Here is a 144,179-nt window from a genome sequence, read left to right on the forward strand (position 1 = left end):
AATCAAAGGGACGTGATAATCGTGCTTTGCTTGAAACTTAGACCTTTACCTTAACATAGATTAAACAGGATGCTTGAAATCGAAACTTAATGAATAGTGTAGTGATTTTGATATCCGATTGTAAACTTCCCCCGTCTACCACCAACATACCAGCATCTTTAGCCTGGGAAATAGAGTTCATAGTTGACTCATTATTGTCATACAAGTGATTTGCAATCTCACGGTTTATTGTGGGAGTTCTTATTGCAAGTTTTATTGATGTCTCCAAATTTTTCGGTACTTGTATTGCCGAAATTCACCAAAGATAACCTTAATAAATGAAGAATTTTACTTAAAAAATGTAGCAATATCGAAGGTATAAACGAGGGCGAATCCTTGGACAAGACATAATAAGGAAAAAAAAAACCAACATAATGTAATGGACATTGAAATTATAATTGTTAATATTTCCATTCATTATTTAGCAGCTCGGTGGGTGTTTCTAGAAAAGCAGATGACGCTTACCCTACCGGTGCACCCGGTCCCGGTTTTCAGTGGAGTCCGAGTTGCTTATTTACTCTTTTTGCTTTGGGCGTATTATTTTGGTTATGTGTTCTTTGTAATGTTTATCTGTTTCCTTTGGCTGGTCTTTTCTCTTGTTTACGTTCTTTTGGTTTCTACTGGAGTCTTGATATCCTTGATTGCTCTTATTTTTTAGCTCACCTGGCCATAAGCCATGTGAGTTACTGCCATCACTTGGTGTCCCCCGTCATCGTTGTCAGTCGTCGTTGACAATTCTTCATACATCTTCCTAAAACTACTGAATGGATTTGGATGAAACTTAATACGATTGTTTCTTTAAGTATTCTGCATAAAATGACCTTTTGGATTTTTTTTTCTGTAAAAGAAGATCACCACCGTTACTAAACAAAGAACATAAGGGTCAAAAGGCAGTTTTTGCAAATAATTAAAAAATCGTTACTTTTAGCAAATTGCTGGCGGCATAAAATTGTTCAGCACCAGGAGAAGGACCTATGCCGAAATTTTCAAAGCTGATTCGTTAACTGATGTTGGAATTACGGCCATTGAAGCAGCTTTTTGGTATTCGCCTGTACAACTTCGAAAATCTTCTTCTCTAAAGCCATTGCAAAACATTCAATGAAAGTTGGCATATTTGTTGCTTAGGGTTACCTACACAAAATGACCGTTGGGATTTTTGATCTGTGAGGAAACATGGCAGCCTTACTAAAAATTGAACGTAGGAGTCAGAAGGCAGTTTTTTTGCAAATAAGTCAAAAACAGTTACTTTTAGCGGAATTCTTGCAGGGGTATTATCGCTCAGCTTCATGAAGGCTAAAAACCACTAATTCCACTTCCCATAGGCTTCTATGCTAATTTCACAATATTCAATGGCTTCTCTGGACTTTACCTTAACTTTAACCTGCAGAGGACTATATATCAGCATAATTCTACATATGTCAGCTCACAATCCTCAGAATGGCATGTGGGGTTAGCAGACTTGCAGTGCAGTACTGGTCACCGGACGTGAAGTGTCTATAAATAGCATGGGAAATCCCAGTGTTTTCACAAGATAGGGGGTATATTTAGAAATTATTATGGAGATTAGGCTTCACATCACAAGAAGCAAAATGCACCTATAAAATGTACAGAAATGTTTTTCCTTTCAGAAACTGTTTAAATTTTTTAAATGAGATGAGAACTTTTTCACAGCACTATGAGGAACAGAGGTAATTTCTGCGTAGGACTATTTTTGCCTACGTTCCAAATGCTCATTGGTTGAATTGGTGGTCTGTAACCTGAAATGGACCTTTGCCGAAATTTTATAATTACATGTACGATTCGTCGTCTGATGTAGGAGTTATTGCCCCTGAAATAGTATTTTGGTCATTTTCGCATGTGTAACTATGAAAATCCTCTTCTCTTAAACCTTTGTACAGAAATCAATGAAAGTTGGCATATTTGTTCCTTAGGGTATTCCACACAAAGTGACTGTTGGGAGTTTTGATCCGTGAATAAAAAATGACTGTCGTGGCTAAAAATAAAACAGAGGGTCAACATGCTTTTTTGCCAATTTTTCCTCAACTATAGATGAATAATGAAAATGAAAGTAACCCTTGACAAACATGATATTCTGAGTTGACTGACAGTATTGAACTATTTTTAGGCGGCCATTTTCAAAATGGCTTCCACTTTATCACCATTTTCACCAGTCGCTCAGATTCCTTCTTTAGAAAAATAGGTGTTTAAAGTTGAATGGTGATGACGAAAGATCGTTCTGTGCGGCCATTTTTTTTTCGCTAATTTTTAAACTTGCTTTGATTTCAACGACAACTGGTTTATAATGTAAACATGGTTTCCTGACATGAATGGTGATGATAAAAATTTTGGATAGCCATTGTTTAATATCATTTTATGTTCTTTTTCAGGAAATGTATACCGGGCCAATATCCCCTCAGACCCACTGGAATAACAGAGCATGGGGGATCCCTGCCCATTTTTTTCAGAGGTTCTAAAACATTTTGAAGGCATTTTCAACATTTTACAGTGCTTAGGTACCCTTTGAACTTACAACATTCATCAATGTATGCAATTTTTTGTCAAACATGGTAGCAAAGCATGATACCTGTACTTATATATTTAATAGAGTATGGTTTGCCAGGTTAGCGATTCAGGCTCTTGGAGAGCCTCTTGTTTATGTTTGTATTGATAATAATGTTTAAACAGAATTACTTATTGATTACATGTACTGGTCAACACGGATGTGCACTAGGGTATAAATATCACCGTTCCAGTCATCTGATTAAACCTATTGAACAGGCTACTATATAAACTGAGTTTTTTATGATAAAAATCGCTTCACAAGATGTCAGAACGGATGAACACCTGCTTGGTAAATAACCATTCAATTGCCATATATAATAGACGCGGTTTACTGTATCTGTCAAACACTTTACATGCGTCACTGAAAAAGTGGCACAATTATTTACTTATTACTTAACCACAATTCATGACTATCCATAGTTACTTTACATGGTTAAACCCCGATTGTAAAAAAAATATTGAATCCACTTTACCATAGAATATGGTTAAATACTTTCCCATAATTAAAGGTCATATACGGTGTTTATTGAATATATTACTTCACCAATACTACATAAACTAAGCATCTTAATCACCTAAAACCACTCAATCTATATCTCTACATGAATGATAATATGTCAAAATTTAACACGACAAAACCTCTATAAATCTCAATTAAAGTATCACCATTATTTCATAGTAATATGATCACGAACGCCGTGTCTAGTAATAATATAACTACTGTACATTCAAACCTTAAAACTTGTTTCGTTACAATTTGGAGAACAAAATAAGAAGTACAATGAAAAACGAATGGTTCAAATTACTATAAATATAGAGGGAACCTAGTAGGTGGTTCGGGAGGACGAGTCATTCCTGCATCTTGCAAAGCAACAGGTTTGCTGTTTACTGAAGGTCAAGTTGGATAATTAACATTAGAAAAATACGCAATAGATAATGTTGTAACTTTATGTACTTCACAAAAAAAAAGAAGTTTCTTTTTTAGTATTTAATATAAAAATGTCAGAAGAAAACAGGTAATCATAACTTACTATAGAAGGAAAACAATTCTGAAATTAGCCTTTAATGCCGTCATCAATATACATGTAGTAAGTTAAGGAGATAAACTATTACAAATTAAAACACAATTATAAATTGTGATTCATTGTATACTGTATCATTTCTTTACATATTATTTAACGACAAAAGGATCGAATGTACTACATGTTGTTTGAACTTAAATTATGAAATTTTATCATAATTCAACTATTATTAATCCCAGTTTTTAGGGGGCCATCAAAAGTCCATTTACTAGGATTATAGACTTAAACATCGATTTTCCTCTTTCCAAATATAAAACTGTTTCCTATTATTGACAAATAATTAATAGTGCTTGAGATCCAGCCTTAAGGAAGAAGTTAACAATTGCTATATTGTTTTATAATTCTGCAATACACTCACAATATATTGTTAGATCTGGCATGTGATAATCAAACTGACGCATTTTTTTTTCAGGGGCGGATCCAGTGATTTTCAATAAGGGGTGATCATTAAGAAGAGTTTCAAAATTAATATTCTCTCAATCTTAAGAAAATATTTAACCTAATTAACGTTTTTTTTAAATTAGGGTGAGGGGAGGATTCCGGTAGATATATATCTGCCGCTGAAGTCGTATTTATGATGATAACATGTTTGCTGTATCTTAACATTTTTAAACGTCGAATTTTATTTGCACTTTAATATCTTTAAATTGATTTAAAATTTGGTCACGATTTTTCCCTTCTAAAATGCTTATTACCTTGTTAATTATTTGTATGGCCTTTGAAGCCTCACCAAGTTTTCTTAGACAAGATACCTTTCCTTTATATCCCCAATAGACAAAACGAGTCCAATAGGCACCTCGGCTTTCCTCAATTGACAGTGCATGGTCAAAGTATTTCAATGCATCGTTAGTGTCCGACGAATCTTGAGATAATAACAAACATTTTCCACATTGTATATACAGCAACGGTAAAGACAACCATGTGTGGTCTTTGTGAATTAATTCAACTTTTTCTAACTTTTTACATAGTTCCTGCATAACACTTTTACATTTATCATAAATTGAATTCCTACTTCCAAGGTCTGTCTCTGTTTTATATTTTCGCATCTTGTATCTCAACATAATTCGAAGACACAGACATCTGAGCCTCAAATCAGTTTTTTCTGTCATTTTTACAACACCAAATGCATAGCAAGCCACAGTCCTTTCATTATGTATTTTTTCATAGAAGAGTATGTCCTCATCAATTTCCTTAATTGTAATTTCTTCTTGGACCCAACGCATTAGCATTTTCCCATTAAGTTCGTTTTGCTTACAAACAAACAGTGGAAAATTTTTTAAACAACGATTGTTAATTTCATTGCGAACGTTTTTGGCGTTTTTAAATTCAATAGATATTGCAGTTTTAAGACATTCAGAAGCGGTTGGTTGGTCATCATTCTTTACTATATACAACAGTTCATCAAGTGCTTGTCCATTATTATGAACAATTCTCATTATTAACTCTGGGAATAAAAGTCGGGATATCGCTTCTGTCGATTGTGCTAACTTTTTACTGCACATTAATCTGTAATCTTTCTCTGATATATAGTTTGTTTCAAAAAGTTCTAACTTCTCATTATTGTCTAATTCTTTTTTAATAACATCGATATCATTTCTATTTCTACGTTTACTTAAAACAAAGTCTTTCACAAATTCTTCCGAATAGTGAATGTCAAAGAACTTTGATATTACTTGTTTTGCGTAAGTTTTTTCTGATATTTTTGCCGCTGGAACATGTTTTGCCTCTTGGATATAAACACAGTTTTTAGTGGCAAAAATGGATTCTTCATGTACTATATCTAATACTAACCGACGGGCTGTCATCAAATGTGTATGAGCCAACTCAATATCAGTTCGCTCAAAGAGTAATGTTGACCCTATTGCGCAGTGTATAAAGGAAAAAATAAAATTTAATTCCTTAATGTCGATCGATTTTAGTGCATTTTTCCTCTCCTTCTCAGCTATTTTGTAAATCTTGTTGGCATGATGCACAAAAAGCAAATTCCTTGCGACTGTTTCGTCAGACCTAGCATCAATATCAATCTCAGAGCAGAACATTTTTAACAAAAACAAAAGTCTATCGTTGTTTTTGTCTTCGGTATCATTTTTCCTTATTACATCTAATGCTTTCATTGTAATTTTATGAAAACTAAGATTTTTTTCAAGATGCTGCGGCGCAATTGTACTGCCGTTCTTGTTTGGACCTGAGCTGGAAAATGGACCTGATATTCTAGGAAGCGAAAACGATTCTATTTGACACAACGATACCTTGGTGAAGGCTTCAACAATTTTATTGATTGACGAGACTTTCTCACTCAGAGAGCACTTCGTTTGATGATAGTAACATGCTTCAAGTAACGTCGTAGATACAGAGTCGTAACTGAAAAAAGGCATCATTATCACTACCTCCCATTCTTTGTCATTTAATGATTCCTTCATGAATGTCAGTGGCATAAGTTGGGAATTTATCAAACTTTCATTATACTTCAAAGTCGTTTCATTATGAGCCCCTTCTTTTGATTGAAATAGAAAATTAGATATTTTAGGGAAATTTTCAACATATGAGTTCAGTGACATTTTGGAAGTCAATATATGCCGAATTGCAGAAATAAGTACTAACGGAATATTCCCAGTTACTGCGACTAGTTTATTGATATCCTCTTCAGTGGTACGAATATCAGCAAACAAACTGAAGATTTCTTCTTTATCCATTCCCTGAAACTTTATTAGTCTATAATCAGACCATGATAGATTTTCGACAACTTTTTGATCTGTTGTTGCCAAAATAATTTTCAATGTTGGAACATCTTGCAATAGAGATACGAACAGGTTAATATCGTTATACTCATCGAGTGTGTCGGCATCAATATTATCTACCAATAGTATGTATGGAAAACCAGATCGGTCTTCATTGTTAAGATAATGCTTAATGTCTTTGATGATAACTTGAGTATCCACCTTGGGTTCATATGACACTTTGATTTTAAGCTCGTCGATTGCAAAACGTTCTAGTGTTTCCTTAAATTTCAAATTTTTCTTCAGATGAATATTCCCAACAATTGAATATTCATTTTTTATTTCCATACAATATTTATGAGCAGCTTGAGTCTTCCCAGATCCATGTAAACCTTGAACAAAGTAAGCGAATTTTAACTTTCTAAGTAGCACATTGTAAATAGCATTTTAGTTCTATTTTTTCTATGTTTTTAGAATTTTATCATGCTTGTTGTGATAATATCAGTATCGTTTGCTATAAGATATTATCGTTGGATGTCTACTTCTAAACGTTAAGATATGTTTGGCAAAACTAACCATTCTTTCCTATAATCCACATCATTGAAATAGTACCTTAACACAATTTACATTCGTCAAATACGTATTGCTGATTTTTTAAGCTCATTAAAATTGTCTCAAATTTGGTATCATTGGAGGATTAAGATGGCAGCCGAGCAGTTAACACACTAAAATTCTGCTCCTCAATTTTTGCAAAATTCTGTGTTAATAATGTGTTATATGACATAAAAGTTATACATTCAGATGGGATTTTACTTGGGAATTCCAATTGTGTCATTTTCTGGAGACAAATTTAAATGGACATTTAGTGCATATTTTGCAGTGTTTTATTACAAACAAAGGATTATTTCACTATACAAGGATTATTTCAACACACTATTATGGCCTCAGGACTTTCTAACAACTCTACAAAACAGAAACTTAAGGGCAAAACAGAGGGCAAAGGAAAAACTGTTCAACAATTGCTTGCAGCCAAAGTAGATAAACCTGTAAGTAATCCATCTAAGAGAACTTTTTCTGAAGTGTCATCTGATTCAAATACTAGCCTTGATATATCTAGTATTATTAACTTTCAAAAAGACCTTGATGAAATTAAGTTTAGCATAAGGGATCTTACAACTAAAGATGATCTAAATGAAGTGACAAAAGACCTTGTAAAACAATCAGACTTGGAAAATTTTGTAAATGATATAGTGAAGAAACTTTTTAGTAAATTTGAATCTTCACTTGAAAAGAAATTGAATGACAAATTAGCAAAATTTCAAAATGTAGTGCAAGAAAAAATGGAAGCCCTTACTATAGAAAATGAAAACTTGAAAAAAGAATATTGAAATGAATATATCTTGTATGTCAAAATTGAAACATGAAATGGCAGAAACACAAAAGATAGCAAAGGAAAACAGCATCAGTAGTAACTATAACGAACTATATTCAAGGAAAAACAATATCAAAGTATATAATTTACCAAAGAAAAAAAAACAAAACCTTCGTCCGGATTTTATTAAGATGGTTAAAGATGACCTGAAAGCGGAACTTGACGAAAGAGACGTAGTAGCGATTCTTAGGCTACCAGCCGATCGAGAACTCAGACCCGTTATTGTTAGACTCTTCAATTCGGATGTGAAAAGAAGCTTGATGCGTGTCAGACGAGACCTTAAAAATAAAGTGAAATTTGTTGATGATGTTACTAGAAGAAATATGGGCTTGATCCACAGACTTGAAGAAACTGGGCATTTTGAATCTGTATGGTATTTTAATTGTGGTGTTTATGGAAGGACTCCGCGTGGACTACAGCTGAAATTTGGATTATATGATGATATTGAGTACAGACTGAGGCAAGGGAAGTAATTGAATTTTATTGTTTACATTACAAATGTTCTGTTTAAATTTTGTTGACTTTATTTTCTCTTTTTGCAAAGATTGAATTGAGTATTTTTAATTCAACATGCTCGCCATTTTGAGACTTATTTATTTTTTTATCCTATCTGTTTTGTATCATTAAAGAAACTTGCTTTTTGAGTATTTTTAAAATATTAAGTTTTTTCATATTTTGCTACAACTACCTGGTGATTTTTCTTATAGATGGTTATAAATGTTGGTTAACTGATCTGTTAATATATATTTTAATATGGGATCTGTGAAAATATTAACAGTGAATTGCCAAGGGCTAGGTGACCCTGGCAAGGGAAGAGATGTTCTTAATTTTCTTAAAGTCAAAAACTATAATTTGTACTGCTTACAGGATACACACTTTGTAACTGAAAGTGAATCTATTATTAGATCTGTTTGGGGGTATGAGTGTTTTTTCTCATCTCTAACTTCTAATTCACGAGGTGTAGCTATTTTAGTAAATAATAATGTAGAATTTAAAATATGGAAAGAGAAAAAAGATCGAAATGGTAACTTTTTAGTCTTAGATATAAGTATTAATGGTACCAGACTTACATTATTGTCATTATATGGTCCAAATCAAGATATACCAGGATTTTGTGATAATATTGTGTCAATTATTGAAGATTTTGGAAATGAAAATTATGTGATTTGTGGTGATTTTAATCTTGTTTTGAATCCAACTATTGATTGTTTTAACTATTTACATATTAATAATCCAAATGCTAGAATGAAGGTTTTAGAAATTATAGATCAGTGGAATCTTGTAGATCCATTCAGGGAGATATATCCATATATGAGACGTTATACTTGGAGAAAAAGAACTCCTTTAAAGCAATCTAGGTTAGATTTCTTTTTGATACCAGATTCTATGCTTATACATTCAAAAACATGTAATATTGAACCAAGCCATAGGTCTGATCATTCAGTGGTTACTTTAGAATTAGAATTTAATCCTTATGTGAGAGGTAAAGGCCTCAACAACTCCTTATTATACGACTCAGAATATATTAATTGTATTAAAGAAAAAATTATGGATGTTAAAAAACAGTATTGTGCTCCAGTATATAGTATGGAAAATTTACATATGATAGAGGATGAAAATATACAGTTGACAATTAATAGTCAGCTATTTTTAGAAACCTTATTATTTGAAATAAGAGGTAAAACTATCTCTTATGCTAGTTATAAGAAAAAACAAAAGAATAATTTAGAATCTGAACTTTTAAAAGAAATTGAAAAACTGGAGTCACAATCAATTATTAATTTTTTAGAGTTAGATAATAAAAAGACTGAATTGGAAGCTCTGAGGAAAGAAAAAATGAAGGGTAAATTAATTAGATCAAGGGCTAAATGGATAGAAGAAGGGGGAAAACCAACAAAGTATTTTTGTGGACTTGAGTCTAGAAATTTTGGTAATAAGATTATACCTAAAATAGAAAAGGAAGATGGTACTATTGTAACAGATCAATTTGATGTACTGACAGAAACCAAAAAAAAATTATACAGAATTATATCGTTCTCGAGATGATCCGTTGAATACTTATAACCTAACTGATCTTGAAAATGATCTACAGGATTTGAGTTTCAATAGATTATCTGAGGATGAAAAGAATTCTTTAGAAGGGGAGATAACTATCACAGAAGCCAGTGAGGTTTTGAAAAATATGAAGAATGACAAATCACCTGGCTCTGATGGTTTTTCTACAGAATTCTTTAAAATTTTTCTGGAGAGACTTGCATGTTTATGTTTTAAATTCACTAAATTATGGGGCAATGATGGCAGAGTTACCAGTTACACAGAAACAAGGTATTATTACCTGTCTTCCTAAAGACAATAAGCCAAGACACTTTTTAAAGAACTGGCGTCCTATTTCTCTACTAAATACAGTATATAAAATTGATTCAGGGGTTATTGCTAGAAGAATTAGAAAAGTTTTAGACAAATTGATAGACTTAGATCAAACGGGATCTATTAATGGTCGGTTTATAGGAGATAATATCTGATTGATTTATGATATTTTGCAATATACCGAAGAAAAAGATATACCTGGTTTGTTATGGTTAATAGATTTTAGAAAGCGTTTGACTCTGTGTCATGGAGCTTTCTGTTAAATGTTTTGAGTTTCTTTAATTTTGGAGACTCTATTATACAGTGGGTCAAAGTATTTTACAAAAACATTAACTCTGCCGTTATACAGGGTGGGAACTTATCTGATTTTTTTAAATCGGTCGAGGATGTAGACAGGGGGATCCTTTGTCTCCCTACCTCTTCATTCTGTGTGCAGAAATACTTGCTATCAGAATTCGGGGTACCAAAAATATTTCTGGTATTCAGGTTTTTGAAGTAGATCATAAACTGTCTCAATATGCCGATGACACATCATTGATATTGGACGGATCTGAGAAATCTTTAAATGCAGCTATACAAGAGCTAGATTGGTATGCAAACATATCTGGGCTTAAAATTAATTTTAATAAAACCCAGGTTGTTTGGATGGGCAGCAAAAAGTATAGCGAAGATGTGCTTTGCCCTGAAAGACATTTGTCTTGGGGAGTAACAACTTTCAAATTACTAGGTGTATATTTTGATGTTAATCTTGTTAATATGATAGATATGAACTATGATGAAAAGTTGGTTAAGATTAAAAGTCTAATTTACACATGGTCGAAGAGAAATTTGACTGTCATTGGTAAAATATCAGTTGTTAAAACTCTGATATTACCAATTCTTAACCATCTTGTATTAACATTACCACGTCCAAAAAGTGTGGTCATAAATAAAATAAATGGCCTTATTTACTCGTATATTTGGAATTCACCTACAGGCAGGGTAAAAAAGGAGATTTTACAAAAAAATCATGCTGAAGGTGGACAGAAAATGATAAATATTGCATGTTTTATGGATGCTTTAAAATCCACCTGGGTTAGAAAAGTTTTCAATTCTGAGAGTAAATGGCTTAATATATTATATTCTATTGTTGATAGAGAAAAACTTTTAAAATGTGGGAATGGATATGCAGTGTCAGTAAAATGTAAAAATATGTTATGGAAAGATGTATTTAATGCTTGGAACAGTATTATTGAAAAAGATAAAGATGATAGCTGGAAATTTTTTGTTACTAGTCACTTGTGGTGGAATAAAAATATTATTGTTGGTAATAAACCTGTATTTTATGAGGATTTTTTTTCAAAAAGGTATTATCTTTGTAAATGATATTTTGAAAGAAGATGGATGCTTTTTGTCTAATTTAGAACTTCAGCAGAAATTTGCTATTAATATTGATACTATGAAGTATAATAGTTTAATATCTGCACTAAGACAGACAAAAGATTTTTTGTGTACAATGATAATAATGTTGTATGTCCATTCTGTCCGAAAGGCACAAAAGATATGTATTCAGTGTTGATAAAAAATAATTGTGTGCCTTGTGGACAACAAAATTGGGGGGACATATTGGATATTAATGATCAAGAATGGAAGGATATTTTTAAACTTCCATTTTTAGTGACAAAAAACACTTAACTCCAATGGTTACAATTTAGAATAAATCAGTACATAATTGCAACAAATAAATATCTTTTTAGAATACAAATTACAGATACTGCAAATTGTACTTTTTATGATGAAGAGGTTGAGACTATAGAACATTTATTTTGGAACTGTGAAAAAGTTCAGAATTTTATCCTGGAAATTGATTTTTGGCTTATATCGAATGATATCAGCATCCCCTTTACTAAAAAGATTTTTTTGTTTGGAGAGGAAGTCTAGTTTTTAATCTTTTCTTTCTCAAAATTAAACAATTCATATACAATTGTAAATATTTTAGAAAACAGTTATCTTTACAAGCATTTAAAAACATTGTCAAAGATTTATATAACATTGAAAAATCTATTGCTGTCAGAAATAACAAACTAGAGCAATTTAATGAATTGTGGATTATTTTCACTGTTATATTATGAAAACTAATTTATATATACTTAGATTTCATTCTAAATGATGAAAAAATAAATAACATATGTACAATGGCCAACAGATTAAGAAATTTACCAGGGAAACAAAAAAATCTTGTTTTTTATTATTATTAATTTTTTTTTCTCTTTCATGTGGTTTTTAAAATTTGTCCCAAATCCTAATTATCTATTTTTTTTTCAATTAAACAAACTGCTTTCAAATCTGTATGTTTGTTAATAAATTACATTTTTATTGCTCTAGAATTATCTATCTGTGTTTTTTTTTCTTTAATATTCTGTTGTGATGTGTGTAAATATTATTATTGAAAATCATGTATGTACTAACAAATACTAACATCTGTGTATATTTTATATTATTGCTACTAATGTTAATGAACCGGGATAAGGTATCGGTACTCGATGTTTTCAAACTAACAAATGTACAGTTTTCAATAAAATAGATAAATTAAAAACAAAAAACAAACTAAAAAACAAACAAAAAACCCCCCAAAAAACCCAAAAATTTGGTATCATTTGAAAGATAATGTACATTTCCACATAATGTAACCACAAACCTAATTTTCATGAAAGAATAAAAAATATATTAAAAATATTACCCCTACACCTTGAAAACTGGTTTTCAGTATCAAACAAAATTATCATTCACAGCATACTGACGCTGTAAAACTCATTTGAAAAGCATTCATAATTAGGATAATAATGTATCCAACACATCTGATCAATTCAGGCGTTACGATTTTCCTTTTGATGTAACAATTATTATTAAATCGTAAAAAGAGGAATTTTCGGAATTTTAAGATTTTCTTCTATATCACCCGTCATTGTCATTTTTCTTAATACCGTAGTTTAAACAAGCTTTTATATAAAACAGTACATTCATATAGTATACTAGCTTTCAAATGAGCCTAAGTAATATACTTTTGAATTTTTTCAAGTCCAATTAGGCGACAAATTGCCACCCCTACACCAGAAAAAAATATCTCAGCATGAACCAAATTGATTATATTTAGCGTATAGACGATGTTGAAAAGACATGTTCGTAACTGTTATAATTATCGACGTTTCCAGTATATTTACTCAGTTTAGCCGATTATTTCTCAATTTCAAGGTGACAATAGCAACTTCTTTTTAAAAAGGGTAATTTTATGGAACTTTATATTTTTTTTCTCATTTTTTCCATTTTACTGTAATGGGAAAGTTTTTCAAATGCCATTCTTTAAACAATATTTTACATGTCTAAATACATTTGTAGAGCATCTAATAGCGAGAGAACTGCATAATTAAACATATTTTAGACCATTGAGGCGAAATAATTGTACCCCTTATCTACCAAAATCTATCCCAAATAAATGATCGTTCGTTTATGGCACACAAACTATACATAATTCAAATGAACCCCTTGGGCATCTGTGATGAAGATATCTATAGTTTTTTTCTCCAAGACAGGCACTAAAATCTCCACTCTCTTGTTACAGTGATTATGAACTAATAAAAAAAATTCAGGATTTCAATATTTTAGACTTTTGTAAGGGATTTGTTTTCTGATATCCTTGTTTAAATATGATTGTATGTGCTAAGAATTATATTGATAGTCTCTTAGGTTATCACATATGATGAATGATTAACATACATTACGTCATCTGGGTAGAGAAATACTACGGCGACCCCATTAAAACTATGATTTGTAACGGAACAGGTATATTTTGTTTTTTCTGACCTGTTATGGGAATAGCTCTTCCAATGGTGAAGTTCTAAATGTTTTGAACTTCCTTCTAAAATTATGTTATAAGACAAAATAATATAAAAATCCCAAATAAAAATGTTATTCAATTATTTACCCTACCGGTGCACCTGGTGGATGTCCTAGTTTTAGTGGAGTCAGAGTTGCTCTTTTACTTTTGTTGCTTTGTACGTATCGTTTTGGTTATTTCATGTTCTTGGTGTTTTGTGTGTCTGTTTTTCTCTACTCTTTGTCCCTGGATTACATTCTTTTGATATCCGCTAGAATCTTGGTTCCCATGATTACTCTTTCAACTTTATGGTTATTGAAACAATTTGATGAAAATAAAACTAAAAGATCTCCATCTATGGCATGGTTTGGCAGTCTTTATATGTTAGGTAAGCATTTATACGATGTATAACTGTTTTGATTATTTGTCGAAGTTATTTCTTTAAAAGCTTACAGGCAATCAAAATAATAATGGCAAACAAAAAAGTGATAATATGTTATTCTGATATTTTTTCGTCTTTGGGATATTTCAGCAGAGACATAAAGTATCTATGTAAGCAATATTATTGATACGCAAGGATCTTCATAATGAATGATATAATGACATTGTGCATAGTTTATGTTTGCTATAAACGATAATTCATCTTATTCGGGCAGATTTAAGTGGAATAGAGATACGTACCATTATTTTACCTAAATGGCCGTTAAAAAGTTTAATTATACTTTACCTTGGCTCACAACAAAGCTCAGATTCTATGTAATTAATGTTTTGAATATACAAAAAGTTTGTTCGAACACTGTATTTGAAAAGAAAATTGCCCATTACATTACATGTGAAATGGAAGAAATTATTAAATTGCGAAAATTTCCCTTTTTACGATTTTCTCATAATTGTATTCTAAGCGCCTGAACTGATCAGATATATTAGAAACATCATTATCTAAATTACAAATGTCTTAGATATGAGCTTCTTTGTTGGTTGGCTGTGAATGAGATTTTTTTTTACTGAAACCTGTTTTCTAGGAAGGCGGTAATATTTTTAATTTTGTTTGAAAATTCCTTCGTGAAAATTAGGTTTTCGTGGTTTTATCGTATATTATCAATTTTGAGACAATTTGGTTGAGCAATAACTTGTGTAGTCGAAATTATGTGATTTTTTATGATAAAATCGAAAAATCCGCTTTCTTGCCATTTTAGATAAATTCTGACTATGAAAATCGCCAAAGTCATCAAAAGCACCAAAGAAATATTTTCAAATACTCTAGGGGTTTTGACAATAAAAATCATGTCAATTGAACTTTTTTTCGGTGGGTTACCGGTCAATTTTTGTCAATTTAATCTAAAACTCGGGGTTTTTTCCGCAGCTTTTTTGGTACGATTGAAAGCTGAGACATTTGGCTGCATGATGATACTTGTATATGTCAATTTACTCCCTTTTGTTTAAGTATAAATTAGAAGAGAAAAACCCGAAAAATAGTTGTTTGCTTCAACAAGGTACAAGAATGACCAAAAATAATAAAAAAAGGTTTCTGTTTATTTTTGGTGACAAAAAATTCATAAATTATAAGGTATAAGGGTACCTAAAAATTAAATTTTTGTTGAGTAGGAGGTTTTCTCAGCCCCAAATAAGTTAGTACAGATTAATAAAGATTTGAAGTGAAAAAAAAAATTCGTAAATATTTTTTTGCACGGGGAAATTTTTTTACACATGCGTAAGGGTTTAATCAATTCACAATTATGTGTCGTTTGACAGTTTTCTTAATAATAAATGGGCATTAACTCTCATCATATTTGAGCAATATCTTAAACATATTATGGTTTGAAAATCATAAGAACCAAGAAAATGATTCAGAAATACGTTTTCAAATTTTGAAAATCGAAACATTTAAAAAAGTAAAAAATAAAATGAACAAAATCTTAAAAATCGAAATAAAAAGTAAAATTCATATTGACTTTTTCTTTTCAAAAACATATGATAGAACAACAGCGACACTATTCAACAATCTTACAAAATATAAAATAAATCCAATCATATCAATTTTTATCATAACAAATAAATGTACATTCATTTCTACGATTTTGCTCGCAATACAGCCATCCTCCAGATCATTTACATTGGGTTAAAAATTTTCGGTGTTCTGTACGTTCCCTTTCACGATCGTTCATTGTTCTATATATATCTGTTTTGATTGTGCTCTGAGAGAAATAATTATTTATACACCAAATCTTCTTATGGCATTTAGTTATCAAGTATTTTTTCCAATTATTTGCCTTTTCTTCACTTACCTTGTAATACTACTAGTCTCGTATGTCTACTAAATGCGTCTTTTATTTCTTGTAGTTGTTTCGTTGGTTGGTAATGCAGAACAACAGGCATATTTTTGATGAGTATTTCTGTTGATTGTATAAAAATAAGATAAATAAGAACATGTATAACCAAGTAACATTGGAAGATAAAGAAGAAATACTGAAGGTTTCAAACGAGGGTAAATCTGAGAATAAAAACAAAGCAGGGAACGTTTTAACTAGAACTCCTAGGTGATTTACTTGCTCAAAAAGTTCCATTGATTATTTGATTGAAGAATTAAAGTACATTTTCTGAAGTATAATCATTTTATCAATTCGTGGTATAGAATTTTTGGGACAATTTCATATGCAGTAATGATGTTATGAAAGTTAAAGTTGTAAAATTCTTGTTTTTGATCCCTTATGGAGATGATGAGGACTCCAACCTGTTTTCTGTTGTTTATAACATGGTAAAAATATATAAAATTTAACATATTAATATTCAAGCCAAGTGTCCCTGGATGGCAACTACGCGGACAACGACGACAGCATACCATATTTCGGTATTTCGGCTGCAAATGTTTTACAGATGTATTAAAACTATCTGTATGATCCGTAAAGTCAATCTTTAGTAACGACAGTTATGTTTACCAACGGATAAAAATTCCATATATCTGTTCTGTGCACAATACCCAACAAAGCATATACAAAAAGTTTGGTAAGGATCTGTTGAAAAGTTTGGGGGAAGGGGAAATTAAAAAAAGACCCAACAAAACAAAACCAAACCAAACCAAACCCCATTCCTCTCCCCAAAACAAACAATTAAATAAACCCTGCTCTTTGACCCGTATACGTCTAGAATAGTTGGATCCAAAGAGATCATTAGTCGTCTTGAAGCATGAACTTTGCAAATGTTTTCAATTGTGATAATTGTGCATGTTACAATTAAAAAAAACATCATCAAGAAATGAATGTAATTAAACAATACAATAATGATTGAAAATGCATTAGTTAATATTGTATTTATTGAAGATATTGCATATATAGGTACTATTTGTTCACCTTACTGAACGATCCTTGGTTTGGTAATTAAATTAATCTAATCTTATCCCAGAACTCAAGGCACCATAGACACACGTACGCTTCGTATTTTGGCCTTTATCTCGAAAAGACAAGCAGGGAACTTTAACAACAAACCATTACGGCAGACGTGCTAAAAATTTCCATCTACCCACACTGATGCGTTTTGCGAACACATTGCTAGCTAAGAAGCTATTGGAACGATGATATGTTGTACAAGGACTGAACGTTATGACCTGTTTGTTTCCTAAATCAGCAGTTTACTTAAGTCATAGATTGTTTTCGTTTTTCTCGTTACCAACAATGAGATTATTTGGGCATCACATCAGGGCATCGTTCCACAAAGCACTCGTAATACTCACGCACACGTACATGTTTAAATCCTTAAAAAAACCAATGGGACTAAAGTAAGCTTTGTTAAACGATGCCCCCGGTGCATTGAAAGAAGCAGGAGCTGCCTACTTCACCGGAGCACCTTATTGCAGCCTGCTATTTTTGGTAGGGTTCATGCTGCTCATATTTCTGTGTATTTGTTTGTATTCCTTGTTGTTTGATTATGTTCTCGAACGTATTGTTGTCCATACATATATTATCCCTTTTATTTCCCCCATTTTCATTTGCACTGCGGTATTTTCCATTTACTTTTTTCTTGTACAGTGTATCGGATTTATCGTTTTGTTGCACGTTTATTTTATTTGTTCATCTAGTTTTATAACTTAAGATGATATATCAATATTTTATATTATATTCCTGGAATAGTTAATGGGTTATGATGAGGTAATACAATGCATTGTTATAATATACTATATTTTATAAATATACCTTCAGGGACCTTCAGTTCTTTTGTACATGAGGTAACTGTATTGTTTTGGAATCGTATTGTGCACCGATATAATCCAGAGTCTGAGATATTGACATCGTTGATGCGTAACGACGGGAATATTTCCACAGTTCCCTCATGTTTTGAAGAGGAATTATAATCAATGCCTGACCACTTATTGTCGTGTTTTAGGTGGTACCAACAAACCTGACCTAACTGAAGAGAGCTGTTAATTCTCAACTTCAACTCTAGGGAGTCTCCCCTTGAAACGATCATTGGTATTTCTATAGTTATCGATGGAACTTTCATAAAGAAACAGAAAACAACATATATTGTTAGTTAAATCAGGTCAACAAAATAGGCCTTCTTCATTGTGCTACTGATAATTATAATTCATCAATAGCACAATATAAAAAACCAAAAAATAATGTTTGTTAGAGGTTTGATTTATTAATTTTTGCTCTGTGTGTAGTTTTTTTTAATGATATTAAATTATTTATTTAACTCACTTAAGTATCTTTCAGTGTAAGAATCAGGCAATAGGTGACGCATCATTTTTTCACAATTTGGTCTTTTTTGCCTTAAATGTATTCAACACATATAAAAAAAAACAACCTAAAGGCTATTTGAATTTATCCTCAAGCATCCATGACGTACATATCTTTTAACCGTTTAAACAAGGAAAAAGTGCAGAAAAAATTTCCCGCCATTTTTCCATAGATAGTGCATTTCAAATAAATTTGACCAATCAATATCTTTAAAAGGCTAAATAACAAACACTTTGATGGTTATTTCTGGAGGTTATAAGGTATAATTACTTGGATATTGCAATAATGTCTCTGTTTATTTAAAATAGATTTTGCTAGATTCTTAGACAGAGAAGTACTTAAAAGTTTTTTTCTTCTAAGAAAATAACTACCAAGCTAGTTAAATAAATATTACATTTTTTTCCTGAACTCATTTTAGGAAGCTTAGTCTTGATTAATTTTACAATATTCACCTTTGTTTGAAACAATCATTTTCATCAAAACACTAACACCTGTAATACATATTTGTGAAGTTAGTTTTAAGGGATGAAAGTGCATTTGAAAAATAAAAATCGACGACAAAAATTTAACTATAGTAATTAAACATTCCAAGTATAAAATGAATAACATTTAGTTCCGGTTTAATTTGTTTAGAATATTTCCTTTACGCAGTGGAATTATTTGTGGTCTGATACATGTTGTTAACATTTAAATGTACTAAATTGATATGAACATCCAAATCGTTGTTTTTGCTCATCATATCGTAGAAAATATTTATTAGTGGAACAAAGTCGGAGTCATTAAAATAAATTTCTTTCAATAGTGTGGTATTTGTTAAATTCTTGCGAACATTTTTTGTGTGTGTGAAAACAATTTATAAGTTGAAAATCCACAAGACTTTCCGTTTCATATTGAATTATACAATTATAAATCTTACCACTGAATATACCTACAGTGTTTACTTCAGTCAAGCCAATATTTATTCACAGTTTCTTTATTGTAGCCGATTACAACTTTTCTTATTATTAATACATAGGCTTCGAATAAAGCTCAACCACTATTAAGTAAAGGTCAATTCCAAAAATATAATAATAACAATAAATCAGTACAAAAAAAAACCAATGAAAGCCTAATTTTTTGCTGAATACAAACCTACTATAATTACGGTCAAAGAAATAGAAACAACTACAACCAGTTTAACATCGTTGTCATGGTGGTTAGCTAAAAAATAAGCAACAACCTTTAAGGTTAGGCTTTATCGTGTAACTTTATCACAATACTACAAAATGTTTGACGGCGATTTTACTGACTACATAAGAATTATTCTAACCAAATAAAACAAAACATGGTATTTGACTCCCCCCTTTTCCCAGGAGATCCCTCCAAAACACTGAAGTGTGTTTCAGTTTATCATTTCTTTTCTATTGAGTAATATTTGTTACATTTTGTTTAGATTAATATAAAACTAATGCTGTTTTCTGTATTAAAAGCATCTAATACAGAACCAAGATGACTATCAAATATGTCTTTAATAATTGATGAAATGTTTCTAATGCACTATTTATAACTGAGATAAGGTTAAAATTATCATCACTTCTTAATTGAAAGCTTTGTAATCGAAACAGTCCAAAAAATCCACCTGATGACAAGTTTAATATGTTCAGATTTTTTCTTGTTCAGATAAAAAAAAAATACTCAAGAAGAAATTGCACGCGACGACTCGTACAGGAAGAGGATATTTGGCAGCAAACCAAATTGCATCAACTTATGCACTATCTATACACTGGCAAAAATGAGCCACGTTAACTTAACGTTAAATTCATTAAGCGTTCAGTTAACGCTAAATTAATAACTTAACATTTGAACAATTTAACCATTGAATTAAAGGAGACGTGACACCAATTTTTTTTATATATTACACCAAATATATATATATATGTATATATATATATATATATAGAGAGAGAGAGAGAGAGAGAGAGAAAGGTCTGAAAAATTCCCAACGATGTTAGAATTTTCAAATTTGCGATGCAAATTTTTGGTCGTTCCCTCCGCGGGACTCGAACTCGTACCGCTGTGGCATCTATGGCAACACCGCCTGCACAAAGTCCAGAGCCCTAGACCACTCGACCAGCTAGGCTATATAAAAATATAGCTTTCGCTGGCCGGGTCATTCCTCCTCGTAGGATTAATCTAGGCCAGCGAAAGCTATATTTTTATATAGCCTAGCTGGTCGAGTGGCCTAGGTCGCTGGACGTTGTGCAAGCGGTGTTGCCATAGATGTCACAGCGGTACGAGTTCGAGTCCCGCGGAGGGAACGACCAAAAATTTGCATCGCAAATTTGACAGTTCTAACATCGTTGGGAATTTTTCAGACCTTTCTATACGTTTACATATCTTCCCTGTATCAATTTGATCCGATGGAGCAGTGTAGCGAATAGAGTCGTCACATTCTGAGACGTTGTATATATATATATATATATATATATATATATATATAAACGTCTAAATGTGTTTAACATCACCAGCAGATGGTAAAATTTAAATTGAATATTTCGGATAACCGATATCCTTCCTCAGCATAAAACTCATAAACCTTTATAGGTGATGTTAAACATATTTAGACGTTTATTTTATTTATTGTTATGTTTCGCAGTTTCGCATCGTTTTTAACGATCCATCACCCCGTAAGAGTGATTGTTGACTATTATTTAGACGATTATATATATATATATATTGAAAGTTTTGGTTTGTCAACTAATAAATACTTACAGTTGTATCAATTTTAAACATTTCGAGAAGAAAATGATAAATAATGTCAGAAATGTATGATTGTTTGTTTGTTTGTTTGTTTGGGTTTAACGCCCGAGCAGCAATATTTCAGCTATATTAAGGCGATGAACATGAAGTGGACGATAAAATGAACATGAAATGATGATGAATGAAAAATGGGATGGAACACAAGGATAAATTTTGTTTGCCAGTAGAAATAGGTAGAGGTGGGAAGGGTCGGGCAATTTAGCCTCCTGTGGCGGAGCCCTATGGTTCCTACTCCGGAAGAATACCACAGTAGGGTTTTTTAACGTGCGAGAAACGTGGCATCTCTCCCACCACTATGGTTTGCGGTCAGGTTTTCCGTATTATAGCCTGACAGCCCCAGCATGTAACACGCCAGGGTACCCCATTCCACCACCTGGGGTACACAACCCAGTTGCTCTGTGGGCAGAGCGCCCTAGCCCCCGGCTAGGGTTCTGAGCACTATTTAGTCGCCTTTTACGACAAGCTTAGCGCAGCTGCAGGCCTATTCTTTTGACACCCGGACCTGCACGGGGCAGAAATGTATGAAGACTATATACTATCTACAATGAGACGACACCACTTCTGTTCGAAGATTACATACAGATATTTCATTATGTTCTGTCATGTAAAATTAAACTTTTTACATTAAGTCAATTAAATTCATATTCAAAGATTTAAAGTGTTCCAATCTCGATCTTCAATGAAAATTTTGATTTCACCCCTTTTTTAGTTGTACTCTTCTGTTCAAGTCCTAAAAATAGTGCAAAGTTGCTGTGTATTCATCACACGGGGATGTATGCCTAACGGAAATAGAAATCTGACAGAAAAAGAGAAGAACTTAAGTCTTCCTAAATCTAAACACGATTATTACATCCATACACAGAGCAGTCGACCACTCTGCATCATACATTTATATACAACCTTTTTTACGAAGATTTATTATTTTTTTCGGGCACGTGTATACATTTTCAATGTACTCAAATGAAAATTGAGAACCAATGACGTAGCACTTCCTTATATGGTAATTGAGCGTTACTTCCGTTTTCATTTATGCATATTTATGAGGTCGTCGCGAAAACACAAGCAAATCATTTTAACTTTATTTAGCGCTAACCTGATGAGAAAATGTTATAGTCGTATCTAAATTTAATGTAGTTTTTTATAGATATAAACGCTTTTAAAATGATATTTTTCGTGTCACGTCTCCTTTAATGTTAAATTCTGTATATAGATAGGTCACTGCAGATAACTTTATGAGAATTTGTGGAAATAAAGCTATTTTGAGACACTTAAACAAGCAAATCAAACTATTTTTTTCCTGTAAAAAGTATATATTTTTCAAAACGTTACATTATGGAGATCCATTAAAAGATAGATATTATTTTCTATTTTGTAATGAAAATCTGTAGCCATGGGAACATAATAAAAATATATATCCATTTTCATAACAAATTTTGACTGCCTTCCCAAAATAAATTGTCAAAAAACAAGTTTTCTAGAATATCAGGCACTATAAAAATGCCAGAAAAAGTAAGCGGGTAAAGTATTATTGTAAAAAAAAACAAATAAAGAGTGTACCTTCATCTGCTCATTTGTTCATGATCTTAATACTTAAATTTCGTTCAAAATTTTGCATTTATGACAAACAGCCAGTTGGTGCAGGGAAGAGAACCTAACGTTAATTCCTAACAATAATTTAGAGTGAAGAAAATGGAATTCCTTCTACAGATAAAACATCTGTAGCGTAATTTCCTGTACACTGAGATTCTTTTGGCATTTTGATTCAAAGTGCATTATATCAATTGTCAGTATATCACAGTCATTTTTGCTGTTCACATTGAACAATTAAGTTATGCACTATATCGATATTTATGTATTAAACCGTCAAATTTCTGCGATAAGGAGGCATACATGTAATTCAGTTGAACTATGAACACATGTACAAAATATGTAAAACAGATGAGAAAAGTAGGTTTATATTTAATTGAATGATACAATTAAAAATTATCAATAGACATTAAACAGAATTTAATTCAGGAAATTTGTTATTCTGAGTTCAACTTACATATGTACATGAACATCATATAGTATGGAGCGAGTTAGTATTGTGAAAAATATATTACTGCATGTAACTGTTTAAGAAAACATTAATGATGAGAAGGCTGTTTGATCTTTCTGAGTTCAATTTAATTTTAGCTTTACTCTAGAAATAGGCAGCTTGGATCAATTGTGTTCCTGTTCAGATGCTATAATTTTAACAATGAATGGGTCAGAGTATTGAATTATCTTATTTAATTTTAATCCAATTTTCGATTCAGTGTTGGAGAAGTTCTTGGTGTATCCACCATTTCAGCCTAACAAATACTGTTTTCAGCAGTGAATCCCCAAAGTGGCCCCCCTTTTTTGCTGGAAAATTTGGTTAATTTCATGCAAACTATGGACCAAAATGAACAAATCATAGCCTGGTGTCCTTTCAATATCTGGACCCACCCTGGAAATAACTGCGAACATGTAGCCATTTAGATTATTCATTTATTATTTTTTTTATTTTTACTAATTGCAAGGATTTTTATTTTAGACTACATTTAACTCCTTGCTAATTGCAACACCATTCATATAACAAAATATTTAAAAAAACAGTAGTCGCTATGATTTTGCAACTTCTCTAGGAACAAACACCAGACCACTCTTTTTCATAATGTGTCTCTCTTGATTTGCCCCTGATTTAGGCACAAAAATGGATACCTCATACCTATCTCCTATTTCTAAATGTCTATCGCCGTATTGGGCAGTCAGTTGAAAATTCTGATTTATTTCCAAAAACACAAGTGTACCTGACTCTGGACTATTTTAATGGTTCAACTGGGCATATTCTGATGCGGCAAGAAAAATAATGGTGTTTTTTCATATAAAAATTTAATTTCCTCAAAAAATATCTGAAGCAGGCAAATCTTATTATGATATTTATATCAGTTAACTATTTTTCTTGAATTATATTTATCTGTTTTGGAGAAAAAATCCTTGTCCTTTCATACTGAGGTCCATTTGTATTTGCCTGGGATACAAAAATGGCTTAAAATCTGCATTTTCTGCATATGAAAAGCTATATTTTTTTTTTCAAAACTATGATATTGGTATCATTTTTTCATTTTTTATCGTAATTAGGATGACCATATAGTTTAGAAGAGTTGGTTGCACCGGTTCATATTCTTCACTCTAAATAAGAGGCTCCTTTGTGTTTTAGACAAAAATGGAGGTTCAGATATTTATATTTACATATATGAAGCTCAAAAGTATGGATTTAATAATGATTTGGCACTCATAGCATAGTTGATGTATCTGCCATGTCAGAATAAACCATAATTTTGCTTTGTTTGAATAATGCAGCAGCTTTTTGTCAAAAGTAATCTTTTCTGGCAAACACTGAGATATTAGTCTTGCTTTTGATATAGGATACCTATATAAAATTTGAATAGAAAAACACGTTTGTAGCAGGGCGCAGTAATATTTTTGATTTTCAGTATGAAAATGAATACTATATTAGAAAATCAACACCTTTTATGAATATCTTGAAATCTTTATTACTATTAGGTACCAGCATTGCATTGCATATCCCTGAGGGATTGTACGTCAAAACATGGAGGGTATAAAAATATAGTGCGTTTTCTTTTTGCTTTTCTACAAACTAATGTTTTGTCAAAAGATATGAACAATGACTTATAAAATAGAGCAAAAATAGCACTATAAGATGACAATTTATTTTTGGTTTGATGAGTGCAAAACGTAAGTGAGAGTAAAGAAAATGGCTATTTATAGTTCAAGACTACTTTTCTGTCCGATCTTCGTGGAGTCGCTCTAACTTTTCACAAGACCTTATAAATGCTACATAAATGAAAATTTTATTGAATCAATTTACAAATATTTTAAAAAATCTTAAAAAATATCCACTTCATTATAGAAGTCTATGGGAATGTAATACTGAGACCATTTGTGTTGTCCGGAAACTTAAAAATAGGAGGTATTCCCACTTTGATCAGTCAATTCGGGCCTTCTAAAAACTGGTAATTGTCAGAGTTCAAAGTTAATTAATAATATAAAAATTTGTGTGTTTCTTTAAAGTAAATAAGGATTTAAAATACAAACTTCATAGAGATAAATGATAAATAAATTACTCACCCATTTGATGGTTTTTGAAATAAAAGACGAATTGTCCTATTTACATGACCTTGACCTCGCACGAGAGCGTACAGTAAGCACAAAAACAGACGGCTGATAAAGTTCTAATCAATAACACTGCAGCTACATAAAATGTTAAGGGATTTTACTGAAGTATCAACACGTGTACATGTTCCAGTATTAAATAAGTATACTTATTTGTTTCTTTTATTATTATTTTGTTATGTTTGTAAACATACTTATGTGTACATAACTTCTGTCTCCATTTTCGTGAAAGATTAGTTCTTGTAATATGATAATAGCTTGCTCACTGCATTTCTAGTTTATTTTTAATGCCTTCATCACATGTGACTTAAAAGTCGAGAGGGTAAAAGAATGTACCCCTGTCCGTCCATTTGTCTGTCTGAATAGGGGTACATGGTTTGTCTAGCTACACTATATCTTTGAATTTTGAAAAGAAGTTGTGAAATTGAAGATATTTATACATTGGATTGTTTCCGGGGCCAAAGATTTTGAATTTCATTTTAAAGAATAACCAAAATTAGAGATAATTGATGTTATTGATGTTATAAAATTTCAATATTCTGTAAGTATTATAATGGGTACATGGTTTGTTCAGCTACATTGTATCTCCTCCCACAGTGCTAAGGACTAAATGTACATGTAATAATGGAGCTTCATACTTTTGTTTTCATATGTGCAGTGTTTTATTCAACTTTTTTTACATTGACACAAAAGGAAGATTTTGTGAGTTCACAGCTCCTCCGAAACTGCTGGACAGATATTGTTCAATTTTTTTTTATTATTAGATACAATATGTACTTGATCATATTGCATCAGCAGTTTAATTTTGATAGTTATGGGGCTTTTTTTGCTGAGTTGAGTACATACATGTACATATATGTATGGCAATGCATACAATGTAGTAAACTTGTATATCGGTAGTTGTATAGAGTATTCAGCTGTGACCTTAGCTTGTTCGCATTGTTCATTTACATGTACATGTACTAGCATCTGCCCCAGTGCTTTCACATATGATTTTAAACCAGGAGTAATGGGACTCTGTTGTACTTTTACATTGTATATTTGCTATCAAGCACTTATTAAAGGCAACTTTTGAGAAACTGGTCAATGGATTGTGTCCAAATGTTGTTGGATAATTGTAGTCAACATAAGTAGCTGATCATAGTGTGCTGCTTTTTTTATGGAACAAATTTTATAGGAAATATGGGACTTTTACGCTTAGACTGTATTTTGTGGTGGCAGGGGACATATAGCTTAGCTGTCTTGTTACATTAATCAATCACATTCTGAGAATTGAAACAATAGGTGGCCTCATAAAATGATAAAAAGCTTAAACTGAGTTTTCTTAAATGAAGTCTTGAAGCATGGACTACGAAAAGAAACTGTAAGGCTATAGCTGCTATAATTTATGATTGGATTGTGACCCCTATTTGTCTCTACTTTCCCAATATGCAATGATGAACTGTTTTCTAAGATTTTATCTACTAGTATTCCAACAGCAATAAGGCCATTGAAGTACATTTTGCTCAAGAACATCAACAATTAGACATGTTCAATGTATATATATATTCGAACATATGCAGATTGTGAATTGACAGCGACATACATTGTTGCAACTACATGTAAACCTTTTTTTCTTATATCCCTCTTCCTTAAACGAAGTTAAGTGATGTACAGAAAAATGTACATACATATAAGTATCATCACATCTGTCTATTAATTACATTTCTAGCTAGCGCAACTCCTTCTTACGCTCAAGGAATTTTGTTAAAATTTTATTGGATGGTTTGGCATAATACTTAAATGTGCATGAAGGAATAAAATTTTAATGGAGGATTCAAGCGGGGTATAAATCAATTTCAAGGTTGTAGGTCTCGCATACCTTTCACTACATGTACTTTCTGGTCATGTGTCCCCTCCTCTTTGTTCATTTAGTACCAAAAACACATTGAACCCAGATCTATATATTGTAAGTGCATAATATGTATGTATGCTTATCAAAAGTAATCAAAATAATGCTGAAAATGTGTACTATACTAGTTTCTAGCCCTGTTAATAGTCAATATTTAAGCTTTCTTACCCACTGAAAAGACTTTTCTGTTAAAAAAATAACTTAATCCACATAAAAAAATCCAAATGAGGTCACAAAGTTTATTTTCTTTGCAACTTTGATAATTTCTGATGTAATTTGGAGGTTGGCAGGTGTTTTTTTTATACGAACATATTTGTAACACGCTTTGATAAACTAAATTATATGTCAAAAATTGTCCGAATACAAATGAAAATTTTCGTAACAGATTTCTTAGCTTTTATTACAAGGGGGACAGAAGCATGCATTTTCATGGTGACAGATGTCAAGACAATAAATTGACTATTAGTGAACGGATATCTTTGACATTGCATCACAATGTGCCATACTACCAAAGGAAGACTGGCCTTTTTTTTCCTGTGTATTAATCCTCGCACTAAATTTGAAATCAATTCATCCACTGGCAGCCGATACAAATGCGACGGAATTCGGACGGATGGACAAGGTTGTTCCAATATACCACACATTGGTTGAGTGGGGATATAGTAAATGTAAAATACAGCATTACAAATGTAGCAATGATTTAAATAGTGGTATTGGCAAATTTTCTTTTCTTAGTTAGTAGAAAACGATATCTTTCCTCTCGTCCGTATTTGTATTTTATGCGTTTTGTTATTTTATCACACATGAATCGGTCATATTGATATGTTCAAATATATCATCCTTTACTATATCCGTTTATAAACTTTCGCTATATATAAGGAAGGAACACTTTTACTGTTACATTAGTTTCTGTTTTTAATTCAAAGACAAGAAGTAGAAATATTTTAGATAGCTTAAGTACTTACATGATGTATTATCTGTTGCTTGAGAATCACTTTTACGATTGTCTTTAGCTGTATTCTTATGACTTTTTCCCCTTTGAATAAAATGTATATCACATTTGGTTAGTTGGATATGTTATTAATTTATCATATATGTTCTTGCTGTTTTGTATGTTTGCAAAGATTATAACACTTAAACAACACATCGAGTCGTTTATTGAAGTATCTAAACTACTACAAACACTTGTTATACTATTTGATTGTAATTCTTGCAAATATAATTATATAGTTGTATAACTTTAAAAATATGTTTTATTCTATATCTTGGTTAAATATGTTTTTCATGGCTCGCGACATACAACCAGCATACAAATATCCCTTTCTCATTAAATTGTTTGTATTATTTTTTATTAAGGCGTCCCTTGTAAAAGTTCTTTACTCAAGTAACCTGATTTGGCATTTCGATGAATGATTATGAAGTTAAATCGCTAAAGACCTTTGTTTAGTTATTTCATCGCATTCATAGAACTGTAGTACGTCTTTCTCTACGCATTTATAGTCTGAAAAAAAAAGAAACCAGTATCTAAATCGAGCCTCTGTGTGGCTTATTTCTGTTTAAAGACAACTGCAAATAAGACGTGATTGGTAATATAAGCCATCTGTAATAAATCCAAATCCCAAAGCTGTATACTGATTTCATTAAAAGAGCGGTTTAAGTAAGTAATAAGTACAAATTTATTTTAATGTTCGTATGCTTAAAACGTTACAAAAATTGGAAGGAAAAGTTTTTAGTGACCTATTTTGTCCGATTGATCCAATAGCGTTGTGACACGGTTTATATGCCGCAAAAGTCATTCAACGGAAATTCTAACTGTAAATGGACTTTCATTTAGTTAGGTTTCCACAATGTAAATATTTTACAAGTGCCTTCAAGACATGCTTAACTTGTTGAGAAATTTGTCATCAGATCAATATATTTGAGAGAATAATTTGCTATTTACATGTGTTGAAGCGACACAATGATGAATTCGAAAGTAAAACAAATCTTGTCACCTTTTCAATGTGATGATCTTTAAGACGTTGTTGTTATGGCTTTGTAAATAAATTACCTGGGGAAAGTATTTGCATTGATTCTGGACATTTATGAGTATAACAGGAACAGTCTTCCTTCAGTGGATAACATCGACATAAGTTTTTAGGCCTTATAACGTAGTTATAACCTTGTCTGTAATTACATCGACAGGCTCTATCAGTTTTCGTTGATCCTCTATCGACAACCACCTGGCCTTTTTCATTGCAAAGTGATTTTAAGATTGTACATTCAGAATTTCTAGTACTATATGACCAAGTTGGTTTTGGTGTGAAACTTGATTCTGAGCAGTCTAAAGCATCAACATTACCGCTAAACACATATTTCTTCCCTAAAGTTGCAATTAAAGAAGAAATTAGAATTATCTATAAATTGAAAGGTTTTAAAACGCTAGCGAATCTTTAAAGTTTTGTCATGTGTATTTTAAGAAAACATGCAAATTCTACTGTAATACTTACAGAAAAGGCTTGAAAATATGAAGCAACTTCAATTATATTTTGGAAACATCCGTTGACTTAAATTATACTACGATTGGTCTTTGCTTTAACATAAACGTTTCAAAATAACTTGAAGTCGATTTATAAACATTACATCTCTGTTAATATCTAAAAGTCTCGTGTATAGTTAAGCTTAAATTATGTTCACAAGACGACAAACATGAATCATGGATGTATCCATTAATGGAAACACTATCTTACATCTCGTAACAAATAACTTTTTGCGATATATCAACAGTTACTATTTTTATTATTGAATTATCTTGAACAGTATTTTAGTTCTTATATTTTCGTTCTCTATCCAGATTTTATTTTTGTTGTTTTTTTGTTTTTTTTGTTTGTTTTGTTTAAATAAATGGAACATTGAGAAAGTAGTCCTACTTCTTTGAAATAAATTTAAGATGATTAAGGTTCATCATTTCACGCTCGTTTTAGATATAATTTACTTAGCTGTTAACGTAATTAATTTTGTTGTAAACGAAATTTAGATTTTATACAGTTTTTTTGAAGAAACCGAGACTTTCTTAATTCCAAATGGTTTTATAAGAATCTAAGCACTTCTTGATTCCAAAATGTTTTGCTGAGTAAGCATATATACCAGACCATGATATTATATTATATTTGATCATACCTCTCATTTACAGCTCTACTTGTAGCCAAAAATCAAACTAAAGCATTTTAAAGCATTTTATAATTTTGTTGCCACTTTTATCATATCTAACTGAAACAAATGTGTTTAATAGTTGTTCTTTTTGTTTACACTTCCCCGTTTTGACAAATAAGTAAATCAACATAAATACTTAACTTAACGTATCAGATTTCAAATGCGATGACACCTACCTTATTAAGTTTCATTCCAATCCAATTCACACGATTTATATGTGATCTAAATTATGTAAATCAGACTAGAATGACACTTTTCATGTTTATATATGTAATGATATTTATTACCAAAATAACGTCTTGGCTTCAAACACTTTTCAACAAACGGATCATCAGAGTTGACGCTATTTGTATCCAACAGACAGTGATACCATTCTTTCTTTATACACAACTGAGATGCCCTACGATGCCAAAGATTTCCATGTGGACATGAATGTAAGTGAATTATTGCAAATGTACGTGAGTGCATAACCTGTAAATAAACGTACATAATATTATGATTTTTAATGTGATTTACCAGTTTATCCAACGCCTTATTTATTTCCCAAAACTGTTAGATGGCTTTACTTTCCGCTATTATTTACTGCCGATTATTCGGGAAACAACGAAATGCAGTCATAACCCTTAAGGATGAACCACCTGCTTTTATTTGTTTGATATGGCTTTCCAAAGCCTAAGTCGTTAAGCAAATATCACTGAGTCCCTTATCATTTTTACTTGGGACTCTTTGCCGGCTAGGCTATATAAAAATAAAGCTTTCGCTAGCCGGGTCATTCCTCCTCGTACGATTTATCTAGGGCTGTAACTTAGTACACGATGTATGCTAGTACTGGACACTCAGCAATATATTAATAACTAACATGTCAACTCGTGAACTGAATAGAACTGACTAAAAAATATGCATCATTATACAGCACAACAACCAAAATTTCTTAATATAGGGTTCAGTATAATGATATTATTAAATTCTTTGATAACGCTAACTGAATAAGGAGAGTGCAGATCCGTGCTTTGTCAACAATTATATCTCTCATGGCATGGTACATGTATAATAAATAGATCCGTTTAATTTAAAGATATAAAAATGAGGTAAACATACTCTTCTTTTCACCGTTACTCACAACTAACAGCTTATAATTATATTCCATACTGGAAGCTTATTACAAAGGTCATCCACAGACGTTTACCCAGGAAGAAGAGCGTGCCAGGTAGGCAAGAATGTTAAGACACTGACTCGTGTCTTGGTTGGACAATTCATATCCAACTAAAACGGATAATAAACCTGGCCCACCTGTATGTAATGTGTCTCCTGATTTTCTATACGGTTGTCCACATGATGTTGAATTCAGGTAAAACTAAAGAGGGAAACTACGACATAGTAAAAAGTCTGTTCTCGTTGTGGAGATTGCAACAACATATATATATGTAATTTTTTAAGGAGTTCATGACGTCGACCGTAAAACATTCGAAGGGTTGACTTTAGTCTTAAGGCAACATATCCGGCAACCTAAGAAAAACATCCAAATGATCCTTAAGTCAGGAAACTTTCACGTTATTTTAATAGTTTATATTCATTTTTTATTAGTGGTACACAATCCTTAGTTGACCGATTTTTCAATGAGATTAAGAAACTATAAACGAGAATGAAATAATTAGTTGAACATAGTCATAGTGTCGTCAACTAAAACAATTTAATACAACAATGATTATTACATCTATATACAAAAAATATAACTTATATCAATAATAGTTAAAAGTTAACAAAGTTTTAAATACCTGCTAGAAAAGATAAATGTTTCTTATATATTGAAGTTATACTTGCTATGGAGGACGTGTATCACACAAACATGTTTTAAATATTGTGTAAATAAGATTTATATCAACGTTTGCTTTCCTTTGACGATCATCCTTAATTTTTTTTTAACAAATGTGAAATCAGTTCATATTATACATTAACACATATTTCTTTAAATTAAAGTACCATAATGGTTTTCGGTAATTCTATCAAATGACTGTAAAAAAGGAACCCTTCTTAAAAGTGTAACACGTGACTACTTATATTGCCAGTCAAACCATTATGACGTCTGGGATGTCAGGTATTTAAACATATTATTGAAGTTTAATAAAGGTAGAAAAATTGAGAACAGATGGGATATTTTCTTTTAATTCATAAAAGCTAGTAGTAATTTGTGCCAGATTTCTTGATACGTTTATTTACTTTCGTGAGTGAAAATGACGGACTTTCAAAGTGGGTAAAATTGGAACAAGTAGATATCTTCTAATATTATTTCTCCCATTCTAAACCGGCAATTGAAAATGCACTTGACTTTTAAACCACCGAGGCTGAAGGAGAATTTTTATAAAAAAAAAAACATGTTAATTCTTACCTCTGTAATTTCTATCGAAATATTTTCCCTTACTCGTAAGTAAACAAAGACGAGACGTATTATTTGTACTTACCACAAAGAAAAGGCATATTAACGAGTATCGATATCGCTGCATCTTTTCAAAAAAATGATTGTAATCCTGTAATAATATAAAAAGGAAAGATATTGTGAAACTCAACAAATACACAATCGAATAACCTATATAAAAATAGAAAATACTTAGAGAGATCACTAAAAGGTCTGCAATAAGTATAAATACATCTTCAAGTAAGCTCTGAAATGCATCGACAAAAAAAAAAGAAATAAAATCCACGGTAACAGAACGATGACACTCCTTCAAAATAAAATGAAAAAGTCAAATTACGACACGAAGACACATTAATGATATTAGGACAAAATCATTCACAATTATGCAAGTATCAGGCTGCAAATACAGCAGACAACTTGGAAATAGTGGACAAACATCCGAAATCTACAAGATTAGATTAAGACAACAGAACACCAAAAACATGCTTCATTAATCATTTTTTTGTTGAAAATTATGGTTTATTCACGTTTCTGCAACATTTAATTATTAGACTAAAACAAAATCAATTAAGGTTAGGGATTATGAGGTCCATAAAAGGGTTTGATACTTAAAATTTACCTGTATTTTACCTTTTTTATCTAAGTAAAATACTTTTCGATTTTTTGTTTGTTTGATCACAGTAATGTTTGTTTGTTTGTTTGTTTTTTTTTTGTTTTGTTGCTGACTTTCTATTTTTTTACATTGAAAGAAGACAAATATATGTTATTTATTATTGTAGTACAAATATATCGCAGTTATTGCATACACGCGTAATATACGCTTAAACAATGCAAAACACGAAACACTTTCAGACATACAATGAAAGCATAGCACAAAGTCAATTTCAAACAATTTATCACTGCCGAAGTTCCATACGTGAGAAATCTGTCTTTAAGGATAGCAAGTCTGTTGTCGATGTTTCGGTATTTCTACTGCTTTGGTCTTCTTGTTGTGCCTGCTTCTACCTGTATCTGGTTGGCCCCGGTGTTTGCTTGTGTTATTTAAAGCACTTCTATCAATTAGTGAATGCTCAGATGGGCGTGTCTAATGAGTTTCTTCAGCTTGCTGTGCCCTCCAAGTGGTTGTTGGCGCGTGGTCCTTCGGTTGAGAAATGGTTTTATTTGTTCCTGTCTAGTCCCTCTATCCAGTATTCTGTTACATGGCCGGCGAAAGCTGTTATGTCGATGTTGATGTCTTCTGCGTCTTCTAATGCACTGAACCAAACATCCCCTACCATGTCTGTTGGGATAAGTGGACGAACGGCTGCTCGTCTCACCAAAGGTCGTAGGTCGTCATTCTCTTTGTAGGCTGTTGCGAGTCCATGTTTCTGTGTTTGCCGCCAAATACACTAAGTATAATGACATACGGGATTCGTCGGCAGTTCGTCTTTTACGTTTTCGTGGTCTGGGTTGATGTCAATGTACTCTACCGAGCGTAGTTCATTTCTTTCTTATAGTTTTAATAGTTGGTTTTGGCGTGGTTTCCTTTGGTACATCTCTGTATAAATCAAATTGAATACTGCCTCAGCTTTTACTTTTGTAAATGATTTTAATACAATTATATTGCCCAAACAAATTTTAAATTATTTTATTTTAATGAAGAATTCAAATAATAAGATAGAAATATATTTTTTTTAAATATTTATTGCTTTAATATTTGACTTTTTTTTTGCAAAAGCAGAAAAAAAAACCAAAAAAAAAAACAAAACAAAAACAAAAAAAATATTACATTATTATTATATTATTGTGTCTCTAGTTAATGATATCATTAAAAAATATCATCCAACATTTTTTATTGGAAAAGGTAAAATACAGGTAAATTTAAACTATCAAATCAAGGACCAAATATTTACCAGGAGAATTTAAACAAAATAAAATATAATCTCGGTGAACGTACTAGTCCGATAGCACGGCAATTAAAAATTACAGAAAAAAAATAGTTTTATTGAAAATATTAACATTTATTATAGCTGTGCTGCGTAGGTATACTCATGTACGAATATTGCACCTATTTAAGGACCATTTTATTTAAATAAGTATAGACTATAACTCAAATTAAAATATATTTTGAAAAAGTTAAGCTTCATAAGATACAAGAGCAAAGTCATTAAATATTAATATATAAGTATGCTATGATTAGAAAAGAATCGTTACCAAATACATACATTTCTGGCAGAGGATAAAATTAATCTAACCTCTCCAGAAATGGGCATCTAAACTTTAATTAAAACTTGAGTAAACGCACGCACTTTAAGTATAGCAATGTGATTAGAAATTGTAATAGAGAACAGTGGTGAATTATAAGACTTAGCCCTCTTTGACTAATGTCAAAAAAGTTACTTTATTGTGTCTGGAAGGTGTAATGTTCGATGGGTAGTCAATCCGGTAAGATGTCAAATCTAAAAGGAGCAGATATGGTGAAATATACTAAAAAATCAAATAACGACACGAAGACTAATTAAATGACCAACATCTCCTATCTGTGGACAATCGTATGTTTAAAAAAAGTTTTAAAAGGCCTTAACCATCTCCCTTTAAAGTAAGATCAAAAATTAATTGAAACAACAAATAAGCACACCATAAAATTCACTACGTAATATACTAATAAAGTATAATTCTCCTTTATGGAATACCTCATCATACAACATATAGAAACAAATAAGATATCAAATAAAAGAAAGAAAAAAATGATTTCTAATGTTTGATCGACAAAAAAAGCATAAACAAACAAAAACTAGAAAAAAGAACAACAACAAAAAGTTTTGAATCCATATCTTTTTTATGTTATGTTATGATTTACACATTACAAAAAATCAGCATAGAATATTTTGGCAGTCTACCCAGTTGTCTGACCCCGAAACATATCAGATTTTATTTATCATATTTATTAAAATTTGCAGTATTACAAATATTTAAAAAAAAAAGAAATAAAATAAATAAAATTGCAATATATATGATTGGTATTTTTGTATTCAACAACAGTATTATATTCACACAAGAACATTATACCTACAATTCATGAAAACCCATCTCAAATTATATTACCTTCCTCCATGCCCTACTACATATTATGTACTTAACAATGCATTCCTTAATAAACATTATCTGTTGGAGCATAACCAACAACTTAGTGAATTAATTTTGGAATACTTCCAAAATAAATTTACGGTTAAAAAGAACGGTTGTATGGTCAAAAGAAGTTATAATTTGTAAAGTTTAAAAATATTGACTCGATTGTACACTTGCTTAACATACTGAAATAGAAATATAGTCTTAGTTGAAAAATATATAAAACTTTTTGTATACTGGACGTACAATAAATTTGGTACGACTGACCGTGCAAATAAGCTGGCTAACAGGACATTCACTACCTTGGGTCTTTTCAATGTCAAATTAAGGCAATGTATTTTAACCATTCGATCAGAAAACTAAAACCTTGTCAGTCCGAGACTCTTAGAGACCGCATTTTCCGAACTGAAAGGTCCATTATGTAGACTTTTCAACTTATCGTTCTCGAAGTCGTTCTTTCCCACTATGTGGAAAAGAGCTAACGTAACGGCCAGTTTTCAAAAACAGGAACGTGCGAGAGGTTAAAAATTATCGGCCTATATATTTACTCGGTATCATATCAAAATGTATGGAACGTTGCATATACAAGCATGTAAATTTTTACCTTAGAGAAAATCGGATAATCACTCAGCACCAATCTAGGTTTACGCATGGCGATTCGGCTGTGAATCAGTTAACTGACTTTTCTAATTCGTTTGGACAAGCCTTGGATCACGGTAAGGAAGTTCGTGTCGTCTTTTGTGACATATCTAAGGCATTTGGTCGTGTTTGGCATAACGAATTATTATTTAAGCTACAACAGCATGGACTAAACGGACGCCTATTACGATGGTTTCGTAGTTACCTATCGGATCGACTGCAACGCATTGTTTTAAACGGCGGTTTTTCTGGTTGGTAACTAGTGAGAGCTGGGGTTCCGCAAGGATCTATACTTGGTCCTTTATTATTCCTCACTTTCATAAACGATATCGTTGATGACATCGATGCTTATATTAAATTATTTGCCGATGACACTAGTCTTTACGTGATAGTGGAGACTCCAGACGACGCTGCATTGGCATTGAATAGAGATATTGAAAAAATCCACCAGTGGGCTTCACGGTGGCTTGTACGGTTTAATCCTCAAAAGACGGAAGCGATGTTAGTATCACGTAAACATGTCAGACAGGTACATCCTGCTCTACAGATGAATAATTTCGATCTTCAAAAGTTCTTCAATCACAAGCGATGTTAGTATCACGTAAACATGTCAGACAGGTACATCCTGCTCTACAGATGAATAATTTCGATCTTCAAGAGATCTTCAATCACAAGCATTTAGGGGTTTACTTTCCGAAAGATGGGTCATGGCATATCATATTGACTATATTGTTAAAAAGGCATATTCGAGGATCAATGTACTTCGACATGTACGTTTGGTTCTCGACCGTTTCACTTTGGATAAAATGTACATGCCATTTATCAGACCTATTCTAGAATACGGAGATGTAGTTTGGGACAACGGGTTACAGATTTTGATTAACAAGACCGAAGGTGTTCAGATAGAAGCTATGCGTATCGTAACTGGTGGTACAAAATTAACATCGTTAGACAGCCTATATCGAGAAACCGGATGGGAAAAGCTCGCGGATAGGCGGCGAAAGCACAAGCTTGTGATGTTTTATAAGATGATAAATGGTGACACACCCGAATATTTGAGTACCCTTGTACCAGACGTGCGGGTAAACAGTCATTACCATTTTACCCGTCAATCTAATGACATATCAGAGATACTAACAAGAGCATCCTTGTATTCGAACTATTTCCTGTCGTCCACAATTCTATTGTGGAATAACCTTCCGATCGAAACGCGCTATTCCAGATCATTCCATATCTTCAAAGCGCGTTTAGATGTTTCGAACGAGCGCCGACGGCCAGTATATTATAATATTGGAAGCAGGCTAGGTCAGGTATTGCACACCAGGTTGCGAATGAACAGTAGTTCACTCAACGAACACATGTTCAGGCGTAACCTCGTGGGTAGCTCAAACTGTGTTTGCGGACAAATGGAGTCAAACAGCCATTTCTTACTTGAATGTAATATTTATTCTGATTTACGACGTACCACTATTCTTATTTTGAATTTTCAGTTTGACATTGATATTCCCCTAAATGGGTCTGATGTTCTATCAACCGAACACAATACTGAACTTTTTCTGAAGGTGCAATCCTATATTATAAAGAGTAAACGATTTGTAAATGTTTAAAAATATAAATTTTATACATGCTACATGTATCTTTTGAGTGCATTTCATCTATTTTATTTTATTTTTTCTTCTTCTTCTCTTTAATAAATTTTCTTTCTCCTTATATTGTTTTCTGTAATTAATATTTCCCAAAAAAGTTAACCCTTTCCAACTTCATTACACATATAGTACATGTATTTGTAAAAATTCCGGAGCATGCTTCTTAATGTATTGCGATATATTTTGTCCTTTATGGCTTGTTTCCGAATCCTTGTGTTTATTTACTACACTGTCATATCATGTATTGATGTATTCTTTGAAATAAAATATGTTTAAATTAAACCTAAAAAACCACTCACGTAACAATACGGAGCTAATTAAAAGACTGTTCATATAGAAACCAGGCATACCTTTTATATTGGCGACACATACTTGTTTTTATAAGTCAATATGGCGATAAGGAAGAACATGGATTTGTCTGTCTCAAAAATGGATGACTCAGAATATATGTTTACAGGTCCCTAACAAAACAAGTAAATTATGAGAGTTATTTCCCTTTATCTTAAAGTTCTTTCTAAGTTATTTATTTCATACTACTACATTAAATATTAAGCAAACATTCATTTCACAGAAAAAAATGGGTGTGTGATTTCTAATGGATAGAATTTAGTTGAAAACAAAACTTGATATGTCCACCTACTGCATAGGTTTTCCCTAGACACCCTTCAAAAACAAAATCGTCGGCGATTTTAAACTACTTTATCTAAGTACAAAAGGCACTGCCATCACATTTACGAATTTCATATCAATTTAAAAACACGTTAGCAATGTTTGTGTTACGTCTCCCTTTACAGTTTCCAAGTGAACTGAAGATTTCGATTAATGTTTTGGTATTTAAAAATTCAACAATAAACATGGTAAGTATGTGACAAAGCTTATTTGAAAACTGGCTAATATGGTTGCGTAATTATGACATCACGAAATCATGATTCTCAAAATCTTGCAAAGTTTTTTTTCCTCATTTAGAATATCTTAATTCTCCTTTCAATCATGCCATACTGTAAATATGATTTTTTTTTGTAATTTTGACCCATTACTTTCCCTTTCTTTTTGTCTAATTATTAACTATTCAACTAGCTTCGAGATACAAGAAAAAGTCTAATAAAAAAGATTATCATTGATCGTAATCCTGAACTGGATTTCTCACTCGAACCAGCAAACGGGTTGAAAAAAAAACCACATAAGGTTATCTAAACCTATTTATTTCCATTTAAGTTGTCAAAATAAATGCGTTTTAAATTTCGTTAAGTAAGAAATCTCAAAAGAAATTTTCACAAAATTACAAAAAAAAAAAATACGAATCGATGTATCTCCCCAGAAAGTTGTTATAAATATGAATATTTGGTCATGATATGAAACCTCTTTTAAAATATGGAAAAAAAGAAGTAATTCCTACCTCACAAGATAATCATCGCTTTGAAAAGTGAAGGGAGGAAATGTAGAATTACATTGCACTGACGTCTACACATGTTTGCACTGACAAGGTGTAGTATTTCAATCTTTTAAATATATTTCCATACAACAAAACAAAGACTATTGAATCTGTAAAATATAATTCATTCAGACCTATCCATTCAAATATTCAATAATTGTGCAATTACAATGCATTTTAGATAAGTCTAGGTAAATTTATTCACAATACACAGTAGATACTGCATGTGACATAGAAGTACAATATACCGACAGAAAAGCTAGATAACGTCACATGATTGTTTGGTCTAAAAACAAGTGGGTTCAAGTCTTTGAATTGTTACAGAAGCTTTTGTGTGAGTGATATCCGTAATCGAATTACGTCGTTCGTGTGATATCAGTGTATTATTATTTGGTATGTTATGTCTAAGTACACATAATACTATACTGAACCTCCAAAGTTTTATTCAAGTTAAAGCGCTAAATGAAGAATCAGTCGAATCAAAATTGTGGTAATATGCGTAACTGAAGAAAATAAATTGTTGTTGATGCCAGTAACTGGTATAAAGAACAGTTTAACTTCTCGTTCAAAATGTAATCTGTCCTGTTTACTCAGTTTTGGAAACTACTTTTTTGAAAGTAGTTAGAAATGTCCGAGACCGGTGACTAGTACTGCTAAATTACACCCCAACTCTAGAATCGATGCGAGGTAGCAAATTTGGGATTCAATTTTGGTCGCTTCCTCAGGGGGTTTCGAACCCCTTCTCTTCTCTGACATCTATGGCAACACCGCCTGTACTAAATCCAACGCTCTAGACCACTCGGCCAACTAGGCTCTATAAAAAAATAGCTTCCGTTAGCCAGTGATACTTCCTCCTAAGTAAATCTAGAGCGCGACCATTAGCACATGATGTGACTGAATAATTATCTGCCCTTAGCTACGAATATAGTTCATATAATAATAGGGGATTTTTGGAATTTTTTTAAATTACAGAAAGGCTATAAAGAAGATAGTGGGAAAATTAATTGTAGTTTCGTGCCTACAGCAACGCCAAGTATACAACACATGTAAGAAGTCTCATGGGGTGAGGCATATATATCAGACTGGCTTTTTTGTATTACTATATAGCCAGGACGATCATGTCGATGCTTTCACAAAGGACCGAATAACTTTGTGACAGGAATGTCCAATACCGTAAAATCTTATTGTTAATGGTAAAACAAAGTCATTACTGTTTAATAAAAAATATTTCAGTGTTTGAACGTACCTGACAAAAAAAAACAAGAAACAAAAACAACAACAGAAACAAAACAAAAATAAATAAATGTAAACAAATTTGAAGATTATAATGTTCAACCACAGACTCATATCTTGACCAACCCTTATAGATCGATTGAAAGGGAAAACTCCTGACTAAACAATATGACTTTGGCGATGACTTCGTTTCGTATAATTTATTTTCCTGTCATCTGTGGCAAGATCCCTTCAGCACCTGCGTATCTAGTTTTCATATCACAACTCATACGTTACGCCAGAGCTTGACGTAACTACGCGGATTTTTGTACTGTGCTTTATTCCTCACAATTAGGCTTCAGGAATAGGGTTATGTAGCTACAAGTATGAAGTCATCACTACAAAGGTTACATGGTCGTCACCGAATATAGTGTATTCCTCTGTACCATGAGAACATGTTTTTCTTTTTTTTGTCTATCCTGGAAGTGGCTTTTGATTGTTAACTCAGTGGGTGTGTCTGGAACGGATAAGGACTCTAACCCTACCGGTGTACATTGGGTCATGGTTCCAGTTTATGTTAGAGTCTGGGTTGCTCATATACGTTTTTCATGTCATATTATTTTTATTAAATGTTCTTTGTTGATGAGTGTATCCATTTTTATGTCCAGTCGTCATCCCCTGAAAAAACCTTTCCAATCCATGTTTCCTTCATTTCTGTTATAAAAATGTACCAATGCTTATAAGTAAATAGATTGGATTTTAATAGAAATATATAATGTATGCAAACAAACAAATTAACTGTGTCTGAAAATGGTTCATAGCAAAATACTGGTTGATTAGAGTCAGGTATGCTTAAAAGTGGCTACATGAAATACTTATTCACCGGGTATGAGGGGAATATTGAGTTTATTTTTCCCAAGGTACAACTATTGCCCTAGACGTAGCCAAACGCAATACTTGAAATCGATGTGAAAATAAACTTAATATTCTCCAAATACACAGTCACTATGTGTTTTATTATACTGAGAGACAAAAGACCGATCAACTGGGCATGATACATGTAATTCTGTCGTCTGACTGAAATTTGAAATTTCTGGACTCGATCTCGAACAACAATGAATGGCGAGAATACCGAATGTAGTGATAAAAACCTAGGCAATTCTATGACAGCAATGAAACATAATTACGCTTGTGGTCAAATAGCGTTAAAGATGGCAAATTATTAGGAAACTATTAATCGATCAATAGTCTTGAACCGGGCAACTCATCAGAAATAGCAAAACTATTCACATAAAGTTTGTAAAGAAAAACTGTACTGAAGTATGATAAAGTATAATAGATTATATCAAAATTCTGTCACGGAAATTCTATTCCAAACTTTTGTCAGTTCCCGATATCATGTTTTACAGTAACTGTTATTCACATCACTACGGTATTATGTGCGGCTGATTTCTCAATTCAGCCATTAAATTATGAAAATCAATTAGTAGTTAGGTTGCTGTCTTTGTAAGAATCACGCACATTCTGTAATAAGTAATACACCCCCAAACATGCTACACATTTTAATTTTTGTTATTAAGTCTCTCTTTAGGTCTATAAAATGAAATGTATGATTATTCATTCAAATCTGTCTGCTCTAAGGAGATAATGTACATTGAAAATTCAATGCTTTCTAAAGTACTTTAGTGTCATTTACAGAATATCTCCCTTATTTTTGAATACTACAGGTCTCACTTAACAGTTTCGGGTCAAATGGCTACCCCTAAAAACCACTGCTAGATCAAAATTTATGCATTGAAAGAGCATTATGTGTGTGAATGTTGATCAAAAGTATTCAAAACAAAGCTGATGATGTGTACATGACAATGCTACAAAAGTGTATGAATATTATTCACATGTGTGAGTAATTTGCTCCATGCTGTCAGCAGAAAAGGTAAAAATTGTGGATTTTTCAGTATTATTTAGTCAAGTACAGGTAGTACAATACAGTTAGATCATTTCTGAATATTTGGTCTCATTTTGTTGAAATAAAGCTGTTTTGAGGCAGTCAACACAGAAATATCTAGTGTTTTGTCATTAAAAAAGTGCATATTTTTTAAATCCTTGGTGTGTGGAGGTTCAAGTCATTTATAAGTAATTTAGTGATTATTCTTATAAAATCCAGTAGCCATGGTAACATACTGAAAAAAATATTACTGAGTTTTTGTACAAATCAGGGGTGCCTTTCCAAAACTAACAGCCAAATACTATGTTTTATAAAATATCAGGCTTTTAGACACTACCACAGGATGAAAGCGTGCATGGAGTAGGTGGGAAAAAGGTAAAAAATAATAAGACCCTTTTCGATTCATTTCCTCACAATTTTAGTCCCAAAAGTTCGTGCAAAATAAGGTATTTTGAAAATCAGCCATCTGATGGTACCAGTATCGTATTGCATATCCCTGAGCAGGTGTACGTCAAAACATGGATGCTATAAAAATATAGTGCATTTTCTTTTTGCCTCTCTACAAACCAATATTTTGTCAAAAGATACGAACAATTACTTATAAAATAGAGCAAACAACACACTGTAAGATGAAGAACTTTTTTTTAAAAGAAAATCTAACATAATATCATAAAAATGTTCCACTGAAAAGGTTGGTTTGGTGAGTGCAAAACGAAAGTGAAAGTAGGGAAAATGGCTATTTATATTTCGAGACTACTTTTCTGTCCGATCTTCGTGGACTCACCCTATTTTCTTTGCGGGAAATTATTTTTTCACATGTCCTTAGAAATGCTACATAAGTGAAAGTTTTATTGAATCAATTTACATATTTTTTTAAAAATCCTAAAAATATGCACTTTACTATAGAAGTCTATGGGAAAATTAATACGATACTGAGACCTGATGCTTAGGAGAGTACCTAATACGACAGGGGACTGAAACGTTCCGGATACCATTTTTCATTTAAATAACACCTGTTTACCATAACATATATTACATCTGTCTATGTGTCACAACCTCTATTTCTAGGGGGTTGATAGAATTAAACTAATCTCTAGGGTTCTATGCTTTATTGCCAATAAATGTTAATGCCCTATAAAATACAGTTATATTCAATACACAGCACAAGATAAATAATAGCATCTTGCATATAAAGATAACATAAAAATTAACCATGTGTGTGAATGTATATTTTAGTACATTTACATATCATAGGAAAAATGTAACATTTGAGTAAATTTAATTTACGGCTTCATCAATCTGCTTGTGAAGCATAAACCAACTAGCTAAATATGTAGTTTGACTCCATATTCAAATGTAGCAAATTATAAGAAAATGGTAAATTATCTAATCAAACATATTAAAGAGCAAAACAACAGCATTAGAGTATAAGCGATTTAGTGCATACAATAAGCGTAAAAAAACATAGCAAAGCAAATACATAAGCAAAGCAAAAACTCAAGAATACAAAACACTTAACTTACCTCACATATCGTGCAAGAGGCACATTTGTAAATAGTCACAGGAATAGTAAGTCTCCAGTACTACTGTATTGTACCTGAAGTATCAAAAATCACTCATTGTATTTATGATTTAAAACAATTACTTCATGACCACAGTGTGTGATCGATTTAAAGACTTACACTTTTACTTTCGAGCGGTCCACTCGAACTGTTAAATGAATCAATCATTAATCGCTATTATTTAAGCATAGTAAAATAACATTACAGATTTGTGTGTTTAGGTAAATTATTATGAAAGTTACACAATCAATCAATCATTCATACCGGACTTTCATACGAGGTAAAAATGTTAATTTCAAGACCATTAACATGCACAATTAATCTAGGAATGTTAAAGAAACTAACCTTAGTAATAGTTAAGTTGAAATCAGATGCGTATATAAGTTGAGTTGATAAGAATATAGGTTGCTAGATTCGGATGAACATAAAAACCAACATGTCCGTTCAGATACTTAGGTAAGAGTGTTCAAATGAAAAAGGAATTAACCTGCGACAATTGCCAACCAATAGATGACGAGAAAAGAAGTGCGCACTAATCAAGCATGAAAAAGAATATAGAAGATTACGACTAGATTGCAATACAATCACCAGTTTCCGAAAGCTCGTCTGTCAATCGGTCCAAGTCAAATAGTAAAACATAATACACATTCATACAAGTCAAATATTTTATTACACAATACATAACATATTCATATAAAACAACATTGCATACTATTACATATGTATAAATCCTTATCTACATTTAAACAATATATCCACCAAATTTCAACTTTTAATTTTAAGTTTTACAAAATTTGACCGGGGTAACTTGGTGTGCGAAACAGTGCGCCTTAATGTAACTGTATAGTGCACCAAACTTTGTGAAAAAAATTTCTACAATTGTCGAAACATTAGCAAAATGATTTTGGAAGGCTTGTTTTCCAAGTTTCGCAGTAGTATGTAACATTAAAATGTCAATTTCCCGGAGAATTCACAATAATCTTTGAATTTTTTTTTTTCAATTTAGATCGAAGATCGGAATTGATATAGTTGATGCTAAGCTAGAAATGAAAACCCTGCGAGATTATTAATAGTCATCAATCATGTAATTGAAATATAAAGAGGAATGCTGAGTACCATTTGGAAGAACTGTCTTCGGATATTTTTTTTTTTTTTTTTTTTGTGGGGGGGGGGGGGGTCATTGGTTTTTGCAATAATCATTCTATTTGGCTATTTTGGCCATGTGTATGTTATTATAATTGAGCTGTAGGTGCTCTAGGGCCTTAAAAGTGCGTGGCAAATGTTTCTTGCACCAGACATGATTGGTGAAAATATATTTTTTAAGACTTTATCGTTAATGTTAATGTATAAGCCTCTGCCCAGAAACTAAGTGCTTTCACGTGACACATAGGCGTCTATGGAATAACTTTTAGCACTTGGGCTATGAAACTTATCAACTTAGAAATGTAGCTAGTTTAGAGGAATATGTATCTAAGGAAATGCTTTAATTCAATGATTGTGGCTTAATTTTGAATGATTTAACAGACAGTTTCGACCTGTAGGTCAATAAATTGAATATATGGAATTGAAAATTTAAAGACTAGGAATTGCCAACTAGTATTTTGTAGTTCAAATATTTACTATGTCAGGGAGTTTTGTGTTCATTCATCTAGGTGCTCCATGGAAACCGATATCGAACTTGAGTATTACGCAAACTGGCGCACTGCTACGATGCATCATGAATTTTGGTGTGTGTGTTTGGTTTTTAAATGCTCTCCGTAAAAAATGATGAAATTAAAAATAAAAGCAAAGAGTTTAATATTAACCATTTATAACAATAAGCTTGTGTAAAGATAAGTTTGAATTTGATCCCCGTACTTTCCATTTATTCCATATTTTTGCAATTTGACGATTATTTTAGTCGTGAAAATTCAAACGATCGATATAAATTGATTCAGTACATGAGTACTTTGATTTAACATGTAAAGTAATGGAAACGTTAGAAGTGGTTAATGAGACCACATTACATTCCATATAATGTATTTCTTACATGAACAAGGTTTCTACGAAAAGTCACCTGGTATTTTTTGTTTACTTAAGCATTTTAAACGAAATATGAAATATGAAAATATGTAGGCTTTCAGACCATGAACCACAATTTGCATGATTCTTAGCTTGGGTACTACTTAAGCATTCAATCCTTGAAAACAGGGGCCAACAAATCAAATAAGGATTACGTATATGATCAGATGCCATCGGAAACTTTGAGTTCTACTTTATATTAAATAACAAGAACAAGAAAACAGCTCAAGTATTACAAAGACAAGATTGGGAGATAGTCACTTTTCAAAATTTGCACACATCATACGAAAAAATGGGTACAAATGGTAATCAAAGGAATCAAGATTCCAGCGGAAAACAAAAGAATGTAATCCAGGGACAAAGACCAAACAAAAAGAGATACGCAACAAAAACATGAATTAACCTAAATAATGCATACAAAGGAACAAAAGTAAATAAGTAACTCGGACTCCACTTAAAACTGGGAGTATGGACCTGGTGCATCGGTAGGATAAGAGTCCTCTGTTTTTCTAGAAACACCCACCGAATTGCTCGTAAAAAGTAAGTCCAGGGTAGACGAAGGAGAAAATGAAAACTATGACACGTTGAACAAATCAGTTTTCATGACGCAGACATCCCGCGTTTTATTATATCTTTGGACACAGTCATTTATAAGAAAACGTTATGAATAAGTCCAAACAGAATGAATTCGTCGAACTGTCATTTATACAATGACGGAAACACTGCAATACCGTCATAGTGTGAAAGTATTGTTTGTCCCTTTTCGTCATTTAACTTATAAGTTTTTGATTTTTTTGAAAGATTTCGTGTCAATTAAAAATAATTTACGTAAGTACAGTAACAAACCTAAACTCTATCGTAATAAATATAATTACAGATTTCAGGCAAATTGTTACCTGACATACCGAAAAAAAAAAGAATCGAATTATTGGAAAAATATATTTGAACCTTATAAAGTGACTATTGCTTTAAATTTAGATTTCTAGAATACTCTGATATTAATATGATACGTAACTAGAACGTGGTTCTATATCTCCAAAAAATTCTACTAATTGGTTGAAGGCTAGAAACCACTAATTCCACTTCCCACAGTCTTCAATGCTAATTATACAATATTCAATGGCCTCTCAGGACTTTACCTTAACTTTAACCTGCAGAAGACTATATATCAGCATGATTCTACATATTTCAGCTCACAATCCTCAGAATGGCATGTCGGGTTAGCAGACTTGCAGTGCAGTACTGGTCACCGGAAGTGAAGGGTCTATAAATAGCGTTGGAAATCCCAGTGTTTTCACAAGTTAGGGATATACTTAGAAATCATTATGGAGATTAGGTTTCACATCACAAGAACAAAAATGCACTTATAAAATGTACAGAAATGTTTTTCCTTTCAGAAACAGTTTAATTTAAAAAAAAAAAATAAAATGAGAACTAAGAGGAACCGAGGGTAATTTCTGTGTAGGACTATTTTTGCGCACGTTCCAAATGCTCATTGGTTGAATTGGTAGTCTGTAACCTAAAGTCTATCTAAATGCGCTGATTATTCGATAAAGTACGAAAATTGCGCATAACGACTTTGCAATACAAACGTGTTATGGTTAGATTATAAGTGCAATGTTTGGCTGATACAAAACAATTTGATGAGAAATGAATAGGTATATTTTTCGATGATAGACTCAGTTAATATGCCATTTGTATAGCTAATGTCACGAGTGATCCTGAATACCACAAATGTGAGGTAGTTAGACTTTTTTGACCCCGAGTTTTATCAAACCATGTTAATCATATTTCTATAAATTTGCAGCATTACACATTTCAGAATACTTAAAATACTAAACCCTCATTTCATGTATTTACATTTTAAGAGATATAAATGTTATAGTAAATAAGCGAAATTAGTAATTACACGTAATTTTTCTATAATAACGTTAATTTTGAGCAACTCCTATGACTGTTGTTATGACTTAATATTGAATATTTTAAGTAAACTAAGCAGTTTAGCGGATGAGTTACTTTACACGTAATTTCTCAAATTTAATTATTACGAGCAACTCCTAACTGGTTTGGTAAAAACACGTATTTCCTGGCTTTCTTTATTTATTACGGGTAATTACAGAAATATTCGACATTTTTACGCTTAATTTCTAAGCATATATTAAATGTCGATATAACTTAATATTGAATATTTTAAGTAAACAAAGCATTTTAGCGGATGAGTTGTTTTCAAATTAAAAGTGAATTACATGTAGATCACATATACAAATATTTAATCTTTGTCAGTAACTAAATGAAATATTTTAGCTAACGAGTTGTTTTAATAACTCCTATTCCAAATAATATTCAGAATCTGCGCAAAACCAACAAGATTTGCAAACCAACTTAAAAGGAAAACGGAAAAAAAAATCTAATTAAAACCTTAGTAGGTCGATGCTATTCCGTAACCCATCGAAGCGATTGATTACAACACGAGTGTACTGTTTGTAATGCGGTGTTTCAGGCTACCGAACCAGACGAAGCACATCCGAACGCTGTAAACTCAACAACTTAGTTGTATGAGAAAAAAAAACCAAACGACTGATAATAGATTAACAGTAAAAGCAGAAAAAATGGTTGCAAGAATCAATCAGATTTTGGGACACATCGATGGCGTCATCATTACATTTTCTTTTTCGAGCGTATATATAGGCGACGGGGCAGGCGACCCAGATGTGTTGCGACAGCTGTCGACTCTTACTCTGAACAGTACAAACTCAGTACCTAAAAACCGAATTTCTTGCGTCAGCATTCTCTATAATCAGTTTACGGCTTCTTCTTTTCATGGACTATCTAAATATAATACCATTGATATTAGTGTTCGTCAGTATTACAGTTCATGTAAAACGGACAAGGTTTGAAAAGTGCTGCTGCAAAAAAGGCTTTCGCGTGAACACAAATGTTTTGAAATACGTCTATTGTGTTTTTCAGGTATGCTAATGGAAGATTTTTCAAATGGCAGTGGCTACCAGTCCCCAATTTAGGGACGGGGAGTCGCGCCGCTAATCGTCCCCAAGTTCAGTTCTAGTTTCACTAATTGCCACATAAAATTGGTAAAAAGGACAAGAATAGACACAAAAATTCCAAAGTTGGTAGTAATTGTAAAATAATTGCATCTCTTATGACTTTATATATAAAAAAAACGTTTGTAAATAAACGTTGTAAACAATTATCACTCCTGTTTTATATTTGAAATGATAGATATGAATAAAAGAGATTAAACAAATTTTGTATATTTGCATCATAACGATTGGTTTCATACACTGAAATGTGTCCACAGGATTAAAGATCACGAAATGCATAATCTAAAACTGCCGGAATCGAGAAGATATAGTTAAATGATTTTTATTTTCAGCCATGTTGACACGGATACTCGGATCAGAAACTGCACAATAAATTGAATGATGGAAGAATTCAACAGATAGAGTGATTTTCGGCGTTTAACAAATAAGCTATAAAATTCTAGACGAAAATGTTAACTTGCAGAGGATCAAGAAGTATTATAACAAACAAAGCTGTCCTGAACTATAAATAAAACATTTCTAATGGGAAAAAAAGAAGTGTGCAAATTTGGGAGTGTGTACAAATGTAACATGCAACTCGGACTTACATACATGCACAGTGCTCAGAGCGTTGTGTGTGACGATTGTCTTGCATGACAACATATTAACTAAGTATGCTGGCCTAAAGTCTGTTCCAAAAGCCATGCATTTTAGGTTACAGACCACCAATTCAACCAATGAGCATTTGGAACGTACGCAAAAATAGTCCTACACAGAAATTACCCTGTTCCTCATAGTGCTGTGAAAAAAGTTCTCATTTTATTTTAAAAATTTAAACAGTTTCTGAAAGGAAAAACATTTTTGTACATTATATAGGTTCATTTTGCTTCTTGTGACGTGAAGCCTAATCTCCATAATGATTTCTAAATATTCCCCTATCTTGTGAAAACACTGGGATTTCCCATGCTATTTATAGACCCTTCACTTCCGGTGACCAGTACAGCACTGCAAGTCTGCTAACCTCACATGCCCTTCTGACGATTGTGAGCTGACATATGTAGAATCATGCTGATATATAGTCCTCTGCAGGTTAAAGTTAAGGTAAAGTCCAGAGAAGCCATTGAATATAGTGAAATTAGCATTGAAGCCTATGGGAAGTGGAATTAGTAGTCTCTAGCCTGGATGTGCAAATTGTAGAAATTAAAGATATTTAATCAATAGGATAGCCTTTTAAATTGTGTTATGTTTTAAATGATGAACACTTTTAACCAGTATTTCAATAATATTATCCTGTTTTAAGTGATACAATATCTTAAAAATGTTTCATTGTTGATTTTTTTATGTGGTGTATCCAATAAAATTTAAGTCCTTTCCGCCGTTGAAAGACTGTTTTCCTATGGTAATAATTGAAACATGAACTTTTGGACGTGTCCCAAAGTTGAGCATTGATACAAGGCTGTATCTATTGATGATTTATAGATTTCAGTTATAAACAAAAAATACTAGAAAGTTTTGAAAAAAAATGAATTGTGAACCAACTTATAACGCTAGTATTTTCAACAAACCCACATTGATTTCATTTTCGAATGATAACACTAGTTAAAAACTTGTCTATTGTTAGTGATAATTGTCAATGATAAAAGGAAATAGAAATTACAACTATATAATATAATGTATGAACAATGACATACTGTCTTGTATCAAAAATCAATTATATACAAAAAAGCAGAGTAATAACATAACATATATTCATATTCTGTCATTATTTGGCTTATATTGTTCATTTATTAATATTATTTTTTTTGTTCCTTAGTAAGTGGACAAATACAAGAACAAAAAACAAAAACAAAAAAACAAAAAAAAAAAACAAAAAAAAAAAAAACCCAAATAATTTTCGTCCTATTTTTTGGTCTATGAACAATGTAAAAAGCGCCCTTTTTCTATTTTTTTTCTGGTTTATGAAGTGTAAAAATCATAATGAATCGCTTATTTATAAAAAAAATTTACCAGATAACAAATAGTTATTGTCAAATACCCATATTTATTCATATTTCCCAATGCAAATTAGCATCGATCTACAAAATGAAATTGCCCCGTGCAGGTCCGGGTGTTAAAAGAATAGGCCTGCAGCAGCGCTAAGCTTGTCGTAAAAGGCAACTAAATAGTGCTCAGAACCCTAGCCGGGGCTAGGGCGCTCTGCCCACAGAGCAACTGGGATGTGTGCCCCAGGTGGTGGAAAGGGGTACCCCTGGCGTGTTGCATGCTGGGGTTGTCAGGCTATAATACGGAAAACCTGACCGCAAACCATAGTGGTGCACCGTGTTGGGAAAGATGCCACGTTCCTCGCACGTTAAAGAACCCTACTGTGGTATTCTCCCGGAGTAGGAACCATAGGGCTCCGCCACAGGAGGCTAAATTGCCCGACCCTACCCACCTCTCCCCATTTCCAGTGGCAATCAAAATTTGTCGACCCCTTTGTCCTTGTGTCCCACCCCTTTTTCATTCCATCATTTCATGTTCATTTTATCATCGATTTCATGTTCATTGCCTGAATATAGCTGAAATATTGCTGCTCGGACGTTAAACCCCAACAAACAAACAAACAAAATGAAATTGGTAGTATTTTAATCGACAATTTAGAATTGTACTAGTGCATGAGTATATTCATATTGTATTTAAAACATAAACAAAGTATATAAAATTATATTTGAATGATATTCCTTGCAGATAATGAAATAAATACTGATATTTTTTTCGCAATTGTTTCAGAAATCATAGTAGCTAGATGTTAAATGTTCTGTTTTAAAGACTTCTTGTTTTTTTTATATCGCTCAAACCTTTAATCCGTTTTTATTTTGTAATGGAGTGTAAATGAACATGATAATAGTGCTGTGCACAGGTTCTAAAATAAGTTTCAGTTTTTGAGTTTAATGAACCTAGACAGTATACACCTATATAGTATGTCAATGGAAAGATAAATCAATGTACTTTTTGAATATCGTACTTATCAAAGTGGAAAACGGTAAAGTTTTCTGCTATTTTGCATTAATTGGAGGAGGGGTCATATATCAATCGACCCGAATACGCTTTGATAGGTATCTAATTGAAATCTTGGATTTCATAAGTAGCGAACAAAAACATTCTACTGAAAAAACAATCCTGTCCATTTTAAACAAATCTTAAAATGGCCGAATGTTTGAAATGACTATTGGTCTTGAACTACACACTACTGCATGAATTATTATCGCAGATGGGCAAATATATATAACGGAGTTTAATGAGAACACACGGAAATATTCCTGTAAACAATACACGGAACTATTTCTGTAAACAATGGTAAGAGTTTATTTTTTAAATCACAAATAATTTCCCTTTAACTTTTTAATTATACACATCAAAATATTGTTTTAAAAATGAAAGACGAAATACTGATAATATTGAATATGCTTGGTTATGGTCTGTTTGCAGCTATGAATAATAGTGGTATATGCAGGTAAATCATGTTAACATTATTGTGAGATTTCCATTTTTGTATCATGAGTGTTGAACTATACTGATATCACTTTAATCTTTTTGGTTTACTAAAATAATGTAATATTGTAATGAAATATTAATAAAAATATTCACCAACCAAAAATGGTATCGGCATTCGTATACATATCTTTTTTTTAGCTCTTATTAAATCAACAACATAGACGGTATAAAGTAACCTAAAGTGCCCATACGAATGCGAAGAGAAAATATCCTTTTAAAGGTTTAATCTGGTCTGGAGCTGGAATGTCAGTTAACTGCTAGTAGTAGACCTTTCTTTGTTTATTTGTGTAACCTATAATCAGTTTCTTTATTTCTTTTTTAACAAGGGATTCAGGTAATATTTTAAAAAAAAAATTTTTTGTGGCCAGCTACAGCCTGCCCTGTGGTGTGAAGGTTTACTCGTAGTTCATTGAAGATGGCCTTGAGCTGACATTTTTCATCCCGGTGGGATTGTTGTCTTTTTGACATATTCCTTATTATCAATCTCGTTATATTATGTTCATATCTATACATCATTATCACTAGTTTGTAATTCTATACAATGCATCTAGCCAAATGCATGTTGATTTTATTTTAAAACCGCTCAATACAGTATTTCCTACTGTTTTTCAATAAAAATATAAAGTATGAAATTTTGATATCTGATCTTAATATCATGATCATAAAGTATTCACATGTTGAACGTTTATTTAATAAAGTTTAATTTCTGACCACTAATACGCATATGTGTTTATTTTGTGAAATTGTAACCCTGATAAAAGCTAGACTTCATACGGTCATATGACTTTTTTGGCATTATTCAAAGCCAGGCGTAATTTTTTAAAAAATCAACCTATTATAATGAATGAAATCAAAATTCTATAACTCCAGTGCAATAACTGTTATTACTGTTATGTGGATCTTGCACATGACAGAAACAGACAATAAAATCTTGTTCACCTTAAGGTAGATATGCAAACTATATATGTACAAGGCTTTCTACTGTTCATTTCATTTTATTTTTTTTATTTGTGCACATGTGTAATATGTAATGAGTCTGTTTTTTTTGGTGACATACCCGGCTTTGTTTTGTCAATTTGACACTCTTGTACAAATATTCTTAGTTGAGCTATCATTATTGGAAAACATAAACAACCGTTTGCTCCATAAGAAAATACTAAATTAGATGCGAATGTATCAGTGTTACGTAAGATAATTTATAAGTTATCAAATATTTAGTCACATAGTGTTTCCTAATTTTAAGTTTTGTTTTAATTCGTGAAAGACAAAATTCAGTTATAAATCAATGTTATGACATCGAGTGTTCATTAGTTTTTTTTTTAATTAGAGGAACAACAAAAGCACATTCCACTTTTCTAGTCCAACATTACGCGACGACTTTATTGCTCTGTTCGTCAACTGTCCATTCTTATATCAGAACATTCAATTACTCAACATTTTAAATATTTATCCAGCATACGTTTTTGCTTGAAGTTGTGGCCATTATTCTGATTCAAGCATAGTTGCATACATCAATATCATTTGAACAGAGATTTGTCCCCAGGAGTTATGATTGTTGCTATAAAGTGGTACGAAAATCATCAAGGCCTTATTACTGATCAAATATTTTTTTCTCCTAAATAAAAGCTGCTTCCAGCTGCTTCCGTCTATCACAAGTTCCCATCCTCTCATTATCTTTGAAGCTTAAAATTCACAGATGTTAGCGTTTTGCCTACCGGACTGAAGTTGGAGTACAGTTCACTATTCACTATTGAAAAGTGAATAGTAAACTAGTTTACTATTCATTATTCGAACCTACATGAAACATGAGATAGGTCATTAAGTAGATATCTACTTCAAGACTAGCGAGATGAATATGTTACTTTTTATTTATGACACTAGGCACACATGCTACAGATACAATACACTTGGGGCACTGGGGAACTCCAATATTTCTTTGACCTCTTTTATCAGGAGTGTTCCCTTGATTATGATACACTACTAGGACATATGTAAACGTTATTGACATATATGTATCATATTTTGTTTTCCCCACCTATTCGCATATTTGCAAGCTGGAAAATGGAATATTAAGGAAGTGCTCCCAACTACCACACAGAGAAATGCAAGATAAAATTATAAACAATCATAGTAATATATTAATGTTACAATACTTACAATTAATATATAGCAAATCAATATTTATTACATTTGAAAGTAATTTTTTCACGATGAAAAATGAAAAAAAGAGAGAGGTTTAATAAATGATTTTGCATCTGCAACTTCAACCACGTTCAATGAGATGTGACTGATGAAACCCTCCACATAAAAGAATGAATAGACGAAGTCTGGCAAGCAGTACATATACATTAAGCACAAATGATCGTGATTTTACCTGTGGAATGGACACCAAGACGTGACATTTACGCTGTTGCCGTACGCAACAAGACTTAACATTTCTTAATATTCTGTTTCCGTCAAAAATAAAACAGCATTTAGTTTAAACATATTTATTCAGCCAAAATTTACAAGGCATTTAATACAAAACAATTTTATATCTGACAGGATATGGAAACAAGCCTCAAGGCTTTTACAAGTCCATCTCCTACAACAATATAATACAAAGATTGCATGTTCTTAATACATGTAACATAATTTAAACTGTTGACAAATTGTGGAAAAAGAAATGGTGAAGAGTTCAATTTGGAAAAAATGAAATTAATCAAGATGCAAGTCAGTTAATAAATCTCTTACTTTTTAGAATAAATTTCTGCACCTTGATAAAAACTTGCTTATTTTGATCATCGGTCATCTGACCAGAACCAAACAGTAAAATATCGGTATTTAAAATAACTGGTAAATTTAAAGAAAATAGTCTCATTGCGAAGTTCTCGATATCTATCACAATGTAATGAGATATTGATTCACTTATACCGCAAACGCAATATGGTGAATCCACTAGGTTGCGGGAAAAAAGATCTACAATTCATTTGCAGTCTACCATGTAAAATCTGACCAATTCTTGATCCGCTATGATAATAGGCAGCATTTATGTTACTACAACGATCATCAATGACAAAATACTCCAAAAGAAGCAAAAATACACATTGTACTATCTTTTTGTAAAAAATACTTGAGATTTAAAAACAAGACATGTCGGGAATTGAATAACAGATAAATAGTAAATGTAGAGTGTTTATTAGCTAAATAAAAAATCTACAAGTTCTTCTCACAGATCCGGTCCTGATTTCTGTAAAAGAAAACAAAGGTTACCATTACTCAGACAAAAAAAAAGCCCAAATGTTTCCTGAAATTTCTAACGCAAGGAAAAAGAAAAAAAAACTATAATAACACTGTATTAAATGATATTACTGCTAAGAAACAACTTCAGAGATATGTAATGGGCGTCATAATTGTAATCCTAAAGTTTTGGAATCTTAATTTCACACTAAAAACAAAGAATGACTCTTCTATTTCCTGGTATATTTATGTTGTTCCAACAGTGAAGTGCTCTAGCTGTTGAAATAACAAATACTCCACAGTCTCCTGCTGAAGTCCTATGTTCTAACCTCTGAAAGAAGAAGTACTCATCAAATGATAAAGTGTATAGATGTCCCAAAAATTCCGGGTACAATTTCTGACTTCGAAATAATATATTCAACTTAGAAATTCAATTTGTAATATTAAAAATTCATTTTCTAATATTACAAATTAGAAATTCAATCGAATTTTTAATATTAAAAAATGATTTTTTAATATTAAAAAGTGTTTTGTGATATAAGAAATCCAATTTGTAATACTAGAAAATGAATTTGTAATATTAAAAAATCATTTTTTTAATATTAGAAAATGCTCATTTTTTGTCCACTTTGGCTTGCCATATACAACTGTTTAATTAAGATGCTACAACTGCAGCAAAATTCTCTTTTTGAAAATTTAAAGTAAAATACTGTAATATTTGTTGAAGAGTAGATAAAGAAAACATGGCATTGAAGAAAAATGGGAGTTAGTTTGAATGAAATGTACATGTAGTGACAAAAGACGTTGATAATTTCTTTACCTCTTCCACTTTTTTGTCTCGTCTCACTTTCACAGAATTACACTCAAGATACTGCCTGAAATAAAACAGTAATTATTCTTTATACGTGTTATTTCAGTTATTTCATACTGTGTGTTTTCCCATGGTAATAGTTACCTTTGGACTATCAATTACTGCATAGTCTCGGTCTTCCTTTTCTTTATAATGTCTTACAATACAAGTTACAGCTAAAGATATTCACGAAGTGAGAAATGCACACCCTCTTCCCCGTTTGGTAACATGCACCTTTTGACCTCCATATTGATTCGGATCAAAATCAAAAATAGAAGGTGCACATTGTTCCGCAACGGAATGAAAGAAATAGAAAGTACGGACGGAAGAAAGGACAGATGGGCGGCCTACGGGGCGCAGAATGGGACTTGATCTTTTTTGTAATCAAAATTGATTTTATGTACACAAAATTGAATTCCGTCATAACAAAATCATTTTTGTCGTACAGATTTGTTTTATGATCACTTCATTTTGTAATGGCGAAATTCATGTTTTTGTTGAGACAAAATTCACTGATTGTACTGATAAAAAGGATCACATATTCTAGTAGGCATGGATTGTGGGACAGTCCGTTAGAATGCAAAATCTTTCTTTTGTCTGTTTGTCTTTTTTGATAAATACATGTAATTCTTTTCCATTCTTACTGATATTTTTTATTTACCAGAAACATATTTGCTCAGTGGAAATAAATGCTACGTAGCACGAATAATGTGAATGTACTCCATTTTATACTACGTAAACTCTCTTTTTTTATTTTCCATGTAAACAATGTCAGCTCTAGAGATGCAACTTCAAAATAAGATGCAGTGCCTTAGAATATTCAATAGGCTATTTTTAGCAGGAATGATCGGTAAACGAATATATCGAACGCTACGTTAAACGTCAAAAGTCATATTATACAGACATGTGCCATGTGGATAGATAACGTTCACATAGCTACAATATCAACGGTCAGCACAATCATTTTCTATCGTAAATTTATTTGTCAAATGTAAATGTGTCATTGTCTATGTAGTCATAAAATTAAATAATTAAATTCAGTTGCCATTTAATATTCATTAAAAATACGTAAAAAATCATGGATAAATACGTAATCTGCCGACAGCGAATACAGAAAAAAGACAACCTTCTTCTCGAATCATTTATCTCCCGTATAAACCAAAAAAATGTCTTAAGCGAACAAAAATTACGGTTTAAAGTTGATTTGGTTTCCACATCCATATATCCATCTATCAATCCATCCATCATACAATTTTCTTACCATCATTGGTACCATCGTTACCATCATCAAACATTTTATCAAACTTTAAAGTTATGAAAAATGAATAGTGAACTGTACTCCAACTTCAGTCCGGTGTTTTGCCTTCCGTAAAACACCTGAATAATTTTCACTTTTAAACGGATTTGTGCGGATGTCTTGTCTTGTCACCTTATTTGATTCGCGCGTTTTAGATGAATATACGCATATGTTGATGTTTACTTGTATGAAATTTTCTGCTATTTGTAACTAGTTCTTCTGTTACCTTTAGAGCGTTCACTGTTGTACAAAAATGAACAATTTTACTATACATCGAGTATCATAATTTTTTACCCTGAAAATGTGGTGCTCGATTTTGTAAGCACATGTCTTTCATTAAATACAAAGCACCTTTTTCCATCACAGTCCACGGATACATTTTAATATTTACTTTTGTTACTCTGTATGTATCATTTTAGTTATTTCATGTTCTTTCTTGTGTGTGTCTGTTTTCCAAGTTTGGTTTTGTCCCTAGATGAAATTCTTTTGATTTCCGCTAGAAGTTTGGTTCCATTGATTACTCTGTGACATTATTGAAATTCGTGTTAGCTTCTATTACCGCCTTTTTGTTTAAATAGATGTCAACAAAAATATTTTAGAAATGTGTAGGTAATTATGAGTCAATTGGGCTTTCTTTTGAGGAGAAACTACTTGTACTTGCTTCTGGTCTGCTGTGTAAAAAGCAAATATGTTTTCAATATTGGCGACTGTTTGTCCTTATTTTACAACTATTTCTATTTTTGTAACTATTTTACATTTGCCCTGCTACAAGTTTTATTTAATGTTTTTGTGTTAATACATTTTAGTGATAAAGGCTCAGCTGTGTGTTGTTTTAATTACCACCGAATAAATAACCTTTGCGAAGGTAAGTACGCAAAAAAAAATAACATACTTGTTTAATTGCAGTTAACTTTCTAACAATTCCTTCTTGATCATTATTTATGGAATGACCTTTTTCTGAATTATTAATTTTTTTTTTCTTTAAGTTGCTGATTTTTCTGTTAGCGTGTTTTCTATTCTTCTTATAGAATGTCCTACTGGAACGTCTGGTGGCGGACATGGGCCATGTAAAAACTGTGACGATAATACATATGGTTATCAGTGCCAAATAATTTGTAATTGTTCCGATTATGAATGGTAAATATGTGTTTACGCTGCAGATGTTTGCTATAAATCATGTCTACGCTGCAGAGGTAAATTAATTGAGCTATTTCTTTTACTTTCTAATTGCATACAAAATTATTTTTTACTTCAATAACCTTTTCCATTTGTGTGTGTGTGTTTTTTTTTTTTTTTTTTTTGGTGAATCGCTTAACTTTATATTTGAAAAATACTTTTATTATATATGAATTGATCTGTACTTATTTTTTTTATTTTAAATGTGATTTATTTTTTATAATGATATATGAAATGAAAAGCGGTTAGTGTAATTTTATGTGTAAAACTTTGTAACGGTAATAATGTTGATGTTACATTTTCAGCAAGCAAAATGTTCCTTTTAAAATATTATTTTGTTATATTGATTATTTTTTTTAAGCAAAATAAGTTATTAATAAGTTCAGAGGAGGTGTAAATAAATCAATTTAAGTTATCTTTTCATAGTATATTTATTAAATCGAGACGACCAAAATAAGCAGTTCGGTAGGTATTTTTCTAGAAAAGCCGAGAACGCTTACCCTACCCGTGCACCTGGTCCATGCTCCACAGTTTGTAGAGATATCCGAGTTGCTCGTTTACTATTGTTGCTTTGTACGTATTATTTTGGTTATTTTATGCTCTTTGTTGTGTGTGTCTGTTTTCCATATCTGGCCTCTGTCTTCTTGACCAAACAAAAATGTGTTTCATATTCATCATGGATTTATTAACATTTTAAAACAAGAGAAAATCACCTAATTTTGATTAAAAACTTTGGTTTGTTTTTTTAAAGAAATCCTTAAATTACGATGGTGTGTGAATTAGTAAAAATATCTTTACCTGGGAAAGAACAATATATTCCAAAACCATATAGCAAACCTTAGGAACTTTCATGAACAACTTAGTTAAAACGACATTGGTAACACAATCATGATTGAATTAACAGGTGTCATCACGTAAATGGATGCATCTTAAAAACAGTAGATGCCGCAACGCAAATCAGCCACACGATTACTACATATGCATTAAATGGTAATACTTATTTTACGAACTGAATTTCATTGTTTCTTTGTATTGAACACAAAGTCTCGTAATTTAAGTTACTATTTTCTCATGCATTTTGCTTTAAACCCCATCAAATGATTTTATAACGTTCTAAAAGAGTAATGTTATGAGCAAATAGTGCAAATAATGTTGAAAATTGAACCAAATTGTAAATTTTCATCGCAATATAATTTTGGATATATTCATATTCTATAGATACGTATTCTAGTGCCAAATAAACATGACTTAGAACACGAAATATGTATAAGTGCAGGTAATACGACCGACTCATCAGTAAAAGAGGGTAATAAGATTTAAACGCCAAATCAAGTTTTTTTTTAAAAATCCTTTTGATAATTGTCACAATGAACTTTCATCTTTGGTTGATAACTTAATTTCAGGATATTATTTATTTATGTTTTTTTTTGTTTCTTATACTTGACAATTCCCTGTTGCATCTTAATTCTTCGTTACTTTCATTACATTCTGTCTATCTACTTTAAGGCGTCCGGATTATAATTATGAACTGTCTGTACGTTAAGTTTTTTTTCCGTTAACTTTTAAGGCTTTGGGTGTGCTCCTTTATTTGCTAATATTGTTCGATACTCAAAGAAGCAACGCGGCAGACATTGTTTTAAGCTTATTCTTACATAATATTATGCAAACCGACACAATGGTTTAAAATCAGCTTCCACTGCTAAGATAGTCTATGTATTGATTTGATGATAATCTTACCTAATCTATCCAAAGGAGGTTGAAAGTAAAATACAACGGGTACACTTTAAGTCTGTCTTTTACCTGATCTCCATCTTGAAATTGAAATGGACGACTTCCAATTTCTTAATGTTACTTTTCCTTTCATATGTACTAACGTTTCTGATGTTCCATTTATTTAGTTTGTGTCTTTAAACAAATACCCTTTCCTTGATATTTCAATTTTCCCACCGATAGATAAATTTCAGCGGCTTCCACAAACACTTTTCAGCGGTTTCCACACTTTTCAGTAACAAGGATAAGTTGATCATTTATTACGGTATACAATTTTTATGGTCGTAAGAATGACCTTATTGACCTTATTGACCGGAATGAAGTGTCCGAATATGACAAACGATTTCATCTGCCATATTTATTTTACTTGTTTTTTTTCAGTATTAGGAGATTTTCCTAGAGGCAAAAATTGCATCAGTGTTAATCTCCGGTGGGTTTTGTGGGTGTTGTGCTGTTGTGGAGTTAATTTCCCTTTTGCTTACATTTGTTTTCGTCTTCAAAAAGTTTCTCAATATTTATATCTTAACTGATTTCCTCTCGTTTGTACCTTGGTTTTACAACTTTTTCTTGATCCAATCGAATTTTAGGTTCCCGTAATTAAATTAGTTTTTTAAGTACACGTTTTTTTAAAGGGAAATATTTGAAGATGTTTTGTGATACTCTACGAAATTTCAAAAGGCCTTATCCTTACTAAAATACTTTGCATATCAATTACCCTTTGTATATTGTATATATGATACGACGAGTTATTATAACATTTGTTTCCTTTTCTGTTGCATTAACTATAGTAGAGTTTGTTTTTATTGACTTAATTATCAAATAATGTCCAGTCCTGTATTTTTGGAGACACAAAAACGAAACGAATGGTATTAAACATCTATTTCCTATTGTAAACACGATCATATTCACAACATAGGTTGACGTCTTTCTTTTCATGTCCATATAAGCAAGTTTCCAATATTGAATTTTACATCTCAATACATATTCTGTTTTCATTTGATTACTAAGAATTTGCTTATAATTTTTTGCAGAAGACAGAAAAAATGGAGAGGGTAAACTATTTAACTGATTTTGTTTTTGTGTATTTTATCCTCTAATTTATGTTTAATTTAAACAATACTAACACAGATAAACCATAAATGATAAACTATCGTCAATGTTCGTACTTTGATACTGTAGATGTAATTAGGTTATAGTTAGTCTTCGAAGGAGTTACGGAAAATGGAATATACACTTTAAGATATGATATAAGGACTATTAAGTATTAGTTTGAATAATAATTTTGCTATATTCATCCGAATTTTCTCATACAGGACTGGCCATACTATATTATTATCTGATAGCCGTTGGTTTGTCCACTGCAATGGTGGTTGCTGGAATAGTTGCACTAATAATACGAAAAAGAACACGAAAGACTTTGGAAAATGGAAATGAAGAATTACAGCCTAACGATGAACGGATAAATCCAGATGAAAACGAATATGACGAAATTTAAGACTTTTGTGATATTAAAATGAGTGTATTCTGTAAACCTTATTATTATAGTTTTTTAACCTATCTTATGTCGTGACAGGTGGGGTTTTTCATTTATAAAATACGTAGGTAAAGATATGTAATATATTTTTATAGTATTTGATGTCTGGATTCTCTAACAAATATCACTTTGTTTTAAAGTCGTATTGGCATTGTCCTGAATAATAAGCTGATTTAGTTAATTCGAATTTATTTATGGTAAATTTATTTAACAACCTATTGTCTGAATGAAGGCAATATAAACTGTCTTTTTAATTTTAAAAGACTTCTACCAAAATTTCACTATTCTAAACATTTTTAATTGTTTCGATAGCTTTTCCCAATGAACGATTTACCTTTCACTTATTTATATATGGTTGGACGCTAGACAAAGGTACACACAAATACTTAGATTTGATTCCAATATAAATTTGATTTGAGTCGGTGAACTGTCACAACTGTGACTATATACGCTATACTATATACAAAACCAAGTGACATAATTCTAATTCTTTAAAAGGGTGTGTGCTTTAAAGTTATAGTCAATGTATACGTACATGTGTTTCTTTGAATATGAAATACTTATAAATCTTCCATAACATACTTCATTTCTTATATATATATATATTTGTACAGCAATGAATGTACTTTCATTTTACATCTTCATATATTTATGATTTTGTTTGACTAACTAGTATGGTATACATATTGTATTTAGCAATTTAATTTACATTTTACTTGTAATGAGATTGATAAATCGTCGGTCGTAAAAAAATGTACAACGTCCTAAGATTATTTATATGATAAGTAAGACACATGTATAATACATTGATGAAAACTAATGAACAAAGAAACATGATGGCAAAGTACAGCCTCTAATATTTTCATTATATTTTCAGATAACTACATAATGTCACAAACTTATGGATACAAGGAACATTTTAATAATAAATGTTGTTTTTATATAAACTGAAGTAATTCCCGTTCAATTATTTATAGAGTAAAAAATAGCGAGAATAACATTATAAAACAAGGAACTTATTTTTTTCGAAATGAAAGGCAAACTACTGCTGATATCGAATATGCAATGTTATTCTCTTTTAGCGAACAAGTACGACAGAGGTTTTTGTAGGTTTTGTAAATATAAGCAAACACTTTACTTTTGTATTTTGTGCGTATTATAAATATGGTTCTTGCATGCTCTTTGTTTCTCTGTCTGGTATTTGTCCCTGGATTAAATTCTTTTGATTTTCATTATAATCTTTGTTGCCCTAATTACTCTCACATAATTATTGTCCTATCATGATACTACTCAAAGATATATTTTCATTTAGTGAGAGTCAATCACGGCGAGTCGAAAAAGCAAACATATTTTATCTACATAATATGTTAATGGTATTTGTTTATATATCTTTATAGTTTGATACATTCTATTTGTCTATAACTTTCAGTAGGCAAACCAGTCAAAACAGTTAAGGCTATTTTGTTTAAATGTTATTGTTGAAAACAAAGACATTTTTATTGATAATATCTTTAAACTAGTATATTAAGAATTAGTTTCCCAACCTTTTGCTTTTATATTACAAAAGTTTTTGATAAATTGAAAATAAAAACCCTTATGAAAATTACACTTTTGTTTGAGTTTACATAAGGGCCAACTACATTAAAGACCACTCAGAAGGTAGATACTCTAGCCTGTAGTTAAAATTTTCATTTTCGTCTTTTAAATGATAATGAGTTATTAGCGCGATTTTACAATTTTACAAAGTTATTTGACTCTCAGGTATATAAGCATCGTTTAAGTCATGTATTAATTAATAATTGTAGCTACATAAATAGTTTAAAAAAATCAACTATGCATTTGCAATAGCGGAATAGAAAAAAAAGAACAAATCGCTTTCTTTTGTAAAGAAATCACAAATATTTAACTTTACATTTAAAAGGATGTGTACTGCCATAAAAACAACAAAACAAAAACTTAAAAACTAAAACAAAACAACAAAACAACCAATAAAACATATTGACGGAAAAGGTTTTCCTTATTTATTCTTGTTCATTATTTTTTATAATTGTGGATAAGCGGAAGCCACCGTACCGATATTGCAGTGGCCGCTGGTTATGCAACTAAAATATCTTATATTAAAAGACTATTTCCATGCTTATTAAGTGGCTGTAGATTTTTATCATCTGTTTAAAATATTCTCATTGCATTAACAAACTGGTTTTCTTATTAAATTGACACAACGGATATAATTTTTTCAATGATTAACATTTATAACAATATAGTAACTTTCAACCTTTTGCTAGAAATTATTCCAACTTAGTCTTCCCTGGACAGGGGTATATTTCCGATGTATATCTGGATATATTTCAGGCGATATTGCTTAATTTTAAATCGTCTGCACTGCCCTGTCCACTTTCTTCAAAATCTTAAAGATGGCAAGCTGTAAAATGTTGATTCGTGTCTTAGACTTCATGAAGTACTTTTCTTTCGCAGATTCGAACGAACACTTATTTTGTATACAATAATTAAGAAGTTAAATCTAATATTTTATAAAATATATATGTGTATCTATTTGTATAGTAAACAAATACACACAACTTTAAAATATCCCTTGATATGATTACTCTTTCGTAACCGTAATGACGCAAAATATTTGGTTACCAGGAACCAGATTAAACAACTGGCAATGGATGGATATAGATATTGGGGCCCTGATAATGTATATTACCTATAAAGTCAATTGTAAGGAACCCGTGTGATTGAATCGGAACCTGGGTAAAATTACATAAATTCAATTCTAACCGATCATTTCATCTTCATCTTTTAATGTAAACTTCCCGTTCTCATACAAGGAAAAACACATATAGTCATGTGTATGGTATTAAGTAAAAGGAGTACAATTTAGCGATATTTGGGTCTTTTATGATATTGACCAGGGAACCAGATTAAGAACCAAATTAAAAACTGGTAATGAATATTTATAGATATCGGGGTCCTGCTAATGTATATGACCTGTAACGAGCCCCTGTGTCTAAATCGGAAACTGGGTAATGCTCAATGCTAACCACTCATTTCATGTAAACTTCCCATTATCATACAAGCAAGAAACACATCTAGAACACACGTATATGATATTCAAGGGGTGCATTTTTATCTCGTATGAAGCTAGAACTATGACGTGTTTCTAAAAGGTCGGTTGCTTTCGATATGAATGCAACCGACCTTTTAATACAGTGGTTGGCCACTGACTTGACAAACCATTGGAGACGCTTTGTTTGTGCTCTAGAAAACGATCACCCACCTCCGATGGGTCTGGTCAGCATAAACAATTCAGCAGATTTGCAAACGACGGCGTATATGATGTTTTCTGATGTACAGGTTAATCATCCTTCATGTTTACTCCCTTTCTACAAATTAATTAAATTTGTCCAATAAGAGACTGTTAAATTAAAATTTTACCAATTGAGTTTGTAATCAAGGTCTCATAGTTTTTATCTTCAAAAATCGAATTTTTAAGTTTTCAATAACCCAGAATCTTTCCCATTACACTAATCTAATTCTGAATATCAAACATGCACTAAGATGATCCGTTGAATTGATCATCAGGGGTTCTATCTTGCAGCTTTCAATTTCTTAAAACATAATCATGACATACTAGTAGTATGTCTATTCGACTGGCTTGTGACATCTTTGCGTCCCCAAGTGAAATGTTGTTTACCTTTATTAAGAACTCTCCAAATATCTATCAATGTGTTTTCTTTAATAAGGGCCTGAAGACTATTCACTTGATCTGCATGAAAAAAGCAGATCAAGAAATTTTTCTATCAATCTCTTTCAAAGTATCATTGAAATTTCTCCTAAAATGGGAATGCCTATACCATGATCTTTTAGCATCTTATTTATAGTCTTGAAATACATGTTTCCATTTGTTCTACAATTTGGTGCATATAAACACATCAGTGTAAAAATACAATCAAATATTTTGATATTTACCATTATAACTATCAATAAATCTATAAACACACAATTCAATAAAAACAATCATTTATTTCAAAATTCATCACTATGATACGCCCACCTTTATCCTTCAAACTACCAATAAATCTAAAATTAAACGATTTTTTAATCTATCCCCACTCCCCTACTAACTGTATTTCCGTGACAAAAAAATATCAAATCTAAATCTGAACAATTTGTTTATGACACATTCTATGTTCTCATCAAAATGTTTTTTTCTGATTAAAACAGATAACCAATTTTGGGCTTTAACTCTTATTTAACTCTATCCCTTTTTAGCCCCACTTTTTTCGGCAGTCTTAGCATACTCAAGTAGTGTTGGATGTTTGTGGTATCTAATGGGTTGATTAATTGAGATGTTTTATTAATAGATCGTTGTTTTGTCCAAATAATTGTTTTCACTGGTTTTACTTGTTTTTTTTTTATTATTCTCGTTTATATGTTCATTTGCATTATTTGCATTAACACTGCTTGCTGCTGTTGTGTTTTCAGTGTCAAGTTGAACCTTTTCAAATTGTGTTCTTGGAATGCCTGGGGATTGTTAGCCATTTTATGACTCGGCTTCCAACATGTTCTGCCCATCCAGTCATTTGTACATTCATATATAAGATGCTTTGAGCTTAAACATTAATTGCATGTTTTCTCATTTTTACAATTTTCCTGACCTGTTTTTCTATTTGAAAATTTAAATTGACCACTGTGCATCACTATGCCTACATATCTGCCAATTTGTAAGTTCCTTGGTATGGAACTTTTAAGTGTTTGCTGATAATGATCCTATTACCAGTTAGACAGTCCAGCAAGTATCGTAACATTCTACACAGTAATCCTGATGGTATTAGGTGTAAGAATGTCAGAAATGGAATGCGAGGATTTTGCGAACCGATGTTTGAAGGGTGAAAGTCGGTTCGGGATCATGTGCTTAGTGTTTTGTTAAGCAAAAGCTTGTGTCAGTGATATCAGCTCAATGTTGTATTCCCAACTTTAATTGGTTACAAAAATCTTTTTTAAAGCTATTGTCAAGGGTTGCTGCTTTTTAAAAGTTTTATGAACCCGTCAGAAAGGATGTTTGAAAAATTTTATGTATATTTGAGTCATTTTTTTATAAAATACCATTAAACAAAGACATAAAACAAATTGGATATTTGGTAATTAAGAAAATCAGAAGCGAAGAAAAATATGTATCGAAAGACTACCTGTCTACTTTCATTTAACCTTAAAATAGCAAAATATTAGAATTGGTTTGTGATTTGAACTACACACTAAATGAAACATTTAACTATACAGGTATCACTTTGTTCATTTTGGTTTACTTAGATGTTGTGTTAAACGCAACTAGATGAAAGGACTACGAAATATAAAAAAATGTATTCAACAAATAAAAATGGTATCGGCATTCGTATACATATTTTTCCTTCAGCTAAATTTTCTTGACCTTTATCAACACAACAACTAAGACGATATACCGTAAGTTTAAAATATCCATACGAATCATTCTTATACGATGCGGACATAACCATAGATTTAGAAGCTTTCCCCATACAAATATTGTAATTGTGTCATATTTGAGGCCAGATTTAAAAGGGGGAGGTTTTTGATCACGCCCAAGTATTTTAAACCCAGAAGTCAGGAACATCTAGTCTCTTGACATATTCATTGTTTCCATTTCCGTTATATTATGTAAATATCTTTACATTAGTATCCCGAGCTTGTAATTCTAAACAATGAATGTCGCAAAGTACGTGTTAATTTTATTATAAACCTCATGACATAGTACAGCCTACTTCTTACAGTGAAATAATACATACGAAATTCTTATATCTGATCTTAATATCATGATGCTAACGTATTCACATGATGAAAGTTTATTTCATAATGTCAAATTTCAGAATACTTTAAAGTATATGTATTTTCTTGTGTAATTTTTATCCTTCAACATCTTTTATATAAAACGATGTAATAAAAGCCAGATTTCATAAGGTCATAGGTTTTTTCGACTTCTTCAAAGCTTGTAGTAATTCAAAATTTTCAAAATATTATAATGAATGAAATTAAAATTCTACAACTCCATTGCAATGCTGTCATGTTAAGCAATGTGGACCTTGCATATATGATAAAAGGGACAAAAAAGTCTATTTCACTTTCGGATTAAACATGCGCAAATTATAGATGTACAAGGCCTTGTAGTGTACTGTATCTGTTGCTTGTGATGTAGCCCACTTTGTCAATTTAACACACTTGCAAAATTCTTGTTTGATCTATCATTATTTGAAAACATAAACAACCGTTTGCTCCATAAGAAAATACAAAATTAGATGCGAGCGTATCATTGTTATATGAAATAGTTTAAACATTTTTCGCCTATTGTTTTCCAACCACTTCTAACATTTTCATAACTTTACATTTAAAAAAGTAATTTTCAAAGTCTCGCTGTTAATTTCTCTGACAGCATCTTAATGTTGCATATCATTACGAAGTGTAGAAAATAAGGCTTTCAAAATAATTTCTAATGATGCAATTTTTATTGTTAATTTTAAACAGACAGAATTTAGTTATACATCAATGTTATGACATTGAGTGTTACTTGGTTTTGAAATGGGAGGAAAACAACAGACAGATTGGCCTCAATGATCGTACCTTTTCATTCACTATGGAAGGTGTATAACTGAAATACCACTGCAAGTGCAGCTGGAATTTTCTGTCTTCTATCTTTATATCAAAAAGGCTTGGAAGTCACTAAGTACCTATTAACCTTTTTTTCAATTTATTGTCTTTTTGACATTTTCTAAATACAAAACCATTGAATTTTCTGGTCCAACAATGCACGTCAATGTTCGTAAACAGTCTATTCATATTATCAGAATTTTCGGAATATCAATCTAGCACAAGTTTTTTGCTTGAAATTGTGGCCACTTTTCTGATTCAGGCATGGTTGCATACATAAATAATAATTGAATAGAGATTTCCGTACAGGTTATGACTGTTGTTCTGACCTTTAACTAGAACCACCAAGGCGCTATTAATAATCAATTGTCTGCTTCCATCTATCACAGATTTCATTCCTCTTTTGTTATCTGTGACGTTTAAAATTTAGAGGGTTAAGTGGTGTGCCTTCTTTAAAAAATCTGTTTTAATAGATGTCTATACAAATGTCCATATAAATGTTTTAGGAATGTGCAAGTAATTAGGAAAGATCCAAGATTCTAGCGGAAATAAAAATAATGTAATCCAAAGACAAGACATGGAAAACAGACAATCTGAGTCAACAAAAACATAAAGTAACTTAAATAATACACACAAAGAAACAGATGTAAATGAGCAACTCGGACCCACTAAAACCCGGAAACATGGACCAGGTGCACCGGTAGGGTAAGCGTCCTTTGCTTTTCTAGAAACACCCGCCGAGTTGCTCATAAAAAAAGTCCGGGTAGAAAAAAGAGGAAAGGAAAACTATGACACGTTGAACAAATCAGTGTTCATGGTGCAGATGGATACACCGTAACGATCCACGAGTTCATAATAACGACCATAAAACTTCTGTAGTGATGACTTCAATTTTGTAGCAACATAACCCTATTCAAGAAGACTAATTGTAAAAAGTCTATCGCGATACAAAGTCAGCGTAGTTACGGCAAGCTCTGGCATAACATGTGAGTTGTGATATCAAAGCTCCATTCGCAAGTGCTGTAGGAGTTAATTGACGTTCTCATTGAGAAACTATTTGTACTTGCTTCTGAGCTGCTGTATAAAAAAGCAAATATATTTTTATCAATATGAGTGTCTGTTTGTAGCCTATTCTAACTGTAACAATATTGTGATGCCGCCCCTCGGGTGCTAGAGTCAAATCACCGGAGGAGGCTGCGTTACATCAAGATCGGGATAATATGGTTTCTCAATAGGGCATAAGGTTTAGCGAGTTACAAACTTCGCCAACCAAAATGCGCTAAAGAATAAAAGTGAGGGAACTATAGCAAGACAAGAGTTGAATGAAATATGAATATTTAATTAATCACAAATAATGTTGAGAAAATGACCAGAACAGCTCGGCTCTTTGGGTACTTGGACAGGTCTAACATTATTTCAAACTTCGACCGAACATCTTACGACACTTTGTCAACTTTAGATATTGAACACCACAATCCCTGTATATATATTAAACTATACAAACTACACACGGAAACTTACAGCTTTATCGGACTACTTATTATGACGATTTCCCTGACATGAGTCTACATGGACAATGACAAACATCGCTATTTAAATAATTATATTTATACTGCGCTAATTACGGACCATGAACACTATTACTATTCAGTATTTCAACATTATTTTGTAACTAGGATTTGCACCAAGGATTTGCTCCTGGGATTTGCACCCATAAATAGCACCTTGAATTTGCACCGAGGATTTGCTCCTCGAATTTACACCCGGAATTTGTCACCGGAGTTTTGCACCAAAACAAATAGAAATAAAATAGTAAAATCTAGCCCCACAGCAAACATATATCAACCATCTAGGACACTAGATTTCATAACACAACAACATTAATCAATTATTCAACTACTAACTTTTGCGCTTTCTGAAAGCACCTCAGACATTTTAAAAGTCGCTGCCTCGATAACTTCAGATTTTTTTGGGTGACGTAATCTACACTCTCTGTTTCCGGTACTGTGCAGTACTTTTATAACAACCGCTCAGCCAATCAAGAGGTGCCTTATATTTCAACAATAGTGAATTTTATCTAAAAATATCACGGTTGGTAGTGCCGGCTAATGAAAAAGTAAACAACACCGAACTTGGACAAAATAAAATGTTTCCATGCTTTTTATTGAAGACAATGGACTGGAATTACTTTTCAACTCGATTACACACAACGGGAGTAACATAAAGTTTCCATACAGTTTAAAATCAGTAGGCGGACTGGTTTTCCGTTTGCTAAACTTCTTTAATTGACAACTCAGAACCGACGTCACTTCACTTAAACAACAAAGATCAGCGTTAGCCGTAGTTGTGAGCAACAAACAACATTTAAATATTAATAAACACAAAATACCTTTCTGTCGAATATATCTACAAAATATGTAAAATCAACACAAAAGGGGGTAGTCCGCATTACACTGCCCCCTTCCTACAGGATTTGGCCCCCAAATTGGAAGGAATAGAAAGAATTCAATTAAGGGACATTCACAACTTTAACACCACTAGTATTATTTTTCATCACAACAACATCAGTGCTTCAGTACTTTGATTTTTTTTCTTTTAGCACCAATATTTTAAAATAAATATGAAACATTTAATAACAACAACCGATTTATACACACACTCTCTCTCACATTGCACTCAATTTGCAGGAACAAATCATTCAGTCTTTCTTCCACTATTGCTTTCAAACTAAATAGCTTATAAAATTTTGCCTCCTGTGCCAATTCATTGAGATAACGGTGTTCTCTTGGTAGGTATTATTTTTCTACATTGCAATCATTTCTGAAATAGTTGAGAATGATTTTGAAATGGGCTGGATCACGGTCGAAACTGTAAATGTTGTTTGATGGGCGGAATGCACTGTTTGGATTTAGCATCAGGGCAAAGATTGAAGATGGGTCCGAGCGAAGAGTGGGTTTGCTGGTCTCAAATTTCACTCCATCTACATTTAACACCACCATATTCTCCTGACATTCTTGCAAGTACTGCAAGTAAGTGTCCACCTCTTCGTTCATTGGTGAAGTCAGAGTATTTCTTTCAGGTAGACTTGCTGGTTCAATAACCACTGTGTTTGCTTCTTCTGTGCAGGAGCCAGATGAGGAGGAGGAGGAGGAAGATGAGGAGGAGGCTGAAGAGGATTTCAAAGATTTATTTTTCTTAATTTGATTCGAGGAACTGAGTTCTACAATTTCTTCATTAGAAGCATGCAGTTCAATTTCTGTGCTCTCTTTTTTCTCCGTTTCCAGTGTGACGCTTAAATCTTGGCCTATCTCTGATGAGAGAACTGCTTTGATTTTCATTAAATTTTCATCTCTTTCCTTGAGTTTCCTTTTTTTGCTTTGGGATTCATTATCCTCTATTACATCTCTTGCTCTTCTATGATTTTCTATTAGCTTCCTGGCATCCTCTTTTTCTTTTTCGGACATAATTGTATTGCTTATACTAGTAATACAGGTTTTGGTAATTCTCTCAGACGGAGCATAATTTCTTCGCGGTTTGATTGGTATCTCTTGCCCGCTATTCATTATGTGTTTCATTTTTGTTATCACTTCCTCTTTTCTGTATCTCTCCATTTGTATTTCAGCCTCCTTCCCTCTGATTCCTGTTGCATTGTCAAAACAGATCATGTCAGTTTCTGTAACCTTACAACCATGCAATGACTGCTTCCGTGGAAACAATTTTTTAAATGAGGGACATTTCCACCCGAAAGGGCTGTGTCACTCCATAATATGCCGCTCGGCACTCCAACGTTTATCAAATGCTAGATCATCACAAATGATACACAACCATTTATGCTACAAAATAAATAAGACATACTTAATGATATAGTTTCTTAAATTTCACTCCAAATACGTTAAGTCAACTCCAATAGATATAGTAAAATTACAATCCACTAGAGACCACACCCTAACATAATATTAACAATTTGAAAGTACCACAATACATGTTCATGTTTGTTTTGTCTCAAAAATGAGTTATTTCAGAACAATAGAGACATACAAATATAGTGATATAATTATATTAACAATCCTGACAGGGAGAAAACCATTTGGGTCTATTGTCACCCTCATATAACTTTAATTTGTCATGGTGTACAACTTTGGCTCGACTCCTCGAGCTTAATTGTATGCGATATAGCACATCATTCAGTTTACTGGTAACTATAAAATGTCCATGCCAAGGCCTTTGCAGTTTGGGGTTTTGACCAACTTTCCGTTTGTATTGGTAGTACCGAACAGGATCACCAATATTAAAATTATTATGTTTAATTCTATGGTCATACATCTTTTTCATTGTGTCATTGACACTTTTAACTTTTCTCGCGCAAACGCATGAACCTCTTTTATTTGCTGTTCAAAACTGATAATATTACTTTTGAGGGTCACATTTGTCAATTCAGGTTTGCCGTTTAAAAGATCAACTGGCAAATGGACATCTTGACCGAACATCATTTTACATGGGGTAACCCCAGTGCTCTCATGCACCGACGATCGATAGGCCATCATGACGAGAGGAATCGCTTGGTCCCAATCCCTCTGGTGGTTTGATACAAATGATGCTAGCATACTTAAAATTGTCCGCATATAGCGCTCTACCATTCCATCAGATTGGAGTCTCATTACTGAGGTACGAGTTTTATCTATACCAAGGAGCTTGCAGGTTTCCTGAAACAATTGTGACTCGAAATTAGCCCCTTGGTCCGTATGCACTTGCATAGGGACACCGAATAAAGAAACACAATTGTTAACAAAGGCTCTAGCTACCATAACAGCTTCTTGCTTTTCAATGGGAACTGCATGTTCAAATTTGGTGAAATAGTCACCAATGACTAACAAAAATTTGTCTCTACTTTCCGAAGTAGGTAGAGGACCATAAATATCTATAGCTACACGCTCCAAACGTGCCCCAACTTGATATTGACACATTGGTGCTCTTGGCTTACTACCAGTAAATTTGCGACTCGCGCAAACGTCACATTTGCGACACCAGTATCACTCTCGTACTTTACTAAGAGTCTTTTTAACACCTAGATGACCACCACCCATTGCACTATCATGTAAATGTTGCAAAATAGAAACTTTCAAACTCTCCGGTATTACTAACAACCAGGAAATTTCATCCCCTGTTCCTTTTCATAATTTTTATACAGAACCCCTTCTTTTATTTGAATAGAATCCAAACGATTCAAGCAGTATTTTACTTCTGGATAGTATTTTGAGACATCAGACCAAAACGGTTTAACTGAACTCTCTACCCAGTTACGGACAAGTGTTAAATTTTTGCCACTCTCTTGTTCTCGCATTATTTCTACTCTATTGCTCAACCACTTATTTTCAGAATTTTTACAGTCATTCTTACTCTCCATCAATTCGTTCTTCACCATTCCTCGTGTTTTCACAGCACTCACTCGACTTTCGTGCTCACACTCGATTCTATTTGATAAATCACCGACGTTTCACGAACTGTCAACGATTTATCTTTATTCGAGTTCACGATTTTCAGTAAGCTAACCGGGTCATGTTGATTTACAGAGTCGTTCTGAGTTGTCAAATGAGAACATACACACGCCCTTATTAATAGTAAGTGCATCAGTGTGCATATCTCCTAACTCATTTTGTGACGTCCTAATTTCATTATTTTCACTGTTGGTATCGGTCGGGGTGTTAAGTTCACTAGAAGGCACTAGATCTGAATTATCAACGTAGGCTTTTATTTCAAATCATCCTGAGCAATGTTCTTTTGTCACCATTCGTAGACAATGTGAGCAACTGTTAGGACATGACCGTCGGCTAAGGGTTTATTTGACGTTTCTCGGGACCGGCCAATCTCGGACCGTGTCGATTTTTGAGTTATCGGTACTAATACCGTCTTTCGTTACTTTGTGGCCTAAAAAGGTTACTTCAGTTTGTGTTAAAACACACTTATCAGGGTGAAGCTTTAAATTTGACTGCCTTAAACCATCACAAACTTCACTTAAGTTTTTTCAGATGTTGGTCAAAATCTTTTGAATACGCAATGATATCGTCCAAATACACCATACATGTCTTCCAGGTTAAACCTGATAAGATCTTTTCAACTAGCCTCTCGAAAGTGGCGGGTGCTCCACTTAAACCGAAACATAGTACTCGGAACTGCCATAGACCGCTTCCGGGGATTGCAAAGGCGGTTTTTTCTCGATCGTTTTCTTCAAGGCCACATTGCCAGTACCCAGAACGCATATCGAGGATTAAAAACCATTTATCTCCGTTTAAAGCTTCCAATGCGTCGTCTATTCGGGGTAAAGGTTGACAACCATTTTGGGATTCTGCGTTTAGTTTTCAGAAGTCGCAGCAAAATCTTATTGTACTATCTACTTTCTTTGTCACCATGACAACCGGTGAGCACCAAGCAGAGTTAGAAGGCTCAATAATACCCCGAGAGGCCATATCGTCCTGCATCGCTGCCTCGCGTTTCGCCAAGGGTAGCCTGTACGGTCTTTGTTTTATGGGTTTTGTGTCCCCTGTATTTATTTCGTGTTTAACGAGCTCCGTATAACCAATATCTAACGATGACTTAGAAAATACGTCTTGATAAGAACATAAAAAATCGTTCAATTGTTCTATCTGTTCTTTATCCAGTTTTTCAGAGGGTTTCTTTAAAACATTTACTAAATGTTCTGGTAACTTTTTCTCAATCGTTTTTACACAACGTACACGATTTTGTGAACTTTTATTAGGCACTATTTGCTCAACCTCTACAGGTTCAAAAATACCTGCTACTGTGTTCTTATATACTTTCACTGGTTTGTCACTAAGGTTTGCGACGCGCAAGGGAAATCATTTGCCGTGTGTTTCACTACTGCACGTACAACCAGGAAACCAGATTTATCAACAAAGTCTTGTTTCATTTCAACAATTCCAACAGATCCGTATTTCAGCGGACCAAAAGCTCTACCTTTTATTATCATTTCGCTTGATGGCGGAATTTCAACATTTTCCGCTATTGACACGCGACAACACGATTCGTCGCCTTGTGTGGTAAAGATGGGAATAAACTCATTCCCGACTCTCAAACACCCTTTTGTAAAAAGTAAATCGACATTAAATTTTTGAAGAAAATCTGTACCTAAAATAGCAGCATCTTTAATTTTAGCGAGTAAAAACTCGTGTTTACATAACCGACCACCTAATCTTATTTCTAATGGTACACTACCAATAAATTCTGAAACTTCTCCAGTCGCAGTTACAGTTAAAAGATTTATTCGGACAGGCGTAACTTGGGGTCTTCTGTCGACCGGAATAGATTCAAAGATATCGAATCTCAAAATAGAAATACAAGCACTGGAATATACAAGTATAGGAACAGATAATGAATTAACATTTAACAGAACAAAACATTCATTTTCCTTGCCCCCTGATACGTTCGAAATGATAGTGTTGTGCCTTAATAACTGATGTCGAAAGTTGACCCGTGCCCTCGACATTGGTCCGTTTTCCGCCTGGTTTACATTTTGTCTGTCGTCATTTAAATGCATACGAAAATTCCCAGAGTTTTGATTTCGCTTGAAATCTCTATTTTGGGCACCGCGATTCTGCTGAGAAGGTCTAATGTTTGCATTCCGCTCCCCATGTTGGCTTCTTTTAATGTTACTCATTTCATTTTGAAGATTTTTTAGTCCCTCTTTCAACTCATTAAGGTCGTGATTTAACTCACTATCAATTTGACTTATACCACCCATGTCATTGTGTCTGCAATTCTAACGGATCGGCCCTTTTGACGATCAGCTAGTCTGAGTGCTTCGAGGCGTACCGTGATATTTTCAGCCTCATGTATGGTTTTAGGCCCTACTTCTCTTAAACGGAGCCTAATTTCTGTTTCTGGGATAGCGTCTATAAAATAGTCTAACGCTAAAGTATCCCGTGCTAAAGCGGATGTCCCAGGGTAGGCTCGACGTGTAAGTTTTTTTATAGACTGAGCCAATTCTGGCAAAGTTTCATTTCTAAATCTTACTCTAGATTGCAATTCAGCTCTGAATACTTCGGCTCTATTTACAGAACCAAATCTGTTTTTAAGGACGGAAACTAAACTTTCATAATTATGTCTCTCGCTTTCTGTCATTTCATTTGAAATAGCCCTTGCTCCTCCTGTCAAACTACATGCTAATAATAGCGCTTTTGATCTAGGATTCCACCCATTCAATTCTGCCAATAAATTGAATTGAGTTAAATACTCATCCAGATCATCACTACCATTATAAATTTGTGGTTTTATTAGCAATTAATTTCTACCATGCCATTTGAGTTATCATTTGTAACTCAGTGACTGTTATTGTGATTTGTTTCATTAGAAACTAATGGCCCTACCCCACAATTACATCTTTTTCGAATTGGACGAGCAGGAGTGCTCATAGTCGAGAATTAAGTTTATGTTGAAAATTTGCCAACATATCTTGCATTTTATCAGAAAAATCTGACATACATTTGTCCATCGGATCCTTCATTTTTGAAGTCGTTTCGTCAACCATTCTCTCAGCTATAGACATTCGATCATGTGTTTCGCTCACTGCTAAATCTACACTACTTTTTAACGTTTCCTCTTGATTTTCCCGGTCATTTGATTCAAGGCCGAAACAGATTTCGGAATCATCCATTTTATTTAAGTATGACAACCTTCGTTAATCAAATATTAAATATTGAATGAAATATGAATATTTTATTAATCACAAATAATGTTGAGAAAATGATACCTCGGCTCTTTGGGTACTTGGACAGGTCTAACATTACTTCAAACTTCGACCGAACATCTTACGACACTTTGTCAACTTTAGATACTGAACACCACAATCCCTGTATATATATTAAACTATACAAACTACACACGGAAACTTACAGCTTTATCGGACTATTTATTATGACGATTTCCCTGACATGAGTCTACATGGACAATGACATACATCGCTATTTGAATAATTATATTTATACTGCGCTAGTTACGGATCATGAACATTATTACTATTCAGTATTTCAACATTAATTTGTACCTTGAATTTGTACCGAGGATTTGCTCCTCGAATTTACACCCGGAATTTGTCACCGAAGTTTTGCACCAAAACAAATAGAAATAAAATAGTAAAATCTAGCCCCACAGCAAACATATATCAACCATCTAGGACTCTAGATTTCATAACACAACAACATTAATCAATTATTCAACTACTAACTTTTGCGCTTTCTGAAATCACCTCAGACATTTTGAAAGTCGCCGCCTCGATAACTTCAGAACTTTTTGGGTGACGTAATCTACACTCTCTGTTTCCGGTACTGTCTAGTACTTTTATAACAACCGCTTAGCCAATCAAGAGGCGCCTTATATTTCAACAATAGTTATTAACCAATCAGTGCATTTTATCTAAAAATATCACGGTTGGTAGTGCCGGCTAATGAAAAAGTAAACAACACCGAAATTGGACAGAATAAAATGTGTCCATGATTTTTATTGAAGACAATGGACTGGAATTAATTTTAACTCGATTACACACAACGGGAGTAACATAAAGTTTCAATACAGTTTAAAATCAGTAGGTGGACTGGTTTTCCGTTTGCTAAACTTCTTTGACAACTCAGAACCGACGATCTTTCGTCGAATCTAAAACTATCGAGTAACAAGTCACTTCACTTAAACAACGAAGATTAGCGTTAGCCGTAGTTGTGAACAACAAACAACATTTAAATGTTAATAAACATAAAATATCTTTCTGTCAAATATATCTACCAACTATGTAAAATCAACACAAAAGGGGGTGGGGGGGGGTAGTCTGCATTACAATATTCGTTTTGTCCTGCTGCATGTTTTATCTAATGTTATTGTGTTAATACATTTTAGTTATAGTGGGTCAGCTGTGTGTTGTCATAATTACTACAGAATAAATGACCTTTGCGAACGTAAGTACATAAAAATTACATTTACATACCTCGTCTATTTAATTGCAATCAACCTTTAAAATAATTCTTAATTGGCCATTATTTATTAGATGACCTTTTTTCTGTAATAATAGTCATTTTTTTAAATAAACGTTGCTGATTTTTCTGTAAGATTGTTTTCTATTTGCACAAGTTGTTCATTTGCTTTTGTTACTTTGTATGTATGATTACCGCGGTAACCTTGGTTACCTTGATTACTCTTTGATTACCGCTGTAACCTTGGTTACCTTGATTACTCTTTGATTACCGCTGTAACCTTGGTTACCTTGATTACTCTTTCTTATAGAATGTCCCATTGGAACGTCTGGTGGCGGACATGGGCCATGTAAAAACTGTGAAGATAATACATATGGTTATATGTGCCATGCAATTTGTAATTGTTTCGAATATGAGTGGTAAATATATGTCTATACATTATAAGATATAACTTGCGTCTACGCTGCAGAGCTGAATCATTTCAGCTATTTTATTTTACGTTTCTATTTTTGAATTAAAATATTATTTAACGTCAATATCCTTTTTTTTATCTTTTATATCTGTTAATCGTTTATCCCTATATATAATATGTATTTTTATTATATATGAATTCATCTGTACTTAATATTTGTTGAAACGTGATTTTTTTAATGATATATAAAATGTAAAGCGCTTAGTGTAATAAATGAATGTTTGAAAAGTGCTATACAAAATTTGGAAATAATACTAACAAATAATAAAGCGGATGTTACAGTTTCTGTTGATAGAATGGTCCTTTTAAAAATATATATTATTTTGTTACATTAATTATTCTTCGAAGCAAAATAAAATCAATGGTGGCGTAAATAAATCAGTTTAAATTATTTTAGCAGTAAAATTAAAGCAAGTTTCGCCAGAATTCTGACCTTAAAAATTATCTTCAACCACCAAAGTGATATCTTGCTCTGTAATCTTAATTTACACAAGCAAGAAGAATAAACTTGAAATTTGATGGCACAGTACTGACTTTACTTTCAAATAATAATTGATAGCTGCAAACATACAAATGTACATTATGACGTATTAAGGTATCTGATTGACTCGAATGGTTGGTATTTATGCGTCATCACTACTATGTACACAGATGAACACTCTCCTTCTAGAGTAGAAATATCGACCTGTAAAAATCTCGAGTTAGACAGGCTTTCATTCGTTCCACGAAGTAGAAAAGTCATTTATTTTTACAAAGTAGCATGTCATTCCAAAATTTATAAATGCTTTCATTCAAAAAGGCATTTGGCACTGAAGTACTAGTATCAGTCTTTGTAAGAATAATGCTAATTCTGTAGTATGTGATTCACCCTAAAAAAAGGCTACATATTTTTATTTTTGTCATTAAGTTGCTTTAAAAGTCTATATGATAAAATGTACAATTATGTATTCAAATTTGGCTGCTCCTAGGAGATAATCCACATTGAAAATCCAATAGTGTCTATTATATTTCCCTGTCATTTACAGAGCCCCGTGCAGGTCCGGGTGTCAAAAGAATAGGCCTGCAGCAGCGCTACGCTTGTCGTAAAAGGCGACTAAATAGTGCTCAGGAACCTAGCTGGGGGCTAGGCGCTGTGCCAACAGAGCAACTGGGATGTGTGCCCCAGGTGGTGGAATGGGTACCCCTGGCATGTTACATGCTGGGGTTGTCAGGCTATAATACGGAAAACCTGATCGCAAACCATAGTGATGCACCATGTTGGGCAAGATGTCACGTTCCTCGCACGTTAAAGGACCCTGCTGTGGTATTCGATAGGAGTAGGAACCTTTGCGCTCCGCCACAGGAGACTAAATTGCCCGACTTTGCCCATCCCCCCTTTTTCTTGTGGCAATCAAAATTTGTCGACCCTATTATCCTTGTGTCCAATCCTTTTTTCATTTCATCATCGTTTCATGTTCATCTTCTGAATATAATTGAAATATTGCTGCTCGGACGTTAAACCCCGACAAACAAACAAACAGAGGTATCTCCATTCATTTTGAATTGTACAGTGCATTCTATATGAATTTTATAGCAACGTGTTAATTTCTGTTAACTATAACATTTTTAACAAAATATCAAAAATAAAAAAATGTAGACTTTCCAACCATGAATGACATTTTGCATGATTCTTAGATTGAGTGCTCCTTAATAAGAATTCTTCGCCAAACAAAAATATCATTTATATCTAACATTCATTAACTGACATTTTAAAGCGAAAAAAAGAAACCAACCAAAGTTTGATTGAAAACATTGTCTGATAAGAAATTCTTTACGTACGGTGGTTAGTGAATTAGTGAATTTTCAACTCAGTACTTGTCAACGCACAATAATGTTGCATAGATGTTAAAGAAAGAAGGTTATGTTTATTTGTTTATTTACAGTTCAACAAATGTTTTCGTTTAAATATTATTTTATCTTTTTCATGCGTTTGTTAGAAAAACAAATATGGTAATATCGTCTCACAATAAGAAATTTATTCGAATAATAATTGATAATGTACTGTCTGCTGCGGTACACAACTAAAAACAATGACACGTTTAGATATTTGATTGACTTAAATAGTGGGTAGCTCTAGATCCTTCTATCTACGTGCAGAGATATATGATGTTCTTTTACAGTAGAAATCTCTACCCGTTAAACAGGACTTTCCGTGTTTAATCACAACGTAATTAAAATGATCAGCAAGTTAATTATGAACTTAATATTTGTCATGCCTTATTACGTTGCATTACACTGTGATATAAAAAAATACAAAATATTTTGTCATGCTAAATATTGTTTCAACATTATTTCTTCAAAGATGCATGAAACACCTCCAATAAAATAATCGTTCGCAAAATGCATAAAGTTACATGAACGTTAATAGACATAAACAAATGGGCCAACCAGGTACACTTATTTGATGTTTTTGTTACAAATGTGGCATCCGTGCTTACCTTTCCTGTCAGTTTTGAACTGTCTAACATTTAAGAAAACACACTTTGATAGTTAGTGGAAACTGATTTTGCCTTTTTTGTCACTTTAATCTTTAACTTTTTTCAACAAGTAGATATGAATTATCTTCCCCGTGAACTAACTGTTGAGTACAACTCAAGGATATCAGTTTATTGATGATCATACGTAAAAAAGAATACATTTGATTTTCTGTAAAACTTCAACATAAAATTCCTTGCAGGACAAAATTGAAGGATGTTAAATTTAAGATTAAATCCAGTCTAGAATATCTTTTGTCTTCTGTCTTGACTTAACATAACACCTGCAATGTGACGGATGTCATTGGTGCAGCAGAATTTACATATACATGTACTTTTGTAGCACATGATGTCAATTCCTACGTTTTGTTGGAGTTCCTGTTGCTTTTGTGTTTTAGAGGATGTCTTGTTTTCCTTATCTTCAGTTTTAGAAAGCAATTGCATCGAATATATATATATATAACAAGAAGGTGTAGTCTGTTTCCTGTCTTCACGTATCACGGGGAAGGTAGCAGTTTTTTTTCTTTGTAATGAACAATATTTCTTTCGTGGTTCAGGAAAATAAAGTAAGCATCAGTAGATTCATGCATGTAGTTAAAAAATGTTATCTAAAACGAACTTGTCTATGATCGCTAATTATTTGTGTCAAATAGGAGTTTTCACTATACTGTACACAAGCAAAATTCAGACGCATGTCAAACATATGTCAACCATACGTCAGACATATGTCGACTGCCATACGTCTGACTCACGTTTCTAACCGCGTATGTCAGACATGCGTCAGAAAACATAAGGTTAACATGTGTTAGACATACAGTTAACATATGTCTTGCGTTGGACGCCTATACCATAAAGTCAAAGACACGTGTTAAACGTATGTCAGACATATGGTAAACATGTTTTGCGTCGGACGACTTTATCATATAGCCCTTGATTTGCGTTTAACGAAAGTTTAACATAACTTGAACATATGTTTTATGTCAAATGCCTGCTACTTATCCATTGACATGTGTCAGATCATGATGCACATCAACCACACATTTATATAAACATATGAGCCCCGTTCAGGTCAGGGTGTTAAAAGAATAGGCCTGCAGCAGCGCTAAGCTTGTCGTAAAAGGCGACTAAATAGTGCTCAGAACCCTAGCCGGGGGCTAGGGCGCTCTGCCCACAGAGCAACTGGGATGTGTGCGTGCTCCAGGTGGTTGAATGGGGTACCCCTGGCGTGTTACATGCTGGGGTTGTCAGGCTATAATACGGAAAACCTGACCGCAAACCATAGTGGTGCACCGTGTTGGGAAAGTTGCCACGTTCCTCGCACGTTAAAGAACCCTACTGTGATATTCTCCCGGAGTAGGACCCATAGGAGTCCGCCACAGGAGGCTAAACTGCCCGACCCTACCCACCTCTCTCCATTTCCTGTGGCAATCAAAATTTATCGACCCCATTGTCCTTGTGTCCCACCTTTTTTTTCATTTCATAATTTCATGTTCATCGTCTGAATATAGCTGAAATATTGCTGCTCGGACGTTAAACCCCAACAAACAAACAAATAAACAATCACATAAACAATGATAAAGTCCAGTCAAATTAAATTGTAACCTTATACAAATTACAACCAAAAATGTTGGAATTCAATTCTACAGCATAATGCACCTTATAAACACAGAAAAAAAAGTTTCTAAGACTTTAAATTGAAGCAAACTTAAAATAAACATTTTAATATACAATGTAAAGGGGAGATAATTCCATATTTTTTGTCAAGATTCCGCAAAAATATACAATTTGAATACTTTCATTTCAATACCATTTCAATAAATTCTTTCCTGATCACTGTAATGTTTATATTCAATTGTATGCAAATATGTTAAAAGTATTTTATCGTATTATCATCAAAATTAAAATTCTTGAACTTTACTACCTTTACAGTGTTGTAGCTAAGATTTGAAAAGGGCAGGTGCTAGTTATACATGTAGGTTGTTCTTTGATAGAAGATATGAAAACTCTTTTTTAAATAATCCTCTCATTAACCATTAAAAATCTACTCTCCTCACATTTTATCTATCAGATATAAAGGCATACAAATGTAGTTTGTATCCAATTATATTGCTATTTAAGCCAATTGAACAGAGCAACCTCCCCTTTCTAATGCTAGTTTTAATGGAAACTAGGAATTATTGAGATGGATTCCATCTCTATGATACCTGCCATGGCAATCCAAGAACCTTAGTGAGCACACTCACATTCTGCACGTGTCTCCATATTGGATACTCAAATAAATCAGTTCGTAAGAAAAATATATGTACATATAGTAGAAGGACCCGGATAAAAAAAGGAATCGGAGTGTTTTTTTAGGCATTAGAAAAGTTTTTTGAAAATGATATTGTCTTTATCTTCTAACTACAGTAAATTCTGTTAGTCAGTCCAAAGTAAATATTAATGCAGCAGAACAAAACGCATACATGACTTGTAACTTATCATGGTGTACTTATATACCTAAAATCATGTCATAATCTGCAAGCATATAGAAAAGGGTCCAAAAACAGTTATTTCTGTGAATTAAGCTAAGTTCAAGACCGTAATTTTAATAAAAATCATCGGAGCGGAACCAAACGTAAACTTGACCTTTAACTTATCATTGTGAACTTATAAACCAAAAATCATGTCAAAATCTTCAAGTGGTTAAAAAAAGGTCTACAAATTTGAAGATGCACTAACAGACAGGTCAAAAACGTTATACCAACAAGCCAATTATCAATATAGCCCACATTAAAGGCAAAAAAGTTATAGCCTGGACAAGAATTTGTTGACCAAAAACAGGTTGAAGTTCAAGGTCATAAATCATTATCAATGGAACATGACACATTATCTTTAAGCAATCAATGCACATGCCAAATATCAAAAGCCCACATGGAAAGACAAGAAGTTACAGCCCGGACACAAGTTTGTCATAAAAAAAACAGGAATTTGACCTTGAGGTCAAAGTTCAAGGTCATAGGCCAATATGCATGGTAAGCGACACATCGTCTTTAGGTGATCTACCCACATGCAAAATATCAAAAGCCTACATAAAAAATACATATAACAAGGTCTCAAATATTATGAATGAAAAAAAAAATGAAAATAGACATTCATTATGTTAACTGTTCTAGTATTAACAAAGATAAATGGTGCAAAAATTTCTTTATTGGTAAACCTTTCAATAACAGACATACAGACATTAATTTCTTTCAAACAAGGCCGAAATTATACCCCCATTATATGAACTGTATCACACAAAGGCTTGATCGAACTACGGTATTCTGAAAAAAGGGAAATAACGGGTGATATAGAAGAAAATCCCCTTTTTACGATTTTATAATAGTTATTACCCCAAAAAGAAAATCTAATCGCCTGAATTGATCAGATATATTGGGAACATCATTATCTTAATTATGAATACCTATAATGAGTTTTTCATATTTGAAAAAAGCAGCTAGATACTAGTTAGAAGTATCTAGATAGTAGTGCGAAGAATCTAGATAGTTTGGAGAGGTATCTATATAACTTGAATGTTCCTATAGGGAACCAATGATCACCCAATGTTATATCTATATATGTATGTTCCTATAAGTGTCCATGGGTAACCCAATGTTATATCTATATGTATGTTCCTATAGGGAACCATGGGTAACCCAGTCTTATATCTATATGTACGTTCCTATAGGGAACCATGGGTAACCCAGTCTTATATCTATATGTATGTTCCTATAAGGGACCATGGCTAACCCAGTGTTATATCTATGTTTGTTCCTATAGGAGACCATGGGTAACCCAGTGTTATATCTATGTTTGTTCCTATAGGAGACCATGGGTAACCCAGTTTTATATCTATATGTATTTTCGTATGGATCATTGGTAAATGAATGTAAAATCTATTTGTATATTTGTATAGTCAATTAGGAAAGTTAAGAAAAATTGAAAATTAACCATGTATATATTATAAGAGTCAAATAAAACCAAACTATGGAGCTGCACTTAACAGGCTAATCTTCCGAAATCAGCCAACAAATGATATCATAATCATTCAGTAAAATATTTAACGTTGAGCTACAAGCACAGCTTCTGTTTGTCTGTAAAAACTATATTTGTTTGTTTTTTTATAATCTACATATTTTGTTGTTATTGCTATTATTGTATAATGTATTCACTGTTATGTTTATCTTTTTCCCTACTTTCATTTTCATTTGCACCGAACTATATTTGGCGTTTTAAAAGAGGTCGTGATTAGGCAGGGACCTTTGGTCACCGTTGAGCGACAGAAATATCCTCCTGCAGTTGTTTCTGCTCACAGCCAGGATACAGAAAAAGGAAAACCTTCACTTTCTGTGCATTTCTGAGTACGGATTACTTACCTTGAAAATTAGAAATTGGGCACAAGTTTGTACTCAAAAATAATACAGACTTTCCATCAATGCTTGAAATTATACAGTGACAATATTGACGTCACATCTGTGTATTTCATCACGGTTCATCAAACGAGAACATAGAGTTATGCTGGTAATTTTCCTTCATCCCTCATCTTACTTCTTAGTGCTTGATATGAAGATTAAAATTTATTGGACGTAGATTAAATATCACCATTTTCAAGACAGAAGCACTTCTTGCCAATCTGCTCACCAAAATTGTATTCCACAATGAATATCGATGTACATGTATAATACCAAAATTTAGCTCTTTTTAATAGCATAATATCAACAACTGGTAGTTTAAAGAGTAATCAAGGGAACCAAGGTTATAGCGGTAATCAAAGAGTAATCAAGGGAACCAAGGGTATAGCGGTAATCAAAAGAATGTATTCCAGGGACAGACCAGACATGGAAAACAGACATACACAACAAAGAACATAAAATAACTAAAATCATACATACAAAGTAACAAAAGTAAATGAGCAACCCGGACTCCACTAAAAACTGGGAGCATGGACCAGGTGCACCGGTAGGGTAAGCGTCCTCTGCTTTTCTAGAAACACTCGCCGAGTTGCTCATAAAAAGTCAAGTCCGGGGTAGACAAACGAGGAAAGGAAAACTATGACCCGTTAAATAAATACGTTTTCATGGTGTTGATGGATACACCATAACGATCCACGAGTTCATGATGACGACCATAAAACTTCTGTAGTGATGACTTCAATCTTGTAGCAACATAACCCTGTTCCAGAAGCCTATTTGTTAGAGTTCTAGAGCGATATTTTCGGCAAGCTCTGGCATAACGTATGAGTTGTGATATGAACATTCCATACGCAGGGGCCGAAGGGATCATAAATATTGAAAGATCATAAATAGGGACTTCATCTTTTATTCCCAAAAGTGGCTACACTACAAACCTATACCATGTGACACACAAATTTTTATTTAAACAATGGTAAAAAAAATAACAGATTAAGAAAGATTAAAGCCAGGATACAGAAATCTTGAATGTGCATAAATGGTAATTGAACTTTTTTTTTGGTTGGGGCTCTGTACCCAAATCTAGATATTATTGTGCTGAATTAATTGAAAAAACTGTGAGTTGTATTAGACTTTTAATATGGTCCTGTCTGGGTAAACACCAATTATTCAACTTATGAAGGACAAATAAAGTACTTTCTGACAATTAGTGAAAAGAAACAAATATTTCTCACAAGTAAACAAATAAAGAGACAGTTCTGCAATCTTTTATGAGAGTTCAACAAATAACGGAAACTCACGGGATGCAATCTACACTGTATTGTTAATCTAATGTTATTGTAAATTTGTAAATGGAAATGGTATACCAAAGTGACCATAACCAGAAAGCATAGACATTTTGGTGTTTCTTATTAGTCATTAAAGACTTAAATTTTTGTTGTTTTTTTTTTGTTAATATTTAGGCCCAGGCTTTTTTTTTGTGCTATCGCTTATCGCCCCTGACATTGTTTTTCTAGACCCCAATCCCCTTAATTCTATTTGTTTTTTTTTTAATTTCATTCTATTATGACAATGAAAAAATCCAGTAAAATTAATTATTTTTTCTTCTAAACTTCAAGTGATTGAATTTAAAGTTTAATTACTGATTCTGTGTTAAACATTTATAAGTATGTTCAATATATGTCAAACGTGTTTTTCATATGCGTTTAACATATGTCTGTGTACACCATATGGTAGACATATGTTTTTGACATGCATTTAACTTATGTTTGCACAACATATGTCTGATATACCTTTTGGATACGCTTTTATCATGTGTCTGAAAAAAAAACATACGTTAAACATACGTTTGATAGACGTCTAACATACGTTATTTCAAGACGTACGTTAGACATGCGTCTAAAATTTGCCTGTGAAGGTGTCCTTCTTATTTCATGTAAAAATATGGTTTGTCGATGGACATCGAGTATGACTTTTTTATTTTATTGTTATAATTATTTCTTCGCTTTCACGGGATTCTCATTTCTTTGGTTAACAATATTGCTTTGACATCTTGAATTTAACAATGTATTCCAAACCATATAGACAACTAAAAATGTTATAATTTTTGGAGTTCCTATTCCATACGAACAATTTAAAATAATTCATAATACATATATTCAGTAACATTGGTAACAGTCGTAATTTAATTTACAGGTGTCATCACGTAAATGGATGTGTTCTACAAACGGTTGATGTAACAATGCATACCAGCCACATGTACACTACAGTTTTCTTAAATGGTAATTTTATCATTATATACTTATATATATACTTCTGTAATAAGTATATTATCAGTTATCTCGTTATTTCAGTCTCTCCAAATTTCCAGATTTTTTGCTTAAAATCGCCTTTAAGAATATTGAAACACACTAGTAGAATAACTTATGAAAATGTATAGAAGTTATACAAGACACTATTTTTTCTAAAAAACAATGTTGACATTAACAAACGCCAATTATACCAAATATCGGCAAAAAATACCGAAGTGTCAGCTCTTGGATGGTTCAAATACATCAACACATGGCCTAAACGTGATCACTGGAGACAATGACGATCTACATACACAATCTAATGAACCGAACAACATAGATTACATATAAACACTGAAAACAAAACGTCACACAAAAAGTTAAAGCACTAGCAGTATGAGCAGAATCAGGTTTCCAGATGGGTGTACATGTTATATACCCCCCCTCCCGAAAGAGCGAAGTCATTCATTTCAACAAAATATCATGATATAAACATAGAGTATAATTCTGGTGATATATTATATAGATTAACTTGTTTTCAAACCTCTTAGTTATATTCTGTTAAGAACAAAACGCAATTGTGTATAGATAAAATGAATAATTTTAGCCTCAAAATTGAAAGTTAGAAAAAATCTTAAATTTATGTCATAACTATAATGAAATGATAAGAGTCATAAGCTTTTAAAGACTGGTTGGTACATATATTTAGTTTCATGATTATGCATGAATGTGATGTTATGTTAATATATGCCAAGCTGCACTTAAAAATAAAATATTTATCTATCTATAAGTCTGCATTTAATTTGAATCAAAGATTTTTGTAAATAAGTGTCCGATTTAAGAATGGTGGTCCTTCGTTAACCTCAATTCCTAAAATATAGCTGTTTGTTTTGTGTCTTTTGTCAGTTTGAAGAAATCGATAAAATGATTATAATTTCAGATATGACCAGCTCATCACCGGAGGGTAAGAAGTTACTTCATTAGATGTAAAACTGCACAAAATCAAAACTTTAGTTTCAAGTTTCCTTTTCTAGCAATTGTGAAAATACATTGTCATCTTTGACGATAACTTATCATATCGGCATATCACTTATGTTATATACTTTACAACCCCCTTGCATTTCATTTCGGTTTTATTTATTTCGGATTATTCACTTGAGGCGTCAGAATGTAATTTCTTTCTGCCAATATATTCCTGACTCCGATAACTTTTGTCATCTTTGAGTTGAAACCTTTTACGGAAATATTATGATACATGCATATGGTTGATTATACATGGTAAAGAAACTCAATGTTGTATTTTATTTACCACTGAATAAATAAAAAATAAACATATAGGTACTGCTGATTCTGTTGTACATAATTTATATGGGCTATAACTTTGCCCTTTTACTTTCTGAAATCCTTCTACCCTCTATGGGTACAGACTTTATTTAAACCTTATTCCAACAAACGATATGAAATCGGTACAATCTGTCCGTTGCTTCGATTGAAAATTTATCGCTAAATAAACCTAGATTTGATGGCCAAATCTCCATATCGGCATTCCAGTGGGAACAAATTGTCCTCCTTTACTTGCTGACCTATTCCTTCACTCTTATGAGGCTGGCTTTATAGCTGATCTGATCCGAAAGAAAGAATATCGTTTGGCTAGATCTTTTACTCTCAGATTCCGCTATATAGATGACGTATTATCTTTAAAGAATCTAATTTTGGGGATTTGATACATCGCATCTACCCAAACGAACTTGAGATAAAGGATACTACAAACACAGCCTCATATCTTGACCTACACTTAGAAATCGATGGTAAAGGAAAAATATTGACCAAACTTTACGACAAACGTGATGACTTTTCATTCAGAATTGTCAACTTTCCTTTCATCTGTGGCAACATCCCTTCGGCTCCTGCGTATGGAGTGTTCATATCACAACTCATACGTTATGCCAGAGCTTGCCGAAAATACGCAGACTTTTTGTATCGCGCTAGAACTCTAAAAAATAGACTTCTGGAACAGGGTTATGTTGCTACAAGATTGAAGTCATCACTACAGAAGTTTTATGGTCGTCATCATGAACTCGTGGATCGTTATGGTGTATCCATCAACACAATGAAAACGTATTTATTCAACGGGTCACAGTTATCCTTTCCTCGTTTGTCTACCCCGGACTTGACTTTTTATGAGCAACTCGGCGGGTGTTTCTAGAAAAGCAGAGGACGCTTACCTTACTGGTGCACCTGGTCCATGCTCCCAGTTTTTAGTGGAGTCCGGGTTGCTCATTTGCTTTTGTTACTTTGTATGTATGATTTTAGTTACTTTGTGGTCTTTGTTGTGTGAGTCTGTTTTCTATGTCTGGTCTTTGTCCCTGGATTACATTCTTTTGAATACCGCTATAACCTTGGATTCCTTGAATACTCTTTCATCTTATCTACCCCAAAGATATTAAAATAAGGGTACCCCAATTTACTCAGGTCGGCCATAATCTTGACCTTCATCTTGAAATTGACGAAAGAGTAAAGGTCTCAACAAAATCTTTTATAAACGCGAAAATGTCGATTTATAAAGTTTAACATCTTACATATATTACTCAGCCAAGTTTTTTTTTATATGGGCTCTATTGTGCCCACCACACCCCCACCCCCCCCCCCCAAAAAAAAAAAAAAAAAAAAAAAAAAAAAAAAAAAAAAACCAAAACAACGGTCATTGACTCCTATGAAATATCAATTTGTAATATGACAAACAATTTTTCTCGTATAATCGAACAGATCCTTGTTCTTTTCATTACTTTTTTTTACCTGTCACATACAGGTAAAGGTTTAATGACTGGTATCAACATTGTGGCCGTTTCTCTTCTTTTTTGATGTGCCATCTGTTTTCGGTCTATTGTCATTTTATTTTTACAGGTATTTTTCTTAATCGATTTCTTTTCGTTTCGTTTTTGATTTTACATTATGTTTTTAATCCAATCGAAACTATAGTTTCCCGCTATTTTAATTCTAGATTTTGCCATTATTTTTAATGAAGCATCGAAGCCTATTTAGTCTTTTAGCTTTTTGCAATCTTAATTGTAGTAAGATGCTATACGTATGTCATTGAAATATGTTCATTTTTTTATCTTATAACTTTTCTGTCATTCAGTTTCAATTTATTCTTCCCTTGCAATTGGTGTTCAGTCATCTATTGATGATGACGACCGGTTACTAAAAAACTAAAATGTAAACACATGACACTTTTTTGCTTAAAATATTATACTTTGCCATAAGTGTTAACTATAAACAATCTAAGCTTTGAAAGTAGATATATTTTAGTAACTACAATAATAATCCCATAAAATCCATTAAGGCGTTGAGTTTATTGTTCCTTTGTGACCTTTGGGCTACAAGATCGTCCCCATAAGTTTTGGCATACTTAAGTAGCAATCTTTTTAAGAATCATTCAAAGTCTGTAACATGTGATACACCCGAAAAAAGAAGGATGCATATTTTTATTTTTGTTATTAATTTGTTTTATTGATATAAAGAAATGTATAATTATTCATTCCTAACTGCCTGTCCTTAAGAGATAATGCACATCGAATATTTAATGTTTTCTCGTGTATTCCAGTGTCATTTACAGAGTTATCACCCTTAATTTTAAATTCTATCGTACATTTTTTATAATGTATATATCCTAACAGGAGTGATATGAAAAGCCATATGTTAATTTCTGTTTATTATAATATTTTATACAAAATATCAAAAATAAAAACATACAAGTTTTTCAACCACGACTCACATGTTGCATGATTCTTATCTGGAGTACACTAAACTATAAAAAATCAAATTAACCGAATGGATAAATAGATTTTACTTTATTGTTTATAACTTCTCTTGCCGGCTCAGGAAAAGAACAGAAAAGTGATGGCAATGTATCTTGTATTTCTTTAAGTATTTTGATTGGTACATAAACAACCACTGGACTATAAATACAAAGGTATTTGGCGATAGGCAACGTATACAGAAGGCGGTAGGGAACGTATACAGAAGGCAATAGACAACGTATACAGAAGGCCATAGGGAACGTATACAGAAGGCGATAGGGAACGTATACAGAAAGGCATAGGGAAAGGTGCAAATCGATTTGAAAAAAAAACACAAGAAACTTGCATGACAATCATACTTTAACCATGCAAAGAAATTAAATCATGCTTTAAAGTAAAGTTTTAAATTAAAACTTCTTCAAATGATAATTCTAACATATATTAAAACAGGTGTGAGCAAATTATTTTGTTTCCTGATAGCACTCGGGGTGTTGACTCTGGTTGCTGTGGTTGGATTAGCTGCTGTAATGATTTGGAAAGCGATACGAAAGTCCTTGTTACTGAGAAATATCGATTTTAAATCAAGTGTACAAGAAGAAGGTCGAAATGGAGATATGTACGACGAAATTTGGGGTGTTTAATATTGACAAAATGTGCTTGAAATGAAGATTAACTACGCCCCATTGAGACAGACAATCATTGAAGATTGTATATATTACTGTTAATATTTTGAATAAAGTAAGTATCTCTGTAAAATGCCCTTCATAAATTAGTTCAATATCCTTTAATTTGTGAAAAATTTACATTGATTTTAGATCAACTCTCAATATGGACCAGACTTTAATAAAAATTATCCAATGGATCATCATACAAATATTATATATATATATATATATATATATATTTATTTATTTATTTGTATAGCCTAGCTGGGCGAGTGGTCTAGGGCGCTGGACTTAGTGCAGGCGGTGTTGGCATAGATGTCACAGCGGTACGAGTTCGAGTCCCGCGGAGAGAATGACAAAAATCTGCATCGCAAATTTGACAGTTCTAACATCGTTAGGAATTTTTCAGACCCTGCTATAAGTTTACGTTATCTTCCCTGTATCAATTTGATCCGATGGAGCAGTGTAGCGAATGAGACGTTGTGTATATATATATATATATATATATATATGAAAAATTCGAAAAATCTTCTGGAAGCCGTCAGTGCTTGATTATTATCGAAATATGATAACATAACGCCTATGATTTTTCAACTCTTAATACTACTATTCTGCATAATCTTTAAAAAAAAAAAAACAAAAATATTACACATCGTTATCCTACAAGATGGGACACCTAGGAACAAATACGAAGAAATAGGTAGAGATTTTCTACTTTTTAGAAAACGATTCAAAATCATCAAGTAAATATGCCGAAGAAAAAATTTGTCAAAGTGCTGGAATTTGTTATCGACAACAATTTTTTTTTCAGTTTTCAACATACGATTTAGATCAAATTGTGCACCACTTCTCGCTGAAATATTTCTGTATTTACATAAGCCTGACTAATTAGCTGATCTTCGCCTTAGAAACAACATTGCGTAGCCAAATCATTTGATCCCAGTTTATATACATTATCTTTAAACAATCCTAAATTCGGGAATTTAATACATATCATCCACTCCAAAAAATTTGAAATAGAGACACTGCAGACACTATAACTCAGCTCCATATCTTGGCATGTTTTAAGAGAAAACTAATGAACATACTATACGACAGATACGTAAGATAACCAAAGCAATATCAGCATATGCCAGCCTAAGAAGCATCTGGACTTCATCAGTCATAAACAACAAAACAAAGATTATGTATAGGTTAGAATCTTTGCAAGTCACTGAAAACATTATTACAAAGCAAGACGTTTCTAAGACAAAATGCTACAGCGATTCCAAAAACTGCAATGCAGAGGACGCCAGTACAATAAAAATAGAGTTCGTTCAAAACAAACTTAGAAAAGATCAGTGGAGAAGGAGATGACAGATCAACACAATGGCAGCTGACGGACAGATATGATGATCCTCAGTGAGCGCCTTATGTACTATCCAGTACGAAGAGGATTAGGTAAGTATGTATACCATACAACAAACGCGATGACCTCTCATTCCGTATCGCCGACTTTCCTTAAATCAATGGCAACTTCCTTTTAGCACGTACGTATCGAGTATTCATATCATATCTCTAATGCTCGATCTTGCTTGCCGAATATACCCGGACTGTTTGTACATGTTTTTACAAAGCTAGACTTCTTACAATTATCTTTCTGGTTATGTTGTTACATGGTCGAAGTCGAAACAACAAGTTTTACTGTCGTCAGCATGAACTCGTGATTTGTTATGGTGTATCCATCTGCACCACGTTAAGCGATGTTTTTACCATGTTATATTTTTTATTACCTGTTTCGTCCACCTCGGTCGTGTTTCTAGACAACCACAGGACGATAACCCTACCGGTGCACCTGGTCCAAGGTCCCAGTTTCTAGCGGAGTCTAGGTTGCTCATTTACTTTGTATCTTTGCACGTGTTATTTGTTTTAGTTTTATGTTCTTTGATGCACGAGTCTAGTTGTTCCCCTGTCTAGTCGTAATATTTGGATTATACTCGTTTTTGATTATTGTTCGAAATCTGGTCCCCCTGATTTGCCTTGCATTAGTAGTGCATCAAAAACTGTCTCAGGCGTCGCCTTGTCTAAATTGGTCTAAACAACATGAAAACAGACCAGACATTCTGTTGTCTTATAAATCTTTGGTGTCTTCGGATAATAATTTCAGCTTGTTAGAATATGGTATGATAAGTGACCAGACAATTTAACCAAGTATAACCAAGCGTAAGTTTAGTTTGCTGACCACCTTTTGCATGGTGTATAAAATTTCGGACACACTTAATAAAAGCAAGCCATGTTCTATTCCTTTAAAAACCAAGGTCCTCAAACCAAATTTTACAAAGTCGCGACCATGTCCGGATTGACAGATATAAAGTATGTATTTCGAACACGACAAACGATTTCCATCTGTAAAATTATGGGACGTGATCTAAAACGCTTAGCATCGTGAGGGATTTGTAATCAGTTATTAATTTAAGTTTTATTTTTAAACATTATTATTTAACAGTTATTTTAGCATAAATATATTATTGACTGTTCATATCAAATACTTCTTATTCCTGTATATTTTTGTCAGACACATCATGCTTAAGTACATATTTAAAATTTGGATTGACGACTGCCTTTCCGGGTCCATATCAGCAAGTTTACAAAATACAGTTTTGAGGTGTTCAAAATGTATAAGCCTAAGCTAGAAATAAATGTTATATTTCAATTTGTTCACTTGTTCCTGTTTATATCTTTTTCTGGTATTGACAGACAAGACGAAAAAGGTAAATACTGTTTACAGATTTTGGATTTGATTGTTGCATTCTGTTATAACTTGTATAAGACAGTAACGATTTGTTACTAGAGGTGTAATAAGGTAATACTTGTTTCTTTTGACAAAATGAGCAAAGACATGAAAGCATTTGAAGTGTCATAGGTAAACATGTTTGTGAGCGTTCAACCTCACCCTAACCTCAGACAGTGGTTGGAAAACACAACAATAAAACAAAATGTAAAAAACTGTTGAATTCAGCTTTAACTCGTGAGATTGGTCAAAATGGAAAAAAGACAACCAGGTGTATCTACTTCCAAGGATTACTCGCTTTTTCAGCAAGCTAGTTCAAAAGCCAAAAGCAAGTGATTAGCACACGTTCTTCACTCCAAAAATCCTATTTTATGACTCGTTTTAGAGATACATATAACAACCACAAACTCATAAAACGTAGCTATAGACAAACAACAATCAAATTTTCAAATATTTCAGCTCTACGTACATTGTTTGCAAATTACGTTTATCCAAATTTTTTTTCAAAGTATTACTCAAAGTTAAAAGTGTCTCTGAAAATTACTGCATTATTTAACACTTTGAAGCAATGTCTTGCAAAGTGCATTTTTCTTTTATATAATTTATGTTATTGCAGTAAAATATGAACATATAAATATGAAAACGAAATAATTGTTAAACGTATAATGTTAAGTATTATTTTATTTTCCCTTATTTTCTTAATTTGATATATAACGATGTGATAGAAAGAGTAACCAAGGAAATAATAATTTGAGCAAAAAATCAAAAGAATATAATCTAAAGAAAAATAAAACACACACAACAAAGAAAATAAAATAACAACAACAAAATAAAATAAGTACTAAGAAACAAACGCAAATGAGCCCCGGACTCCGCTAAGTCGATAGGGTAAACTAGAAACACCCGTCGGGTGGAATTATTAAAAAGAAATGGGTTTTCAATCTTCTTGTATTATCATGTTATTTGCACATGGCTTTTAAGTTGTTAAGACACTTATATTTATCATTTGACACCTGGGTATTGCTTGTTGTCATAACAGTAATAGTTCACAACCTAGGTACCTAGTATACCACACCAAATAATGTAACTTCATTGTGTTGTTATGGCAACAAATATTTTTAGCACAAGTAAATTAAAGTATGAAAAACAAATAAGACCTTTTAAAAATTTATACTACTAAAACCATATGTAAGATTATTATCTCCTATTTTTGTACGATTTTCACCAAATAAATAGTAAACAGCTGAACAAAAACAGCTTTTAATAACGACGAGTTTTTTTGTGATCTACTTATAGATACGGGTCCAAGCTCCCCAGTTTTTTAATAGTGGAATTCGGATAGCCCGTTCACTTTACTTTCTTTGTATACGTTAATTGTATTTTGTTTGTTATTTCATGTTCATTATTTTGTGTGTCTGTTTTCCTTGTCGTCTAGTCGTTATCGTTGACTTATGTTCCTTTTAATTACCGTCCGAATCCTTGTTTCCTTGATTTCACTTACAAATCTTTATAAGGGTTCGGGTCAGTAAAAAAACAGGCTACACCAATTGAAGATCCCCGTCACATGGATGCAACATAATTTATAAAATATAAACGAAATAAAGCCAACACAAAAACGTCTGGTAATTGGTATGTTAAGGCAACATCAATGTTGATATTCAACACCGAAAGATGGTAAGATCTAACCGTTTATTACAAGTCGTAATACGTGATTTGAAGCTGAGACGGTACCTTATCCTTGACATAAAATATACCATAAAGTGATAAAACGTAGCTTATACGAAGCCTACGAGAACGTTACGAAACGTATCAAAACCTATGACAGCGTCACACGTTACAAATCTTAATTGAAAGAGTAATCAAGGGAACCAAGTTTATAGCGGTAATCAAAAGAATGTAATCCAGGGAGACCAAACATGGAAAATAGACATACACAACAAAGAACATAAAGTAACTAAAATCATGCATATAAAGTAACAAAAGCAAATGAGCAACTCGGACTCCACTAAAAACTGGGAACATGGACCAGGTATACCGGTAGGGTAAGCGTCCTCTGCTTTTCTAGAAACACCCACCGAGTTGCTCATAAAAAGTTAAGTCCGGGGTAGACAAACGATGAAAGGAAAACTATGGCCCGTTTAATAAATCAGTTTTCATGGTGCAGATGGATACACCAAAACGAGTTCATGATGACGACCACAAAACTTCTGTAGTGATGACTTCAATCTTGTAGCAACATAACCCTGTTCCAGAAGCCTATTTGTTAGAGTTCTAGCGCGATACAAAAAGTCTGTGTAGTTTCGGCAAGCTCTGGCATAACGTATGAGTTGTGATATGAACACTCCATAAGCAGGTGCTGAAGGGATGAAAGGATGAAAGGAAAGTTGACAATTCTGAATGAAAAGTCATCACGTTTGTCGTAAAGTTTGGTCAATAGTTTTCCTTTACCATTTCTAAGTGTAGGTCAAGATATGAGGCTGACTTCACAGTGTCTGTAGTATCCTTTATCTCAAGTTCTTTTGGGTAGATGCGATGTATCAAATTCCCGAAATTAGGATTGTTTATAGATAATACGTCATCTATATAGCAAAATACCAAAACAGTATAATCCCTCATTAAAAGTAGCAATGAGTAGTATAACGTGCAACGAATCTAGTCAAACGTTCGGGTGATTAAACTTAGTAAATCGTGACAGTGTGACGGGTGCTTAATACGGGTTTCATGACACGTAAGCAAGTTCCTTTTGACACATCAATTAAAGTTAATGTGTTAAATAGAATAATCTTTATCGTATCATTGGTTTAACACCAATCATGCGTTACCTTTCAGAATCGTGAAAAACAAAAAAAATAATAAAACAAGTTATTTTGTCTGTTAACATTTAAATGATAACAAACTACTAGACATAAAGACGGTGTCATTTAAATCATATCTTAGTTTTTATCCTTTAATAAATGGAACAAATTATTATATGGACTTATCGATTTTTTTCAATATAGAAAAGTGCGTATGTAAATTACAAAAGTTCGTTTTACTTATAAATCGCTACCAAGTATTGTAGGTTGAATCACGTATCTTATTGTAATATCAAAGCAAATAATAAAATTTGTAATAGAAAATAGGTACAATTTACCAAAAGTTTATAATGGCCGTAAACAAAATATTATCTTTCTAGTTATTTTTATTATTCATTTTATTTAAACAAGCCAATATTTTTATTTAAATATATATATGTTCAATTTTTTTATTAATTGGCCTACTTCAGTATGGTTCTCATTTAATGTGGAAATGTTATATTCATATAACATTAAAATGCAGTATATTTTAGTAACTTTTACTTCGTAATACATCAAAATATTTATATTCACTAGTTAGTTATATTAGCTTTTAGAGTATCAAAAAATTATATGATACTTTATGTGATTTTGACACTTCACTCTTAAAATATTGTTTCAAAGATATGTTAGACATATGTCCTAGAACATTAGAGACAAGTACAGAACCACACTTCTATTTACTGTACAATGTTTCAGATTACTCGTGTTAAAAAGAGACCAAAGGCATCATTTTAAACTACTCTTGTGGACAACATAGAATATGACATATTAACATAATCATGCTACAAGATGATTTTTAAGAAACAAAATATTTTCGACATTCACTCTTGAATGACCTGCACAAAGTTTTTCAGACTTTCATAAATATTCGCAAACAACAATAAAACCCATTTATCATCGGGTGAGAAGTAAATACACCCAAACACACCATTGTACCTTATTGAATATTGAGCAAAGTGGTTACAGTGAGGAAATGCATAATTCTGTTCAACTAGAGGAAGCTTCGGAAATATCATCTAATGAAAACATTCCGAGAAGACGTGTACGTACGAATCCAAACACGGAAGCAGAAGAAAATGTTACTGATAATTTCCATGATGAGGACGAAGTTAGCCAGTCAACCTCACAAAACAACAGAAGAAGAAGAGCATTCAACATTTGCAAACATATTATTTCAATAGTGTTCATTTGTCTAGATGTCACATTCGATTGGATTTCGTTCGCTGAGATGTCTATCGGAAATTTTACAATTTCTGTAGAAAAGCAGGTTGGAAATGTAGAGTTCACTTATGAATGCGAAGGAACAGGAAATACCGTCAAACTCATATACATTGTAATATCCACTTTGGGTACAATTTTATCTCTGATTCAGGGTGCAATTATCGTCTACCAGATATACGGTGAGGTAAACACAGTTAGAATAAGAGACCATCTGATTCACGAGTATCTAGAAGCATTCATGATCCTTTTATTCGTTAAAATTGGCCAAGTTTTACTTCTAATGGTTTTTATAAAAGTCTGTTCCTTTGAATGTACCGTAGATTGGTTTGATATCGTGTTGTCCACCAACAGCGGACTGTCACTTTTTAGAATTATGTGGCGAGTAGTTACCTCATTCAGATGGTGTTCTATTCGTGAGTCCGAAGAACAACACTCTGAGGAGGATTGTTGTTGTTGTTCTAATGAAAACTGCATTTATATTATCGTTATATTTGCCGCTTTCCTTTTTTCACCAATATGGATTCCAATGTTTGTACCTTGCTTTATTATTAGTCAGACGTGTAATGATGGGAGTTATTGTAGACGTAACTGTTGTCGGTAAGTTTTCATACTTTTAGTTATCTTTTGAAATTAACTAAATAAAAAAACCAGAATATTGAAGAAATGCAGATAACGTCATTGAAAAAATTCAAAAAGTCAAACACTCTTTCCATTAAATATTTCGTTATATATCAATCACCGCCGTATATCATAGTTCCTGATTTAATGGTGTACTGGAAAATGTTATCTTTAATCGAAACAACCAAACAGTTGCTCCACATCAGAATAGGCGAGAAAAGATTCAGATGCTAATATCAGACCTAATACTGTTGAATAATTTATCTTTAAGGTAGATCATAAATTACCCATTAGGATCGTTGCGGGAGATGTTCAGTTTAGATGGGATTTGTTTTATAAATTTGTTCATAAATACAATGAGAAAAGAATGCTTGGTGTCTCTTAGTCTTCTGTGAATATATAAGCAGGAAAAGCTTTTTTTCAAGAGTGAAAGCAATAGGCGGACAAGTTTAAACAAATTGCAAAAATTTATGTACATGACCCAATGTAACAGACCAGTACTACATGTATATTTCGGTTTTCATAATTATCATGAAAAAAGTGAATAAATAGTTCGCTTCACATAGTTACAGTTTGCTCATTTAACATCTGATCTGAGGATTTTAATAAATATATAACTATAGATATGAGCTGCCGTACGATTGATTCACCTAATTTTTACACACCTTATTACGTTAAAAAGTTTGTTGTTTGTACTCTTGAACATGTCATATGTTTTCTGTTTAATTTTTACATTTTTCGAATTCCAATTCTTGAAATAGGAACTATCAATAATAAAGGTGATACAATTAAATATCTACTTAAACAGCTTTCCTTTCAGTAATTTTTTTAAGTACCATTCTGTAAGAATCAGGCAATATTGTTTGTCAATTTGGTCTTTTTTGTGTAAAATAAATTAAATACATGAAAAAAGCAACCGAAAAAATATTTAAAGTTATTCTTAATTTTGTACTGCTTATATAGGGAAAAAGTGCATTTCAAATAAATTTGAGCTTCATCGGATTTGTTCAACGTGTCATAGTTTTCTTTTCCTCTTTCGACTACCCTGGGCTTGACTTTTTATGAGCAACTCGACGAGTGTTTCAAGAAAAGCAGAGGACGCATACCCTACCGCTACACCTGGTCCATGCTCCCAGTTTTTTGTGGAGTCCGAGTTTCTCATTTGCTTTTGTTACTTTGTATGTATGATTTTAGTTACTTTATGTACTTTGTTGTGTATGTCTGTTTTCCATGTCTGGTTTTTGTCCCTGGATTACATTCTTTTGATTACCGCTATAACCTTGGTCCCTTGATTACTGTTTCAATATCTTAAAACTTTACAAACACTTTGATTGTTAATTATGGATGTTATGAGGTACACATACTTGGATAATGCATCAAAATCTCTGTATTTGTTTCTTTATGCGTCAGACTTATACACATTTTGCCTGATTCTTAGACAGAATAGTACTTAGAAGTTTAGTCAAGCCTGTTATTGAAACAACTTGTTTTACTTGCTTTTATTTTTAATTTTCATGTTTTGATTGTTCATTTTGCTTGTACCTACGTCATCAATGAACCCATTTAATTTATGCATTTCTTTATTATGACATTAAACCTTTGGCAATTGATTACAAGTCATTACTAACCTTTAATTTGATACGGCCGTTCGAAGTTTGTAATTGTTTTTGTATCGAATTATATTTCTTTTTTTAAAGTCATTCGGCGGTTACTAGGTAAAATCTACTTTTGTCTTAGCTTCTTGGTCAAGTAATTTAAATAAATGCCAGTGACTATCTTTCTCACAACACTCAGGCCATAATGTTGGAAAGTGCACATTTAGCGTGCGTCGTCTTCATTTATTCAACAATATAAGTCTCAACGTCAATGTCAAATTATTGAAAAATTGAATGGTTATCATCGATGGATGGATTTTCCCATTTTGGCAATTTGCATATTGTAGTATGTACTACAAAAAAAGCACCGAATCTAGATGTATGCATTGTTTGTGTGTAATCTAATCGAAAGTGGTCAAAATAAAGCTGAGAATGTGTTCTTTTAAATAATATTTGCAATTTATTACAAAAGTGTATGAATATTTTTACTCATGTTGTCAGTTAGAAGATTTTCAGTATTATTTATTTAAGTAAATTCCTAAGAATTAAAAATTAAGAATTTCTACAATCATCGTACCATTAGTATAATGATTTTGAAAACCTTATATTGCAAGCTTTACAATGGTTTGCAACTTTAGGGTGTCATTTGATATGGGAATTCATCAGTAAAACTTCGGAAATTAGTTTTTTTAACATGTAAAGTAATGGAAACGTTAGAAGTGGTTAGTGAGACTAATGGGGGTTAAATTGTTTGGTTACTTGGACGAATGGCCTTAACTAATCATGAGTTGTCAACACAACAACGAAAATCGGACAATATTCTTTCACTATCCAAAAGTAATTATAATTAAAACACGAAACTGACACTAAATATTGCTAATTAGGGATTTAGTTCAGAAAGGAAAGGAATAGAAGAATTATTTATCGTCACGAATCCCACAATGAGGCAGAAATGACCTCATGTGCCGCGAAAGGGTTGGTAGAAAAAATACAATTTCTTCTCTATTTCGGCATGCCTATAATTTAATATATACCGATCCTTTTTTTTTATCAATATTAAAGGGTTTTTGTTTAAGTCTGAGGTGTAAATAAAAACCATTTTAAGAAAAAATGAATATTTTCTTTTTATTGTGGAGAACGTCATATTTTCACCCAAAACAGTGCCCGCTCCTTCTCGATTTTTCCTTTAAATGATAATTGATATTGCGATACAGTGTATACAACTTAAACAGAAGTGATTATCTAGGCGTAGTTATGATAATCATCTATTGTTTTATCATTATGTCCTGGATGAAATACTTAAAATGATATAGAAACTTTTTTGTTTCATTAATACCTTTTAGTTTTATCATAAAAATAACAACTGATATTTTTAAAAGGGTACATTGTTTTCGTCGTATTCTTTATTTAACAAAATGAATCTTTTTTTATCATTTTCAGTGAAGGGAATCGTTTTAGGTGTGAGAGATCGATTGGGTGTTGCATTATTAGATGTTTTCCTTCACGATTTGACGCTCCAAATACAAATGCATGTGAATGTATTTGTGGACAATGTTTGGCCCGTGAAGAAGACTGTAATTGCTTTATTTTCCGATGCTGTCCATCTTATTTAGATCCAGCTCAATCCGAGATTTTGACATGTCGATGCGGACAATGCTTAGCATGTGAACGAGACTGTAATTGCTTTGTTTGTCGATGCTGCCCATCTTATTTAGACCCAGCTCAATCCGAGATTTTGACATGTCGATGCAGTCAATGCTTGGCATGTGAACGAGACTGTAATTGCTTTATTTTCCGATGTTGTCCATCTTATTTAGACCCACCTCAACCAGAGATTTGGACATGTCGATGCGGACAATGTTTGGCGTGTGAACGAGATTGTAATTGCTTTATTTTCCGATGCTGCCCATCTTATTTAGACCCAGCTCAATCCGAGATTTTGACATGTCGATGCAGTCAATGCTTGGCATGTGAACGAGACTGTAATTGCTTTATTTTCCGATGTTGTCCATCTTATTTAGACCCACCTCAACCAGAGATTTGGACATGTCGATGCGGACATTGCTTGGCTTGTGAACGAGATTGTAAATGCTGTATTATCCGATGTTTTCCGTCTTATCTTGATCCATCTCAAAACGAAAATTTTACATGTTTGTGGAGAAACTGCATTATATGTAATCACGCAACAGCGATTGGCCCATCTTCTTCATCTAGAAATGTTGCACCGGAACCTCTTCAAATTCAAACAGTAACAAGATCTTTACCCCCATTTCAACAAAACAATACCATATTTCCTAGTTTCGTTGTAGATCCTCCTACCCAAATACAAACTTTAAATAATCATCCTCCTACCCAAATCCAAACTTTTAATAATCCTCCTCCTACCCAAATCCAAACTTTTCATGATCCTGTTCCTCCTATCATTACAACTCAACCAGAACCTGCTCCTTTTCTCCCTCAAAACATACGTACTCCAATATCTTGCACACCGGACAACACACCAACACCAAGACATCGCCGCTTACCAAATTGTGATCTTACCAGCTATGCAACGATTGTAGCAAAAATAATAACACTTCTTTTATACCTACTATATTTTATTTTCATTATCTTGCTATTTATCCTGTTATTTGAATGTAAAGTTGAGATCGATATTGCGCCTTATATATAATGGTTTTCAAATAGTCGATAACGAACAGAATGTGATTATATTGTACTAATGTATTATCTTTTGACATAGAATTAGTTCTTTAACATGACTGAAATACCGTGGACCTTTATGAAAAAAGGCCATATATTTATACTTTAATTAACTGTTTTAAGAACTAAGTAAAGTGTTCATCTAGGATACGAACACAAAATGTATAATAGAAGTCAATACTGAGAATTAAAAAAAGTATGTCTATTTGACACTGTGATGATTTGCTGTGTTTTACTTGTAATGCATTGCTTTATTCTCATAAGTAACGACTGCAGTTTCCAGTTCCCAATGAGACAAAAGAGAAAGGTGGACCTTATAGTTCATCTCGATTGGCCCTGTAATATAGCCACATTTATTACCTGGATAGTATGTAAATAATAAAGTTTGTTCTGTTAATCAGTATGTTTTCATTTGTGCAGAAAAATCACACAAAACGAAGTACATGTATACTTACTTTCAACAGAGAAAACACAATAGTACATGAGCACCATGTTACACGTGTCAAATATGATGTTTCCTATCGTTTATGTGTTATATAATAAATTTGAAGAATTGATTTCATTGTTTTATTTACGATTGCTATGTAAAAAATGTATCACAATGTACAATTGGGATAAGTATAGAATAATAGTTTAATTGGTTTTGAACCAACGTATTACATATAAACAAAATAGTTAATACTTTCAGAGGTCCCATTAAACTATTGTTTTATAATGCTTTAACCATTCGTTTGAATGGAATGTCTACAATGATCTATCATATTACAGAATGACTATACTATGAGTTACTGACATTAGAAATTAGTCACTACATTTCAAATGGACTGTATTTGGATGAGTATCGTCAAGTACTAGGCAAAATTTGATGTCATGCAATACGAAAAAAAGGATTAGTTTGAATATATCTATGTGTCAAAGCAAGGTTCAAAGAATAGACAATAATTTGCATTCTTAACAATAATGGAGAGTGAGTGGGTGTGTTTGTGAGGAATGCAAGCGTTTTTTTTTTTATTAACGTGCGCGCAATAAAAAAACCGCAACCCGCAAGATACGATTATTTTATAGTATGCACCGCCTTCTACAGGAGCCATGTATCCGCATTATTTGAAGGGAGACAACTGATTTACTTAAACTAATATAATTCAATACTACAAGGGAGGATTGCTGTCATTGAAGCTTCAATTTAACTAGATTATTTGAATATAAAATTAAAATTTACCAAAAACTATTAAGGACATTTGATAAACGCGTCGGATTTTTTAGAAAGAATGTGCTTTATAGACTTTATTTCTGTAAAAAAATGGGTGAGCTGCATCACTTTTAATTAGAAACATCAAAGTTTTGTAACGATGAAAACATGTAATTTAATGTTTTAGAAGTTTTTGATATCGGTACCACTTGTGAAAAAAATGTTTGTGAAGAATATGATACGTTAATTAGTACATGATCCAAATAGTGGAGTCCGGATTGCTCGTTTACTTTTATAAGGATGTTTTTTTTATGTACTCAATTAATTTTGTTCATTATTATGCATGTCTGTTTTCCTAAATCTAGTCGTTATCCATATATTGTGTTATTTTTTCGTCATTGTTCTCTGGACTTCACTTTCTATAGGATTTTAGTAAGAGTGATGGGGTTGAACATCCAGGCAACATCAATCCTTTATTGTGGGGAATCATAAATTAGCAATGCTCTTTAGTTGTTTTAATCGTCTTACTTGTCCACCAATGAAACACACCAACCTACAAAAGCTAGTCTAAATTCAATACAGCCGACTCAAAATGGGTTTAACTTAAAAGATAACCTTGTTCTCAGAACATTATACGTATTATTCTGCCTTTCATAAACAATCTGATATGCCTGTACATCGATCAACCTCAGTATCATGTATATAAGTCATTTATAATAGAATAAACAATTTAAAAAATACTGTTTCTGCTTGTTTGTGAGTTTGCAAATCATAACTCAGCGGGTGTTTCTAGAAAATAAGAGGACCGTTGCACCCAGTTAGTGCGAATTGCTCGTTTACTTTTGTCACTTTGTATGTCTTATTTTGGTTATTTTATGTTTTTTGTTGTGTGTTTCTGATTTTCATGACTGATCTTTGGCCCTGAATTACATTCATTTAATATCCGCTAGAATCTTGATTTCCTTTATTATTTTTTTATATATAAATACTGTAAAAGAATTAATCTTTGCGGTTGCTTATCTTGCAAGTAAGTATTTTGGCGAGAGTCAATTGTCAATTTTGGGGTTTTCTAAAAAAAACCTTTTCGTTATATAGTGTTAAAAAATCGATTTCCTGGGCACATTTTTGCGCTTTTCTCTTAATCGCAAAAAATAGAGAAAATCAGTACATTGCGGAAATTAATGCATCTACATTATTTGCGTTCAAAGTAACAAACCTTATATTTTCTAAAGAATGAGTTCAATATAAGTTGTGTGAAGGATGATTTCGATCGATAAGAATGCACATATTAACCATGTCATAACAATAGTGGCCAATTAATGACTTGATTCTAAATCTTCAACACCTTTGTAAAAGAGACGGATCAAGACTTCTGCATAATTTATCATTTCATTGAAATTACTGGTTATATTGTTCAGTTGCAAAAGCAAATTTTATTTCATATGTTTTATTGATCGATTAGTTCTCCCAAACAAACACGAATATTTTAAATATAATCTGTGTAATATAAGTTGGAAAACGTATATAAGAAGGAAAACGTTATAAATGTTATTACCAATTAGTATATATTCTGGTTCCATTGCAATACATGTACATGATTGTTATAAAAACATTGTTTCAACCAACGATGCAAATGACAAAACGACAACAGTCGAAATGTGTGCATGTCAAATAAAATTGCCAGAATCCATTAACAATCAGAAAACATTGCCATGATACTTGATATATTCAAATATAGGATCTTAAGAATTTAAGTGTCAGTCCCTCTAAGAATGAGGCAGTAGGTGAAAGGGCATTAAACTCTGTCAAAATGTCATTTTTCTTACATTCTATTGAAAAATTTCTGAGCAAAGCCAGTAATGCAGATAACAAATAATGGTCATTTCAAAAAGAGAAAGTATCCTTGAGTGAAATTATATTGTCAGATTGGTGGGTTTTTGATATGAATGGTTATGATTTTCCCATTTTGCCTGATTCTTACAAACATTTACACTTTCAAAGAATTTCTTATCTATTTCACTTTTGTCATGAAGCTTTCGAATTTTTACAATTATTTGATACTCACTACTGGCACTGGTTTTTAACATTCAATGCTGCATATTTACTAAAGGGGTGTTATGAAGTACCTTTATCTTGTCTTAAAACAACATATTTACAGATGTCAAAAAAATTTCTAAATTGATTCTCACGGAAACATATTTGTCCTGTTTGGTGGAAATGGACCTTACACGACAATTTGTGTAACGGTTGGTTCCATTCAGGCAACTCTAATAACCGATGTTTTACTCATACAATGCACTTCTTGCTTTGAATAAAATTTGGGAGAATTCGATAGCAGCCGGTATAGTATCGACTTTTTAAATAACGGATGGACAATAAAAGCACATTTGCGTAACATATCAGTAAGTGATTGATCTTATTTAAAATAGATTGGTAACATTCCTACTGCTATTACTATAGACAAAGGTTTAGCTGAAAACCCAAAAGCGACTTGTCCATTCATCCTCCAAATATTCTGCGGTTGACGCCATGATCATATAATGCTATCGAATTTCAAGTCCCAATTATACTAAGGGCTTCTAGATGTTCTCCTTTAACGAACGGAGTTTGCAAATTCTCCGTGGTACCTCGAAAATAGGTTGGGTTATGTTTTATTTTAAATCTGACATCTTTTTTTCATATCTATTGGACATCATTTCTTGTATAATGTCAACAGACTGCCAATATAGTGAATGACTTAAACTCTTTTCCACAAAAATAACAAGTTTGTTTTCTGTCCTATTTTAAATCGATTCAATATGCCAAAAAATTGATTAACAACTGCAAACAACAAACCAAACACCTATGACAAGGATGCGTTACAAAAGGTACACAAGACATGAAGATAAAATGTAAACCCCATGTTCTGTCATATTATCAATCATTGAAAGATGGGATTTTAAAAAAAAACATTGAAGACTTGTTATTGCAATATCTCGTACAAAATTAAATGAAAAAATAACTGTATAACTGTCTGTTAAGGAAGTTTTGTTATGAAATTACATTGTTTAATTTAAAACTAACTGCATTATTTATAAATTAACATTTTTAACAGTACAAAGATGAACCATGGTGTGTCAACTATGTCATGTCTAAGCAGTTAAACTCTTTTGAGAAGTGGATGATTATTTTATTATATTGTTGAAAGTAACAGTAACTCTTCCCATTTTGACAAACAACCAAGAGAGTCATGTAAATGTTCTGAAAAACATGTTCAAATTAAGAAAAGTGTGTTTATATAACAGCACTCCATCATCGTTTTAAATAAAGAATTATTTGGTTTGTAATGAGACAGACACAAACCATTAAAAAAGCATGTTTGTGTATGACTGCTGTTTTTTTAATAGTTTTTTCTTGTTTTCCGCTGGGATGCGGCAAACATGCTTTAACCGATGAATAGATACCTTAACGACAGTATAATTTTTTTCTATCAAAATAGAGTTCAAACAACTGCATTAGTGGTGCTGTTTCCACCACAGGTATTGTCATCACCTCCTGTGTTTCTACTAAATCCGCCGTTTATAATAAGTCGTAGCTTGTGTAGTCCGAAAAACATTAGATGGATGCACGGAACAGCAACAAACACAGCTATTAGTGACGTAGCGACAGCTAGTTTTGGATCGTTCCAATCAAGAATCCAGTAGATTGGTGGGTTGCGTCCAGCCATTTGATATATCACACTAAACATTATATAAATTGTCATGTAAATGGAGGGATAAATAGCATGGACAATTCTTACAGGTTTTGAGCAGATGAAAAAGCTTACAAGAACATACACAGAGTTAATAGCGTGGTACTCAACTTCCAATGGTGTATTATCTGAAAAAAAGATTAGTGTAGAAACTATATTAAAATCTTTCCCCTGTCTGGTTTTTGTCCCTGGATAGCATTCTTTTGATTTCATTTAGAATCTTGGTTCCCTTGATTACTCGTTCTTAAAGGTTATCGAACCTTCAAGAGCAGATATTGGTAATTTTATACTTATTTCGACGCACTGTGGTGTAAATAACCGTTATTAAGCTTCCTGCCTTAAACAAAATAATGACTTTTGTTTTCAGTAGTTATCTTCATTTTGTTCTTGAATTGACCAACGACAAGCAATATGATGGGTGCTTTGCCAAAAAAAAAACCCAATGTTTTTCCTGGAGCATTTGGCTTTTAAAATGGTTTTAGTTTGGGATGTATTGCATATTTCTTAATGTAAGTCTGTAAAAAATTTGTATTCGCTCTCTTTTATGTTTCTGGTCATGCGAATGGTTTATCCGCAATTTACAAGTTTTGAGTTATTTTTTTTTATTTCTACGTACGCGATTTTATATTTAATATGTTTGCATTAATGTAGAACAGAAATCAGGTCTCACTAAATTTCTTTTCACTTGTTCATTCATTTTCGTAAGCTGGTATAGATAATTGAACAAAAATTTATACACATAGTTTTTAACTCACCTGGTGTTAAAAATCCATAAAAACCTATTGTTATAATTACGGCAACCGTGTTTGAGATTTCAAAAAATAACCAGTTGAGTTGTCCATACCATGGCATACAAAGGTTTTCGTCTAAAGAATAAATAAAAACATATATGGTAACAAAATTATAAAAAGTTGGGCTTTTTCAGTATATGTTAGTTTGGTGAGGTACAGTTGATAAATGCGTGGTCATTCATTTATATATATATATATATACAACGTCTCAGAATGTGACGACTATATTCACTCACTGCTCCATCGGATAAAAAAATCGGTCTGAAAAATTCCCAACGATGTTAGAACTGTCAAATTTCCGAAGCAAATTTTTGTCATTCCCTCCGCGGGACTCGAACTCGTACCGCTGTGACATCTATGACAACACCGCCTACACTGAGTCCAGCGCCTTAGACCACTCGGCCAGCTAGCTATATAAATAAATAGCTTTCGCTGGCCGGGTAATTCCTCGTAGGATTAAGCTAGGGCTGTAACTTAGTAAGCTATATTTTTATATAGCCTAGCTGGCCGAGTGGTCTAAGGCGCTAAACTTGGTGCAGGCGGTGTTGCCATAGATGTCACAGCAGTACGAGTTCGAGTCCCGCGAGTACAATTTAACATTGTTGGGAATTTTTCAGACCTTTCTATACGTTTATATATCTTCCCTGTATCAATTTGATCCGATTGAGCAGTGTAGCAAATAGAGTCGTCACGTTCTGAGACGTTTTCATTGACCTTACGCGTACAAAACTCTCAACTAAAACTGTTTTGCTTTGATACAAGGCGGGATATCAAAGTTCAAGCGATATAAAACAATACCTAGTCGTACATAGAGACGTACGCGGCTTTGCAAAGGAATGCACAAACACATGTGATTCATAGGACTACTTACGGCTCTTCCATAATATTGCAACACTTGTCGATTAGTTTTTTTTTTTTTTCAATCTGTAATTTATAGGAAATGTAACATAAAAAAATTCGTATAATCTAATTTAAATTTCACCACACATGAAATACAATTAATTTGCCTAAATTAAAAAAAAAAAACAACACTTTTGTGAACTATATATCTACATAATCTCAATACCTTATAATTGATGTTTGATCGTAATTTACATCAATGTATACCATCCAAGTTGGCCGGTCGGTCGAAAGTACGTACCCAGTACAAATAAACATATTACAGTAATGCATAATGAATTACCTTTGTCTAGAACGATATCTTGTCGTTTACAGTGGACCAGCAAGGTTGATATAAAGTCTACCAAGTTTGACGTTACAATCAACATTGTGTAACTCCAGTTCGGAAGTTTTGTGAAGTAAAGTTCGTCGTCTGTGCTACCGTCACTGATTTGTGTATATATGTCATAGATCAGCCATGAGAGATGGTAGATGAGAAATACTGTTGTACAAACAAGCGATAACCAGTTTGGTCCACACTGGAAATGAATATATGGCATTTTGTTCTTTTTAGAGAAAAAAAAACAATGGGTGTCAAATATGTTCAGAGCATTAAAATTGAAGACACTTGCTACCATTGAGAAATGGTAGAACAAAACTGATACAAAACATTCAAAAATAATATGACAAAAAATAAAATGCAATTTCAATTGTAAATTCAATTTTGAAAATTGATTTGTTACAATTTTTTTATAAATACTTTTATCATTCCTTGGGACGTGTTTGGTAAACTTTTATTCTATATTTACCTGGGATAAGAAACACACTCTTGGACGAGGATGGCAAAATCCGAAGTTTTTACATTGAAATTCCTCCTTCAAGTCAGTGCAAGCCATAACCTTTATTGATCTACACTGTGAACTAAAATAAGAAACAAACTACTGGACAAAACAAATAAATTGCAATGCTTAAGAACATGATACATCCTTTTACAACTTAGAGAGAGAAATCAGTTTCTCTGTTGATAACACATAAAACAACAATAACAGGAAAACAGGTCCGATTTGTACTTACTTACAATTTATTCGTCTGTCACCTAAGCGTTTTAATTACTATTTTGTACATTTCACAGTATTTAAGATACATGTATATTTCGGTATTGATTTGTATGTCATATTTGGTTTGATTGTGTCGTTGTATTGTTTGTTGGTCAATTGATGATTGGTCTTCATTTCAATAAAACATACTTACTTACATACCTATTGTACAGTATTTGTTGAATAAAGGAAAATGATAAAATATATTGCCAGTACTTTTTTTCTCCATGTCCTCAGTAAAAATATTATTCAACGTCGAAAAAGTGACCATTTGTTTTTATCATCAATTCGTTTTCCTCTGCAGATTAAGACGATACTAAAACCTGAAATAATACTTTATATTCATGCACGTGATATTATTACAGGAAACATAAAATTGAAAATATATATAACTTACCTTATCTGGTCAATGTCTTTTGAAACAGGTACATTTCACAAAAGTTCAATTCAAAATATAATCAATTCAATTCAAAATGTCTTAATGTTCATGGGGCGTTTGTGTTTACTACGTATACGGATTATAACATTCCTTTCACTGAAACTAGGTTTTGATCCACATCCCAAATGAAAAATACGATTGATTTTATAAAATACTAGTAGCTGGTTTATTACACAATACACATTACTAACGCACCGGAATAAGACGTTTTAAGAGACACATTTAAAATATCAGCTGCATTGTAATCACGCTGTGGTTTTCACATCTTGTATTTTGTAGACATGTACAAAGATGGATTAAAACATGATCAAACCAAAGTAAGACCATTAACCTTAACAACAGATGTCAAAATATGGTAATGAAATGTAGATTAGTGTCAATATATTTGAAGCCGTGAATATATTCATAGGCTTTTCACTACATTGGCAGTTAGTTTTTTTTAAACATTGATGTCATTAAAATAAAAATGATAGTTTTCTTAAGGATATTGAGTTGTAAATACTCCGCATACACACTGCTTCCCTTATTCTTTCTCCTCTGTCCAATTTCAACAGAGGAAATTCCTCATTCCAAAGGAAATATCCAAATTTTATTTTTATTGTCACATTTTTCTTTTTCAATTTGAATCTTATATGACGACTTAAAATATTTAGGATATTTACATAAATATAAATTTGAAAAAAAATAATACTTTCTGTATTTCCCATTCCTTTAACTCAATATTTCTTAAATTGAAGCCCCATGCGGGTCCGGGTGTCAAAAGAATAGGCCCATCAGCAGCGCTAAGCTTGACGTAAAAGGCGACTTAATAATGCTCAGAACCTTAGCCGGGGGGCTAGAATGCTCTGCCCACAGAGCAACTGGGTTGTGTGCCCCAGTGGTGGAATAGGATACCCCTGGGGTGTTACATGCTGGGGTTGTCAGGCTATACTACGGAAAACCTGACAGCTAACCATAGTGATGCACCGTGTTGGGAAAGATGCCACGTTCCAAAAATCTTAATTTGTGATTGAGATGGATAGAGGTTACACCGGAAAAGGTTAAACCACTATAAGTAATAATACTAAAAAATGTGGAGCCTAACAACTGCATACTGCTTTGTGTATTTCAAATGACAATGTAATAAAGGAAAGTAATGGTTAAAAATGCAAACAGAACAGAAATATAATAAACTTAATTGTTCGTAATGACGGAAGTAGTTCGAGCATGATAACATGGCTTGACTGCTAAATAACCAAGGGAAATAGTTTTATTTGTCTCTTTTTCCGTAGAATTGTCATCATGAACTCGTGGATCGTTATGGTGTATCCATCTGCACCATGAAAACGTATTTATTCAACGGGTCATAGTTTTCCTTTCCTCGTTTGTCTACCCCGGACTTGACTTTTTATGAGCAACTGGGCGGGTGTTTCTAGAAAAGCAGAGGACGCTTAACGTACCGGTGCACCTGGTCCATACTCCCAGTTTTTAGTGGAGCCCGAGTTTCTCATTTGCTTTTGTTACTTTGTATGTATGATTTTAGTTACTTTATGTTCTTTGTTGTGTATGTCTGTTTTCCATGTCTAGTCTTTGTCCCTGGATTACATTCTTTTGATTACCGCTATAACCTTGGTTCCCTTGATTACTCTTTAATGATTTTAAATGATATATACTTCAAAATACTTTGCAAAAGACAAAATATAGTTTATCAAGGGAGATATAGATATAATGTCTTAGTAGTATGTCAGTGAGATTAGCTCTTTACTGTTTACCGAATTGTTACGGTCTTATTGTAAATCTTTCGTCAGCACTCGGGTCTCTTAGTGAATGAAATAATTACTGATATAATAGTAGTTGAATCGGTATTAAGCAGTATAAGAGTTAAGTTATTTGATACCTTTGGAAAACAACAGATGTGACATGCTCCACACGTGCAACTAATTTACAACCGGACCAAAATATTTATTTCCGATTTTTTGTTTAACACTGACAGAAATACGTAATTCAAAAATTTGCAACCTTTGAAGTCTTAAAATTCGCAACCATACACAAGAAACAAAAAAATTACAAAGACGGAAGGATATACATTCTTACCTTTTCAAGGGACTGGCAAGATACATTCATATAACCTAAAATATATATATTCAGTAGGAGACCGGATCAATTGTTAAATTTGTATATGGTGGCATTTGTCAGTTTTGTATACAATTAACACATACATAAACAAAAGGAAATCGAAATCAACAACTCTATGATACTTCTATCTTATATTTTAAATATAATATGTTTTGTTCAGTTCATTAATTAAAATAAATCATCAACCAAGAAACCGTTATCGACGTGTCAATAAAAAATATTTAGAATCAATCTAATTCTGGTTATTTTCTGCTCCATTGCAGAAGTTTGTATAAGTAACTGAACTTCAAATTATTTCAGAGGAGTAATTTACGGCACATTGGTTCAACTTTTTTACATCATAATTTGGTATTTTAAATAATTATAGCGCGAAAACCTGTTATACAATCAAAGCGCCGATGCAGTTGAACCTCGGAAGTCAGGAGATATTTATAGGTATTTTAAAAACTTTATAATCCGCTGATGGCAATCTGTTCTTTCTGTATTTCCAAAAAAAGATTTATTTTTACAACGGGATCAGCACTTTCATCACTACTAGAACTACAAATCCACATAATACTGATTGTTCAAAATTTCAATCTAAATTTCGTTTTCTCTCTTTCTTTTTTTTTAATCTCTTTTCATTTCGTTTTTTATTTTGTTTCTCAACGTTTTATCTTGACAACCTATTTTTAGTTTGAAACGTAGCCAATCACGTGGAATCCATTTATATGGATATCAAAGGCATTAATAAAATATAGTTCAAACTTCTATATATGTATTTGAATTTTACTTTGGCAATCAAAAATTTAATTTCAATCGTATACTGTAAAACATGCAATGTATTTATACGAAATAATCAATTTGTTACATTTTAATATCCATCCGCCAGATCTCTTTCGCGGTGGAAGTACTTTAAGACGGTTATCAACCGGAAGTCGTTTTGATTGACATTAGATAGTTTTAAGACTCAGAAGTCACATGACTACCGAGTAAATTTTTTTTTTTTTTGATTTACCACTAGAGCACAATTTTATCAATTATATTAAAACTGTGATCAGTCTATTTTGTACGAGAGTTTTACTTTTAATGTTTTGATAATTGCGACAAAATAATGTCTTGAAACCCCTTTAATAACTATTAAATGATCCAAGTAAAAGATATAGAAAATTATTTGCCATGTTGTAACATAGATGTACAGCTGCTTTTGTAAAAAAAAACTGGTTCCCGTCGGCATGTCGTTTGTTTGTTTGTTTGTTGGGGTTTAACGTCCGAGCAGCAATATTTCAACTATATTCAGTCAATGAACATGAAATGGATGATAAAATGAACATGAAATGATAAAAAAAGGATGGGTCACAAGGACAACAGGGTCGACAAATTTTGATTGCCACTAGAAAAAGGGGGGATGGGTAAGGTCGGGCAATTTAGCCTCCTGTGGCGGAGCGCAAAGGTTCCTACTCCTATCGAATACCACAGCAGGGTTCTTTAACGTGCGAGGAATGTGGCATCTTTCCCAACACGGTGCACCACTATGGTTTGCGGTCGGGTTTTCCGTATTATAGCCTGACAACCCCAGTATGTAACATGCCAGGGGTACCCCATTCCACCACCTGGGGCACACATCCCAGTTGCTCTGTGGGCAGAGCGCCTAACCCCCGGCTAGGTTTCTGAGCACTATTTAGTCGCCTTATACGACAAGCTTAGCGCTGCTGCAGGCCTATTCTTTTGACACCCGGACCTGCACGGGGCCGGCATGTCGTAAAATACTTCCAAAGTGTGATTTCCTCAAAATTTTTATAACTAGTTATATGACTTTTTTTCAATTTTTAATTAAGGTGCAGAAGGATTAGATAAAAACTCAAAAAATTATGAATCTTGGGTCATATTCTGGCAGTATTGTTCTTAAATGAAATGTATGCATCGAGATTAAAATCATATTGCAGGATATTGCAAATAATAGTTGAATATGGATTCGAACAAAAATACACAAGGAAATGAAAGAAAATCCTAAATTATAATGTCCCCAAATCTTTCGACTGTGATAATTCATTAAGTTACAGCTATAAAAATAAAATAAACAAAATACATAAGAAGGTATCGATGAAGGTTTGGAAAGTCACGAAAATATTCTTCAGGAAACAAACTCGTTTCTGATATCATTCGCGGACCAACCACATCATCCGGTGGAAGTCATACAAGGAGACGTTCTATAACACAATGTAGAACATTTTCATACAATATACAAAATGACGACAAAGAAACACATACACTTAGTTCTATTGCTATAGAAGGAGAAATTGTTAATATCTATAAATACATTGTTTCACTTGTGTTCAACTTTCTAGGTGTCACATTTGAATGGATCACGTTCTCTGGTGTGTTAACAGGTAACTTCGTCGTCGTTACTTACAACTTTTCAGATGGTGATGACAATGGTTTTACATACAAATGGGAAAGTAAAGGACAAACAATTATAACAATATACATGTTAATAACAGTTGTTGGAAAAATTCTTTCATTATAAGGCCATTCGAATTATTTACTAAATGTTAAAACGACAAAAAATAAGGAAAAGTTCATAAAAGTAATTCTTGAAACATTCACTTTCCTGCTATTTGTTAAGATCTTTCGAATAGTATGAATTTGGGGATTTGAAAACTTTGGCAAATGTGAATGTGTGACTGGCCTGACCGACATTGTACTATCTATATCATTGAGCTTTTGATACTTAAGATAGATTACATGGAGATTGGCAACTTTATCATAATGCATATCTGTAAAAATGTTTATTTACTATGCTTTCACCGTTTCAGCTTCCATTACGTCCATAAGTACCGATAGTTTTGATTTGTAGAAGTGTTGGTTGCCAATCAAACATTTAAATTGGGTCATGTCATTTTTTAACTGAAAAAAATACCTAGTAAATCAATTCTAAAATTGAAAAATTTAATATATATAAAACTTATTCTTTTTAAGGTAATATCTATTTAAATATGATTATTTTTAAACAATATTAAACTGAAATATTTTCAAATTGCGGAAGGACAAATCTTTAATTATCACTTTAACTGACATATGATTGCAATATTGTTTGCACCGGTGGATGCCGTACACCACAAATCAATTACGTTTTAAATGAAAGGAAATGTTATTGTAAAATAAGCCGAGATAACGAGGGACTGTGCGTGTTCTTGTTGCACCATTCGCTTAGAATTTATATTGGTATTACAAACGAGTTGGTTGAATTTTGCATTTTGGACTTTAACTTTTGTGTCTATAATTTCATTGGCTTGATGTGCAGCTGCGTTTGATTAAACACTCGATTCTTCAAGCAATTTCGTTGATATGTTTACTATTTATATTAATCTTTTGTGGTATTGTTTTATGAAATATATATTGTCAATTAGCCGTACAATTTCATTTTGCAATTAGAATCTTTAAATAATAAAATGCATCACCACAAAATTTAAAATCCTTGAAACATTGAGTCTCCATGGCCATTTCTTGTAGCGCACATGGTCAATCTTCTGGTTGCTAGAACCTCTTAATATCGATTTGTTTGTTAATGATTACGCCTTTTATACTTTTTTAAATATGATCTCGATTATCCTACGTACATGTGTTTTGCTGCTCATGAAATAATTCTCACTGAATCACGTGTACAGAATACGGAAATTTACAATGTTCAAATTAAATTTGTGTATTCATGGTATTAGACTCTGAAAAATATTGTGTTTTCTACAAGCATGCTTTTGATGCTTGCAGGCTTCATACAAAAATGTCATATGTGTTTAAAACTTTATATATTTGTGATCTTAACGTTTTGATATAATTTCTTGGCATCTTCTTGGCAGAACGTTTCATTAGTTATACAAAAGTATGAACTGTGTATGCTATAACACACAAAAGGAATAAAATTTCACTCTAAACTTCAGTTCGTTCTTGAACTAGATTAAGAACGATTTGGTGTGTATCCATGTCAAAATATCGTGTAAAAGATCTTTTTGATGTACTTATTCAAAATTCTCGCCAGTTTAAAAAAAACACTTATTACCTAAGCTTTTTGATTAATTTTTTTCATTTTGCTATTGCAGTATAATTATGTGGATAGTAGGTAAAGATTATTAAATAATTGAAAATGTAACATAATTTTCTTTGTAATTTTATTAGTAAAAGAGTAATCTAAGTAACTAAAATTATACATACAAAGTAACAAAAGCAAATGAGCAACTCGGACTCCACTAAAAACTGGGAGCATAAACCAGGTGCACCGATAGGGTAAGCGTCCTCTGCTTTTCTAGAAACACCCGCCCAGTTGCTCATAAAAAGTCAAGTCCGGGGTAGACAAACGAGGAAAGGAAAACTATGACCCGTTGAATAAATACGTTTTCATGGTGCAGATGGATACACTATAACGATCCACGAGTTCATGATGACGACCATAAAACTTCTGTAATGATGACTTCAATCTTGAAGCAACATAACCCTGTTCCTGAAGGCTATTTGTTAAGAATTCTAGCGCGATACAGAAAGTCTGCGTATTTTCTACATACAAAGGAACAAAAAATTTGGAAACATTGCTGTTTGTATACCTCTGCCGATTAAGGATGAAGTTATCACCAGTATGTTCAGCGTCTTTCATAAAGTATTATGGTACAATGTTTCATACGCCTTCCTAAATTAGGAGATTAGTTGCCATGCTTCTTGTTAATGTATATTCCTATACTTTAGATATAAAACTATGATAGCTTACTGTTTTGTATAATTTTTACTGCGTGTTGAAAGCTAGACGGTGCACTCTAAATTTTGTTTTAAGTTAGTCTGTTTGTTTAGATGATTGATTAGTTATTTGAAGGCAAGTCGTAACCTTGAAATACCAAATATTTTGAATTGTCAACTCATAAATATATTTGATTGGCTAGTTATTACAATCATTTTCCAAAAACAAAAATACGATTCCTGGAACAGTCTACTCTTTACACGTTATCAAATATTAAATATATAGATGATAAGACTAATCTATTTAAAATTAGCACGAATTAGGTTAATAAAAATCTTCGTATGTGAATGATGCAAATAATACCAATAATTAAGATATGGATAAACAAGAATAAACAAGAAACAAGATAAACAAAGAAAAATACAATATGTCATTTGATAAAAATAAAGCGTATCAAATTTATTCTGTTAACTAAATCATTAAAACTTGATAAGCACATTTAGGCTGTCATTTAAATCAATGTATCGCATTGTAAGTATAAAGATTAATTTTAACGACACCTCTTGTTATGGATGGAAGAACTGCAGTTCATTTATTTGTCTTCTATTTAATCATAAGATTTCTCACGTGATATCAACACATATTGTTTCTCATACTTTGTACAGTTTTATGAACAAAATAGTGAGGAGTTCTAAATGGATCTTATTTACAAAAACACTCATTCGTAAGTTTTCGTATTTTCAAATTTAATATTTCTTACTATTAATACTAAGGGAATACATGTGAAGAAAATTAAAGCCAGGACGTCTTAAATGTTTGTCTATCAGTCTTCAATAAATATTTCTATTTTATAACAGACGCTTGTTTATACTGATATAATTTATTACGGGCCTTGCACCAAACGGTCCATTTCAAAAGTACTTTGATAAAAGTCGTAATTAATAAATTTCTTTCTTAACTTTTATTTATTTATTTTATTATTTTTTTTTAATTTGCGATCGTACATCAAATTGTATTATAATGTTCTTTCAAGAAAATATTCGCGACAGTTCATTTTGGCGTTACTTTTGCGAAAATGTCAAGGTTTAGAGTAAATAAAAAAGTGATCTCAGTAACTTCTTTTAAAACAAAGTGTGAAGTCAAATGCTATGGAAAGTTGTACAGTTCCTGCTTCTTGCCCAAATAAACACCAACTGTTCTGAATCCTGAACGTCCTTACCGTGGGAAAGGGAAGACAATATATGACAGATTCGGATTGTTAACCATATTCGAAATTGAAATATTATCGATTGTTTTCCTATTTTACTTTAATGTGTAGACAAATTTGATTTTGTACAGACAAACGACAATGTCATAATTTTGTATGTTAATTTTTAATGTTCTCCTCAATTATTCAGTTACATTGTGTATTATCGTAACTTAAGTAATAGCAAATAAATTATTCAGGTTCAGCATTACCTTCTGAATTAAATCCAAATTTTCCATATGTAGACAGACAAGCCTTTGCGCTTAGGAATTATTTAAAGCTAGATATACATTATTTAAATATTATCGCTTGTTTTGTTTCATTATATTAAATAATTCTTTATTTTCCTTCGCAGTTTTAAGAGTGCTTTAATAACTTGAGGAATTTGAGGAAACTTTTTTAGATGTTACCCATTATGAAATGTAAATTATTTAAAGGTGATTTATAAAAAAAAAAAAGTTGAAGCTAGTTGACCGTAACGAGGGAAACGTATGTCTTTGTTTATTTTGTAAATAAGAGAAAGAGTAATCAAGGGAACCAAGGTTCTAGCGGAAATCAAAGAATGTATTCCAGGGACAAAGACCAAACACTGAAAATAGACATACACAATAAAGAATACCAAGCAACCAAAATAATACAAAATAACAAAAGCAAATGACGGCAAACTCGGACTCCTCAAAAAACTGAGAGCATGGACTAGGTGCACCGGTAGATACACCCACCGAGTTGCCCATAAAAAGTCAAGCCTGGGACATACGAAAGAGGAAAGAAAAACCATGACACGATGAACTTATCAGTTTCCGAAGTGCAGATGGATACACCGTAACGATCCACGAGTTCATGATGGCGACCACAAAACTTCTGTAGTGATGACTTGAATCTTGTAGCAACATAACCCTGTTCCAGAAGCCTAACTGTAAGAAGTCTAGCTCTATACAAAAATGTTTGCGCAGCTACGGCAAGCTCTGGCATAACGTATGAGCTGTGATATGAAAACTACATACGCATGTGCTGAAGGAATGTTGCCACAGACGAAAGGAAAGTTGTCATTTCTGAATGAATTTTTGTCGTAAAATTTGGTCAATAGTTTTTCATTACCATGGACCTCTAAGTGTAGGTCAAGATACGAGGCCGACTTCACAGTGTCTGTAGTATCCTCTATCTCAAGTTCTTTGGGGTAGATGCGATGTATCAAGTCCCCAAAACTAGAATTATTTAACAATAGCACGTCATCTATATAGCGGACACTGAGAATAAAGGATCTAACTAAACGATGTTCTTTCTTTCGGATCAGGTCAACTATAAAGTCAGCATCATAAGAGTGTAGGAATAGGTCAGCAAGTAGAGAATAATCAAGGGAACCAAGGTTATAGCGGTACTCAAAAGAATGTAATCTAGGGACAAAGACCAGACATGGAAAACAGACATACACAACAAAGAACATAAAGTAATTAAAATCATACATACAAACTAACAAAAGTAAATGAGCAACTCGGACTTCACTAAAACCTGGGAGCATGGACCAGGTGCACCGGTAGGGTAAGCGTCTTCTGCTTTTCTAGAGGAATACAATTTGTTCCCATTGGAATGCCGACCGTTTGTTGAAAAATGCATCCACCACACTGAAAAAATATGTCCATTGTAAATTCATTGAAAACAACTTTATCTGTATATTCGGAAGATGATTTGAAATGTGATTTTTTTTACAAAGAGTGAGGAATCAAGAACTATATAGTTATATCTAGGTGTACCATCTTCTTTTTAGACACAACGGTGTATAATGTTTTTTTTTTATTTTAACTGAGTATGGGGAATACAAGTATACAATGTTGAACAATCATAGGTTTAAATGCTATTATATTCTGGTAATAATCTTGAATTGAGGGTTTCAAAACATCTTTCGAATTTTTCAGGATCCACTTTAAATTAACACCACTACGGGAGTAACAATTGTTGTGGTACCATCTTTGATAGTTGTGAGTATAGTTCAAAGTTTTGAAAGAGATTTTGTGGTACATTGTGCAGATCAAGCTATGTAACGTTGTTTGTATGGATTCTTGTGGAGGAGTAATCAAGAAAACCAAGGTTATAGTGGTACTCAAAAGAATGTAATCCAGGGACAAAGACCAGACATGGAAAACAGACCTAAGGAATCCAGTACATAGACGGTAAATCACAATCATCATCTTTGGTAGCGAGACCAAAAGAGGATAGAACAGATTTATGGTTATCCACTCTCTCTTGTTTGGAGAGTGTAGTGGCAGTATAGAACTTATCACTGCTATTATTTTCTACGTCTACCTCTGATAAAAACATTCGATGTAATACGTTTTGCAAACAAAAATAATGTTGTTCAGGGCTAAATAAACATGCACAGTAAAGGTCAGGTTTTGAAATAATGTTTCGTCTTATTAATGTTTCTTTTTTCTAGGGCTAGCTATGCCTTAATCTGTTTGCTAGATGTACTGGCTGTACTGTATGCAGAGGAAAATTTGGGTGAAACTAAGCCCATAAGTTTACCTTTTAGAATATTTAAAAAAAAATCACAAGGATTCTGACCACAAGTTGGGCCGATTTAAAGCAAAAAAAACCAACAAATTTCCGAAATTCTAATAAGAATCTGTAGACAAAAATCTTATTGTTCCCAAAAAATTGTGAAATATAAGATGGAGGAATAGTACACAAACTAATAGCCAAAGTCGTTGAAAAGCATTCTTTTAAATTTTGCTCTAAATTTAATACTTTGAGCGTGGAACTTTCAAAGAATCACTGTTGCAACCATTACCATGTTCTTGGTTTTGCGTTTTAATATTTAAACAAATGCAATTTCAACCAGATGATTTTATAAGAAAACGTAATTGTTGATAAACACAAAATAACAAATAACCACTTAAATAATCAACTTCTTACCACAAATTTATCATATAGCAATTGTTGCCCAAATGACTTTAAAGATGTACTACTCAAGTAATTATTACTTTCAAGGTTTTTAATTCGAGCTGATGCTGGCATATTTTTATTTGTTTTTGGTTAAAATGTTATTGTCATTATGTCATTTCTCAGTTTAAAAAATCGATGAGACAAATTTTGGCATAGGTCAGATCGTATTTTCTAACTTTTCTACCAAATCGGTGTTTCCTGATCAGCTTACTATTTAATCCATTTGTGCCGTATTCAAATGCCTTATTTTTCGCTCTGTTCAATGAACAAAAAACCGGGAAAGTTGTATATTGGTAGTAGAATATACATTAGGATTAAAACAACTTTGCTGATATATACATATATGAATAAATAATATATTATGTTTATTTTTTCTCCAAAATATAGGATGATCGACGACAAAACACAAGTATTACTTATATGACTAAAATAAATCAAAGTGATAGTACTTTGATAGAAACATGGACGGTAATATTTTTAAGTACAAAAATGACAAATCACTAGACCTCGACATAACCATTCAACAAGAAACGCCACCAACGGAAATAATTCTTGAACCAAGCACTTCCTCCGATGCTAATCCAACAAGGAGACGAATAATTATAACCTCATCAAGTGCTGATATCGGAGATAATGATTCTAACGTTGTAGTCGAAGAGGCAGAAGAAAGGAGAAATCATGAAACAAACTCAAAGAAAAGAAGAGCGTTCAACGTCTGTAAACATATTGTTTCAATAATTTTCGTCGTTCTTGATATTTCATTCGACTGGATCACGTATTCGGAAATGTCCACCGGAAATTTCACCATTTCTGTAGAAAAGCAGGTTCGGAATATACAGTTCACTCATGAATGCGAAGTAAAGGGAAATACGGTGAAAACTTTATATATCGTTATAACCGTTGTGAGTACGATTCTCTCCATGGTCCAAACTGTTTTTATCGTCTACCAGATACAAGGTGAAATAAAGAACATTAAAATTATTAAATCTTCTATTCAATAAATTTTAGAAACACTGGTGTTCCTTGTTTGTGTTGAGATATTTCAAGCACTGTTTATAATGGGATTTGAAAACGTTTGTTCCTTTGAATGTGTAATAGGTCTGTCGAAAAGTTGGATTCCTATCAACATCACATTCTCAATAATCAGGATATCGTGGCGAGTTTCAACCTCTTTTGAATGCTGTTCTATTCCAGAAAACAGAGACCCTTTAACACTGAAAAGACAATGTTGTCTTTCCTGTTACTGCTGCCAGATGGAAAATAAGCAGACGTTTTCTCCAGAAATTGGAATGCATTCTACAGAGTCCAAACTAAGTTGTTCTTCATGTTCAAGCTGTTCTGGAGACAATCTTAAAAAGCCACTCATCCTTTTATTTGGCCTGTTGCTTCTACCGATAGGCGTTGCATTTGCGCCTTTCATTTGCACTTATTTTGTATGTAAAAAAATTGATTGTGAGGATTGTTTAAAAGAAAACAGTATTCAACCAACAAGGCAAGTAACATTTTTATTTCTATTCTAAGATCAAAAGTTAATGAGTGCATTATTTATTGCAATTTTGTTATTTAGCCGAACGAGAGATTTGATTTTTTTTCGGTTTTAATCAGATGTTTGTTTGTTTGTTGGGGTTTAACGTCCGAGCAGCAATATTTCAGCTATATTCAGACAATGAACATGAAATGGATGATAAAATGAACATGAAATGAAAAAAAGGATGGGTCACAAGGATAATAGGGTCGACAAATTTTGATTGCCACTGGAAAAAGGGGGATGGGTAAGGTAGGGCAATTTAGCCTCCTGTGGCGGAGCGCAAAGGTTTCTACTCCTATCGAATACCACAGCAGGGTTCTTTAACGTGCGAGGAACGTGGCATCTTTCCCAACACGGTGCACCACTATGGTTTGCGGTCAGGTTTTCCGTATTATAGCCTGACAACCCCAGCATATAACACGCCAGGGGTACCCCATTCCACCACCTGGGGTACACATTCCAGTTGCTCTGTGGGCAGAGCGCCTAGCCTCCGGCTAGGTTTCTGAGCATTATTTAGTCGCCTTATACGACAAGCTTAGCGCTGCTGCAGGCCTATTCTTTTAACACCCGAACCTGCACGGTTTTAATTAGAAACAATGATTTTGATACACTAGTAATGTTAATTGTATATAGATTTGGTAGACACCGAAAACATATTCGGGCAATTATAAAACAAAGTTAAAAACTGTTTATTTGTAGATAATAGACAGCCATATGAATCATTATTTGAATACACACAATCTATTTTTTCGGTACTTTTTCCAAATAGATTTGTTGGTTTTTTTCCCTAGGACAACAATAATAAACTACATAGGGTTGAAACTGACCAATAGACAATGAAATTTACAAAATCAATCACTGATTGTAGTTTCTATAAATTATTATAAAACCGTGCAATTATATTTTTCACTTATGAGTCAGTTATAAGTCTTTTTGTTAATTTCGTAGAGTAAAACATTATCTATTCTATAAATTTGTACTGTCGACAGTAACATTTTATTATAACGTACCTTTTAGAACCAGAGGGAAAAAACACGTCATAAAGTTTCTTTATACGTAGAAATCTTTCGTTGCTCCTTTAACTGTTGTTAAATACGATACTGACAAAATTACATTCCCATTGTTGGCTTACCTGACCGAATGCGATGCGCACTATCGCCATCACTTGGCATCCGTCATTGTCGTTAACAATTTTTCAGAACCTTTAGGTTTAACCAAATTCTTTCAATTGAAGAAATGGTCTTTATTATAAGGTCTATAAAGGTTTGCATTGGGTCAACGGTGTCGGACCACTCTATGTTAAAGTTTATGCCCTTTCAGGGCAAACATTTAACCAGGTTAGCGATTCAGGCTCTTGGGAGTCTCTTTTTTATATAATTTTATCATTCTTTTTATAGCTCAAGGGTTGCTCCACTTAAAAAGAGGTGAGTATGTTTAAGTTTACAGTTTTCAGTCAAAATCTTGAAAAAATGATAGATAGAAACAAACTTCGAATTGCTGAACTGATCCTTATGATAAGGCTTAAAAACATATCTTGAAAATTATAATAGATAGAAAAAAACGTTCATTATGAAATGATCCTTTAGATAATACCTATCATAGTATTAGAGTCAAAACTGTCAGACAACTCCTTGTTAAAGTTATTCCCCTTAAAACTGAAGATGTAATGATAGACTATTTAACGGGTATATATAAGACTGGATTTCAAATTAAGTCTTTGAATTAAATGACATTAGCTTCCTTCAAAGTGTGATAAACACCTATTGTTTGTTGGAACTCAACTCAACTGTTGATAAAAAAAAACTTTAAATTATGAACAAGAAGTTAGGTTTAAATTCCAGGTCATACACCTCTGCTTCGTTTTTACCTAGCCAACTTATTCACCAGATGCAATCATTTTTTTAGATCTCTTTTTGTGTCCACACTAACGGCGTTAAGTCAACAAGTAAAATCGACATTATTTCTAAATTTCAGAGAAACGGATCCATTCAAGTGCGAGCAGTCTTTTTGTTGTTGTATTGGAAGATGCTTCCCTTCCCGATTTGAAAAGCCTGATACAAAAGCATGTGAATGTATTTGCGGACAATGTCTGGCACAGGAACATGACTGCAAATGTTTTATCTGCCGATGTTGTCCTTCTTATCTTAACCCGCCTAAGGCCGATGTTTGGAATTGTCTATGTGGTAAATGTTTAGCTAGTGACATAAACTGTAAATGTTTCAATTTCCGATGCTGTCCGTCCTATCTCAACCCACCTCAGTCCGAAATTTGGACTTGCCTATGTGGAAAATATTTAGCAAATGAAGTTAACTGTAAATGTTTCACTTGCCGATGTTGTCCTTCTTATCTTGATCCGCCTAAATCCGATATCTGGACTTGTCTGTGTGGAATATGTTTGGCGTGTGAACACAACTGTAAGTGTTTCACCTGCCGGTGTTGCCCGTCCTATTTAAATCCACCTCAAGCCGAAATTTGGACTTGTCTATGTGGGAAATGTTTAGCAAATGAAGTTAACTGTAAATGTTTCACTTGCCGATGTTGTCCTTCTTATCTTGACCCGCCTAAGTCCGATATCTGGACTTGTCTGTGTGGAATATGTTTGGCGTGTGAACACAACTGTAAGTGTTTCACCTGCCGGTGTTGCCCGTCCTATCTAAACCCACCTCAAACCGAAATTTGGACTTGCCTATGCGGGAAATGTTTAGCAAGAGAAGTTCGCTGTAAATGCTTCACCTGCAGATGTTTTCCATCTTATCTTGATCCTCCGCAGCCTGATTTTTGGACATGTTTCTGCAAGGAATGCATTAAATGTGAGTGGTCAGTTTGTGGTTGCTGCGTGTTGAGATGTTTTCCATCTTTAGAACACAGCGATGAAAACTGTACCTGCTTATTACCAAAACGTATAGCCTGTGAACAAAATTTATGTTGTTGTGTTGCCAGGTGTTTTCCATCAAAATTAGACACCCCCAAAGAAAAAGTATTTGAACCTAAATGCGGTTCCTTGAAAATTTGTAAGATGTGTCAACAATGCAAATTACTGTGCTATGGAATATGTAAGAACTGTCAATGCCGTACGCCCGGCTGCTTATGCAGCAAAGCATCTTGCAAAAATGCATTGATATGTGCAGACTGTCAATGTCAAAAATCTGCTGACTGCTTATGCAAAAAAACACATTGTAATAATGTACTGATATGTAAAGACTGTCAATGTCCAAAACCAGACTTCTTATGCTGCAAGCAAACAGAAGTTCAATCCTCTACATGTAGCCCTGCATTAGTGCAACCCAAGTCTTCGCTAATTGTACCGCAAGTTAGTATAGTAGATCAACCAGTTTCTTACCCTAATATCCCTGTCCCTCAACATTCAATCCAAACTGTAGACTCTGTTCCTTTTAAACAAACAGCCGAACCTAATTTTATGCCTGCACAAAGACCCGACCGTATGCCTACACCAAACCCCAACCACATACATGTACCTACACCAAAACCCGACCACATACATGTACCTTCACAAAAACCCGACCACATACATGTGCCAACACCTAAACCCGACCACATACATGTACCTACACCAAAACCTGACCGTAAACCCAGATATTTGCTCTGTTCACGAATGTGTACATGCACTAATGAATGCACGAAGTATTTCATGGTTGCAGCAAAAATTACAACTGGTCTATTGTATCTACTTTATTGGATCTTCATTATCTTTCTATTTATTATACATTTTGAGTGTAAAGTTGGGGTCGATAGTGCGCCTCATAAAATTAGTAGTTTTACTGATCTTATAAAATAAATAGATTTTGGAAAGCTTGTGTAAACAAATATTACCCCTAACTTCTTACGTATTAAAAGAATACAATAATACAAATCATTCGCGCATGTTGTTCTTAATCTATAATTATTGCAAATGTCGGTATGCTGTACACGTGTTTGAAGGATTAATCTCTTTTCTTCAGCATTCCATCCAACGATCAAACAATGTAAGAAGGACAACATCTATTATAAACACCATTCAATCTGAAATTTAAAAAAAATTCTACAGCGTTTTGCTAGTCTACCTGGATAATAGGTGTAAAAGTCATCTTCCTTGTAACTAATTGACCAAAAGGAAACTAAACTTTGTATGATTAGTCCATTAGGTATTCTGTTTTAAGCAGATTTGGGTTTTTATTATCTGCTGACAAGTTTTATAATACTAATCCGGGTCCATATAATGTTCTTGTTTTATATATAACACGGGGTTTGGTATGAAGCAAAATTTGAATTGAACATGCAAATGTAAAATAGACTGACGCTACAATATGTATATAAAAAGACGGAAGATTAACCCTGGAGCAGTCGACAAATGTTTAATCCTTACAAAATATTAAATTTGATCCTGTTGATTAGTCTATTTATTTCTTTTCGTTCTATTTCAATAAAGTATCTGTCAATCACTGCTTTCTGTCATACATCGTTTAATGAAGCATTTTATTTAATTACTTTAACATTTTACAACGTAGATGTTTGAATAACGTATTTCGTTTTTTCCCTTGTGCACATGTTCGAAGTGATTTTAAGGTCGTTTGTTTTATGCTTTTCGTTCTATTTCAATAAAGTATCTGTCAATCACTGCTTTCTGTCATACATCGTTTAATGAAGCATTTTATTTAATTACTTTAACATTTTACAACGTATATGTTTGAATAACGTATTTCGTTTTTTCCCTTGTGTACATGTGCGAAGTGATTTTAAGGTCGTTTGTTTTATGCGATTTGTTTTCCGTCTATTTACTTATTCTAGTAATATTTGTTTTGTCCATGGATTACCATAGTTTTTTATTCAATTTGATAAACAGGTGTAAAATGCAGACACTTTTTACTTTCAAAATAGAATAATATTTATGTGATATTGATCAGTTGAATGTTCATTTCACAAAACAACTTTTATTTAGCATAATTTATTATTTTTTATTTATTTATTTTCTTTTTCATTTTGTTTTTATATCTGTTTGTTTTTTAATATGAAATATCATTTTAAATATCATTTTGTTTTTTCACAAAGCGCTTATTGTGTAAGGTAGAAAATTATTCATTTGTTTTGCATAAAAAATTCACCTTTAAAAAAACTAAAATTCAGATAAACAAGAAAAACATATTCATTAAAACAACGCATATTTTCCATAAATTGCTGACTTTTACATTGTTTACTGTGAAATCGTGCAAAACTTTTATATATTTCAAGTTTTATAGCTTATAAGGTTTATTTTTTTATTATTTTTTTCCCTCTTATAATAAAAGTCTGATCATAAACAATTTTCTAGATTTTGAATTTCTATATATTATTGCACGTTTTCCCGACACAATAACAAAAAAAAAATGCATTAATGGACATTATTGAAGCGTATCAAGCGTAGATTTGGTACAAGAATATAAAGAAAATGATAATTATATTAATGGTATTACATTGACATAATGGTTTTGTAAACTAATTACATAATAATAAAAACGCAAACACATTCTTCCGCTTCAAGTAAAGTAATTTCTAACTCCTTAACCTTCGACTTCTTACTAGTGCCGCTTTACAGCCCACGGACTTTTCTATCAACTATAAAAGACTGGTTTGTTACTATTTTTTACGATACTTTCTGCTTAATATGGTCAGCTGAAGTATTGTCAATAAGCTCCATGAAATTTTAGTATCACAACAAGATCCTCACAGACTGTGTTTGATGGTTTCAGAGATAAAGGTTATCATGGCAAGTTGTTGATGAATACTATGTTATCATCTCATTTTGGTTTCTTAAAATATTTCAACTAAACATCTAAACATTAGGCGATACTTTAGAAACATTAAATCATTACTTGTACATAAAAAAGACTAGACACGGAAAACAGACGCACACAACAAAACTCAACATAATGAAATAATGCGTAAGAAAAAATCAAAAATTAAATGAGCAACTCGGACTCCATTAAAAACTTGAAGAAATGACGGACCACATACATCGGTAGGAAAAGCGTCCTTTGTTTTCCTAGAAACATCCGTCGAGTTGCTCATAAAAACTAAAGTCCAGGGTAGACGAAAGAGGAAAGGACAATACAGAACGAAAAGTCATCGCGTTTTTCATACTTTGCTCAATAATTTACATTTTCCATCGATCTTGAAGTGTAGTTCAGGATATGAGACTGACTTCACAATATCTGCAGTATCTCGAGATTTTTGGGGTAGATTTATAAAATTCCCGAGACTAGGATTGTTTAACGATGATACGTCATCTATATAAAACCGAAAACCGACATTAAAGGATCAAGCTAAACAATGTTCTTTCTTTCGGATCAGATCAGCAATAAAGTCAGCCTCATAAGAGTGAAGGAATAGGTCAGCAAGTAGAGGAGATCATTTTATTCCCATTGGAATAACGACCGTTTGTTGAAAAACGCGTCCACCACACTGGACAAATATTTTTTTGATAAAAAATTCCAGCACCAAAACATTTTGTTCTGTATATTTGGAAGATGATTTGGAATTATTGTTTACATCATATGAGGAATCTCTACCAATACTACATATTTGTATCTATTTTAACTGGGTATGGGGAATAGAAGTATACAGTGTTGTAAAATAGGTTTAAATGCTATTATATTCTGATGATAATCTTCAAATGAGGGTTTCCAGAATTTCCATATTTCGAATTTTGCAGTATCCACATTGAATTAATACCACTACTGGAGTGACAATTGTCATGGTAGGACGACAGACCCTATTTGACAGCTTGGAGTATAGAAGTTAATCCTTTGAAAGAGATTTGGTGGTACATTCCGCAGATCCAGCTATGTAATTTTGTTTGTATGGATTCTTGTGCAGTTAAGAATCCAATACATAGAAATAGTAAATCACAACCATCGTCTTAGGTAGAGAGACCAAACGAGGAAAGCATATATTTATTGGAATCCACGATCTCTTCCTTTGGAGAGTGTAGTGGCAATAAAAAGGTTTTTATCACTTCTATTATTGTCTACGTCTACCTATAATTAAAACAATCTGATGAAATAAGTTCTACAGACAAAACAATGTTGTTTTTGGGCGTTTTCTGCTGGTACGACAAAATATTTGTCATGTATAGTAGACAAGGTCTTTGAAAACTGATGTAGCATTGGCACTTATTGATCTACTTATAACTTTCTTGCGTTTCAAAAATAAAGACCTTACGGCCTTTGCCCACTCTGAAAGAAAATCAATGTCTTCTTGTTCTTGTTTTATCCATTTTCATGCGTAGTCCTCCGTGGCATTCATAAGAACTTTTAAGTTATAATTTCAATTTATGGAGTGTGGTTCACGTTACTTGGGACCTTTAGAAAGGACCTTACGCAGAGATTCGTTTTCGATGTTGCTTAAATCTCCCGTGACAAGACCGGGAGGACTATATTTGAATGGAGAGTGTTTAAGAACAGTCAGGTGGTTTAGCCTTGAAGTTCTTAGTCTCGAGGTCCTGCAATAGCCTTTTATAATTGAAAAATTTGGATGCAATAGGTGAAGTATAGGAATATGAAATAATCTGTATTGATTTGTCCTTGATGTATGGCAGACTTTTGTTGGTTACGTTTTTGTGATGGAGGATGGTAGCAAAATTAATTGCAACTATACCTTTTTTTGACAAACGGTAATGGAAAAAATGAACGTTTTTCTTCATCTTGACCCTTTACACAAACCAGTTTAAAAAGTCTGTGGAAACCAATATCCAAAATGATGAAAAAAGTCTGTATAATGACGAGGTAGGTTTAGAAACAGGATTGTCAAGACTTGTTTTGTAAAGGTGCGAAGTGGAGTGAGAGACATAGAAAAACGTTTAGTTCGAATGTAATGAAATCCAGGAGGTTTTTGTATGAAAGGAGGAGACCATTTATGGAGACATCTTAGGTGACGGAATGTTGCGATGGCCATGACTCCTTTTCCGTCCTTGATTTTTGTCAAATAAATTCATCGCATTTATGGTATTGTTATGATGCTTTGAAAGGTTTCCTTTACTTTTGATGTTGTCATTGCACCCGTAAGGTATTGCAATACCACGTCTGCGTATCATCAATCCTACTCGTTCCCTACGTTAGTTTTTACTTAAGACGGGACTGTTCGCTGGATTGTATTTTTTTTTTCAATAATATGAACTTTCATGGAGAGGATTCAATGATCTTTTTGATTAAAATGTCGGGAATTAGGTGGTATCAAATTCCCGAACGATAACCGCTCATTAGTTTGTTTAATCGTTCTTCTGTTTCACCGACATATACCAGACTGCATAAGTTCCATTCTAATCCATATACTAAGTTACTCGGTACTTCCGGGAAAATTATACATTGATCTCCCACTAAAATCGACCAAATCAAACCTAGTAAACAACGGTAACATTTGCATAGTTCCAATTTCATACACTCAAAAGTGCAATAACCATATGACAATGTAAGGCCGGTTTTATTTTTTCATTTTTTATTTTATTTTATTTTTTTTTTTATTTGGGATGTCACCATTACTGAAATAGAAATAAAAGGCGACATTCCTGTAATAACATAAATTTGTAGCATGTTGTTTTGTATAACCCAGTTTTTTACTGTTACGTCAATAACGTCGTACCTAGGTTATGAACTAATACTTATTATCATATAAGTAAACGCTAAACAAAGAAATAAAAATAAACTCTACTTAATGCGATAATTGATGGACGGAAGTATTTAAGTTGTAGTTATAGTTTATTCATCTTCAATTCTGATGTGAAAGAAATACCTATTGTTTCTTATTCTACGTGTAGTTTTATCAGCGAAATATTGAGCTTGTTCCGAATGGATAATATTTAAATATGCACTCCTTAGTAAGTCTTTGGAGTTTACAAAAATCAATTATTTATTTGTTTTAATGAGCCAATCAAAAAAGTTTAATTTGAAATGCAGGGGTTGCCCGAAAGATAACTGTTACAATCATTCGTCAACATAAAATCAGTTATTACATTAAAAACTACCTGCACACGGATGCAAAACACAGGAAAACCTACCTTTGGCCTTATTGGTATAAATAGTTATTTTACAAAACATCTCTTGATTGATTGATTGATTGTTGGGGTTTAACGTCCGAGCAGCAATATTTCAGATATATTCAGACGATGAACATAAGATGATGATGAAAATGAAAAATGGGATTGGACACAAGGATAATAGGGTCGACAAATTTTGATTGCCACTAGAAAAAGGGAGGGATGGGTTAAGGTCGGGCAATTTAGCCTCCTGTGGCGGAGTGCAAAGGTTCCTACTCCTATCGAATACCACAGCAGGGTTCTTTAACGTGCGAGGAACGTGGCATCTTTCCCAACACGGTGCACCACTATGGTTTGCGGTCAGGTTTTCCGTATTATAGCCTGACAATCCCAGCATGTAACATGCCAGGGGTACCCCATTCCACCACCTGGGACACACATCCCAGTTGCTCCTTGGGCAGAGCGCCTAGCCCCCGGCTAGGTTTCTGAGCACTATTTAGTCGCCTTTTACGACAAGCTTAGCGCTGCTGCAGGCCTATTCTTTTAACACCCGGACCTGCACGTGGCTGTAATTCTTTGAACCTTAAAGATTTCGAAAATGTATTGACTGTCAATGCACTGTTCATGCTGCAAGGCAATTGAAGTTGCTCAATTCACTCGACTTAGCCCTGTTTTACGACAGCCCCAATGGCTTATAATTCCGCCAGTTTGTATCGTAGATCAATCAATTAAAGCCGAAGCTCCTGTTCTGCTTTATCGTTTAAGCATTTTTGGAATAAAAAGGAAATTTATGCTTACATACATCATGTTTCGTTTTGCTAACTGTACTGAGTATTCAAATAGACAAGTTATTAACTATAATATAATAAAATTTTATTGTCGCAGAAAACTGTGTAATTTATACAAGTTCCAAGTTTCCATCTAACATGAAAAATGATCCTATAGTGTAAAATATGTATTTGTATATGAACTCCTATCTTCCAAGAGCTTCTTATTTATTAGAAGAATTGAACAAATTCGCGTGTGTTGTACTTATAGGGTAATAACAAAAATATCGAACTGATACAATCTAGGCAGTAGTCATAAGGGATAACCGAAAGAAACTTCCGTATAATAAATGGCAATATCAGGATACAAACCGAAAAGTTATAAACCACGACAACGGCCCTGACTTCGGTACAGGCATTTCAAAATGAAGAATGGATTTAACCAGGTTTTACAGCGCACTAATGTCCTGCTTCCATTGCAGTTCATTATAACCGCCATATTTCAACACAAATGGACAGCATAAATTGTCACTACTATTTAAACAATACAGAATAAATGAACAATAAATAAAGGATATAAAAAGAACAACATGCAATTAAAAATTGTGTAAATCCAAGCCACAAGTTTCAAAAAAGAATCTTGCACTCTGTTGGGAATGCGCATCAAGTTAAAGATGAAAAATATACGGGGAAATATCTGGCCACTTTTACTTTTTCCTCTTTTACAACATTTAGAAGGGACTCCAATTCATAAGAATAAACAAATAAATCGGCTAGAATAGGGCCACATTTAGTGCCCACTGGAATATCATTACTCAATAACATGAAATAACAAAATGACAGGATTAAACGGTCATCTTCTTTATTTACAAAACATTCAAAGCGAATAAAAAAACACCTTTAATATGAATATTGCAACTTTAGTAATGTTGCACAGTACACGTGTTTCAATGATTTCAGCAGCATAAGAACCAACAATCAAACAAAACAAAAGGGTTTAATTAACAGCATCCATTTGGAAAATGATTCAATCTTGAATAAAACCTAATCTCCAACAAATCATAAACAAATAATAAAAAATACCGAAATTGTTCGTTGTAAATGTGAAAAAATAACTTGGCTATAACTTTACTTTTGATTGACATAATACGAGAAAAACTTGCATTATCTCGCTTTGTATGTTTCATGAAACATACTGGGAAGATGACTGTTTCGATATGAAATGAAAATTTTGGTTTAGATGGTTGGTATTATTTCATCGCATTTGGGAACGGTGACCAATTTATGTTATCTCACCTCCAAATAAGTTTGAAAATCTTCTCGATCCGTTGTAACTTCATGAATAATAGAAACTTAACTTTGTATAATTTTCCATAGGTTTTTCTTTCCTGAACTGATATGGTGATTTTCTACCTGCTGACAAATATGGTCACTGTTTCTAAAAATAGTCTAAAGGATTTTAACAGCCACATTTGGCAAATATATCGAAATCCCTTTCACATTACAAATTATGATGAGAGCAAAAATGTTCGGCAAGAAATCTGCCCTGGGCAAATTTATCGTGAAATTCTGTTGACCCATGCTTGAAATGTTTACCTTTTTAGGCTTTGGATTGGTTGCTAACTTTATTTCTTAAAGTCTTTCCCTCTGACACTACCTGACTAAAGGTATGTCACAGTCGTTGTCATGCTATAACTTAAATAGTATTTGTTGATCTTCACAACATGGTTTCAAACCACAAAAAAAGGTTGGTACATGTATGGATGTTGAGAGTTTTGACCTTAACCTTTTGGGAATTAGGGGCCAAACAAAAAAAGGGGTCAAAACAAGTATCATAAAGCTTTATTAAGCATTTCAATGTCTATGATATTTTTTCGCAATACTCAATACCACAGAAGTCAGACTTGGATTGATCTATCGAATTAGGTGATTAAGAACATTAACCTTCTTTGTTCAATCAGTCAACCCTCAAGGAACTTTGGATTCAGGTGATTCAGGCTCTTAGGGGCCTCCGGTTCTGTGAAATTTAGTTGAATTTTGAACGTGTACTGGTCATGTAAAAACGGCGTTTGATATGATGCAAAAGTCGATATACAAACACGAAAGAGGTAAAGTGACTTTCAATTCTTTTCATCTTGAACTGCATATTATAAATGTCTGCAATTAACCCATACTGGATTGTTGGATTATTTATATAGAAGAATGTGAACCATGAAACAACCTTCATTATTTATTTAACTTGTGATGTTAAAAATTAGTCAAAGTATCGAAATGTTCTTTGTTATTCTTTCAAAAGTACTTGCACCTTAGGAAAATAATCTGATAAGTTTCAAAGACAGCACTCTGGTCATAGGTCACAATATGGTCATATAGACTTACATGAATGTTTTATATTTTAAGTTTCTTTATATCTTGTTCAATTAGAGTAAAATGGAAAAAATAATATTGTAAAAGTACTCGTGGATACCAATTTTCGTGGATCAGGGAAGAAGCGCAAGTTCGTGGATTCTTGAATTCGTGGTTGTAATATTATCAGTATACACATTAATGGGAATATCTTATTCGTTGAGAACCAAATTTTATGGTCTGGTCTACCCACGAAAACCCCACGAACAATAGTACTTTGACAGTACATGCATTTCTGTTACAAAAATAAATAGTGGTTTTCATTTCATCGTTGTCAAAAACAAGTGTGAAATGATAAAGAATAATAACAAAACTTACTTGGAGACACTTTGCGGTTGTATATTTTCATTTTTAATGATGTAAATATTAAACCATCTTCCAATCATACCGGAATCACTGAGATGAGACGCGTTACATAATTGGATAAAAAGCTTAAATTCGAATTTGATCGGTGTGAACATTAAGTTCATAAGCCCTCATAACTGTTAACATGACCAAAATGCACTGTGTGTCATGCAGGAAACATTTCTACGTCTTACACTTAATACGGAAGAATTATCATAAGGATTCAAGTACAAAAAGCTTCTTTTCTACATACCTTGTTTCAAATTATTTAATGCTTTCAATTCTGCTGGATATGCTTACTCTTCCGGGCACCTGATGTCATTCCTTGTTTTTGTGAGAGTAAAAATTGTTAGTACTTCATTATAGTTTTCTGTATCTTCAGTTTTATGTGTAATTTCATTCATTTCAGTCGGTTTGCTACATTGTGTATGTAAATCTACTTTGTTTCCTGTATTCACATTTCGTTTCTTTTGTTTTGCTTGTTCTCTTCTGTTTTGTTTTTGTTTGTTTTTTTAGTTTGTTTGTTTGTTTTTTTTTTTTTTTGTTTTTTATTTTTTTTTTTTAAATTATCCATTTGCTGAAGTTTCTGTATTTTTGTGTCCTCTTTACTCGTCTGAAGGATAATTATGTCTTACTTTGTTTTTTGTTATCTTATGAAGGTCGTCAAACAAACTATATCCCCTTAAAACATAAATCAAACAATTTCCTAGTCGCATTTTTTTTTAAAGTCAATAAGTAATTCATGTCGGTGTTCTTGTTTCATATGGCAACTATGGAGATATACATACTTTTATGTGACTATGGTTGTGTGTAAATAACTGTGTTTAACTCAATTTCCAAAACAAATCCTTTTTACCTATTTTTTGGGGGTTTCTTCAACACAACCGTAAATTTGCCAATGCTGCCGTGAAGCACTTTGAACAATCGTGTAAGAGCCCCATTTTCACTGTTTTTTATCTATTTGTTTGTTTTGTTTTGTATTGCTTTGCTTTGTTTATTTTGTTCTGTTTTTGTTTTGTTTTGTTTTTTGTTTGTTTGTTTGTTTGTTGTTTGTTTTGTTTTGTTTTTTTTTGTTTTGTTTGGGTTTTTTTTTGTTGTAAAAGAGCAACGTCTTTTACATTTCACTTTAGAAAAGTTTAAGTCGCAAGTTTTCATTACGTTGTCCAACTCGGCCACAGTTAATCCAAAGCCATTGTAAAAATAGAGACAGTTAACATATTCACAAAATAATCCTGTGTATTTTGAGTCCTACAATCAGGATATTTCGCTCAGACAAAACTGGTACTTATGGGTAGCTTGTACTTATTGAAATACATCTTCTTTTAAAAACAATGCTATAAATAGTTCATTAACTATGTCAAATATATTTAACATGCCAAATTTAGCTGACAATTTACAAAAAAACCACCTCCCAGGGATCCCATTAATATCTTTAATATATAGTTGTCGTTTTGATAGGTAACAATTTGTACGCTTTTAAACATGAACATGAAGTATGTTGGAATTTGACCGAAATCAAAAAAAATAAATAATTTTTAACGACCCGCTTTAGCTGTTCATTTCCACTTTATTTTTGACTATATTTGTGATGTGGTAGTTATAAAGCACTGCTATGTTTTATTTCTCTTAAGAAAAAATATCCAGATTTATCAACATGTTTGTTGATGTTTTATGTATTCACTCACAACGCTCAACATGTTTTGTCCTGAATTGTTTCATTCATCTTACGTGTATCAATCCTTTAATAGAAACATGTATTGGAAAATTGAAATAGATTTTGTTTGTGTAATATTTGTACGAACAAAAATCTGTTCTTTTTTTTCATTTGCAGTTCGGTAATTTTGCTTTGTTTTGTTATAGGTTTTGTTTTTTCTGCTTTTTTTTATTTATTTATTATTTTTTGTCTTGTTTTGTTTTGTATTGTTTTTGTGGGGGAAGAGGTTCGTTTTTTAACCAATGGAACTATGTACAGTTAAATTAATAACTTTGTAATATGAGGTCTTTTCTCAAGTTAATAGTCCGCCATCTTTATGATATTAATAGATGTCAACATATCTACAATTTGTCCGTTTTGTCACAATGATTTGCACATTCTGCCAAGAGAACGATTTGTGCAGTTTTCGTGGTTTTGTAAAGGCTTTGTTTAATTGTGTAGCTAGTTACTTTGGTAAAGCCGTGATTATAACTGCGATTAAGGATATATCCAAACCAACAAGTCACATGATGGATATGAAGCATTGTATGAAAAACGTAGAAATTAATAATAAGCTGCATACAGACACCGACAGAAACATCACATATGAAAGTGATTGAGCAACCGTCAAAAACTGGAAACATTGATTACTGAGTGATCCAAAAATTGCTACGACCGGAATTCGTCGAAAACAAACTGCGCTTAGTCGATGTATAATTGCCTTGTTTTTGTAATACTTAATGTGTAAGACTGTAGTTTCTTTTCATCATATCGTTTCTTTAATCACTATTTTCTTCAAGTCATTTTAAAGACATTATCATTTATAGGCATGGACAAGATACTTGAAACTCATCTTTCGAAACAAATAACCTTTTATCAACCTCGTGCTATCATTGAGTCAACAGAACCATTTGAAACCAGAATCTTACATTGTTTTGTTATTATCCTTGAAATACGAGACAGGATTCGTAGGGTAATACGAGACAGGATTCGTAGGGTAATTTGGACTATTATTGTGCTTTGATTATGATATTTATAATATTTAAACATCATGACAGTCTAAGCTTATATGTACGTGATATGTTGACGACAGGTCATTAACAGAGCGATAACCAGTCTTTTTTTTTACTTCTACTTTTAACGTTGATCAGAAATGGCTGCCAGGAAAGTCAAACATACTCCATTTTTAGGAAAAAGAAGGGGATGCCTTACAAGTAGGTTTTAGGAGACGAAGAAATTAATATTTGTTTATCATGCACATAATGTACACTTAACTTGACCAAACCTTCAAGGATGCATCACGTATTGAATGTGGTGATTAATGACTATGAAGTGAAACATGAACTGAAATCAACACATTAGTAAAACGCCCCGACATGTACTCTGCTTAATGACTACTTATATGATGAAACTAAAATCGAAAGTCATGAGTCAATGGAAAAAAATAAAAGAAAACAGAATCAACACAGTACATAGACAAAATTACAATTAACATATAAAACAATAAACCACCCTGACTCCAAAAACACCTTCAATCTTTAACAAGTGATCCAGTAGCGATATCATTCTTTGGTCTTCAATGTTTACTGTAGCATACATGTACTTGTTAAGATTTAAAGGTAAAAAGGTAAAAAACAATATAATCGCAAAAAGTCTTCGACTGTCACATTTTACGAAGCAGTTAAATCATTGGAACAATCTTCAAGCGTCAGAAGAGAATGAATAAACGGAAACATGGAATGTTCCAATGAATAATTCAAAAATACTAACATATATCGCAAAGATTGGTATGCTGTACATGTGTTTCGGTAAGTAGCCTCTTTTTGGTGTATGCGGACCAATATGTAGGAAGTTCAAGATTTAAAAAGAGGTACCCATAACAAAAATATCAAAAAAGCAAACCAAATCCAACGCCGATAAATTCTACTAGAACCTGTCAAAGGAGATACATTATTATAGACATGTGTGTAATACAAGCATCAGTGTTTTATGGGTTTGAAAAGGCTAAAAACCACTAATTCCACTTCCCATAGGCTTCTATGCTAATTTCACAATATTCAATGGCTTCTCTGGACTTTACCTTAACTTTAACCTGCAGATGACTATATATCAGCATGATTCTACATATGTCAGCTCACAATCCTCAGAATGGCATGTGGGGTTAGCAGACTTGCAGTGCAGTACTGGTCACCGGAAGTGAAGGGTCTATAAATAGCATGGGAAATCCCAGTGTTTTCACAAGATAGGGGTACATTTAAAAATCATTATGGAGATTAGGCTTCACATCACAAGAAGCAAAATGCACCTATAAAATGTACAGAAATGTTTTTCCTTTCAGAAACTGTTTAAATTTTTTAAATAAGATGAGAACTTTTTTCACAGCACTATGAGGAACAGGGGTAATTTCTGCGTAGGACTATTTTTGCGTACGTTCCAAATGCTCATTGGTTGAATTGGTGGTCTGTAACCTAAAGAGTCACTTTTTGTCTTAGAAAAAATTAATAACTATACAGGTATCTTCCTACACACATACTGAATGCATCTGCAAAGTTTCAGTGAAATGTGACAAGCACTTTTTTAAATATTTGATTTTTAAATATAGGGTAACCAAGTTGTGCGAGCAAAAAAGTGACAATATTCTACCATACTGAAATGCATTAAATATTTGCAAAGAACTTTTTCTGACTTTTCAAATAAAAAATATCAACCACAACTTGTTTTTTAACAATATTAATGAAGAAATAGTTTTAAAAGTAATCATTTTCTGAGAAATTGGTCTATTTTTAAAAATTTATTTCTGACATGCCTCCCCCTTTTTCTTGATCACATGTCAAAAATCCTAAATCTTTAAATTTTCACAAAAGGTGATATATTTGGCTTTAAATTTGTAAATACAGTGTTTTCACATTAAAACATGACCAGTAAAGGGCACCTAAAGCAAAAAAAGTGCTCAATAATGGATTTTCCATGTTGCCATAGGGGAATGCTTATATGGCCTTAACCGCAGTAATGAAAGTGAGTTTTTCCTCATTTCTAACCTAATTTTTGCTCAAATCTACACAAAACTTGATTTCAAGTGCTTATTACTACCATATTTAGGTAAATATAGCCCTCAAAGTTTAATATTTGATATTTTTACTAAATTTTCTACACTTTTTACAAGATAGGACATAAAAATCAGCCAAAAAGACCAATTTTCCATAATTTGGACCTATAACTTAAAAAAATGCATATTTTGAAGGATTTTTGTAGTGTATTCCTGTCATGGCAAAGTTAACAAGATCTTCAAGTAGTTTAAAGCTATTTCAAGAAACTTTTCATTTTGCCATGGCTTCAGCTAAAGAGTCACTTTTTGTCTTAGAAAAAATTAATAACTATACAGGTATCTTCCTACACACATACTGAATGCATCTGCAAAGTTTCAGTAAAATGTGACAAGCACTTTTTTAAATATTTGAT

General features: G+C 32.7%; 4 protein-coding genes, 1 long non-coding RNA gene and 2 pseudogenes across 8 annotated transcripts; 4 read left to right on the top strand and 3 right to left on the bottom strand.

Moving 5' to 3' along the window:
* Nucleotides 1-411: 411 nt before the first annotated feature.
* Nucleotides 412-36,436, bottom strand: LOC148629662 (uncharacterized). Its single transcript, XM_088555082.1, has 12 exons — nucleotides 36,365-36,436; nucleotides 33,327-33,392; nucleotides 31,155-31,338; nucleotides 29,726-30,037; nucleotides 29,113-29,176; nucleotides 28,641-28,711; nucleotides 19,917-19,985; nucleotides 19,238-19,276; nucleotides 18,240-18,539; nucleotides 16,338-16,445; nucleotides 4,379-6,792; nucleotides 412-877 (listed from the first exon to the last, which is right to left on the bottom strand). The coding sequence occupies exons 1-12, from the start codon at nucleotides 36,434-36,436 to the stop codon at nucleotides 821-823; spliced, it is 3,756 nt and encodes a 1,251-aa protein (XP_088411208.1). The 3' UTR covers nucleotides 412-820.
* A 16,879-nt stretch (nucleotides 36,437-53,315) lies between these two features.
* LOC148629663 (uncharacterized) lies at nucleotides 53,316-65,297 on the top strand. Of its 2 annotated transcripts, XM_088555105.1 has the most exons (7): nucleotides 53,316-53,416; nucleotides 59,630-59,688; nucleotides 59,852-59,960; nucleotides 60,904-60,989; nucleotides 61,276-61,305; nucleotides 62,801-62,821; nucleotides 63,083-65,297. In XM_088555105.1, the coding sequence occupies exons 1-7, from the start codon at nucleotides 53,337-53,339 to the stop codon at nucleotides 63,262-63,264; spliced, it is 567 nt and encodes a 188-aa protein (XP_088411231.1). In that variant the 5' UTR covers nucleotides 53,316-53,336; the 3' UTR covers nucleotides 63,265-65,297. The 2 variants fall into 2 exon arrangements, with proteins under 2 accessions (XP_088411231.1, XP_088411240.1); XM_088555114.1 differs by lacking the exon at nucleotides 61,276-61,305 and having other exon boundaries at nucleotides 63,083-65,296.
* A 6,928-nt stretch (nucleotides 65,298-72,225) lies between these two features.
* LOC148629664 (uncharacterized) lies at nucleotides 72,226-73,772 on the bottom strand (annotated as a pseudogene).
* Nucleotides 73,773-79,419: 5,647 nt separating this feature from the next.
* LOC148629665 (uncharacterized) lies at nucleotides 79,420-90,878 on the top strand. The gene is made up of 5 exons (XR_015919363.1): nucleotides 79,420-79,561; nucleotides 79,867-79,925; nucleotides 80,251-80,359; nucleotides 89,549-89,634; nucleotides 90,584-90,878. It is a non-coding gene; the product is annotated as an uncharacterized LOC148629665 (long non-coding RNA).
* Nucleotides 90,879-100,415: 9,537 nt separating this feature from the next.
* Nucleotides 100,416-106,400, top strand: LOC148629666 (uncharacterized). The gene is made up of 2 exons (XM_088555126.1): nucleotides 100,416-101,533; nucleotides 104,590-106,400. The coding sequence occupies exons 1-2, from the start codon at nucleotides 100,689-100,691 to the stop codon at nucleotides 105,818-105,820; spliced, it is 2,076 nt and encodes a 691-aa protein (XP_088411252.1). The 5' UTR covers nucleotides 100,416-100,688; the 3' UTR covers nucleotides 105,821-106,400.
* A 1,115-nt stretch (nucleotides 106,401-107,515) lies between these two features.
* On the bottom strand, nucleotides 107,516-114,252 carry LOC148629667 (protein rolling stone-like). 2 transcript variants are annotated; one of them, XM_088564775.1, is made up of 6 exons: nucleotides 113,933-114,252; nucleotides 113,248-113,359; nucleotides 112,743-112,977; nucleotides 111,524-111,634; nucleotides 110,482-110,896; nucleotides 107,516-107,591 (listed from the first exon to the last, which is right to left on the bottom strand). In XM_088564775.1, the coding sequence occupies exons 2-5, from the start codon at nucleotides 113,332-113,334 to the stop codon at nucleotides 110,520-110,522; spliced, it is 810 nt and encodes a 269-aa protein (XP_088420901.1). In that variant the 5' UTR covers nucleotides 113,335-113,359; nucleotides 113,933-114,252; the 3' UTR covers nucleotides 107,516-107,591; nucleotides 110,482-110,519. The 2 variants fall into 2 exon arrangements, with proteins under 2 accessions (XP_088420901.1, XP_088420900.1); XM_088564774.1 differs by lacking the exon at nucleotides 107,516-107,591 and having other exon boundaries at nucleotides 110,190-110,896.
* Nucleotides 114,253-121,362: 7,110 nt separating this feature from the next.
* LOC148629668 (uncharacterized) lies at nucleotides 121,363-131,119 on the top strand (annotated as a pseudogene). The gene is made up of 4 exons (XR_015917092.1): nucleotides 121,363-121,515; nucleotides 125,365-126,469; nucleotides 127,903-127,929; nucleotides 128,480-131,119. The product of XR_015917092.1 is annotated as an uncharacterized LOC148629668 (transcript).
* The last annotated feature ends 13,060 nt before the right edge of the window (nucleotides 131,120-144,179 follow it).

The sequence above is a fragment of the Perna viridis genome, chromosome 1 (genome assembly GCF_037379345.1).
Source record: "Perna viridis isolate PV_CMFRI_1.1 ecotype Kerala chromosome 1, ASM3737934v1, whole genome shotgun sequence".
NCBI classification, from domain to species: domain Eukaryota; kingdom Metazoa; phylum Mollusca; class Bivalvia; order Mytilida; family Mytilidae; genus Perna; species Perna viridis.

Coding starts and splice junctions, on each gene's coding strand:
- LOC148629662 (XM_088555082.1), bottom strand. CDS start 36,436: ATGCTCCAACAGATAATGTTTATTAAGGAATGCATTGTTAAGTACATA. Junction 28,712..29,112: donor GATGAAATAACTAAACAAAG/GTCTTTAGCGAT, acceptor TTTTATTCAAAG/GGGAAAAAGTCATAAGAATA. Junction 16,446..18,239: donor AGAACTGAAGGTCCCTGAAG/GTATATTTATAA, acceptor TACAATCAACAG/AAATACTCATCAAAAATATG.
- LOC148629663 (XM_088555105.1), top strand. CDS start 53,337: ATGAAAGACGAAATACTGATAATATTGAATATGCTTGGTTATGGTCTG. Junction 61,306..62,800: donor CGACTCATCAGTAAAAGAGG/GTAATAAGATTT, acceptor AATTTTTTGCAG/AAGACAGAAAAAATGGAGAG. Junction 62,822..63,082: donor AGACAGAAAAAATGGAGAGG/GTAAACTATTTA, acceptor TTTCTCATACAG/GACTGGCCATACTATATTAT.
- LOC148629666 (XM_088555126.1), top strand. CDS start 100,689: ATGCATAATTCTGTTCAACTAGAGGAAGCTTCGGAAATATCATCTAAT. Junction 101,534..104,589: donor TGTAGACGTAACTGTTGTCG/GTAAGTTTTCAT, acceptor TATCATTTTCAG/TGAAGGGAATCGTTTTAGGT.
- LOC148629667 (XM_088564775.1), bottom strand. CDS start 113,334: ATGGCTTGCACTGACTTGAAGGAGGAATTTCAATGTAAAAACTTCGGA. Junction 111,635..112,742: donor AGATATCGTTCTAGACAAAG/GTAATTCATTAT, acceptor TTTATTCTTTAG/ACGAAAACCTTTGTATGCCA. Junction 110,897..111,523: donor TTATGGATTTTTAACACCAG/GTGAGTTAAAAA, acceptor TCTTTTTTTCAG/ATAATACACCATTGGAAGTT.